The 144,179-nt window shown below is 29.8% G+C and overlaps 2 protein-coding genes and 4 pseudogenes across 2 annotated transcripts; 5 read left to right on the top strand and 1 right to left on the bottom strand.

Moving 5' to 3' along the window:
* Nucleotides 1-22,666: 22,666 nt before the first annotated feature.
* LOC149510945 (protein ACCELERATED CELL DEATH 6-like) lies at nt 22,667-27,755 on the top strand. Its single transcript, XM_089756342.1, has 3 exons — nt 22,667-23,390; nt 23,655-24,190; nt 27,201-27,755. Exons 1-3 carry the CDS (start codon nt 22,667-22,669, stop codon nt 27,753-27,755), a joined length of 1,815 nt encoding a protein of 604 aa, XP_089612468.1.
* Nucleotides 27,756-38,000: 10,245 nt separating this feature from the next.
* Nucleotides 38,001-39,130, top strand: LOC149510944 (UDP-glycosyltransferase 92A1 pseudogene; annotated as a pseudogene).
* A 19,119-nt stretch (nt 39,131-58,249) lies between these two features.
* On the top strand, nt 58,250-62,625 carry LOC111279091 (protein ACCELERATED CELL DEATH 6-like). The gene is made up of 4 exons (XM_089756341.1): nt 58,250-59,012; nt 59,261-59,796; nt 62,071-62,154; nt 62,209-62,625. The coding sequence occupies exons 1-4, from the start codon at nt 58,250-58,252 to the stop codon at nt 62,623-62,625; spliced, it is 1,800 nt and encodes a 599-aa protein (XP_089612467.1).
* Nucleotides 62,626-63,041: 416 nt separating this feature from the next.
* Nucleotides 63,042-132,143, bottom strand: LOC149510942 (signal peptide peptidase-like 3; annotated as a pseudogene).
* LOC149510943 (UDP-glycosyltransferase 92A1 pseudogene) lies at nt 65,981-69,834 on the top strand (annotated as a pseudogene).
* Nucleotides 132,144-137,424: 5,281 nt separating the features above from the next.
* Nucleotides 137,425-138,970, top strand: LOC111279448 (UDP-glycosyltransferase 92A1 pseudogene; annotated as a pseudogene).
* The last annotated feature ends 5,209 nt before the right edge of the window (nt 138,971-144,179 follow it).

Genomic DNA, 144,179 nt, shown 5'->3' with positions numbered 1-144,179 from the left:
TCTGATGGTGTCTCTTTAAGTTTTTCTTTTGTTGGCAGTTGAAAGCTTTCATAAGTGAATACCATTTCTTGTCTTCGTTTTGCTCTCCAAACCAAGTACCCTAGAGTGACTTTATCAGTAAACGGTCCAGGACTCACTCTTCGAAGATTTTTTCATGCTTTAATCATCTCATTCATCCTTTGAAATGCTTTAGGCTCACTGTAAGAGAAATCTAACTGATGAAGCCCATAAGTCATAGGAATGAACTGTTTTACCCCAAACTGCCTTCTCACTAGGAGTGGTGCATAATTTGTCGCTTCCCATAAACCTAGAAGTGGGACCACTATATTATCCCCACATTGGTACAACATAGGTTCACGATTCATCCATGGGGCCAACCATCTTACATCGACACTGGTCAACTTTTGTAGGAAAGTTATCCATTCTTTTTTAGACTTTCATTATGACCATCCACTTTCACAGAATTCCTTGATCGAAGCTTGATTGCGGATATAAAGCTTCGAGAAAGCACCCCTTCCCCATTCGAAATGGCTTTTCATCCATAAGTACAATAACTGTATGCAACCTATAAAACGCCCTCCATTTCGACGCTAATAACTCAAATATTTGATAGTCTCTGCTAATATTATCGTTAAATGATTACAACCATTGATCACACTCTTAAAGAAGTCAACCACCGCTATCTTAATATAACCCAAAACCTTTGAAAAGATCACCATTCCGTATATGGCTAAGGTAAATATATCTAACCCCCGTTCTTCATTGGCATGTTGCACTAGAAACTCATGAAAGAAATTTCAAGATAGGTAAACCTGTTCTTGTTTTTTCTTTGTATAAGAATCCACAACTTCTTTGTCTATCCCCATGAGTTGAACCAGACCCTTACGAAATCCTGACTTATGTTTTTTGACATATATCTTATCAGGAGCCTTGAGGTGCAAACCCAATAAAATCGAATATTCTTCGATAGTGGGAGTCATATCAGCTTCATTAAAGATGAAACACTTATATGCAGGATCCCAGAATTGTGCTGCAGCTCTGATTAGTTGATCATCAACAACTACTGCTAGAAGGTGTGCTATATGACCATGTCTCTGGCAAAACTGCTCTTGTCTTGACGGACTCATTTTTTTCCATATGTCAACCAAATCCTCTAAATTATTTTGTTTGAAGAGGATAAATGTTTCTTTAGACAAGGTAGAATCATATCCGATTGGTAAACAATCCCCTATCATCAGTTGAATCTTTTTTGACTGGGCCCTTACTTCATTGGGTGTCTCACAAGGTGCTAATGCGGATAAAGAACAAACTAGTCATTCAGTGGAGTTCATGAAAAATTTTTTGTTGAAGACCGTCTTTCAAGCAAATGTTCTTTATGCAACTTTATGATATGAGCATGAACCAATGCAAAAGAATGAGAAAAAAGGTTAGTATGCCCAGAAAAAAAATAACTAAGTAAATTAAAACATCACACAAAATAAGAGGAATGAATTTTATGCTTTTGGTCAATTCTAAAAAGGAAAGAATGATGACTCTATCGATAGGTTAGGCACTCTTAAGGTTCTCCATATGTGGTTTGAGGTTAAAGACTAAAGGTTCCTAAATTGCTCCTTACATCATTGTCCATCACAGACTAGTAAGGCACCTTAATCCTCACCCATTACAGGCTACAAGCGAAAAAAGTTCAATTTGAGTGGGAGTATTTCACTAGCCACTGCGGAGGCATTAAACCTCACGAAAGCAATAGGTACTTTACTCCCTCCTAGAGGGACGGAGCTCGGGTGTAGATCTCATATTATGCATATGCATATGAATGACATAATTAATAAAGTAAATAAACATGAATGAATAATAACATATATATACAAAAAGGTTCAATTTTATTAGGCTTTTGGATAACATAAATTTATTTGCTGGCTTGACTCTCAGGTGTCCCCAGTAGAGTCACCAAGCTGTCATAACGTCTAGATCTGGGGATCCATTGCTAGACATTGACTTAAGTAGTCACCACCAATCTTTTTTATCTAGGTGTGATTGGTCACCTAAGGAATCTATCCTTTTAGGGAACACCTAAGTTTAAGGGTTCCTAAAAGAATAGGTTCGGGTCTATTAACCAGAACAGGGTTTGGGAGTTTGGTTATGTGTGAGAAAGGTTATAGTACCCTCACAATGCCCATCAAAAGATGGTACCAGCTTAATTTTATGTTATCCAATAAGCCTTAAAAATTTACCAAATAATTAACTATTGGAAATTATTCTCAATTGACTCTAATACTTTTAGCAGAAAATTGAAAAAATTCCCTCACCTCAAGAGTATGCAAGAAAACTACCGTTTCACTTGCAGAGGCTCAATCGTCGAATTATTTAACACTAAAGAAAATCCAAAGAAATAAAAAAGGAAAAGAAAAATGATCGCTTTTGTACAGAAAAAATTGATACTTTCAACTTCTCCCAAAAATATTTTTTTAAAAAACTTTAATTTCGAGAAAAATTGATATTTTCAACTTTTCCTCAAAAAAAAAACTTTTTTTGAATGTTTATTTTTAAGAAAAATTGAGACTTTCAACTTTTTCCAAAAATACCTTTTTGAAAATTTATTTTTAAGAAAAATTGATACTTTCAACTTTTCCTCAAAAATATTTTTTTTGAATTTTATTTAAAGAAAATAAAATAATAAAATAAAATAAAAATGAAAATAAAAATAAAGAAAACTAAAATAAAAATAAAATAAAGATAAAAATAAAAGAATATTAAACAATTCTAATATAATAATAATAAATAAATAAATAAACCTGGGAATGGCTCGGCTTAGCGGCTCAACTCGACTTGAGGAAGAAAAATGGCTCGGAGACGTGGCTCAGTGGTATCGGCTCGGCTCAGCTAGAGGCTCAGAGATGCGGGTCGTACGCGGGTCGAAAGCGGGTTGGCGCTCGGGTCAGGTCGGATCTTGGCAAAATGCGCGGATCCTCTGGGTTACTAATGCAAAAACGACGTCGTTTTGGGAAGGGTATATAGGGCAGAACGTCGATTTTTTCCTTAGAATCCCTTCTCTTTTTCTCTTTCTTCCCTTCTTTTCCTCTTCCCTCTCTCTAAACCCTGAATAACTTCGGTTGAATGCCCATCGAATTTTAAAAATTTTCGTCGAAATCTGAGTTTTTAATCGAAAGTTCACTGAAAAATTGATCGATTTCTGGAAATGGTAGCCGAAAACTGGGAAGTTGGCAAGAAAATTCAAACTTGGCCGGAATAGTCGTCGAAAAATTCAATCTTTGTCGAAAAATTCAACCGAAATCTGAAAATTTTCCAAAAATTTCCAAAAAGAATTTGTAAAAAAATTCTCCAAAAATTCCTATCGATATCTAGAGCTGTTCTAAATGCACCAAAACCTTTTTAGCTTTTAAATCTTCTCTGTGTCTGCCTTTTTTTCTCTCAACCAATTTTTTTTCTGTATCTTCAGTCCTTTGATCTGTGGGTCTATTTATATGGATTGATCAGAAGAGTTTCTGATCAATCCCAACTCCTCCTTGGATTGTGATTCAATCATTGAATCCAATATGGACTTTGATTGAATCCTCATTCACGGTAAGAGTCCCAAAAATGTTCCAATTTCAGTCGAAAAAAATAGAAAAAGAAAATAAAAATCAAATAAAAAATATTAATAGATAATTAAAAGAAAATAATAAGATAAATAAAAACATTAATAGATAAATAAAAATAAATAATAGATAAATTATAATATATAAATAGATAAATAATAATAAATATGTATATATAATAATATATAAATAGTTAAGTAATAATAAATATATATTAACATAAAAATATATATATTAATAAATAGTAATAATAAATAAATAATACATAAGATACAAAGAAAAAAATATAAAATACAATATAATAAAAAAAAACAAATAAAGACAAAATGGGCCTACCCATTTGGACCAGGCCCAATTAATTCGGGCCTAGACTAAATTTGGTGTTTACAGCTGCCCCTTTTTGCACATTTTCTGTAAAACAAAAATTACGCAAAAACGTAGACACCCATTCAAGACTCAACTCGACCATTTTTCATTTTTTGTGTTAAAGATTTGATCAAAACTCCTCTAAGTAGAGGCTCGACGACTTTGAAAATCATAAACAATGCTCCTCTAATCAGAGGCTCAACGACTTTGAAAATAAATAAAGCTCCTCCAATTAGAGGCTTAATGACTTTGGAAAATAAACGGCTCCTCTAATTAGAAGCTCAATGACTTTGAAAAATAAACGGCTCCTCTAATCAGAGGCTCAACGACTTTGAAAAATAAATAAAGCTTCTCTAATCAGAGGCTCAATGACTTTGAAAAATAAACGGCTTATCTAATCAGAGGCTTAACGACTTTGAAAAATAAATAAAGCTTCTCTAATCAGAGGCTCAATGACTTTGAAAAATAAACGACTCTTCTAATCAGAGGCTCAATGACTTTGAAAAATAAACGGCTCCTCTAATCAGAGGCTCAACGACTTTGAAAAATAAATAAAGCTCCTCTAATCAGAGGCTCAACGACTTTAAAAAATAAATGGCTCCTCTAATCAGAGGCTCAAAGACTTTTAAAAAATAAATGGCTTATCTAATCAGAGGCATCACAACTTTGAAAAATAAATAGCTCCTTTAATCAGAGGCTCAACGACTTTTGAAAAATAAATGGCTCCTCTAATCAGAGGCATCACAATTTTGAAAAATAAATGGCTTCTTGACAATCATGTCCAAAGGAGTTGAAAATCGTGTTTGAAGGAATTTCAGGAGATTATGCCCAAAGGTCTTATAAATCAACCTTGATACCAAGAGACATCCTATTTCAAGGATTAAGAACTTACCTAACAAGCTTTTTCTCAAATTTGAAAATGTCTTCACATCTGTCTTCTCTATATGGGATTTTGGAATACCCCTGCTTCTTGAATTTATGTAGTATATGTTATGCAATGCATATGAAATTCAATGCATGTTATGTAAATGTTGGCTAATTAACTCCTATTCAATTGTGGTACTCAAGTTTCTCAAGCTCTTTTCTTGGGCTTCGAACCCTTGATTCTTCAAAGACCCAATTACACTGCTCTTCTAAGATCGAGCCAGTGTAACTCTTAATCATCTCTTTCACTCACATTCTTCATGTATGAAATCTCTTTCCAAATTCAATGACCTTATGAAAAACTGAACATCTCGATTTTACCTTTATTACTTTTAATTTTTTTAATGTAATGTAAAAATCTTTCATGTTATTACTCATTCATCAATCATTATTTAAAACTCAAAAAGTAGGAATGCATTTGCACATTTCTTCCATTGTAGGGTATTAAGAAGAAAAGAATAAGAATGATTGAGAAACAGTCAACAGAATAGAGACACAAAGAGTGAAATAGAATGTCTTTTATTAGCAAAATGTTGGCAAACTTTGGCCAAGAAAGAATTACAAGGATAAGTATAAGGACAAAGCTCAAAAATGAACAATCAGATAATCATGATAACACATCTCAAAGTTTTTTTGAAAACCCAACCATCTTATGTATTTAACCACTTAGAGCTTCTACGGATTTGCTAGTCTCTATGCCAATGAATTTTTTGATTTGATGTTGTATTCTCCTTATCTAAGCTGCCTTTTCAAGTTTTCAACTTAGATAAACCCCATATGACTTAAACCACCATTGTAGGGTTTTCACCTTAAGTCCTCTTTTTTCATTCATTTTTTCATTTTTCTTTTTTTTTTTCAATTTTTTTCAAGCATAATATTTCTTCACAGCATCAGAATTTATAGGATGGGATAAATCATTTTCATCCATGTTAGTCAGTATCAGCGCTTTACTCGAAAAAATTCGTCTCACCACATATGGCCTTTCTCAATTCATAGTCCATTTTCTTCTACTATCGTGCTGGATTGGGAGGATTCTTTTCAAGACCAATTCTCTTTCTCGAAAGCAACGGGGTTGAATCTTTTTATCATGAGCCCTCATCATTCTTCTTTGATATAGTTGACCTTGGCACAGTGCAGTCAATCTCTTTTCTTCTATGAAATTTAACTGTTTATAGCATTCTCGAATCCATTCAGCTTTTTCTAACTTAACTTTTTTTAGAACCCTCAAGGATGGGATCTCCACTTCCACTAGTAGTATAACTTCCATCCCATAAACCAAAAAAAATAGGGTTGCCCCAGTAGAGGTGCGCACTGACGTTCGATATGCGTGCAGCACAAATGGCAACTTCTCATACCAATCTTTATAAGTCTCAGTCATCTTCTCAAGAATTCTTTTTATGTTTTTGTTAGCTGCCTCAATGCCTCATTCATTTTCGGACAGTATGGTGCCGAGTTATGATGCTTGATCTTGTATTGAGCATATATTTCTTGCATCATCTTACTATTTTAATTCTTGGCATTGTCTGAAATAATTCTCTTTGAAAGTTCATATCTACTGATGATCTCTCTCTTTATGAACTTGCAAACCACAGATTGTGTTACACTTACATATGATGCTGTCTCCACCCATTTTGTGAAGTAATCTATCATCACAAAAATAAATCTATGCCCATTAGAAGCCTTTAGGGTGATAGGACCAATGACATCCATGCCCCACATTGAGAATGGCCAAGATGGTGCCATAACTTGTAAAGCAGATGGTGGAGCATGGATCTTATCAGCATATATCTGGCATTTATGACATTTACGAGCATAGTCAATGCAATCACTCTTCATTGTTAACCAGTAATATTCTGCTCTCATAATCTGTCTCGCCATCATATGTCCACTAGTATGTGCCTCACAAATTCCATCACGCACCTCTTCAATGATTTTTCTCGCTTCAGCTTACTTATGCACCTTAGTAATACTTGATCCTGACTTCTTTTGTACAGAACATCCTCATCCAGGAAAAAGCTCATAGCCAATCTTTGGATGGCCCTTTTATCATTTTTTGTTACTTGTACTGGGTATTGCTGATCTTTAATATACTGTAGGATATCATAATACCAGGGCTTTCCATCTTTTTCCTATTCTACATTGGAGCAATGAGCTGGCATATCCTTAACATCTAGCCTGATGGGTTGAATGTCAATATTGTCATTAATTCGAATCATTACAGTTAGAGTAGCCAATGCATCGGTAACCAGATTCTCTTCTTAAGGTAAGTGGTCAAACTGGATATCTTCAAATTGTTTCATCAACTAGAGAATATACTTATAATGTGAAATGAGTTTTGAATCTCTCATTTCCCATTCTCCTTTCAACTGATATATAACTAGAGCTGAGTCTTCAAACACTTTCAGTGCTTTCACTCTTCTATCTATAGCAGCTTGTAAGCCCATGACACATGCCTTATATTCAGTAATGTTATTTGTGCAATTAAAATTTAATCTTGCTGTTACAGGGCAGTATTGTTCTTCTGGAGAGATCAAAATTACCTAATTCCATGTCCCAAGGCATTGGCAGCTCCATCAAAATACATTCTCCAATATTTTTCTCCATGCTCTTCTTTTTCCAGTTGGGAAAATAGTCATTAGGTCTTCATCAAAGAATTCCAACTTTATTGGTTCATACTCTTCAGTAGTACGATCGTAATGAACTCTACTATAGCACCTTCTTTTATTACCTTTTAGCTCACATATATAATATCATACTCTAAGAGCATTACTTGCCATCTAGCAATTCTTTCAGGCAAAGAAGGCTTATCGAAGATATATTTAATTGGATCTAGTTTTGCTATGAGCCATGTGGTATGATAGAGCATATACTGTCTAAGTCTTTTGGCAGTCCACGCTAATGCACAACACATTTTCTCCAATGAGGAATACTTGGATTCGTACTCTGTGAACTTTTTACTCAGATAATAAATGGCTTTCTCCTTTTGGCTGACTCGTCTTGTTGCCTCAGCACACATCCCATTGAATTTTCATATACTGTTAAGTATAAAATTAAAAGTTTCCCTCCAACAGGTGGCACCAACACTGGAGGGTTTGACAAGTATTTCTTAATTTTATCAAAAGCCACTTGATATTCCTCATTCCATTTTTTAGGATTATTCTTACGGAGAAGCTTAAATATGGGATCACACTTGTAGGTAAACTGAGAGATAAATCGAGAAATGTAATTCAATCTTTCCAGAAAACCTCAAACTTTCTTGGGTGTACTCGGAGGTGACAAATTTTGAATGTCCCGTATCTTATCTGGATCGACTTCAATTCCTCTTTCACTGATCACAAAGCCTAGTAACTTCACTGACTTTACCCCAAAGGTGCACTTGGTTGGGTTTACCTTGAGTTGGAATCTTCTTAATCTTTCAAATAACTTTATGAGGATGGTGACATGATCTTTATCCTTACAATATTTTGCAATCATATCGTCTACATACGCTTCGATCTTTTTATGCATCATGTCATGGAAGAGTGTTACTATAGCCCTTTGATATGTTGTCTCAGCATTCTTTAACCCAAAAGGCATGACCTTGTAGCAAAAGGTTTCCCACATAGTCATAAAAATGGTCTTTTTCATATCATCTGCAGTCATTTTTATTTGATTATACCCTGAGAAACCATCCATAAAAGAGAAAATTGAATGTCTAGCCGTGTTATCTACCAGTGTGTCGATATAAGGCAAAGAAAAGTTATCCTTTGGACTAGCCTTATTCAAATCATGATAGTCTACACACATTCGTACATTTCTATATTTCTTAAAAACAGGTACTATATTGGCTACCCACTCTGGATACTTAGCCACTTATAGAAAACTTGCATCAAATTGTTTCTTCATCTCTTCTTTGATCTTTAGTAACATTTCAGGCTTCATTCATCTTAGTTTCTATTGAAATGGCTTACATTCTGGCTTAAGGGCAATCTGTGCTCCACTATCTCCGTGCTCAGTCCTGACATATCATAGTAAGACCAAGTAAATACATCTATGAATTTTCAAAGTAGGTCTACCAATCGTTGTCTATCTCTTGATGAAAGTGAAGTGCCAATTCTGACATCTTTCTTATTCTCTTCATCTCTCAGATTCACTAAGTCAACTATCTCTTGATGAGACTCAATTGGCTTGTTTTCTTGTCAATCAATCTCATTAGGTCCAGAGGTATAACATATTCCTCAGAATTCTCTTTATTGTCAAGTTCATTAGTGTTAATTGAATTCTCAAAACTAACATCTTGATTGTTATCATAATTATCTTCATGTTCATTTAAGGACCTGAAAATTGAATGAAATGGGATATGTTGAAAAGATGTGTTTGGAAAGATGGAAATAATGAAGACACAAGAAGAAATGAATGAAAATGCATCTTTCTTAATTTTTATTAAAAATAATAAAAGATAAATGGCCCAAAAAAGAAAGATCATCCCAATGCCTTGGGCAATAGCTATTGGGATGTTACAATTACATTGTATTAGTTTCAAAAGTCATAGGCACTTCAATGGCACTCTAGTTGCTCAGCTCATAATCTGACGGACAAAGGTGGACCCACCCCTCTTGATTAATCTTCACTTCATCTTCAATAGCATCAATGGTTAATTAGGTAAAAGTGTTTTCTTTATTTTTTTCTATATCTGGGTACATGAATCCTCTAGGTCTAAAAGTCTCATATAGGTGTGGGATAACCATTAGTTTTGCTGTCTTTCCTACTGGCCTTCTCTTGATCTCCCATTCTACCATCTCATAGCCTAGGCCTAATCTGTCGCTATTGTCTATCATCGTTGGGGGTTCCTTTATTCCCTGCAAATTCTTGCTTAACCCTAGTCCTAGATACCAGCCCTTGTTAATGACTTGGCTCATCACTAACCTTGAAAAAGATTGATTTTTAAGTCCTTCACCTATAGAATTAACCAATTTAAAAGATCGATAGGAGCATTCTAATGCTTTTTCGGTAGCCTCTACATGTGGAGTATTCAATGGTTGGGTCACTAGCATGTCTTTCTCCCCAATTACCACTATTAGTTGACCTTCTACATTAAACTTGATCTTTTGGTGCAAGATAGAGGGCATAGCTCCTGCCATGTGAATCCATGGCTTTCCCAATAGACAGTTGTAAGATGAAGAGATATCCATCACTTGAAACTTCATATTAAAAGTGTATGACGTAATTTGTAAGGGCATCTTGATATCCCTTAAGACTTCTTTTTTGGTCCTATCAAACGCTCTCACAATCATCTGACTGTCTTTCATATGAGAGTAATCAATGGGTAGCCTCACCAAAGTTGACATAGGCATGACATTGATAGCAGAGCCGTTATCAATAAGGACATTGGCTATAATATGACTCTTGCACTTAACCGTGATATGCAGAGCCTTGGTATTTCTTTTTCTCTCCAAGAGAATCTCAATATCGCTGAACGAAATATGATTCGACATGACTAAATTTCCAGCCAGGTGGTTCACATATTCAACAGATACATTATGTGCCACATATGCCTGGTTCAAAACTTTCAATAGGGCATTTCGGTGTGGCTTTGAGTTTAACAGCAGTGATAGTAATGAGATTCGAGCTGACATTTTATTCAACTGTTCAATAACTGAATACTCACTATGTTTTACCAGCTTCAGGAATTCACAAACCTCTTTTTCTGACATCGATTTTGGGTGATCTTCTTCAGGCTCTACTTCAGGGTTATTCTGTCCTTCTCTTTCTTCGACCTTCTCTCTTCGAGCCTTCTCTAACATTTTTGAAGTGTAGCACCTTCCACTTTGGGTAATACGTCCTACACCAGTTATATTGGAAATGTCAGCTTTAGAAACATCTCTTTTTTACCCCTGAACTATTGTATCACAGTCATATCTCCAGGGTATAGCTTTATCATCCTTGTACAAGAAAAGAGTCAAAACTTTAAAAGTTACCAACTGAGAATGAGTTTGTCTATGATTGACTTTGGCTTTTTCTCATAATGAATTGTCACTAGCTTTGGAAACAGCTTTGCAGGCTTATTAGTCATGGACACCTCAATACTTTTTAAGTCTTCTCTTCTTTCATAAATCTCCATCTGGTATGAATCCAAGAGTTTTGCACCTCTTAGTGAAACTGCTCACAGGTTTCAATAGAGTGGCCTATTGCCCCATTATGATACTTACAACTAGTATCGGCTATATATGCTCCATGATAGCTATGTGGACTCACTAGTTGTATCATGTCAACTTTCCATAGAACATCAAATTGTTGGCTGAGAGGTGTCTTAATATCTATCATTTATTTTTTCAAATGGCACTTCTGTTCTTCACTTAGAGCATTCACATTATGATTAGGCAAGGGATTGCCACTAACATTTGGTGCAGTCACCCCTCCTGTATCAAAGTTAATCATTCCATCCTTGATTAATCGTTGCACTTTATGTTTCAGGGCAGTGCAATTTTTGGTGGAGTGACCAACAATCCCATAATGGTAGTCACAATGAGCTGTGGGATCGTACCACTTGGGGTAAGGTGGCTTGAGGGGTTCTAACTTACTAGGAGCAATCAAATGACTGTTGTAAAGCTCCCGATATAATTCTGTATAAGTCATTAAAATTATGTCAAATATAAGTTTTTCACGAGTAGTTCGTTGCTCTCGTGAACCACTCATTGGGTTAGTTAGATGAGTTTGGGGTCTTGGAGTAGGCTGAGTGTTAGGACTATATATGGTGTTTTGAGGCCTAAGAGGAGGTTGATATGTTTGGGGATAAGGTGACTGTACAAATGGTTGGTATGGGTAAGGGGAAGTGTTATTTACAGTAGGGTAATATGGAAAGTATCCTTGTGGTGAGTAGGGTTGATAACCCCCAAATTACTGTCTATCAAAGATCACAACCTAAGCTTCAGTCTCTTTCTTCTTCAAAAATCTCTTACTAGATGCTTCACTTCCTTCTAGCTTACCCTTCTTGATGGCACTCTCGATAATTTCTCTCGAAATTACCATATCAATAAAATTTTTTATTGCATTCCCTATCATCTTTTCATAATAGAGAGATTTCAAAGTACTAACAAACATCACTGTGGTCTCTTTCTCAGTCAGAGAAGGTTGTACCTAAGAAGTTATATCCCTCCATCTCTGGGCGTATTCTTTAAAAGACTCATTTACCTTTTTCTCCAGGTTCTATAAAGACAAACGATCAGGAGCCAAATCGATAATGTGTCGATATTGGCTGATGAAGTCATGACCCATATCGCTCCAAGAGCGAATACGAGTTCTGTCCAGCTGAACATACCACTTGGTAGCAGAGCCTATAAGGCTATCTTGAAAAACATGCATCAAGAGTTTTTCATCATGAGCATGGGCTGCCAACTTCCGGTAACACATGGTGATATGAGTTTTTGGGCACTTGATGCCATCATATTTTTCAAATTTTGGTACTTTGAACTTAGGAAGAATGACCACATTAGGGACTAAGCAAAGCCCAGCAACATCAATTGAACCATAGAAACCAATTCCTTCCACAGCCCGTAGCCTTTGTTCTATCATAGTAATTTTAGAGTTTTTCTGAGTTTCCACCACTTTTGCTTTTTCTTTCTCCTTCTCTTTCAAATCATCTAGATCAAGAATCGGTTCTATTGCCCTTTCAGTAAAGATAGGATTTACATAGCTATAGTAATGCCCTGGGTTGAAGGTTGATGGCATTCCAGGATATGTAGGATATGCAAAGTGTTGTGATGAAACCTCTTATGTCGACTGGGCTTGAGGTGGACCAAAACCTAGAGGGTACAAAAGGTCAGCCACTTCTTATAATGGGAAAACTTGTTGGCTTGTATTTTTTTCGACTCTTTTTCCCTTGTTCAGCTTATTGAAAGCATCCAGAATCTTGCTCAACTCATTTTCAATCTTTTTCTGTGCTTTTTCTAGCTTTTCAAATCTGTGAGAATTTTTTTTACTCCATTTGTCTGGCTCTAGATCTTGTGTTGTATCGATGGATAGGGTTCTCGCTAGATTGAGCTATCCTTAAACTTTGAGTACCATATCTTAGAATTAGTAAATTTGTATGACTATCACATGGTTACTTTGTTAAGTGTAATGAATGAGAATGCAATGAATGAAAAATGCATGTATGCAAAGAACATTTGCCTTAAAAACGGTATTCAACTAAAAGATTTCATTTATTCCAAAAAACTTTTATTTACATTGAGTTTATCATCCTAGAACTATAATCGTAAAATTGCTGGATCTGTTCATACTGGGCTTTGGCTTCCTCAATTAAGTTCAACAGACGCTGTCCATGTTCTCCTACTAGGGTCACCACTTGTTTCAATGCCTCTGCCTTTTTCACCATCTCTTTTGCCTTGCATACCTCTTTACAGATTTAGGTCGTTAGGTGCTCAATGTATTTCTGTCTTTCTAAGTTCTCTCTTTTACCACACCAGACTTGGTATAATAATTCTCTATGCTCCCTAACCAATGCAGTAATGTGGTCTTCTTGTTCATTCAACTTTTACCTTAGCCTACTCAGATAACTATTTAGCATGTTATTCTTTGTCTGTACTTGGGTACTTTCTTCTTCCAATTCAGCATACTCTTGCTTCAATCTTGCATTTTCTTCAGTTAGCTCAACAATGGTTATCTCTTTGGCCCTTTCTCTCACACATAACCTTTTCTGCTTTTGGTGTAGCTTTGCTAAGTTTTTAATAGCTGTATCACGTTCTCTAGCAATCTTACGAACTTTAGCTTCATGACTTTTACCTTTATCTTTCCACTGGTCTTTTTTTTCTTAAAGCTTCTGGATTTCTTGCTTTAACTTACCCTTTTTAGACTCAAATTCTTTTGTTGCAAGCTCTAATTCTTATGGTGTCTCTTCAAGTTTTTCTTTTATTGGCGGTTGAAAGCTTTCATAAGTGAATACCATTTCTTGTCTTCGTTTTGCTCTCCAAACTAAGTACCCTGGAGTGACCTTATCAGTAAATGATCCAGGACTCACTCTTCGAAGATTTTTCCATGCTTTAATCATCTCATTCATCCTCTGAAATGCTTTAGGCTCACTGTAAGAGAAATCTAACTGATGAAGCCCATAAGTCATAGGAATGAACTGTTCTGCCCTAAACTGCCTTCTCACTATGAGTGGTGCATAATTTATCGCTCCCCATAAACCCAGAAGTAGGACCACTATATTATCCCCACATTGGTACAAGATAGGTTCACGATTCATCCATGGGGCTAACCATCTTACATCGACACTAGTCAACTTTTGTCAGAAAGTTATCCATTCCTTTTTAGACTTTCATTTTGATCACCCACTTTCACAGAATTCTTTGATCGAAGCTCGATTACAGATATAAAGCTTCGAGAAAACACCTCTTCCCCATTCGAAATGGCTTTTCATCCATAAGTACAATAACTATATACAACCTATAAAACGTCCTCTATTCCGACGATAGTAACTCAAAGATCTGATAATCTCTGCTGATATTACCGTTGAAGGATTACAACCATTGATCACACTCTCGAAGAAGTCAACCACCACTATCTCAATATAACCCAAAACCTTTGGAAAAATCACCATTCCGTATATAGCTAAGGTAAATATATCTAACCCCCATTCTTCATTGGCATGTTGCACTAGAAACTCATGAAAAAAATTCCAAGGTAGGCAAACCTGTTCTTATTTCTTCTTTGTATGAGAATCCATAACTTCCTTGTCTATCCCCATGAGTTGAGCCAGACCCTTACGAAATCCTGACTTGTGTTTTTTGACATATATCTTATCAAGAGCCTTGAGGTGTAAACCCAATAAAATCAAATATTCTTCGATGGTGGGAGTCATATCAACTTCTTTAAAGATGAAACACTTGTATGCAGGATCCCAGAATTATGCTGTAGCTTTGATTAGTTGATCATCAACAACTACTGCTAGAAGGTGTGCTATATGATCGTGTCTCTGGCAAAACTACTCTTGTCTTGACGGACTCATCTTCTTCCATATGTCAACCAAATCTTCTAAATTATTTTGTTTGAAAATGATAGATGTTTCTTGAGACAAGGTAGAATCATATCCGATTGGTAAACAATCCCTCATCTTCAGTTGAATCTTTTCTGACTGGGCCCTTACTTCATTGGGTGTCTCACAAGGTGCTAATGCGGATGAAGAGCAAACTAGTCGTTCAGTGGAGTCGATGAAAAATTTTTTGTTGAAGACCATCTTTCAAGCAAATGTTCTTTATGCAACTTTATGATATGAGCATGAACCAATGCAAAAGAATGAGAGAAAAGGTTAGTATGCCCAGAAAAAAAAAATAACTAAGTAAATTAAAATATCACACAGAATAAGAGGAATGAATCCTATGCTTTTTGTCAATTCTAAAAAGGGAAGAATGATGGCTCTATCGATAGGTTAGGCACTCTTAAGGTTCTCTATATGTGGTTTGAGGTTAAAGTCTAAAGGTTCCCAAATTGTTCCTTACATTATTGTCCATCACGGACTAGTAAGGCACCCTAATCCTCACCCATTACAGGCTACAAGCGAAAAATGTTCAATTTGAGTGGGAGTATTTCGCTAGCCACTGCGGAGGCATTAAACCTCACGAAAGAAATAGGTACTTTACTCCCTCATAGAGGGATGGAGCTCGGGTGTAGAGCTCATGTTATGCATATGCATATGAATGACATAATTAATAAAGTAAATAAACATGAATGAATAATAACATATATATACAAAAAGGTTCAATTTTATTAGGCTTTTGGATAACACAAATTTATTTGTTGGCCTGACTCTCAGGTGTCCCTAGTGGAGTCGCCAAGCTGTCATAACGTTTAGATCCTGGGATCCATCGCTAGACATTGACTTAAGGAGTCGCCACCAATCTTTTTTATCTAGGTGCGATTAGCCACCTAAGGAATCTATCATTTCCAGAAACACTTAAGTTTAAGGGATCCTAAAAGAATAGGTTCGGGTCTATTAACCAGAATAGGGTTTGGGAGTTCGATTACATGTAAGGAAGGTTATAGCGCCCTCACAACGCCCATCAAAAGATGGTACCAGCTTAATTTTGTGTTATCCAATAAGCCTTAAAAATTTACCAAGTAATTAACTATTGAAAATTATTCTCAATTGACTCTAATACTTTTAGCAGAAAATTGAGAAATTTCCTCACCTCAAGAGTAGAAAACTACTGTTTTACTTGCAAAGGCTCCAACGTCGGATTATTTAACATTAAATAAAATCCAAAGAAATAAAAAAGGAAAAGAAAAACGATCGCTTTTGTACTGAAAAAATTGATACTTTCAACTTCTCCCCAAAATAATTTTTTAGAAAACTTTAATTTCATGAAGAATTGATACTTTTCACTTTTCCCCAAAAATATTTTTTGAAAACTTTAATTTCGAGGAAAATTGATACTTTCAACTTTTCTTCAAAAAAAACTTTTTTTGAAAATTTATTTTTAAGGAAAATTGATACTTTTAACTTTTCCTCAAAAATATTTTTTTTGAATTTTATTTAAAGAAAATAAAATAATAAAATAAAACAAAAATGAAAATAAAACTAAAGAAAAGTAAAATAAAAATAAAATAAAGATAAAAATAAAAGAATATTAAACAATTCTAATATAACAATAATAATAATAATAATAATAAATAAATAAAAACCTGGGAACGGCTCGGCTTGAGGAAGAAAAACGGCTCGGAGACGCGGCTCGGGAGTATCGGCTCGGCTCGGCTAGCTGCTTGGAGACACAGGTCGTACGCTGGTCAAAAGCGGGTTGGCGCTCAGGTTGGGTCGGATCTTGGCAAAACGCGTGGATCCTCTGGGTTACTAACGTAAAAACGACATCGTTTTGGGGAGGGCATATAAGGCTAAAGGTCGATTTTTTCCTTAGAATCCCTTTTTCTCTTTTCTCTCTTCCTTTCTTTTCCTCTCCCCTCTCTCTAAACCTCGAAGAACTCCAGTTGAATGCCCACCGGATTCTGGAAAATTTTGTCGGAATCTAAGTTTTTCACCGAAAGTTCATCAAAAAACTGATCGGTTTTTGGAAATGGTAGCTGGAAACTGGAAAGTTGGCCCAAAAATTCAAACTTGACCGGAATAGTCACCGAAAAATTCAATCTTCATCGAAAAATTCAATCGGAATCTAAAAATTTTTCAAAAATTTCCAGAAAAAATTCATAAAAAAATTCTCCTAAAATTCCTACCGATTCCTAGAGCGGTTCTAATTGCACCAAAACCTTTTTAGCTTTTAAATCTTCTTTGTGTCTACCTTTTTTTCTCTCAGCTAGTATCTCTTTTTTTTGTATCTTCAGTCCTTTGATCCGTGGGTCTATTATAGGGATTGATCAGAAGAGTTTCTGATCAATCCCAACTCCTTCTTGGATTGAGATTCAATCATTGAATCCAATATGGACTCTAATTGAATCCCTATTCACGGTAGGAGTCCCAAAAATGTTCCAATTTCAGTAAAAAAAATAGAAAAAAAAATAAAAATCAAATAAAAATATTAATAGATAATTAAAAAAATAATCAGATAAATGAAAAACATTAACAGATAAATAAAAATAAATAATAGATAAATTATAATATGTAAATAGATAAATAATAATAAATATGTATATATAATAATATATAAATAGTTAAGTAATAATAAATTATATATTAACATAAAAATAAATAAATATATATATTAATAAATAGTAATAATAAATAAATAATACATAAGATACAAAGAAAAAAATATATAAAATACAAAATTAAAAAAAAAACAAACAAAAACAAAATGGGCCTACCCATTTGGACCAGGCCCAATTGATTCGGGCCTGGACCAAATTGGGTGTCTACAAGGCACAATGAGTGGAATAAGAGCAAAGAATAATGAAGATCTATAAAAAGGCAAGAGGAGTAAGGGTGTAAATGATTCGAAAAAATACATTTGTTCAAAAGTTATTCAAATTCGATTAAAAAAAATTGAATTTGGCTTAGTCATTATCAAATTGAACTCGAGCTCGAGTAGCTCGAATTATCGAACGAACCGAATTCAAGTATCTTAGTACTTATCTTGAGTGGCTCGTGAATCTAATCGAATTTTTTTATTTTAATATATTTTTATTATTTTACTTATGAAGTTATGATTTCACCCTTTTATACACATACACCTTAACCTAACCTAAACACTCATAAATCAATCTCATATGTTTCTCTTTCCCTCTCTCACTCTCCCAAGACAGCAAGACACAGACCTAGTAGCAGTCATTCCTTGGTTCCTTGCTCCTCCACTGGCAACGGCGATTGTTCGTCCAAAGCCACCGCTTGTGCTCACTCCTTGCTCAAGGGTAATTGATAATAATGGCCTAAAGGGGCCTTGCCCCTCCAAAAATTTTAAACCCTTATTAGCATGTATATTTATTTATATTAAATACATTTAAATTGATCTTACAAACTAAAAGTGCTAATTTTATTATTTTTGTGTTTTATAAATTAATTTTGTGCATTGTAATTTAAAAGATGTTCAAATCACATTGATATATGTTTATTTATTATATCCAACAATTATTACTTGTAAATTCATAAAATTAAGAGTGTTGTCACAATTTTTAAATTACAATCAAAATGAATTTAACAAAAGTTAAATTAATTTTTCAACTTTCTCAACAAGATTTAAGTTTTCAACCAAGCACCAAATGTGTTTTTCCTTTTTTTTTTAGTACAAGGTCAAAGTTAAGGAAATTTAAGGAAAGGAAAAAGAGATTTAGCTTACTACAACTCCTTCTCTTCATTTATATATATATATATATATATGAAACTAATTTACAAAAATGCTAGAAAAACACCAAACTCCTAGTCTCAAAATTTCATATTCATTTAAAAAAAATATTTAGTTTTTTGTTTTGATAAAATGTTTAAATATGGTTGATTTATTTGTACTCTTTTTTATTTAAATTTTAAATTATTAAAAAAAAATTCCCATAATTCATTGATATATTGTGTAATTAGTAATTCAAAAGGTTAATTGTAAATCATTTTATTGTTAAAAGTATAATGTTGTCATAGTAATATTTTTGTTTTATAATTTTATGAGCTTGTCATGTTTTTATTAGTATATTGTTTGCATATATATATATATATATTTATGAGTATTATAAACTATACTTTAGGTAAAAAATAAAATAAAGTATATTATATACTATTAGTTGACCCTTTCAAAATTATATATCAAGATCTGCCACTATCCTTGCTCTACCACTGACAACTAATAATCAAAAGGACTAAAGCTACTTGGTGGAAAATAACATCATGAGATTCATGCTCAAGTTGAAAAAGTTGAAAACTCCATAATCAAGATGGACCTCTAACTCCAAACTTCAAACTTCATGATGAATGCTCTTCCGTTGAATATTCTAGGTATAGAAAATTACTTTTTCTCTAACGCTCTCATTTGTCTTGGTTTTTTTTTAATAAATATTGAAATTTGGGTTTTTTTCTCCACCACCCCTCATTTGTCTTGGTTATTTTTTGAATAAATGTTGAGATTTGGATTATTTTTGAGTTAATAGGGCTTATATGATCGAGAATCAAGTTCAAGTTCATTAATTTTAATGTTGGTGACTATAAAGATCATATCATGCAGGTTGGGAATTTGGGGTGATTTATTGAATTTAATTTATGATTTTGAAAATGATACAATAAATTAATAGATTTTTTAGTTTTGTGGATGAGTAATTTTATAAAGAAGGAATATGCGAATAGAATAGATAGGACAGGTTTTTCAAGAGGTAGTTCCAAATGATGAAGCAATTTTACAAATACAAGTGAATGAAAGTTCAAATGGGGTAATTTCTTGGTAAGATGTAAGCACTCTTATGTTTATATTAAACAAATTTGAAAATTTTTTATTATCATTCGAGTTTAATCAAGTGAGCTTGAGCTTAGTTTGAGTTTTATCTATAGTCAAACTCAAGCTTGAAAAATAGAACTCGATCAAGCTTAAGCTGATTTCGAGTTTCAATTTTTGAATTGAACTCTAGCTTGACACTATATTGGCTCACCTCAATTACACCCCTAAAGAGGACTCAATGATTTGGTTCAGGAAAATACTATAACTACCTACCTTGGCTTAATTAGATTGAACAAAAGAGCGTTAAAATTAGTTAAGATAAACAACTCTTATGGTAATTTGGGTATGAGCTACTAATAGCTCTATCACTTCTTGAATTTCCTAATTCTACAGGTGGGAAGTCAAATTGAACTATTTAATGAATTGCATATTGCTAATTATTGGGGGAAGGAAGGTGTGCAATTAATTTGCATTTGATCTAATATTAGTTTTTGTTTTTGGAAATAACAATTACAAAATTCTAAAGAAAAAATACAACAGAGAAATTAATTATAGAGATCAGACTAAACTATAAAAATGATATATATCAAAGAATTATTTCAGTGGATTAAAAATATTTAATTATGTTATCAATGATAGAATGTTCAAGTCATAAAATATACAAATAATAAAATCATTAACATACACATATAGTTAGCAAATCAATTAAGCAAAAAATTGAAAGGTAAAAAATAGAAAAAATTACTTTAATGACTTAATTATGATTATCTTTAATATTTATTAACATAAACTACATACCCAATTGTTTTTACAACAATAAAGAAAAAACTCCATAAATTACAGATATGCACACTAACTAGTTTTGATCTCTTTATATTTATATTTTTATTTGATATAAAAATCATATTTTGTTTTTTAATATGACTCTAATTGTAAAAAAAAAGGGGTTTAATAATAAAAAAGAAAATTCATTTATATCAAAATTTATAAAAAAAAATTAATAATGGTGTTTTAATCAATCATTTTTAAGACTTTTGGAATTAAATTTTATTAAGGGTATTTTAGTTAATCACTTTTAGCACATTTTGAGTTTTATTATAAAAAATAAGTCTACTAATAAAATATTCATTTAAATTAAAATTTATAAAAGAAATTACTAAGGGTATTTTGAGTCAATCACTTTTAATATTTTTGAAATTAAAATTTTAAAATTTTAAAAAATTTATTTTCACATAAACTTTATTTTTAATTTTAATTGATTTAAATTAAATTTAAACAAATTAACAAAAGTTAGGTATTTAAAGATAAATTTGTTAATTTAAACATTTATAGGAGTATTTAAATTAATCACTTTTAGCATTGTTGGAGTTCATACTTTTATATATAGATGATAGATGAAATATATCTATCTTAGAAGCTCACTTCATGCAATAGGAACAAGTCTAAATTTTACTTTTGTAGTGTCCATAGAATAGTCCTGTTCAAGGGTTAGGCTGTCCGCTTGAACTTGAAAGCCTACCTAAAATTTTAAAGTGCTTAGATATAAATATTAAGCCTATTAAAAGGATCTGAATAACAAATGAGGTTCGATAAAAAAAAAAAGACCGAGCTTGGGTTTCACCATTTAAGGCCCAAGATTGGTCAGGTCTGGCTCGAAAATTAAAAAATATATATTTTTATTATAATAAGATAAGGTCCATCTGCTTTATTTTTTATAATGGATAATGCCCATTTGCTTTATTACTTATAATAGGATAAAACTCAATTTTTTCTTTATGTAAAACATTAAAAATAATGATTTAATTTTAAATTATATTCAATAAAATTAAATTGGATCCAAGCCTAAATAACTCATAAATTTAATTAAAATTAAATAAATTAGTTAAATTAATAATTTACAAAAAAAATTTAAAATTATTTTTTTAATTTTAAATATTAGTGCTTTGGGCGGGTTTGTGCTTTATTATTACATGTAGGAATGAGATTTGATAGAAAATAATGCCCAAAAAATCAAGTCAAGCCGAACCTTAACTTGCTTAAAATGCTAGAACACATACATAAGCTCGGCCCAAACTAAGCCCGACCCAACCCATAAGCAATTCTACTATAGTAATTTATTTATATAGATGCACAACACCATAAATAAATAAATAAATAAATAAATATTTATAAATAAAGTAAAATAACAAATTGAGCTTTGAAAACCATGATCAATTGAATGCATGCTATGCTACCTAGCTAGCTACTTGACAAGAAAAAGTAGTTAATATAGTATTACCAAAAATAACATTTATAGTCAAGGAAAATCTTGTATAATTGGCAAATTTTTGGACCGTTTAAAATTGTTTTTTGTTTTTTTTTTTAAATTCTGTTTTTATTTATTTTGTTTTGTTGAATTTTGAAAATATAAAACATATTTGGTAAATAATATTGGATAAGGGAAGGGGTTACAAGTGAAATACGAAACCCAAACTTACTAAATGTTATTTTTTAAAAATGATTATACAAATTATCAGAGTTTAACTCTGAATTTTTTGGTAAATAACAATTTTACACTTTAAAGACATACTATTCTTTCAACGTGATTCACATGGTCTAAGGAAAACTATACAAGCTAGATAGTATATGATATAACCTAATCGGCAAGGTAATTCATGGGATAAAGATTATTAGAATAAAGTATTTAACTAAAGAGAAAATGATTGTGTCCGTACTAACCAATAAATGCAAAGGTATTATCTTTTTTAATAGTGAAGTTTATTGATCGAATAAAGATTAGAGTGATAACCAAAGCACAATGAATGAAATGAGAGTAAAGAATGATGAAGATATATAAAAGGGCAAGAGAAGTTCATGATTTGGTTCAGGAAAATACTGTGACTACCTGCGTTGGCTTAATTACTTCGGATAAGAGAGCCTTAAATATTAGTCAAATTAATTATAATGATGCAGCTGAATCCCTCAATTAGCTCATCCATTCCCTCTGAATGGCCTGTGCAAGTTGAGGCTATCACCTACATGAACCATGATTTGTTCAAAGCTGCAGAGGATGGTGACACGGAACTGTTTATTAAGTACCAAGGTGATCTTCGTTGCCTGGTTGACGGAAGCCGAAACACTGTGCTTCATATTTACTGCAGAACTGGAGGACGAAAGGCAGTCAAACGGTGTCTGTGTTTTCAGAAAAGGGTATTTGAAAGAAAGTTCTCCATTAACTTTGTGGAGCAACTTGTCGACAAGTACCCATCTCTGCTACTGCAACGCAATGCCAACTGGGAAATCCCATTGCACATTGCGGCGAGACAAGGGCATTCTGTCATAGTCAAAGTACTTATTGAACGTGCCAATGTAGTGCTACATGAAGACCCGGAGAGAGGGTTGGAAGCAGCCAGGGCGACGCAGATGCTGAGAATGATGGATGAGGAAGAAAATACAGCTTTCCATGGGGCCACTCGATATGGTCATCTTGATGTTTTGCGACTATTGGTCAAAGAAGATCCTGGTTTTGCTTTCTCCGCTAATACAAGCGGTGAGACTCCACTCTACTTAGCTGCCAAGGGAGGATATCAATGTTTGGTTGCTGAGATATTAGATAATTGCGAATCAAAGGTTTATGGCAGCCCCAATGGTAAAACAGCTTTGCATGCAGCAGTCCTGGCCGGCAATGAAAGTAAGTGATCAGCTCATTATTTTGTGTTATTGTTGTTGTTTTGGGATAATTAACTCAATGGCTGTTCTCGTTGCTTTTTCTGCCAATGGGATAATCTTCCTCATCATTCTAAATAATGCATGTTCTGTTTCTTCCCCTGGCCAAACAAGGAAAATAAAACAAAACAAATGCATGGTCTTTGTCATTTATTTTTCAAAATTAAATAAATTCACATGTACTGCTGTTTTTGAACTTTTTGATCTTTTTGTGTTTTGGTAATGACAGAGACAGTAAGGAAACTAATAGAGGTAAAAATGCAACTAACCAAACAAACCGATGACAATAGGCGGACTCCACTCCACTATGCTGCGCATTTCGGTAGACGTTCAATTGCCAAAGTTTTGTTGGAAAAAGATGCATCTGCTGCTTATATAAGTGAAAAAGAGAGAGGGATGTCGGCTCTTCATATGGCGGCTTGGCAAGGCGAGCAAGGGATAATGGAAGAAATTATCTCCAATTGTCCAGGTTGCTGCGGTATGGTGGACAAAAGAGGCTGGAATTTTCTTCACTTTGCTGTCGTTGCAGTACCTCCCAAAAAACTTAAGAGATTCTTAGTTGATTACAAGATTAATGATTTCACAAATAGAAATCTTTTTCATGAAAAGGATGCTAATGGGTACACGCCTATCCATATCTACTTCGCGGGGCCTGCTCGTCAGCTCTTTGGCTGGTTTTCTTTTAATTCTTTTCTTCTAGATCGTGAACTTCAAGTAAGAGGATGGAAGTCCTGGCAATTTTCCGACCAAATGACACGAAAGAAGGTATAAAGCTTTACCCTGCTTAATTTTTAATATTCTCTCCTTTTCAAATTTTTTTTTTCAACTTCACAAAATAATTATTGATTTCGACGTATTTAATATTTTCTTTTTCTTTTTCTAAAAAAATTCAAGTCATCAATTTCGTACAGCCCAACTGATGTCAAGTGTCAAGGCACATGATGCCAGTAGATATTTAACGTCTGAAATGATTTAAGACTGATAAAAGGACCAAAGCATTATAGCTTTACAAATATCATGATTGAAAAGTGACTTTTGAAAATATTGGAATCGAATTTGAAGTATAACGAGAACTATTTATTCTATAAAACAAAATTTTAAGTCTTTATATGTTAAAAAATGATTTTAGATTTTTTTGGGTATTAAAAAAGAAAAGATGGATAAAAAATTGAGATTAGATGAGTATTTTATTAAGTACATAATTTTACATTTTATTAGTCTTTAAAAGTGGACTACTATAAGCAAAGTTTTTAATTACTGATAGGAAAATATTAAACTCTAACTACTATTAGAAAGTTTAGATAATTAACAATAACATGCATGTGTCTCCTTAAATAGATTCCTAATTTATTGTTTCCTTTACTAATCTATACAATATATTGAAAGGATCCCACGAGATTTTTTCCAATTTCATTTTCATTTTTTTAATTTCTTTTCATTTATCTATTTTTTGCAAATATTTTCATTTTATATTTTCTCTTTTTTTTTTTTATCATTTTAGGGATAAACAGTTTCATAAAAATTGCCAAAAAAATTAAAGAAAATTAAATTATCTAACTTTTCTCGATTTTCTTTTCATTTAGTTTAATTTTCTTGTATAGAAGAAAGAATACAAATTTATTATTTCAATAAGTTTTTTAGAATCAATTCAACCATAATAATAAATACCATAATGAAAAAACAATAATAATAAATAAGTAATTTAAATAATAAATAGTCAAAATTAGGAAATGAAATATAAAAGAAACAATGCAAAACAAAACGAGTGAAAAATATTAATTTAAAGTATAGTAATAATTTTTCTTGATTTTCTTTTCATTTATTTTATTTTCATAGACAGAAGAATTAAAGACAACATTTATCAATTCAGCCATAGTAATAAATAAATAATTTTAATAATAACAAATAATCAAAATTAGGAAATGAAATATAAAAAAGAAATCATTGTAAAAAAGGGAAAAATGGAATACATAATGAAAGGTAGGGATGAGAAAAAAACCAAAAAAATAAAAAATTAATTCAAATTTGTAGTGTTTGACTCGATTGAAATAGTTTTTTTTTATTATTTAGTTGAAATCAAATCAGTTAAAAAAATTGGTTAGAATTTAAATCAAAATTTAAAAATTTATAATACTATGTATTATTAAAAAAAGTCGAATTAAATTTGATTCGAACTATTATTATCCTAATGAAAGGTGACTCTCTCATATCATAAATCTCACTTTTCCTGTCCCAAAATTCTAATTCGAGACTTTTAAAATGAAGTCTTAAATTTTAATTATTAGGATGTCACATTAAAGACAAATATTATACTAACAAATAATGAAATGTAAATATTTAATGAAAAGATTGTGTAGAAATAAAGTTTAAAAAATGAGAAAATGTTACAACAAAGGTTTTTAATTTTGTTTATCTAGTTGAAAAACTCCACCAATATATAGATTAAGTAAAATTCACCATTAGTTCATGAACTTCTTATATATATATATATATGTATATATAAGTTGTATCATTTTTATACATGATAAAAAATAGATTTTCCATGAAAATTTTTTTAGAAAAGTTTGTGGTTTATCTTTTTGTTAGTCAACAATCAATCAAAATATACAGACAAGTATCACTTGTCTACTCATGGGACGGAGAAAACTTATATAAAATATTTTCCATGAAATTTGTTAAGTTTTTTTTTTAATAATTTAATAAAAAATTTAAATTGATATATTGATAGAGTTTAGTATGAATATAAAAAATATATAAAAAAATATTAAAATATTATTTATAATCCTTCATCTAAAATCGAAAATTAAATTTAAAGAGAGATGTAAAGAAGAGGTAAGAAAAGGAAATGATCTCATGGCTCACCTAAAACCAGCAAAATATAAGAAATTTCTAGATACAAAAACCCACAAACAAAATATAAGAGAGAAAAAGCAAATTCAAAACTAGAACCAAAAAATTAAACAAAATAAAAGAATGAAAAAAATTTTGAGACGAGAAAGTTTATAGAATAAAATTTGAAAAGCATTTTTCTGGTTGGAGTTAATGGACAAAGAATTTGGTGAATACTGATATCATACTTTCATTACCATCCAAAAATCTTGTAATCAAAAAGATCCTATCCAATTAGCACTTTTCTTACTTGAAACTTCTCGGGATATCTTTTTATTATGAAGGATAATTATCCATTCTTATAGGAGTTGCTGGGTTTGCAAGGACAGCTGCAAAATATTCAAGATCACGTTATAATTCCTTGAATTATTTTTTATTCACATTTTTTTCGGTTTTCTTTTTCAGTATTTTATTTTTAAAGACTTTTTTCATCTCTAGCCAATGTCTTTTTTGTTGTAAAAAAAAAAAGTAAAAAATGAAAGAGTCAACCAGAGTTGCAAGGAGTCAGAGAAGGGGAGGATTGGAGAAGAAGAATAACGTGAAATTAAGCTGACGTGTAATCCACTTGTGCAACAATACCTGATTTTGGGAATAAAGTTTAATAGTATTGCAATTAAGATAATAAGATTATAGATGCATTAGCTTGGGAAAAAACTCTGCAAGTGAGATAAATCTCACTTAATAAATTTAAAACATGCATGTGGCCCACGTGTAGATCCTGTCACGTGTTTGTATTAATATTACATGGGCTAATTACAGGTGATGTTTGCATGAACATTTTTTTAATATTCTACTTGTTGATTGACGAAATTGTGAAGTACCCGTGAATTTTACTCATAGACTGATAAATGCTAATCATTCCTTAAATCGACGATTATCGTTGCAGATACATATTCGCCAATTGTTAAATGACATTGGTGATAATGCAGAAGTGGAAGGGATGCGGGTTCACTACAACTTCAGAAGAGAGGTGAAGGATGAGGATGATGTCTCCATCAATGAAAGTCTGGAAAAAGAAAGAAAGACCCATTTACTGGTGGCATCGCTTGTAGCAACCGTAACATTCGCCGCAGGATTCACAGTACCTGGTGGATACAAGAGTGATGAGCAAGGGAGTGCAACCTTGATTCGTGACCCAGCTTTCAAAATCTTCATTATAACAGATACCCTCTCATTTGTTTCCTCTCTTGTAGCCATCCTAATTCATTTTTTCTTGGTGTTCGTGAAAACAACGCGAGTTGAGCGCCGATATCTCATGATTACACTGGCACATATCTTAACTTATTTTGCGACGGTAGGAATGGTGAGTGCTTTCGACGTAGGCACTTACGCAGTATTACAATCTTCCAAGGGGTTTGCTCAAGCCACTTATTACCTTGGCCTAACCCTCTTTCCTGGTCTGCTCCTTGTTTGTGTCATTGTTAACTACGTTCTCAAATAAAGGAAACCATACATACTCCTAACGACAAGCCTGCTACTGCCATAAAATTAATTAAAATGTAAAATGCAACTGTTTCATTTCTATTTCCATATGAGAATCATGAAATAAAAGGGGCATTAATTCAAGGATTCGATGTGGTTATTGCTCAAGTTAAAACTACTTTCAAGTTCCTTTCTGCCCCTTATTGTTTCATGAAATTTTCATTTTTGGCAATAAATATACTTACATTGTTTGTGTTTTTTTTTTTTTTTCTCGTCCATTATATAACCCTCCTTTATATAGTCCCTCCATATTGTTTTCTTTGGACTCTTTTCATATTCTCTTTCAAATTTTGAACAGGTTTTTAGTGAGGATTTTCTTGTGATCATGAGTAATTTTATTGCAAATATTAAATTTATTATGACAAAATTTATGTGATACTATTATCGTAAGCAATTTTGATGTATTATTATTTTATCATTATTATATAATAATTATGATAACTACTATAATAATTATTATTATGAAGGTTTAAATTTCTTCACAATTAAATCATAATTACAAATCATCATTATAAGAAAATTATTGTAATTGAAAATAGTTTGTCACTAAAAATTTGTTACCGATAAAATAAACAAATTAGGGACGACTGCTTTTTGGAAAAATAATTCAATTCCATGACTTGGAAAAATTTTTTCTTTGCGAAAAAAAAAAAATCATGATGTGTATTATTTGAAGTTTAGTTTGACCTCAATAATTCAATTCCATGGCATCCTAGGTATTATTGAGCGAAAACTAAATATAAAAATAATAACTGAATTGGAATAGAAGTGAAAATAACATAATTATAGTTCTCTTATCAAAACTTTGTACAACAATCCATTTCAATGGCATTGGCATCAGTTAAATTTGAATAATAAAAGTAGAAAAAGTACGTTACAGTTTGAAGTTATATGTATCTGCCTGCCCATAACTTCTGCACAAACAAAAATGACAGGTCTGTATCACATTCCAGAATATTAAAACATTAGCAGCAATGTGGTGGTAAGAATCGAGCCCTAGTCACAAGATAGATACAATACAAGAGACAGGACTGTAGATTTGAGAGGCAAGTTGCCTCTAAAAGATCAAACTGCCTTTTCTTGAACCCTGTACTCCTCGTATAGGTTACAGGGAACGCATCTATTTACACGATTAGCTTCACGTGATCAGCATTCCCTTTTTAAAGGAAATTCCCCACTTCAAGCTTCTTCAGAGGTATTTGTCATGGAAGATGACGTGGGGCCGTAGTTCCAAAGCCTTTGAGCTCTCGTCTAACCAAACCTAATATGACAGCAACTCCTGGAAAAGGAAAGAAAAATCGAAAGGGAGAAAGGGAAGGGGAAAAAGAGGAACAATGAGAGAGTACATGAGATTTTTCTGACGAGCCAGCCCGAAGTAGCCTATATCCAGGTGGAATTCTGAACTTTGTTATCTAACGTACAAGTAACAAGATAGAGGAGTGCAGGTTGACCATGCCCGTTCATTAGATATAACCCTAGGTATGTAAAAAATAGGCCTGCAATACGTGAAATTGAAACAAATAAGTATAACTATATGTAGCTTCACAATAGTTATTTTGTTGTTATCCAACTCTTTTTTAATAGCTTTTCAACCAACTAAATACAAGAATACACCTCTGCTATTCATTTATTCTCACCAATCAAACATTGAGGTTATTCAGTACTTTCAAGTTCACGCACAATACTATGCTCAGAAACCTACAAGCTATGCGGAAAGATACATTTTGTTTCCCAAGATTAATAACCGTGTTTCACAAACTTAAATCAAATGGTAATAGTGCGGATAGTTTAAAATGTGGTGCATTTTATATTGGATAAAAAAATTTAATTATTAATAAATAAAATTAATTTTATATTAATTATATATATTTTTTAAATAATTATGTTTGACAGAAATAAGTATCATATAACAAATGTCATAACTATTTAAATATAAATAAATTATTATTTATAAAGGTCATGATTATACAAAAAGTCATAACCATCTAAATAGAAATTTATGTATGTTCATTTATTATAAATAAATATTTTGATATAACCATTTTTATTGCTTTTGATTGGCGAGTTTGAGACTTTGTTGTATCTTAAAGGCAAAATGACCGTTAGAAAAATGTTCTTCATGCCTCAAAGTCAAAATTTTTTCTATTATTTCTCTTCTTTTATTTATTTTTCTAACATTTTAAAGACAATTATGAAAATTTTATATTTTGCATGGAAAAGATACAAGAAAAAGAAATTGGCATGGCTTGGAGATCAATATTAGAGAAGACTCAAGGTGTCAAAAGATTAATGATTCTATGGACGAAAATATTAATTTTCATAAATTAAGATCTTCATTAGAGATATGTATTTTATTTTTTGTATAATTGTTGGTAAAAAAATTGATTAAATAAGATAAATACGTTAACAATTTATTTCTTTAGTGTATAAAGTCAAAACATAATATATAAAATATTGATTACATTATATAAGTTTATGCATATACTAAAATTGACTCCACGATTGTGTTTACTGAATTGTATTATGTTTATTTGATAAATCAATGATTATAAAGACTGGGATGGGAAATAGCTTGAAAACATAAAAGAGAAAGATACGAATTGATTTATAACCAAAAGAATTATCACTTGTTATCAAGTAATGAATTAAATTGGGTTCTAACAGAATGGTTGATTATTTAATTGTCATATCTTGGTTATACATAAAGCAGGCAAATTGTCCCATGGTTTTTATGAAAATAATTAGAAATGTGCAAAGGAATTTACCATAAGAAATTAGATGCAAGTAAAGAATATATGCAAAAATAAGATTTGGCTACAAGATTACCTTTATTATTAAATCATGGTACTAAAATTGAGATAATATGTTGAGTTAAGCTATTTGTATAGTTCTATCTTTGTTGGCCATTTATAAATCAAATATTGATATATATTTTTTAAATTTATTATTGGTTCAAATTTTGATTAGTGTCCAATTTTCATGAAAATCAATTAAAATTAAATTGATATATGTTAATAATTATTATTAAGATATGTTGTTTCATGGATTAATTAGTAGGTAATAAACCAAATAATTGTTATTATCACAAACATGAACGGTGTGATATATATTTTGCTTGTTGGGTGTATTACACTAGATGTGATTTACAAAATAAAATTTTAGTGAACAATCACAAAGTGAAAATCATAAATAACTATCAAAGAGTTAATCAATTGTTACAAAAAAGCATTGTTGCTTTTCTCATATGGGATATTGATTAAATGAAAAGGCATGTGATTAAAAAATATTGAAGCATTTGTTGGTTATTAGCATTTTGAAGGATGCTTATCAATGTCTAATTAGGCATATTTATAAATTACAAAATGCAAATTTAATGTTCCAAAGCACCAATACATGCATGTGTTTAATTCCATTATGTGATGGCATGGAGAACATTGGTACAATTTGCCATACATTACAAAAATGAACTGAATTGGATAGAATTTTCTTTCATATACATATAAGAAAGATATGGACTACAGAGATAGAATGCCATCATCCAATTAATACATTATTGGTTATAGATAATAAAAATATATTTGCCTCTTGTACTAAAAAAAAAAATTGGCTTTTTACATGCTGTTAAATAAAAGGTGAACAAATTTTCGAGGTTTTCAATAGTTTCATGACAATGGCAAAGATATAGCTAGTTATAAATCATATTAATACATGGGCTTAGATAATAATATTGGTTTGTAAAAGCCATAAGTCTTAGAGTTAGCCAACCAATGATTTAACCAATGCAAATTCATCACAAATTTTTGCATAAATATAAGTAGAACTCATATTATAGTTATTGTTTATACTATTTTATGAAAATGATTCTTTGGATTCATGTTTCATGACTTGCATTGATATAGTGATCTAGATATGAGCATATTGGTCACAAAATCATTGTGAAAGCATTTAAAATTGGAGTTAAATATACTATGGACTCCAATTGTACATAGGCATATTGGTCCTATAAGTAAAGTTTGAATTTATCATATATTTGAAAATGTTATGTTCACAATATCATTGTGAAAGCATTTAAAATTGGAGTTAAATATACTATGGACTCCAATTGTACATAGGCATATTGGTCCTATAAGTAAAGTTTGAATTTATCATATATTTGAAAATGTTATGACCAATTAAAAGTGGTAAATAACAAAGATATATAGGCTGCACAATTATGGAGAAATAAAGTTTATGGACTCCAATTGTACATAGGCATATTGGTCATATAAGTAAAGTTTGAATTTATCATATATTTGAAAATGTTATGACCAATTAAAAGTGGTAAATAACAAAGATATATAGGCTGCACAATTATGGAGAAGTAAAGTTCTCATAAAAATTTGAAATCAAGTTTAGAGATTTCAATAGTCATGAACTTGGAATTGACCATTAAGCAATTAATATATGCATTGGAAACTTATCATAACATTTGAGATAATTGATTTTCACTAAAAGCCATCATTATTAATGAGATAACTTCAATAGCCAAATCTATATGATTTGTGAGTATGATGTGAATTATTATGGTTGGCTTAAAATAGCCATAAGTCAAAATTGATGCCATAATCATGATCACATTGTGCTAATTTTTTTTTATGTATATAGTCTAATTCATGGATTGTACAAATGATTTATCATCTATTGTTTTATATAGTGAAAATTTCAAAGTATATTTACTTCGAAGCTATGATTAATTCAAAGATCTTGTGAATATAAAAACTTTTATAATAGCGAAAGGAATGGTATTTGATCCATTTGAAATTATTAATAGTGTCCATGATGAACTAGATTTATATAAGTATTTATGAATTGACATAAAAAGTCTTAAAAGGAGACTATAGAAGCATAATTATATTTGAAATTTTTTTGTTGATGTAAACTCTTATATTGAGTTAAAATATAAAAGTTTTGGAATTTGTATAGAAATATTAAGATATTTGCTAGTTATCTTTCACTAAGAGTGAATTTGGAGGCCTCCTACCTAAAAAAAAAAAAAACCCATCAAATAGTGAAAAGATAATCGAAATGGCAACTTAATTAAGTATATATGATATCTTGAACAATTGAATGAGACATTCTTTAATTGGAGAATGCATACTTCCACACGGTGAGGATGATATGAATTAAAAGAAATAAAAATTACCACCATAGTATTGTAAGGCTTTAGTATAATTTTATAAGCAAACTATACAAGCTAATAAGTTTAGACACTTATTAAAGTAAAATCATAAAAAGGTCCTTAAAAATCTTAAAAGGGCTAAAATGGTTTGGTTTATTCATTGAGTTTATCTAATTGTACTAGAAGTATAATTGTATTAAAAGTGTATAAAAGTGTGGAAATAGAATATGGAGTTGTGACCACAACCAAAACCAACTATTTCCTAAAATGATAAAAACGAAACAACAATATTTGGAGCATATAAATAATATGAAAAATAAAAAGTTTGGACATATTAATCTAAAGTGATTATATTAAAGATTCAATTTCAAGTAGGGGTAATTACCATAAAAGAAAATTAAATTTGAAAATATTTGGTTAGTAGTACTACAAGTAGAATGGATTTAAACCTTTATTAGACACCAATAATGGGAACCCAATTTGAATTAGTAACATTTAATTACAAAGTTTAATAGATAAAAATAAGTTATTGTTATGTGTTTGTTAGGAACTAGTAAAATTCATTCAAAGTTTAGAAACTAATATGATCCATTGCATAGGGATGATGAGTTTTTATACTTTTAATGGAGTTTTAAATGTCTAAAGCAATGGAGACATAATGAAACTCTACCTATATAAATATAGAAATGGTACTACTTCAAGAAAAAAATTGAGGCCTCTTTTGTAAATGTTTATGAATAGGATAAGCACATGGTCATAATAGTACTAAAAACGATTATAAACCTCTAACAAAAGAATAAATAAGTATTATATATATATATATATATTATATTTTCAATTATAACACTAGGAATTGAGGTTTAATTTACGGACATCATCAATTTTGTTAGAATTTTAAAATATATATGATAATTGAAAGTTTAAATTGAGATATATCTTCTTGTATTTATAATATTTATTTGTGTGAAAGGTAAAAATTAAGCACCAACATTCCAAACTAGTGGGAGATTGTTGGTAGTTTAGAATATAGAGTATCTCATATTGGATAAAAAGATTTAATTATTAATGAATAAAATTAATTTTTATATTAGTTTTATTCATATTTTACATAATTATGTTTGAATAGAAATAATTATCATAAAACAAATGGTTATAATTATTTAAATATAAATTAATTATTATTCATAAATGTCATAATTATACAAAAAGCTATAATTATGCGAATAAAAGTTTGTCTGTTCATTCATTATAAATAAATTTTTTAGTATCATTATTTTCACTGCTTCTGATTGAAAAGTTTGAAGTTTTGTTATATCCTATAGGCATAATTGCCTTTAAAAATGTATTTTTCACACCTCAAAGCTAAAATTTTTTTATATTAGTTCTCTTCTCTTATTTATTTTTTCTAACAAATAGTATATGTGAGTAGTGTATATGTATGTGCGTATCAATAATGATTGATTCTTTTCCCTCCAAGGCAAAATATCAAGAGCATATATCAATATGTATTCCAGTAAAAATTATCCCGGAACAATAAAGTATGTAATTCCACAGGCCATTTATATCCAGGTCTTATTTTGGAGCCAATTTGGAACAAATAAAAGTAAACCTGATGCTTTTGATACTTGTGTCCATGAATCACAGAATTGTTCTTTGAAGCTAAAGTGATAACGAGATATGACACTATAATATATAACTAAGCAGATGCTGGTCTCAACACCTGCATTTCCACTATACAAAAATTGCTATTATTTGTGAAACATCATTCAAATCATTCCGAGTTAAAATAACATTAGTAAGGAAGTTAGACGAGGAACAGAAATTGCAAAGACAGAAACACCAAACCAAACTCAGTTTAAACTTAGTAAGCCTGATGAAACTATTATATTTCGCAGACAAAATATGTTATTATGATGCATGCGCACACTCACCAAATCCATAGCCAATTACCAACCATGGAAAATACCCATTGGCAAGATGCTTCTTGTTTTCTTTGTCGTATCTGAGACAACCAAACAGGGAAAATAATCATTAACCCTTACATAACAGAAGATGAAAGCCCTTTAAAAACAAGGGCATAAAAAAGTATATGGACCGGCGTGCAATATTAACAGTAAAACTCAAAATTAACACTAAAAACGGTTCAAATATCTACCGGCCCTGTCTAATCCGGTTCAACCAAGTGTTTGACCAGCTCAACAAACACCAAGTGTTAGACCAGCTCAACAAACACCCGGTTCAATGGCCCTTATTGGAGTTGGCTGCCTGGCAACCTAAATACCTGATAATAAAAATCGATGTTGCTAAACATTTCAAACTTGTTGAATCAGCAATATGAATCCTTTCCTAATTCCTATTGGAAGGGTAAGAAAAATTCAGACAATTTCTAGCTCCTTTCATTCTGCTTGTGTCAAAACATTTTGCACACCCACACATATATACAAATTTTAAAAAATTTAGTTATAAAATACAGTTGTGACGTAACGACAGTCTCTGCTATCATATTGTCAAATGAATCTTGAATGGAGAAAAATTAATTACGATATTTGAATTTAAAAATGTATAACATAATATTTGAATTTATATATATTTACAATTTGAATTTTCAAATTATACAAAATCTAACAATGCTAACCCAATCAATTTATATATAGATGTTTTGTTCAATATTTCAAAATGTGTTCATCTAACAAAACATTCAACATTTTTTTGAATTGAATTAAAAAAAAAGGTTTTTCTTCGCCTTAATAATAAAACTTTTAATCAAAGTCCATAAATTATCGATTGTCACGTGGTATCCGCGTGACAATCATTTAAAATATTTACGAAATTTACCGCATTAAAATTTTTTATTATATTTATATTATTTCAAAATTTAGAATGCATAAAATAAAATTAAGTGGCACTGTAACTTACTCAACAAGAATCAAAATCCGCAAGTGCCCACCCTGTTACACTCTCCAACGGGGAATCAGCAGTAAAAGCTTGTTTTTAAAATAATGCAACTAGTCATTAGTTAGCAGACACTTCTACAAAAACAGCCAAACAAACCCTACAGGTCGACCATTGGTTCTCATAAGCATACATTTTCAAACAAAATGTTATCTTTTGGATGCAAAGCTAAAATGATATATCTCCTGCTTGATTAAATCCATCATTTATCAAACAAAATGTTCTATTTTGGCTGTTAAACTAAAAAGACCAATCCCATATTATTTTTTTTTCTTCTAACATTCGAAAATTTTGAATTGCATCTTGAAAAGGTCGATTCACTCATTATAAGATTGATCCCTTTATCTTTGTGGTATGTAAAACTCTAGTAATATGCATATTTGTATTGTATATTATATATAAATTATGCATTACAATTTACATAAATACGAAAAATATAAAATATATATTTTATTTTTTAAAATTTATATATATATAATTTTTATTAAAATTTTAATTCATATCATCTTTATTTTTTTTATAATTTTTTCATATTATATTTTAAATTGTTCGACCGGTTAGTTTTGAAAGATGAACCATCTTGCTTTCTCTCCATTAATTCAGTCCGTTTGTTTCACAACTTGCGAAAAATACTTTACGTATTTCTAAATGTTTGTTTCACCAAAAATACGTAAAGTCAACGAAAATTATTCAAGTCTAACAAAAAAATTAACCCATTTTTTATGGAAATTATCTTTTCCTTTTGAAAAGGAAAGACATTTTACACAGTTGTAAAAGATTAACACACCCACCCAAACCCATAAAACACATTTGAAACCTTAGGCGCCGCTATACTTTCTTTCATCGGCACCATTGTTTTTCTCACCAGCACACCACCATTTATCTTACCCGAGTGACACGATCAGTTGATATCTTCACCTCTTCCATCCATTATCTTATGTCTTTCATCTATTCACAAAAAATTCCCAAACCCTAGGAGAAAAAAAAATACCTGTATCCAAAAATCAGGTGAAGTCTGCAACAATCTCTTCCATATCCTTAGTTGTTTCATCCTCAGCCATTAACGTATGTTTCATTATTCTTTCCTTCTTGACTGGGTTGCTGCCAAAATTAAGCAAAATTTTTGGGTTCTTTCCTAGGCTTTGTGTGAAATTGCATTGAGAAAAAAGACTGAAAAAAAAAAAAAAGAATCGTTGTACTGTGTATATCTGTTGTTCTTATGGTATATGGCTGAAAATCATCTAAAGTGTTATATTTCAATTCTGTTTATTTTAAGCTAGTCTAGCTGCAATGGTAGAACTACGTAGGTTAGGTTTGTGAAGACTGATTTGAGCTAATTCCTCAAACTCAATAAAACATACCGAGTTTAATGGTTGATCTAATTCCTCTATTTTCCTGAGAACTGGATTTAATAGCACGTTATTCTTTTAGTTGCAGTTGTAATGTACTTGAGATGCACCAATTCAAATATTATTGTTCAATTGTTTAGTATGAATTTTTTTTTCTTCAAACGCTTTTTGAGATTTTATATGAAGGGGTAAGAAATAGTTAATTTAGGGCACATAGTGCTTTCTCTCTCGCGTATACAATAGCTATTCTTGTACCTAGGATAAACCAGTCATCTGTTTTAGATATCAATGTGTCCAAAAAATAGGGCCGACTGAGATGGAGAAGCAAGCTAAGAGAGACCAAATGGCCAGCCGCACATTATCCAAAACATCTCTATCAAAATTCAAGGCGCTTTTGGTCCCTCCCCAAAAACAGTGTAAATCTTATAGTCCTACTGATCACTAACATATGCTTCTTCCATCAAAGAGTCAAACCACCCAACGGAACCATGAATTTTTCTGATTATGAGCAAATTGACATTGTAATGCTACCTTTAATGGCTCATGGCCATCTTATACCATTTTTAGCTCTTGCAAGACAAATCCACCATAGCACAGGAATCAACATATCCATTGCCAAATTGGTAACCTCTTTACATCATTTGTTTCTCTCAAAGCGCCATTTCATCAATCGTTGTTAGATATCATAGTGAAACAAGGCAATCCCTCTCTCTGTATAATATCATATATGTTCTTCTGATGAACTATGGATGTTGCAAAGAGTACAGGCACTGCAAACATTACTTTTAATACAGGTGGCGCTTATGGTATCTTGGCTTATGTTCCCTTGTGTTTGAAACCTTCCCCATCGTCAAACAGACATTGAAAATTTTGGTTTACGAGGGTTCCCTGAAAGGTGTCTTTTCCATGTTTCTCAACTGTACGCTTTTATGAGAAACATTGATGGTACTGATCCATGGTCCAGGTTTATGCAGCCACAACTTTCAGGTTCTTTGAAGTCTTTTGGGTGGTTGTGTAACACAGTTGAAGAGATTGAGCCTCTTGGACTGGAGTTGCTGAGAAAATATACCAAGTTTCCTGTTTGGTCGATTGGGCCTTTTCTTACCTAAACAATTGCTAATCAAATTGTCGTCATCATCTTTTAATAGTTTATTTAGACAACATGCAGGAAAAGAGCCCGGAATTTGACCTGAAAGATGCCTCCGGTGGCTTGATTTGCATAGCCTTGATTCAGTTCTATACATTTCTTTTGGATCTCAAAATACTATCAGTCCATCACAGATGATGAATTAGCAATTGGTTTGGAAGAAAGTGGGAATCCATTCATTTGGGTTATAAGGCCTCCAGTTGGTTTCGACTTAAAAGCTGAATTCAGAGAAGAATGGTTACCAGAAGGGTTTGAAGATCGAATGAGTAAGAGCAAACAAGGGTTGTTGGTGAAAAACTGGGCACCACAATTGGAGATCCTGTCACACAAATCTACAGGAGCATTTTTAAGCTATTGTGGTTGGAATTCAACATTGGAGAGCTTAAGCCAAGGTGTGAAAATGATAGGGTGGCCAATGGCAGCAGAGCAGGCTTACAATTCGAAGATGTTGGTAGAGGAAATGGGTGTCTCGGTGGAGCTGACAAGAGGAATGGAGAGTAGTATTTCAGGGGAACAGGTTAAGAAAGTGATAAAATTGGTAATGGACAAGGAAGGGAAAGGAAGGGATATGAAGAAGAAAGCTGAAGAGATTGTAGAAGGCAGCTGTGAGAGAGGATGGACAAGAAAAGGGCTCTTCCATTAAAGCATTGGATGATTTTGTTTCGGTCATTATAACAAGGAAACCAGATCAATCTATTGGTTCAATTTGTAATGACAAAAGCTTGTAATTTTCTGGCAAGATAATGTTGGATAATCAGCTTATCATCTTTTCCTTTTTCCCAACTAGAAAAATTTATTAAGAAATCAAAGAAGCATATCCCCTCAAACCTTGGTATCCAATTAAAGTTTAAAAGGGAATTATAGACAGATTTTTCTCTCTATATATTTTCTCATGTTTTTCATGAACAAAACAAAGTCAAAAAATTTAAGAACCATTTTCCTCTCTAAAATATTTGCCCAATTTACGAGCTCAATGTGATGGATCAGATGCATGAGCACAAGGCATGATGATTGGGACAAGGACTAGTCCAGGTTTATGGACGAACTACCAATTTTTTCTCCTTTTTACAATTAGTAGAAAACTCTATGAGAATTTGTTTTGGGTGAAACCCAGTAAAATATAGGCATTTGATAGGTTAAACATCAATGAAGTTGAGACAAGTACAAGCAAATTTTAAGGCAGCTGACCCTCCCCTTTTGGGATGGTGAAATTCACTACTTGTATGATCCACGGAATTTTTTATTTTGTGATGATGCAAACTCATATATATAGTTTAAATTTGGTCTTTATACTTGATTATTTCTGAGAAATTTTCTTGTCTAACGTAAATTAGAAGTACTCCTAATTGGAGAAAATTAAGAAAATTATCCCAAACGGTAAATTAATTCTAATAATCCAAAGCAGAATGGATTTGACTTGTTTTCCTACAAGGAAACAAGATATTTTTTGCAATGAGTTTTTTACAATGGATCTTGATAAAATCCATCAAGATAGAAGGAAAGAGGAGGGAACAAAGAATTTTTTTGGATTTTTTTAATACTAGTGGCCGACAGTCGGCGATGAAAAGCGGATGCCGGTGTGGCAACCAACCGCCAAATCTGGTTTTAGAAGCTGCTAGTTTTTGAGACAGGTGGAAGACTTTGAGAGGGTGTTTTTAGAGAGAACAAAAAGAAATAAAATGAATTTTAAAAAAAAAGAAAATATACGTTTATATTAAAGAAAAAAAACACACACACACACACAAAGACAAGGGGTTCGAGAACCTGCCACCCTTATTTTTTGTAGTTTTATTTTGTAATTTCATTTTATTTGATTTTCTTTTTTGCATATTCAAAATTTTAAATTTGGATGTAACATAAAAAAATGAGGTAATAAAAATTTTAAATTTTTTATAATTATTATGATTACCAATAATAAATTTAAAAATTAATAAACAAAATTTAGAAACAAATATAATTTTTCAGTGATGATATTAAAATAAATTAAAATTGGAGATTTTATTGAAAATTTCTAAAAGTTTTTCAAATCTTAGCAAGATCATTGGGAGTAAGAATTTCAAAAATTTTGGACAAAAAGAAATTTTATTTTCCTTTTAAAAATTTATATAAAATTTGAAAGTAAATAAAATTTTTTGATTGTGGAATTCAATTAAAATCACAAGTAATAATTTTATTGAAAATTCTAAGGTGAGAATTTTTTTTCAAATCTTACTAACCATGATGAGAGAAGTTTGAAAAGTTTCTAATAAAAAATGTACTTTTTAATAAATAAATTTAATAATAAATTTATATCTTTTGAAAGTAAATTAAATTCTTTTCGATTATGGAATTAAAAAAAAAAAAGACAGGTGATTTTCCTGACATTTTTGAGAAAATTTTTTTAAAAAAGTTTACCAAAGTATTTAGAGAATTTTAAGATTTCTTTTTAATAAAATAATTTTGATTTATTTTTCAAGTAAAATATTTTATAATTAATTTAAGATTTTTTAATGATAAAATATATTTAAGTATCGAATTAATTCAACAATGGAATCTCATCAAGAAGTTAAGTGATTTTTTTTAATACTATTGAGATAAGAAAATTTCTTAAGTTATACTTAAATTCTCATAAAAGATTTAAAAATTTTTTAATATTTAAATAATAAAAAATAATAAAATTTTAAAATTAAAATCATTTTAATCAAAATTAAAAAAATAACACATAATTAATTTGTATTATTCTTTGAATAAACATTGTGAAGTTGCTAATTTTTCGTCATGTGTAACTAAACTGTCAAATCTAAATTTGAACTCATAAACCAAAGTGTTTTCTTTTAAGAAAATTTAATTAATTTTTAAATTTTATTAAAAAAATAAAAATTTTTAAGCAACCAATCATACTAACTTAAAAAATGGTGGGGACTCCATTTTGATGTTGAGTTACGTTGACAAAAATGATTATGACATCTTTCCTCTTTCCCTAAATGCCCCATTTAGGTACAACTATAAAATCCCAATTTTTATTTTATTTTTTACATTTTTCCCCTCCTCCTCTTTCTAAACTCTTAATTCTCTCATCGTCTCTTTTTGAAAGAAACCAACAGTTTCTTCACCGGTCCCCTCTCCCTTGCCATTTGTCTTTTTTTCCTCCTTTGAACCTGTTGATGTTTTTTTAAAGTGACTACCAGTCATACTCCAGCGAAAAAAAAAATTCTAAAAAATTTTTTATAATAAAATTTTAGTATTAACGTTTAAAAAGATACATGTACATACTCGTTTCAAATGTTACCAAATGTGGGTTAAGGAATTTGTTTACAATTTGGAATTTTTTTTTACTAATTGTATATTATATTTGCTATTCTTATGAGGTTGTGTTACTACACAAGTGTAACTTAATCAAGGCATATGTCATTTTTATGTTTACACAGGATTTTAGTTATCATTTTGTTATATTGTAAGTTATTATTTAATTTTAAATTACGTGTTATTTTGTACTTATTTAATCTCCCAATTGCAAGATGTTGTATGCATGATATATATTTTTAATTATGATATATTATTTTTTTATTCTGATTAAATTTTCTCATTCTTTATTTTTTAACAATATTTTTTTATCATTTTTTTATTATTTATATTTATATTTATATTTTTTAGTATTTTACAACTTTTACGCAAATAAATTATTGATAAGAAGCATCAAAATTAAGAGAAATATAGCCTTCCCTTACGAAAATTTAGGTAAGAGATATCATTCATCTTATCCAAAATCTTTGACGTTCCTGATTATTTTTACTATTGTTGTTATATTACCATTATCTATTTATTAGCTAGGAAACGTAACATAAATTTTCTTGACTATTGTATTTTTTCTTCATATAACAATGATGCAAATTTAACATTAATTCTTAAATTTGTCATTTGTTATGTACTAGAATCCATTATGAAGCAAATGTTTTATCTTTCTTTTTGTTTTTTTAATCTTGCTGTGAACATCAACATTAATAATAGTTATTTTATTTTCTACTTCTACACCACAATTGACAACAAAATTTATTTAATTTTATTAAAATTAGTATCAAAATAATTAAAAATTAAAATTAACTATAAATTATATGAACTAATTTAGAAAATTATTTTAATTAATAAAAAATTTGAACCCACCGTATTGTGCGGGCTCATTTCTAGTGTATATAACTCATGCATCAGAGGCACAGCTCCATATCATAGTCATAGACACAGTCATAGCCATAGCTGAAGTTTTCCCTGGGGCTTATTGTTTCAGGATCACTATAAAGAAATATGGCTACCTTGCTTCTTTTCCCATTTCTCGTCCTCTTTTTCTTGTTTGTTGTTCTTTTTTCCTCTTCATGCCATGCCATTAGTCTTCGGACTTGCCAGTTTGAAGCCATATATCAGCTAGGTGATTCGACATCCTACAACGGCAATTTGATTTGAGAAAACCCTTCATCTGTTTTCGCTAGTTCTCCTTATGGTGAACCTTTTTCAACAATGAAACCGATTATCACTAATTTATTACTAAATTATCTAAGATTTATATTGAGTTATCATTGATTAATTATTAAATTTTCAATAATTAATTATTTGAGAATTTTTTTTCAGTTTAATTATTTGAAAAATAAAAATTGATTAAGTCAGTTATCAATTTTTTAAAACTAAATCGACCAAATTGACCAACTACTCACCTTAATTTTGAAGTTTATTATCAGTGATATAAAAGTATAGTTAAAAATAACATGGATTAATCAACTCTAACTTGAAATGATTTAAATTTTAAATTGAATATAAATAAAATTTTTACTCATTTAAAATTTTAGTTTAATTAAAAATAATCTAATACACATAATTATAAAAATGAACTAACGTAACTTAATTTCAATTGATTTTAAAAAGTTGACAACTTAGTAATTATGTACAATCCGAAATGATTGAATGTAATTAAAATTCGAATTAAAATAGTAACCTAATCAGAGTATTCATTTTTTGAAATAATTTAAAAGTTTCTTATTTAAACTTCTCTTTTTTGTTCATATTCAATGTCTCATTTTTATTGTCTTTATGGTTAAATTAGTTAATTAATTTTTACGAATGTTTCTAAAGTAAAATTTTAATTATAACTAATTGAGTATGTTTTTTTATTTGGATTGAAGATGATTTAAATATTACTTTTTAAATAAAGAGAAGTATACACCAACTATTGAATAAAATTTGCTCAAGTACAAAAGTGAATAATTAAGTATATAATAAATAGTAATAGATCATAAAACATGACTAAACCTAGTTGATCCTTGATCTTAAGTCTAAATCTAACTTGAAATTATGAAAAGTTAAAATTCAAAATAACTGAAATACTAAATACACAATTAAATAAAGATTTATCAAATAAGTATTGCTAATAAACGGCCTTAAATCACTCGAGTTTAATTAAATTATAATTTATAATAATATTTTTTATATTAAATATAATAGTGATTATTGATTTGATGAATTCCAATATTTTTGAATAAATATTACATAGTACAGTAATCTTTAAAATTTTGATATAGCAATGAACATTTTTCAATTGGTACAAGGGAAAAAATGAAATAGTAAATAATGTTTCTCCTAATAAAATAGCTTCATATTAATTTTAAAAAAATTTAAAATCAATACATTTATATATTATTCATTAAAATATCATATAACACTAACCTTTTTGCCATATGAAAAAAAATAGAGTTCTACATAACAAGTCAATTTTTCGTCTTTTTTTTTTTTTGGTAAAGGATAGTCTTCCATTAGTGTTTTCATCAATTAAATGTAATTTTATGTTCTAATAATTGAAAGCATAAATTTTCTTTGATTTGAAATTTTTTATTGACATAAATTCTTATTATATAAAAATATTTTTAAGAATTAAAAAGAAATAAAATAAATTCCCAAAATAACAAACTTGTTATGTAGCACATATATAATTTATAATAATTTCATTTTAAGCATTAATAGCATAAATTTTTATAAATGAATGTAACTTTTATATAAACTCATTTAAAATATGATTTTAAAACCAAAAACATTTAATTTTACTTCATTTGATAATTCTTTACTTATAGAAATTCACATTAGATCGTTCAACTACCTAACGACAAACAAAAGTGAGCAATTTAATACAATTGAGAAAGATTAAATCATCTTGAAATAGAAATTAATCATATATATGCACATTAAGATAAAAATTGAGAGAATATTAAATTGTTCATTGTTTTAATCAATGTGAACAATGCCTATGACAATTTGACGAGATTCAATTTTAAGTTATTGATAACCCCATCACCTCCTAAATCATTTAATTCTAGAAGTGATAAGTTAAATTAAAGTGTTTAATAAATCAGATAGCATTAATTGTTTGCGAAAGATGTGCAATTGATTTGTATTTGATTTAATATTAGTTTTATTCATTAAAATAACAATTATAAAATTTTAGAGGAAAAATACAAAAAAGAAATTAATTATAGAGGTTAGACTAAAATGTAAAAATGATATATATTAATGAATTATTTCAAGGGACTAAAAGGATTTAATTATGTTATTAATAATCAAATGGTCAACTTACAAAACAAACAAACAATAAAATCATTAGCATACATATAAAGTTAGCAAATCAATTAAAACAAAAAATTGAAAGGAAAAAATAAAAAAATAAAAAAACTTTAATAACTTAATTACGATTATCTTTAATAAATTTATTTATCAACATAAACTATATGTGCAATTATTTTTACAACAATTTTAAAAAAAACTTTTGTCCTATTTTTATGTACACTAATAAGTTTTGATCTCGTTCTATTTTTATTTTTATTTGATGTAAAAAATAATATTTTGTATCTTAATATGAGTCTAATTATAAAAAAGAGTCTAATAATAAAAAAAATTCATTTAAATTAAAATTTATAAAAAAAATTACTAATGGTATTTTAATAAATCACTTTTAACATTTTTGGAATTAAAATTTTATTAAAGGTATTTAGTCAATCACTCTTAATATTTTTTAGTCTAATTATAAAAAGGAGTCTAACAATAAAAACAATTCATTTAAATTAGACTTTATAAAAAAATTATTAAGATATTTTAGTCAATCACTTTTAATACTTTTGAAATTAAAATTTTAAAATTTCAAATAGTTTAATTTCACATAAACTCCACTTTTAATTTAGTTAATTTACATTAAACTTAAAAATAAATTAAGAAAAGCTACATATTTAAAGACAAATTTGTTAATTTAAAATTTTGTAAGAATAGTTAAGTTAATCACTTTTAACACTTTTAGAATTTAGATTTTTATATAGATAGATTGATAAATAGACAAATGATATACACACACACACACACACATGAATACACACACGAAGCTCACTTTATGTAATATAAATCGATTCAAATTTAGCTTCCATGGCAACAACTAATATGTTAATATATAGATAAACACGAATATCAAACCAAATATATAGAGTTAACATAGCAAGAATTAAAAGAAATAAGCATGACTTTAATTTACCTTGTGTCAAAGTTCAGAATTTAAATTTGGTTTAAATGTTCCAAAGTCCTTCCAAAATAATCCAATAACTCATAAATTTGGATTTAAAGTTATGAGTTATTGAATTATTGCACAAAAGATAGAGGTGGCAAAATCTTATCAAGCATGAAAAATCATCAAAATGGTTTGAGATCAAATTTTAATTTGATTTGAATTGATTAAAAAACTTAAAAATTTGAACGTGAAAAAATTTGAATCAAAACAATATGATGTGAAAGCAACTTGAATTTAAATTAATATGAAAACAAACTTGAGATGGATTCGATTTAAAACTTGTAAAACTTGAATTTTTAACTTGAGAATATTTGAATTGTAATAATGCCAAATCGATCAAACTTGGGGGAAAAAAAAAACTAAAAGGGACTAAACCTAAAGTAGCTCGAATTTGACAGGATCCAAATCTAAGACAGCTCGAGCCCAAAATTATCTTGAGGTGACCCAAATGTCAATGCTGATTTAAAGATATAAACCGTCCTTTTGTCTTATAGGTATGTTTGATTCAAATTATGCTGAAGCACATGCTATTAAAGTGGCTTTAGAAGCTTTTTGCAATTATGTTTGGCTTTACTAAATCTTTAATTGTCGAAGCTGATTCAACGGTTGCAGTGCTTAATACAAGTAAAAGACCTTGGAAGTTATGGAGATGCTAAAAGAATATCTTGACTTAAAAAAAGAAAAAAAAGGCTTACTTTCAAACTTGAGTTGAAGCATTAGGGACTTTTGTCCGTGAAATAGGATTTTTTTTTAAATTATTACAATTATAATTTAAGTATTTTATTTATATAATTAATTATGACATCATAATTAAGTTATAATCACTTAATAATCAATTCACAATCTAAAAAATAACTAAATAATTAAACTCACATATAATAAAACTTAAAATCTAGAACCTCATAATTGCAGGCCTCATGCAAATGTATAATGTAATAATCAAAAGGAAATTCATGGAATAAGAATTAAATTAAAATAATTATAAGGAAAGATTTTCCTTACTATCCAAAAGAAATAAAGGGCACATTAATGATTGAAAACAGGAGCAATAAATATCGAGTTTATATTTAATAATGTTAGTATATGATTTCAGTCATTAATGACTGTTGGTTATACGTGATTATGTGTTATAAGATGTCAGGCGTTAGAGTTGGGAGGATGAGTACCTGTCAGAGTGCATTAATTTAATAAGAACATTTTACTTTAAGGTAAATAAAAAATAGATGATAAAAATTTGTAAAATTTAACTAAGAAAACATATCAGTTGAAGGAAGTTTATTTTAATAATTAAGAACTGCAATGTCAGTAAGAAAATAAATAAAATAATTAATATGATAAATTAACAAAAAGGTAAAATAAAGGGTATGAGCAGACCGGGAAAGAATACGAGGCCAAGGAAACAACTGGCGATAGCAAACCCCAAGGAAGATTGCAACACTACGTAAGTGCCTGTGCTGAAAGCAACCACCATCGCTGCCATTGCCATAAAAGTTAACCAATCCGCCAGACTTTTCCAACGAACTGGGACATAGAATTTGGTCGGAGAGAAAAGCACAAAGAGAAAGTGAAGGAAGATGGCTAAAAGAGAGGAAACAAATGCCAGGGTATCTGTTATAATGAAGGCTTGAAAAGCTGAGTCACGACTCAAGGTCGCAATGCCTTGCTTAGTCTTGTATCCACCAGGTACTGTGACTATTGATTAGTGAAAATTTATTAATTAATTTGTGTACAATGTGTATTTCTTTCTCATAACTTATATCACAAATCAAATCAAAATTCACATTTTCAATTTTATCTTTTGAAATGTAGTTAAGAAATACTAAAATTAAAAATTAGAAAAAAAAAACAAAAGAAAGATAAAACTAAAAAAAAAAGGAATGGGTCAAAAAATAAAAAGAAGGAAAAGGAGTGAGATTTAAGTATTATGTAGATACCTCTATTTAGGGATGATAACTGGTTAGGTCAAGATTGCTTTTTACTTGCCTAAACCCGTTTTGATTATATAATAATTCAAATTGGCTCCAACTCAGAACTGGTATCGAGTTATTTTTTTATACTCGACTCCAATCTTACACATATATTTGTAATTGCATCTGATCTAGCTTGACTTAAAATGAATTCAATAATTTTAATTTAGTAAAATATTTAAAAAACTATAATTTTTTGCCAACTACATGAACTATTGATAAAGTGTTGAACTTATACTTCTAGTGATCAAAGATCAAATCTTGATAGTCTCAATTATAAAAAAATAAAAAAATTATTTTTTAATATAAATTATATATAAATATAATTTTTATTTAATTAATATTAAATAATAATTTGATTAATATAATACATATATATATAAATAAACAAATAAATAATGAAATATATATTTTTTATATATATCTCAAGGAGGTCGCAGCAAGACACCCCAAACCCGCCTCCAATTCGATCCTAAATTTCAAAAAGAAAAAAATTGCCCTGACCCCCACTTGGTCCCAATTTTCAAATGAAAAAAATTGTCCCTATTAGATTGAGGTGGGTGGAAACCTATCAAATACAATTTATTTTATCATTCCTATCTCTAGGTGACCCATTTTCTTACGAAATTTATCTCATTAAAAAAAAACAAAAAATGAAAGGCCAAAAAAAGGAAACCAAACGGGGGTGTCATGTGAAGACCTCTATTAACCATTTATCTTTCCAAACATAATTAAGAAATACTAAAATAGATAATTAATAAAAAAAAGCTAAAATTAGAGAAAAGGCCAAAGCAAAAAAAAAAAAAAAAAAGGGTGCCACATAGACACCTTACATTTAGATATGGTGCTGGTTGGGTTGGAAAATTGAACTAACAGCAGTCCGACTCTTTAATAATTTTAATCATACTCCGACTCTTACTTGACATCATATTTTTTTTGTATTCTCGATTTTGACCAGCTATATATATATATATATATATATATGCATACATTTGACCTAATTTGATTTGAAATTAATTTAATAATTTTAATTTAGTATAATGTTAATAAAAATATAATTTTTATATAATTTCATCTTAATTATATACAAATGTTGTTTTTGTATCAAATTAATATATTAAAAATAAATTTATTAATATAATACATGTATATATATAAAATTAAATAAATAATAAATAAACATATTTTTTTATATCCCTAGAAAAAAAAAAAAAAAACTAAACTTGCCTCCGATCCAATCACGATTTTTGAAAAAATAAATCCTCTCCCAACCAAATATCAATTTAAAAAAAGAACACCCCTATTAGATCTGAAGGGGTCAAAATCCATAAAAATGGATTATTTTGTCATTTTTATCTATATTAACTTATTTTCTCACTAAATTTATTTAATTAAAAATTAAAAAACTTAACAAAAAAAAGCCGAATAGTGTTGCCACGTGGACAACTAGGTGACATTACTATTTGACCTCATTTTTCTTATGAAATTTAATAATAAATTAACAAAAAAGAAAAAAAAATGAATGTCTTATCTACACCTCTATTGTTATTTTTTACAAAAATATCTAATTTAAAATAACAAAAAAATAAAAATATCAAATAGATTCCATACAAAATTAAAAAAAAAAAACTAAAAAAAAAATTAATTATTAAACATTAAAAAAGCTCATGAGATGCCACATTGCACCCAAAAATATGTCAGATTTATATTATAGATAAATATTATTGTTTGCTGCTTTAGTCGTTAAAAGATCACGAACAGAGCTCCTAAGACATGGCAAGAACTTTGCCACATTATCATATCCACATCAAGATAAGAACTTTTTTTTTTAATGTATATATATAAAAAAAGAATTTATTTTTTTCTTACCTTGCCAAGTGTAAAAGTGGTTTAATTACTTGGTTAATGACGTGAAATGAGGAGTGAAAGACTAAAAAATTTTTGTTCAAACGATATTTTTGTTTTGGTTTTTTTTTTTTATATTTATCTTTGGTTTTCTATTATGTTTAAATTTCTAATTTTTAATTCAATTTAAAAAAAAAAAAGTAAAAGTGTCAATCATAGTCTTAATTATATTAACCCAAAACAACAGTGGATCGCACAAAATAATAAGCTTACTCACCTTCCTTCCTGACCATGGTTGCTGCATGCAAAGCAGTTCTACCATCAGGGCCGCCACATTCCATTGATTTGCAATTATTCAATATCTCAGACACCGAAGGATTGCTTCCCTTGGCAGCTATGTAGATTGGAGTCTCACCGCGTTTATTAGCAGAGGATGAAAAGTCAGGATCTAATTCCTCCACCAGTTGTCGCACCACATCATGGTTAGCACTTTCAGCTGCCATATGCAAAGCAGTATTTCCCTCCTTATCCGCCATTCCCAGCATCTGCTTCTTCCCGGTTGCTTCCAACGCTTTCTCCAGGTCTTCACGCTCCAATACTTTGGCGCGTTCAATAAGGAATTTGATTATATCAGAATGACCATGTCTAACTGCTACGGGCAATGGAATTTCTCCTTTGGCATTGGGTTGCAGTAGCAGTGATGGGCACTTGTCGACAAGTTGCTTGACAAAGTTACTGGAGAAATCTCTTTCAAATCTCCTTTTCCAAAAACACAGAAACCGTTTATCATTTTTGACTACCTGGCGTCCTCCGGTTCTGGAGTGAATGTGGAGCGCTGTGTTTTGCCTTCCATCAACCAGGCAATGAAGATCACCTTGATACTTTTCAAATAGTTGTTGGTAGTTTAGAATGTGGTGTATTAACATTGAATAGAAAGATCACTTATATATGGTTTAAAAGAAATTACTTATATTATTTAAGTAATTGAATTAAGTGTTGGAGTGGGTTTAGTCATTTGGACTTGTTGAGAGTTTTCCTAGTGGGTCAGACAATTTTAAAAAGTCAAAGATAGGCACTTGGGCTTGTTTGGTAAATAAATTTAATTTTTAAATCTTTTTATTTTTATTATTTTTTATTTATTTCGAAATATTATTAATTCTGAATAAATATGTTTAAACAGTGAAAAATATGATTGTTTAAATAAAGTTTATTTAAACAATAAAATATGACTATACAAAATATCATAACTTTTTGAATTGGCTTGATTGATGACTATTCATTTTATTATAAATAGATCTTTCTGCCTAACCAATTTCACTACTTCTAATTTAGAGAGTTTTAAGGCTTTGTTGTATCCTATAGGCATAATTGCCTTTAAGATAGTGTTATTCACGCCTCAAAGCGATATTTTCTTCTTTCTTACTATTTTTGTTTTTCTTAAATTTACTAACAATAGTTCCATGTCACCATTTTCTGCATCTTTGAACAAATCACTGTCCATGTAGGTGATAGCCTTTGCTTGCTGAGTTTGTTCAGAGGGAAAGGGAATGAATGAGCTAACTGGGGGATCCAACTACGTCATTACAATTAATTTGGCTGCTAATTTTTTTTGGATAAATAATTTGGTTGGCTAATTAAGGCTCTCCTATTCGACTAAGCCAAGGCAAGTGCTAGCACACAATTAATTTTTCTAAAGCAAATCATGGAATCCTCTTTCCTTTTTATATCCTCATTCATTGCTCTCATTCCAATCACCTTTGTTTAAATTGCACTATTGTGTGCCTCGATCCCATATTTATTAAGTGTGGAGATACACACTACAAGGTTTAGGTTTTTAGTGGCATTTTTTTTAATATTTAGCAGTGCTTATAAACGCCACTAAAATATTTACGACGTTTGTGAAAAATGTCAGTCAGAGTGCCGGCTACACACGCATCGTGAAAAATGACGACGTTACGTTTTCTGAAAAATACCGCTAATTTGTATCTTTGAGATGCCACTAATTTATTGGTGTTTTTATATAAAAAAAAAACGCCATTACTTTGGTGACGGTTATATAAAAAAATGCCGCTAATTTAGCGACGTTTATGTTTAAAAACACCGTAAAATGCTGAAAATAATGGCGTTTGTAGTAAAAACGCCACTAAATTTAATGGTGTTTTCTTATACAAATGTTACTAAATTCAGCATTTAGTGACATTTTTAAATACAAACGCCACTAAATAAAAAATTTTATTCCTTTTAATTTTCTTTTAATATTTATTATAACTAAATAAAAATTGTTAAAAGAAATAAAAATGAATTTAAATTCATAAATTGAATATTATAAATATTTTAATATCTAAATACATAATTTGTTCCAATATACATGTAACACAAAGTTTAGTACATACAATAACATTCCACTTTGCATTTGTTTTCCTCTTACCCATTAACGAACTCTATGGAAGGAGTCGCACTTGCTTTGAATGGAACCTACAATGCCCATTCCTCCTATTGGCTTCCATTGCTAAAGAGAACATTTGTCTAGGAACCTCAAAATGTGTTGTTAAAAATGCATCATAGTGCATTTCATTTATCTTTTCCACAACTTCATGTTCTATCTTGATTGAAAAATGTCACTGGGTAAGCTATAAAAAGTACCATAAAATTTGTAATGCAAGATAAAATCAAGGAAGATATACAATATCTCATTATTACATACATGCAGAAATAACAGAGAAACAGATTTAACCAAAGCAACAAACTAAGATATATTTTTTTGCCAATGATCTAGATAAATGCACAAGGCAAAGGGATATACACTCCCTTTCTTAGTGCATTTCACAAAAATGACTTTCATAATCATAGTTCCTCTATTTTGCATATTTCATTATGAAATTGCTAGACTTGAAATGCAATGACATATAATTTGAGGGAAATAGAATATACGAAAGGCTGAGAGATAGATCCTCAATCAAGTTCATGTTTGATTGCATTGGAAAAAGATAAAGATTATTTGATTCCATGAAGTTTATAAGATAAACCATTTCAAATCATATTTTCAGCTCATAAATAAATTCATAGAAATAAATGGATTTAAATGCTTCAAGAGGGAAATAAACCAATCCTTTAAAATAAAATGACCACACAACAGAGTTTCAAGAGGAAAATGCAAATTGTGTAATGGATAAATCAACTATGCTACACCTTGAACTGATGGTACAGCTGTGTCTACAGAGATCAATGCTTTTTTAGACTTAGCAGCAGTAAAAATTGTTTCATGGAATCATTATAAAGTAATTGGAAAAAGTATAGAAGACCAATCCAAGTTTATAGGTCTACAGTATGCACCTTTCAACTGCAAAGGCTTCATAATAAAATCTATAATAGCAAATGGAAGCATCACAATGCTTTCCACCCAAAATGCAAAATGCCAATTTAAATGATTGCTAACTTGTTAGCTAGTTATCTCATATTAACATATGGGCAGAGCATAGAGCATCATAAAATATGGATAGTAGTAAAACTTGGCATATTTGAAATAAGGATGGTTCTTTTATTCTTAAACTAGGAAGGAATTAAGGAGATCAGTTTAATAAATACCTATAAAAAAGCTAGAAAAGAAAACTTACTATTCCATCGTAAACACATCTGAATGCATATCCAATTGGCATACACATGTAAAATATTGCTAGCCATGCTATTTTATGATACAAAGTTAGAAGAAGAATAAGATTTAAAGGGATGACATCAACAAAAAAGTTTCTGATTGAAAGAGATATAAATACAAAGGGCATGTTGCATATAACTCCCAAACTCAATCATTAATAGCAAGATGAGTGTGATTTATAGGTGCGACAAAATAATTAGATTGAACCTTAAAACTAATTTTTTTATAATGGGTCATACTAAAACAATTAACTTAATTTCTTGTTTCGATATTAAAAGCTTGAAGCCAAAACATCCTTTTTTAACCTTTTTCAATCATACCAATTTATGGAAAAAGCCCAAATTCCTTGACTTTTGGGATAAAATAACCCTTTGGCCACATGTAGATCTTCATTCAAATAAACAAGTAAGAGTATCTTAACACATATCAACTTTAGGATACATTAAATAAAGGAAATTCTTCTACAGATAAGTTCTCAACATTACAAGTGTAGTAGCCCAAACTTTAAAGCAATTGGTTCAAAACAAATCCAACTCCAACCCTAGACACACACATATAATTGAAATAGAATACATCTCAAAACTAGTCTATTAAATCTGAATTTTCATTTTTGTTCCTTTAAATTTTCTTCAAAACAAGCTGGAATTTCAAAGATCTACAAAAAAAATCATGAGAAATCAATTTGAAAAGAAAAAGTTGCAAAAAAACGGCACAATGTAATAAAAGAACACAAAACTGCAACTAACAACTAACTTGTAACCAAATGTGAATTAATTGATCTACATCTAATTGATGCTAAAGCAAGTGATCATAAACTGGAATTGAAAAGATCAATTAAGGAACCAAAAGGAAAACTAATTTGAAGAACAAAAAGTGCAAGAAAATACAATAATTAACTAGAAACAACTAAAATATAAAGTGAAATTCAATCGAAACTCACTAAGTTGTTGAAAGAAAAAATTAAGTCTAGAAGCTTATAATGAAAATGAACTTGAAATGAGCTAAGAAACAATTCATCTATCAAGTTTGCTACAAAATTCAATAAGAAAATGGCAGCAAAATAGAGAAAAACCAGCTTAATGAACTAGCAATTCAAGTGATACTCAAAACAGAGAAAAACAGAGCATTAACAACTAAATCTATCCAAAAACCAAATGAATTCATGAAAATAAATGCAATCAATGAAAAAATAACGAGTAAACATGTAAAACTAAGAATGTAAAGTATGAAAGAATCAAATCAAACACCTAGAAGGAGAGAGGATCATCATTCATCAAGTTCTCATGCATGGATCATTCTGCCTTCTAGATTCAGCCTTAAATTTGAAGAATTAACTATACTTGTACAAATGGAATTGGAGGGTGACTTTTTACTAGATTATAGCCTTATGAACTAGGAATCTAGGAAAAATTTTTGAAGTAAATCAAGCTAGAATTCACTGAGTTTTGATCAAAAGACTAAGGATAGGTTAGTTGTGCAATTTTGAAACCATATTTGAGTTCAACCTAAATTTTATAGAATTCAAAAAGAAAATCATGAGAATTTGTAAATTTCGTTATGAAAACCTTAAAGAACATTCAAAAAGAGTGTAGAAACCTAAAATTGTAACAAGATTCAATTAAGAAAACTGAAAATTAAATGCTATTTGGTTGGAGAGAAAATGAAAATGATAGCAGATCAGGTTCTGACAAGAAAAATGAAAGGTAAAATATCAGTTTGTGCTTTAAGTTGCACCAGCAAAGATATATGGAAAGCATAAACTTCTTATAAGACAATTGATTAGTCATAAAATATGGCTTAAACAAGGTTCAGAAAATTATGAACAAGTATCAACAAATATCATATAGGCAAGAAAATGCTTTCAATAATCCCCTTAAATTTTGATAAGGAGCAAAAACGCCTTCAATAATCCCCTCAAATATTTTAGAGGGGATTATTAAAGGCATTTTAGGTAAAAAACACCTTCAATAATCTTTTTGAATTTTGATAAGGAGATTATTAAAGGCATTTTAGACCAAAAACGCCTTTAATAATCCCTTCCAATTTTTTAGAAGAGATTATTGATGGCGTTTTGGCTAAAAATACCTTCAATAATTTCCCTCCAATTTTTTAGAAGGGATTATTGAAGGCATTTTCTGTAAAAAAAAATGCCTTCAATAATCCTCTTCATTTTTTATGAGGGGATTATTAAAAGTGTTTCATGCAAAAAAACGCATTCAATAATCTTCTCCAATTTTTTATAAGGGATTATTGAAGGAGTTTCAGGCAAAAAATGCCTTGAATAATCTGCTCATAAAAAATAAAAGCGATTATTGTTGGCGTTTTCTGCCAGAAACGCCTTCGAGAATTTCTCTAAAAAATTGTAGAGGATTATTGAAAGTATTTTTTATCAAAAACACCTTCAATAAATCTTTTTGTCAATGAATCTGCCCAAAATAGAGTAGCATTGTCAGTTAGGGCATACGGTTATTAATCATAAAATTGTAGGTTTGATTCTTCTCTTCAGCATTTTTTAGGTTTTTTGAAGGATTATTGCCAAAAACGCCTTCAATAATTCTCTTAAAAAATTGGAGGCGATTATTGAAGGTGTAAAAAATCCAAAAAATGCTGAAGGAAGGGATCAAACTTACAATCTTATGGTTAATGACCATATACTCCAACCGATAATGCTACTCCATTTGTGGTAGATTTATTGACATGGAGATTTATTGAAGATATTTTTGATCAAAAATGCCTTCAATAATCCTTTACAATTCTTTAGGGGAATTATTGAAGGTGTTTTTTTGTAGAAAACGCCTTCAATAATCCCTTATCTATTTTTTATAAGGGGATTATTCAATGCATTTTCTACAAAAAAATACCTTCAATAATCACTCCAATTTTTTAGAAAGGATTATTCAAAGCGTTTTAGTCGATAAACACCACTACTTTTTTTGTCTTTAATGGCGTTTATAAGTAACAACGCCGCTATTTAAATATTTAGTGGCGTTTTGATAATAAACGCCTTAAGTTTTATAAAAACACGAAAGTTAATGGTATTTGTAAATGAAACGCTGCTACAAAACTGCCACTAATCTTTCATTTTCTTGTAGTAACTATATGATATATATATTTATTTGTAAAATATTTTTTATGAAATAAAACCATAAAACTAAGTCAAAGTAAACAATATTCATAAATTAAGTCGGATTTCTACAACTTTACATCAATATAAAACCAAAATTTTATGTTTGCAACCTTAAAAAATAACCTTTTAAAAATATTTCAAATTCATCTATTTCAATTAGACTTAAAAATTTTAAATACGACATAAAAATTATATGAACAAAAAAAATATGAAAGCAATGATTTAAAATTTAGGGAAAGTTGTATGTGGATGGATAAAAATAAAAAAAAAATGTTTTGTATTTATTATGTCAATATAAATTTAATATGATAATTTTTATATTTTATACATAAATATACAAATAGAGGGATTTAATTTCAATTATTAAATGAGACGATAATAGTAGTTCTTAACTCAATATATATCTATCAGATTACCATATTTATATGATAGATATATATGAAAGAGAACATATACCGACCCTATTTTAATAAAACCATATGCATTAAAATATGGTAGATATATAGACTTCAACACGATAGATATATATTGAAGACAACGACATATAGAATACGATAATAACATTGCATTAAAATATGATAGATGTATAGACTTCAATATGATAGACTAGACTTCAATATCGGAGATAATGACATGTACGTACCATAATATAATAATACCATTGCATTAAAATATGGTAGATATATAGACTTTATGGTAAATATATTTTAATGATTATGGTTCGTTACACCAACAGATCCGACAAAGAAGTTGTTAAATTCCCCGATTTCAACGCTGAAAGGATTAATTTTTTTTCTTAAATTTATGCTATATTTTGAAATTATAAATATACAAAAAATTATAATGATAATCAAGTATTATATTATTAAATAATTAAATTAATTAATTAAAATTTAATTAGATAAATTCAATAAAAATTAAATCAAACATACATCTTCTATCTTATATAAATATATAAAAGTCAAAACCTTTGACCAAAAAGGAAATTATCTAACCTATATAATTGACATGTGAACAATTTTAAAAAGTTGTCATATATCTTTTAATAAATAAATCACATTTATATTTTATTATTTACCTTAAATCACTTTTAATTAAATTCATATTAAAGGCAATAAAACTTTAATTGCCATCATCATAGAATAATTTTGTCACTTTCTTTTCCAATTATAAATATTCAACTCTTAAATTATATTTGTGTAAAAAAAAAATTCAATTGCCAATTTTTTAACCTATGACCTATTTATTTACTCTATCATTTAAGCTATGCTATATATATATACACACACGTGCGCACATGTTTCATATGTATATATATTATCTTATATAATCTTATATAAATATATAAAAGCCAAAACTTTTGATAAAAATAAAAATTATTCAATGTGGATGGCTAATATAATTGACATGTAAACAATTTTAAAATATTATCATGTATCTTCTAATAAATTAATTACATTTATACTTTATTATTTACCTTAAATCACTTCCAATTAAATTCATATTAAAGATAACAAAACTTTAAGTTCCATCATCATAGAAAAATTTTGTCACCACTTTTGCAATTGCAAATATTCAACTCTTAAACTACATTGTGTAAAAAAAAAAAAAATTGGTTGTCAATTTTTTAACCTATGGCCTATTTATTTACTCAACCATTTAAACTATGTTATATATAATATGATATCCCTCATGGTGGAACAGCCTATGGAACTTATAATGATGCAGCTGAATCCCTCAGTTAGCTCATCCATTCCCTCTGAACAGCCTATGGAAGAAAAGGCTATCACCTACATGGACCTTGTTTTGTTCAAAGCTGCGGCGGATGGTGACGTGGAAGCATTTAGTGACTACCAAGTTGCTCTTGATTGCCTGGTTGACGGAAGCCAAAACACGGTGCTTCATATTTACTCCAGAACCGGAGGACGCCTGGTAGTCAAAAATGTTAGAGCGTTTCCGTGTTTTCAGAAAAGGGCATTCGAAAGAGAATTCTCCATTAACTTTGTGGAGCAACTTGTCAACAAGTGCCCATCACTGCTACTGCAACGCAATGCCAACTGGGAAATCCCATTGCACATTGCAGCAAGACATGGGCATTCTGGCATAGTCACAGTCCTTATTGAACGCGCCAATGTAGTGCTACATGAAGACCCGGAGAGAGGGTTGGATGCAACCGGGGCGAGGCAGATGCTGAGAATGAGGGATGAGGAAGAAAATACTGCTTTCCATTTGGCCGCTCGATATGGCCATCTTGATGTGTTGCGACTATTGGTCAAAGAAGATCCTGATTTTGCTTTCTCCGCTAATACAAGCGGTGAGACTCCACTCTACTTAGCTGCCGAGGGAGGATATCACGGTATGGTTACTGAGATGTTAGATAATTGCAAATCAACGGTTTATGGCGGCCCCAATGGTAGAACAGCTTTGCATGCAGCAGTCCTGGCCGGAGATGAAAGTAAGTGATCAGTTCATTATTTTGTGTTATTGTTGTTGTTGTTGTTTTGGGATAATTTACTCAATGGCTATTCTCGTTGCTTTTTCTGCCAATGGGAACGCATGTTCTGTTTCTCCCCTGGCCAAACAAGGAAAATAAAACAAAACAAATGCATAGTCTTGGTCATTCATTTTTCAAAATTAAATAAATTCACATGTACTTCTGTTGTTGAACTTTTTGATCTTTTTGTTGTGTTTTGGTAATGACAGACACAGTAAGGAAACTAATAGAGGTAAAAATGCTACTAATCAAACAAACCGATGACAATGGGCGGACTCCACTCCACTATGCTGCGCATTTCGGTAGACGTTCAATTGCCAAAATTTTGTTGGAAAACGATGCATCTGCTGCTTATATAAGTGATAAAGAGAGAGGGATGTCGGCTCTTCATATGGCAGCTTGGCAAGGCAAGCGAGGGATAATGGAAGAAATTATCTCCCATTGTCCAGGTAGCTGCGGAATGGTGGACAACAGAGGCTGGAATTTTGTTCACTTTGCTGTCGTTGCAGTATCTCCCAAAAAACTTAAGAGATTCTTAGTTGATAACAAGATTAATGATTTCACAAATAGAAATCTTTTTCATGAAAAGAATGTTAATGGGTACACGCCTCTCCATATCTACTTAACGGGGCCTGCTCGTCAGCTCCTTGGTTGGTTTTCTCTTAATTCTTTTCTTCTAGATCGTGAACTTCAAGTAAGAGGATGGAAGTCCGGGCAATATTTCGACCAAATGACACGAAAGAAGGTATAAAGCTTTACCCTGCTTGATTTTTACTATTCTCTCCTTTTCAAAATTGTTTAGTTTTTTTTTTTTTTTTTTCAATTTCAGAAAAAATTATTGATTTTGATGTACTTAATTTTACCTTTTCTTTTCTAAAAAATTTCAAGTCATCAATTTCGTGCATACTAATTGATGTCAAGTGTAAGACACATGATGATTTAATATCTGAAATGATTTAAGACTGATAAAAAGACCAAGGCGTCATCGCTTTACAAATATGAGGATTGAAAAGTGACTTTTGAAAATAAAAGAATCGAATTTTAAGGATAACGATTACTATTTACTCTATAAAATGAATTTGGCTTTTTTGGGCTTTAAAAAAGAAAAGATGGATAAAAAATTGAGATTAGATGAGTATTTTATTAAGTACATAATTTTATAGTTTATTAGTCTTTAAAAGTGGACTTCTATAAGCAAAGTTTTAAATTACTTATAGGAAAATATTAAACTCTAACTACTAAATGCAGAGTTTAGATAATTAACAATAACATGCATGTGTCTCCTTTAATAAATTCCTAATTTATTGTTTCATTTACAAATCTATACAATATATTGAAAGGATCCCATGAGATTTTTTCCAATTTCATTTTCAGTTTTTTATTTCTTTTCATTTATCTATTTTTTGTAAATATTTTTATTTTATATTTTCTCTTTTTTTTTATTATCTTTTTAGGGATAAACTGCTTCATAAAAATTACAAAAAAAATTAAAGAAAATTAAATTAGGCTAATCTAACTTTTAAATATTTTCTTTTCATTTAGTTTAATTTTCTTGTATAGAAGAAAGATTATAAACTTATTATTTTCAATAATTTTTTTAGAATCAATTCAACCATAATAATAAATACCATAGTAAAAAAACAATAATAATAAATAAGTAATTTAAATAATAAATACTCAGAATTAGGAAATGAAATATAAAGAAGAAATTAATGCAAAACAAAATGAGAGAAAAATATATTAATTTAAAATATAGTAATAATTTTTCTTGATTTTTTTTCATTTATTTTATTTTCATAGACAGAAGAATTAAAGAAAATATTTATCAATTCAATCATTGTAATAAATAAATAATTTAAATAATAATAAATAATCAAAATTAGGATATGAAATACAAAAAAGAAATCATTGCAAAAAAGGGAAAAATGGAATACATAATGAAAGGTAAGGATGAGAGAAAACCAAAAAAATTAAAAATTAATTCGAAATCATAACATTTGATTTAGATGGAATCGATTTTTTCTTATTGGTTGTAATTGTATCGATTTAAAGAAAAGTTGGTTAGAATTTAAATCAAACTTTAAAAATTCATAATATTATACTCTATTTAAAAAAATTAAATTAAATTCGATATGAACTATTATTATCCTAATAAAAAGTTACTCTCTCTTGTCATAAATCTCACTCTGCCCATCTCAAAATCCTAATTCAAAACATTTAAACTAAAGTCTTAAGTTTTAATTATTGGGATGTCACATTAGAGACAACTATTATACTAGCAGATAATGAAATGTATAATTTAATGAAAAGATTGTGTAGAAATAAAGTTAAAAAATGAGAAAACGTTACAACAAAGGCTTTTAATTTTGTTTATCTAGTTTAAAAACTCCATCACCAATATATGGATAAGTAAAATTCACTAGTAGTTCATGAACTTCCATGATATATATATATATATCTCACTTTTATACATGACAAAAAAAAAAGATTTTCCATGAATAATTTTTTAGAAAAGTTTATGGTTTATCTTCTATTAGTCATTAATCAATTAAGATATGTATACGAGTATCACTTGTCTACCCATAGGATGAAAAAAACTAATATGAAATTTTTTAGGTGAAGTTTGTAAAGTTTTTTTTTAAATAATTTAATAGAAAATTCAAACCAATAAATTGATAAAGTTTAAGGTGAATATCAATAATATGTAAAAAAATTATTAACAAAATTATTTATAATTCAAATATGATCCATATAAATTTAAAACATGCATGTGGCCCACGTGCGGATCCCGTCACGTGTTTGTATTTACATCACAATGTTTGCATGAACATTGTTTTAATTTTCTAAATGTTGATTGACGAAACGATAGATAGCAAATTTTTTTTTTTAAAAAAAGGATATATATCTTTTGTGTCATGAATGAAAATGATATATTTATAAAAATTGTGAAGTACCCATGAATTTTTCTCATAGACTAATAAATGCTAATCATTCCTTAAATCGACGATTATCGTTGCAGAAACACATTCGCCAATTGTTGAATGACATTGGTGATAATGTAGAAGTGGAAGGGTTACGGGTTCACCGAAACTTCAGAAAAAGGGTAAAGGACGAGGATGATGTCTCCTCCATCGACGTTGTGGAAAAAACACGATAGACCCATTTACTGGTGGCAGCGCTAGTAGCAACCGTAACATTCGCCGCAGCATTCAACGTACCTCGTAGATACAAGAGTGATGAGCAAGGGGATGCAACCTTGAGTCGTGACCCAGCTTTTAAAGCCTTCATTATTACAGATACCCTTGCATTTGTTTCCTCTCTTTTAGCGGTCATGCTTCATTTTCTCTTGGTATTCCTGAAGTGGAGTCTAGTTAATCTCCGATATCAGGTGATTGGTCTGGCAGATGTCTTAACTTTTTATGCGATCATAGCAATGGTGATTGCTTTCAGCACAGGCAGTTACGCAGTGTTACAATCTTCCATGGGGTTTGCTATCGCCACATGTTCCCTTGGCCTCACCTTCTTTCCCGGTTTGCTCATTGCTTCTGCCATTTATAAGTTCTTTATCCGATAAAGGACACCATACGTACTCCTAACTGCAAGCCTGCTACTGCCATAAAATTAATTAAAATATAAAAGGCGACTGTTTCATTTGTATTGCTACATATGAATCATGAAATAAAGCGGGCAGTAATTCAAGGATTCGATGTGGTTTTTACTCAAGTTAAAACTAGTTACAAATTGCTTTCTGCCCCCTGGTTTCTAAGCTATTAATGTTTCATGAAAGTTTAATTTTTGGCAATAAATTTTTTTTTCTCGTCCATTATATATCCGCCCTTTATATGGTCCGGCCATATTGTTTCTTTGGCTCTTTTCATATTCTCTTTCGAATTTTGAACAGGTTTTTAGTGAGGATTTTCTTGTGATCATGAGTAATTTTACCACAAATATTAAATTTATTATGACAAAATTTATGTGTTATTATTATCATCAATTTGTCATGGAAGATGACTCGGGGCTGTAATTCCAAAGCCCTTTCAGCTCTCCCCTTACCAAACCTAATATGACAGCAACTTCTGCAAAAGGAAAGAAAAATCAGAAGGGAGAAAGGGAAGGGGAAAACGAGTTACAATGAGATAGTATAAGAGATTTTTTCTGACAAGCCAGCCTGAAGTAGCCTATATCCGGGTGGAATTTTGAACTTTGTTGCCTAATGTACAAGGAACAAGATAGAGGAGTGCAGGTTGACCATGCCCATTCATTAGATATAACCCTAGGTATGTAAAGAAGAGGCCTGCAATACGTGAAATTGAAATAAATTAGTACAACTATATAGCATCACAATAGTTATTTTGGTGTTACCCAACTCTTTTTTTAATAGCTTTTCAACCAACTAAATACAAGAATACACCTCTGATATTCATTCATTTTCACCGATCAAACATCGAGGTTATTCAGTACTTTCAAGTTCACAGGCAATACTATACTCAGAAACCTACATGATATGCAGAAAGATACATTTTGTTTCCCAAGATTAACAACCGTGATTCACAAATTAAAATATAATGGCAATACTACATGTGAGTGTGTAGTTTGTATGTATGTGTGTGTCAATGATGATTGATTCTTTTCCCTTCAAGACAAAATATCAAGAGCATATATCAATATGTATTCCAGTAATTATCCTGGAACAATAAAGTATGTAATTCCACAGGCCATTTATATCCAGGTCTTAAGTTGGAGCCAATTTGAAACAAATAAAGGTAAACCTGATGCTTTTGATACTTGTATGCCCATCAATCACAGAATTGCTCTTTAAAGCTAAAGTGATAACCAGATATGACACTATAATTAAATATAAGTATATAACTAAGCAGATGCTGGTCTCAACAATTGCATTTACACTGGACAAAAATTGCAATTATTTGAAATCACAGAATATACATGCCAGGAAAAACATCATTCAAATCATTCCGAGTTAAATAAACATTTGTAGGGAAGTCAGACATCGAACAGAAATTGCAAAGAAAGAAACACCAATCAACAAAATTCAGTTTAAACTTAGCAAGCCTAATGAAACTATTATATTTCACAGACAAAATATGATTTTCTCACCTAGGGTGGGAAAGAAGTCTTAGAGACACAGTACATATATATACATATATATATATATATTAACAAACTATGATACATGCACACTCACCAAATCCATAGCCAATTACCAACCACAGAAAACACCCATTGGCAAGGTGCTTCTTATTTTCTTTATCATATCTGAAAAAAACCAAACAGGGAAAATAATCATTAACATGGGCATGAACCCTTCAAAAACAAGCGCATAAAAAAGGCAATGCACCGACGTGCAATATTAACAGTAAAACTCAAAATTAACACTGAAAACGGTTCAAACGCCTACCTGCCCTGTCTAATCCGGTTCAACAAGGTGGTTGACCAGCTCGACAAACACTCGGTTCAATGCCCCTTTTTGGGATTGGCTGCCTGGCAACCTAAAGGCCTCGTAATAAAAATCAATGTTGCTAAACGTCCCAAACTTGTTGGATCTGCAAAATGAATCCTTTCCTAGTTCCTCTTGGAAAGGTAAGAAAAATTCGGACAATTTCTACCTCCCTTCATTCTGCTTGTGTTAATTCATTTTTCAAACCCACAAATACATACAAATTTTTAAAAAGTTTAGTTATTAAATACACAGTGGCGCAACCGATCATATTGTCAAATAAATCTTGAATCGAAAAGAATTAATTACTATATTTGAATTTAAAAATGTATAAATCAATATTTGAATTTTTATATATAATTTATAATTTGAACTTTTAAATTATACAGAATCTAACAATACTAACCCAATCAATTTATATATAGAAGTTTTTATCAATACTTCAAATTATGTGTTCATCTAACAAAACATTCAACATTCAACCTTAGCAATAAAACTTTTAATCAAAATCCGTAAATTATTGATTGTCATTTGGAATCCACGTGACAATTATGCAAAATATTTATAAAATTTACTGCATTAGAATTTTTTTTATTACATTTATATTATTTAAAAATTTAGAATCCATAAAATAAAATTAAGTGGCAGTGCAATTTACTCAAAGGAAATCAGATTCCCCAAAGAGCCACCCTGTTACACTCTCCAACGGGGAATCAGCAGTAAAAGCTTGTTCCTACGAACATACAACTAGTCATTAGTTAGCAGAAACTTCTGCAAAAACAGCCAAACAAACCCAACAGGTCGACCATGGGTTCTCATAAGCATATATTTTCAAACAAAATGCTATCTTTTGGACGCAAAGCTAAAATGATTGATCTCCAACTTGAATAAATCCATCATTTTTCAAACAAAATGTTCTTTTGTGACAGTAAAACTAAAAAAGTCAATCCCCGGCCTACTGATTTTTTTCCTTCTAACATTCGAAAATTTTGAGTTGCAACTAGAAAAGATCAATTCACTCATTATAAGATCGATCTTTTTATTATCATGTTATTTAAAACACTAATAATTTATGTATTTATATATATGTTACATAAAATTACATATTATAATTTATATAAATATAAAATATATTTTTTAATTTTTTTAAACTTTAATATATTATTTTTGTTAAAATTTTAATTTAAGTCATCTTCATTTTTTTTTATTGTATCATATTTTAAATTATTCAACAGCAGGCTAGTTTTGAAAGATGAAGCATCATTATTTCTCTCCATTAATTCAATCTCAATGCATCCAAAAAATAGGACCGGTTGAGAGAGACAAAATGGACCGGCTTCACATTGTCTAAAACTTCTCTATCAAAATTAAAGGCGCTTTTTGTCCCTCCCCAAAAACAATGTAAATCATTATTGTCCTACTGATCACTAGGATACACTTCTTTCAGCAAAGAGCCAAAATACCCAATAGAACCATGAATTCTTTTGATTATGAGCAAATTGACATTGTAATGCTACCTTTCATGGCTCATGGCCATCTTATACCATATCTAGCTCTTGCAAGACAAATCCACCAGTGCACAGGCTTCAACATCACCATTGCCAACACCCCACTAACGTCCAATATCTCCGTTCCACTCTTCACCATGAAAATTCCAATCCTTCATGGATCCGCTTGGCCAAGCTTCCATTCAACAGCGCTGACCCTGGCCTGCAACCCAACATAGAGAACACTAAGAGCTTGTCTTTGAATCAAATTGGTAAACTCGTTATTTCATCTATTTCTCTCAATACACCATTTCATCAATTGTTGTTAGATATGATAGTGAAACAAGGCAAGCCCCCTCTGTGTATGATATCGGATGTGTTCTTCGGATGGACTATGGATGTTGCAAAGAGTACAGGCACTGTAAACATTACTTTTAATACAAGTGGAGCTTATGGTATCTTGGCTTATGTTTCCTTAGGGTTGAACCATCCTCATCATCAAGCAGACACTAAAGAATTTGGTTTAGCATGGTTTCTCTATTTTGTGATTTGTCTTGAATCTTAAAATTTCACATCGAAAGTTGAGTAAAGTTATACGAGTTGAGAGTTTGTCTTATATCCCATATAGAAAGTTTAGTAAAGGTGTAAGGATTTCACTCTTATAAATAAGATGTTTTGGTCTTGGTTTGATAATCTCAGATAATTAGATACCAAGAGAATAGCTAGGTGAGTATGCTATTAAAAAGGTGTAATTGAGTTTTGGGTTAAGTTTTGAATAAGGAGTTTTTGAAGACTTTTCTCATTCTAAAAGTCTCACAATTGTAAAGATTTATTTGTTAGTGGATTGGGTTTGGAGTAAGCCATTTTGAGTTGGGCCAAAACAAATATATTTGTGTGTTCTTATTCTTGATTTGAGCTAGCTATTTTGTTTGTGGGTGTTGCGTGTGCGTATTGATTTCCTAACAAGTGATATCAGAGCTGTGGTGATCCCCAACAAGTAGTATCAGAGAGAGGTTCATAGGAAGAAGAGGCAAGCCTAAGATATCGTGAAGCAAGTATTTCAAAATGTCTAAAAAAGATATGTCTAGTATGCCTATACCTAAGTTTGAAATTCCTTTATTTGATGAAAAGAGTAATTTTATAGTATGACAAAATATGATTCAAGATCTGTTAGTACAACAAGGGTTGGATCAGGTATTAAAAAGTAGCAAAGCTAAGGAAATGTCTGACGATAATTGGAATAAAATTCAAAAGAAAGCTGTTAGTACTATTAGATTGGTGCTAGCCCTAGAGGTAAAATATAGTGTATTGACAAAAAGTACTCTGAAGAGTTTGTGGGATAAGCTTAAGGGTATTAATACATCGAAGTCGTTAACTAACAAATTATGTTTAAAGATAAATCTATATTCTATGAAGATGGAAAAGGGTACAAGTTTTCATAATTACATGAATGAGTTTAATAGATTGGTTTCTCAATTGTTGGTAATTTCTATTGATGAGTTAAAAGATTAAGAGAAGGCTTTAATTTTGTTATCATTTTTGCCCAAGTCTTATAAGCCTTTAGTTCAGATTGTATTGGTAGGTAGGTCTACTTTGAAGTTGGATGATGTGACTGTCCTGTTACATGAGAATGAAAGGTGTATGGGAGCACAAAACTCATCACCTAGAGGGAGTACACTAGTTGTAGAGGATTTTGATCAAAGGAGGACTCAAAAGAGGATTGATGGATTAAGAAAAAGATCTAAGTTAAAAGATAGAGATTACAATGATATAGAATATTATTATTATGAGAAAAAAGATATATCTAACTGCGCTGCAAGAATTTAAGAAGGAATATGACTGCTTTCAAAAAGGTGAATGATGAGAAGAAATTAAATGAAAGAAAAAGTGATACTACTACCATTGTATCTAATGATGATGATGTCATTTTGACGACTTGTGTGGATAAGACTTAGACTTTAAAAGGTGATAAAGGTTGGGTTTTAGATTCTACTACTATAGTTCATGTTTGCAATGATAGGAATTGCTTTGTGGAGTTGGATGAGAATGAGAAGTATAGGGTTATTGTGGTTGTTAACAATGAAAATGTGCAAATTCAAGGTATTATGAGTGTTTGTCTTATATCTTACAAATAGTGTTGTTAGGACGCTTTGTCATGTAAGATATGGACCGAATTGTACTACAATTTGATTGCTTTAGGTGAGTTAGCTTCTCGAAGATACACATATTATGATAATAATAATTGGTTAAAAGCATACAAAAATGGTAATGTGATTCTAAAAGGGAATAGGGTAAAAAATCACTAGTACATGCTGGATGAAGGCTTAAATACTAGGATCCCTATGATGAAAGAAAAGAAGAAAGGTAAGTGTGTTAGCTTTACAAATTCTATTGAAGTGTTTGGAGATTCAAGTCAATGGAGAATTTATTGAGATTTACCTTGAATCTCAAAATCTCACATCGAAAGTTAAGTAAAGTTATAAGAGTTGAAGGTTTCTCTTGTATGCTACATTGAAAGTTTAATAAAGGTATAAAGGGTTTCACCCTTATAAATAAGATGTTTTGGTTTTAGTTTGGCAATCCTAGATAGTTAGACACTAAGAGAATAGCTAGGTGAGTAGGCTATTAAAATGGTGTAATAGGATTTGGGTTAAGTTTTGAGTAAAGAGTTTTTAGAGACTTTTCTAATTCTAAAAGTCTCATAGTTATAAAGATTTATTTGTTAATAGATTGGGTTTGGAGTAGGCCATTTTGGGTTGGGTCAAAACAACTATATTTGTGTGTTTTTATTCTTGATTTGAGGTAGCTATTTTGTTCGTGAGTACTGCGTATGTGTGTTGATTTCCTAACACCCTGAAAGTTTTCATTTTTATGTTTCTCAACTACATGCTTTTATAAGAAATGCTGATGGTATCGATCCATGGTCCAGATTTACACAGCCATAGCTTTTAGGTTCTTTGCAATCTTTTGGGTGGTTGTGTAACACAGTTGAAGAGATTGAGCCTCATTGGAGTTGTTGAGAAAATATACCAAGGTTTTTGTTTGGCAATTGGGCCTTTTTTACCTAAAAAATTGCTAAACAAATCATCGTTATCATCTTTTAATAGTTTAATTAGACAACATGTAGGAAACGAGCCCAAAATTTCACCTGAAAGATCCCTCCAATGGCTTGATTTACATAGCCTTGCTTCAGTTCTATACATTTCTTTTGGATCTTAAAATACTATCAATCAATCATAGATGATGGAATTCCAATTAGTTTGGAAGAAAATGGGAATCCGTTTATTTGGTTAATAAGGCATCCACTTAGTTTTGACTTAAAAGCAAAATTCAGAGCATAATGGTTACTAGAAGGGTTTGAAAATAGAATAAGGAAGAGCAAACAAGGTTTGTTGGTGAAAACTGGGCACTACAATTGGAGATCTTGTCACAAAAATCTACAAGAGCATTTTTAAGCCATTGTGGTTGGCATTCAGCATTAGAGAGCTTAAGCCAAGGTGTGAAAATGATAAGGTGGCCTAAGGCAGTAGAGCAGGCTTACAATTCGAAGATGTTGGTGGAGGAAATGGGTGTCTCAGTGGAGCTGACAAGAGGAATAGAGAGTAGTATTTCAAGGAAAGAGGTTAAGAAAGTCATAGAATTGGTAATGGACAGGGAAGGGAAAGGAAAGGCTATGAAGAAAAAAGCAGAAGAGATTGCAGAACATATAAGGGCGACGATGAAAGAGGAAGGACAAGAAAATAGGTCTTCCATTAAAACATTGGATGATTTTGTTTCAGTCATTATAACAAGGAAACCAAATCAATCTATTGGTTCAACTTGTAATAACAAAAGCTTGTAATTTCCAGGCAAGATAATGTTGGATAATCAATTTTATCATCTTTTCCTTTTTCCTTACTAGAAAAATTTATTAAGAAATCAAAAAAGCATATCGCCTCAATGCTTGGTATCCAATTAAAGTTTACAAGGGAATAATAGACAGATTTTTCTCTCTATATATTTTTCTCATGTTTTTCATGAACAAAACAAAGTCTAAATTCAAAAACCATTTTCCTTTCTAAAATATTTGCCCAATTTATGAGCTCAATGTGATGGATCACATGCATGAGTGTCATAATGGCTTTGGGTCCACTAGACGTAAGGAATTTTAAAATTGAGAAAAAAAATAAAAGAGTTACCACCAATTTTTTTTAGTGTATAATTGGCCATCCAAAAGTTTATCTTTTAAATAAACTATAAAAACAAGTTTAAAGTTTATCGAAAGACAAATTTTGGTCTACAAATATAGATTTTGAGTTCGGTTACATGTGAAAAAGATTAACACCCCCACAACACCCATAAATTGGTACCAATTAATCATGCATAATTTCTGGTGTTGGATGAAATGGTTTTGATTTGAAATTTAATACTAATTCCCTTCTTTTTTTAAAAAAAAAAAAGAAAGTAATTTTATTAAAATTCGTTATTTAGGAATATCAAAGAAATCTCTAAAGTAAAAAATTATTTTAAAATTCTCCAACTTTAAAGATAAATCTTTTAACTAATATTTATTACAACATTCCTTGAAAATAAAACTAACATTCTTCGGGGAAAATAACTATTGGTGACTTTTCAACATTTAAGCAGAGTACCAAGAATTATTTTCATTGGGATGTTATTTTTGTTTTATTTCTCATTTTTAAATTAAACACATTTTTTATGCGAAAATATCAACGATGGTATTATTATATAACAAACAATAACTAAAGGCATAAAAATACGAATTGAGTGCAATCAATAATAAATAGATGCATTAATAAATGTTATGCATAATGATGAAATGCAATTTTGAAATTTGGGTTCTTAAATATAATAAGGCCACTCTAACTCCCCAACAACTAAGCAGAGTTTAGATGTGACTATTTATAGTTAAGATTTCATTTTATATATTTTATCGTTTGTTTAATTCCATTATTAATGTGAATTAAAGACTCGTACAAAAAATTTAATGGAATAAAATTTCCAAGATACCTTATCGTATAGGTGGCATTCGGGAACAAATCACTCTACTTGAGATTTTCACATGTATCTTTAAAGTTTTGAAATGGTTTTGAGTATATGTTTAGGTTGAGGTTTTAAAGTTTGAATGATTTTTGTATCCCCTGTAGGCAATATAATCTTTCAAAAAATTTTTTTCAATTCTGAAGTGTTGCTATTGAAATCTTTGTATCCCCTGTAGACAATATAATCTTGTCTCATAAATCATAAGATTTTCCTTGTTATATTTCAGAGCTTATTAGTTGCATTTCTGGATGTGTTTTTATTGCACATTCTATGTTTTTTCATTTATTTGTTTAATGAATAGCTCATGTTTACTTAAAAAAAGAAAAGAGAAATTGAATGTAACAAGGCTAGTAGCTTGCATAGTTGATTCTCTGCAAGATTTTGCTCATAATGGTATTTGTTATAGGGAGTTGTGCTCTCAGCATTAGTCTACTACCTATAAATATGGTCTATAAGTAATAAAGGACCAATTTTCACAGTGATGTTCACTCCACCAGTCGTTGATTTTTAGCCATATTCTCTGCAATTCTTTTTGCTTTTCTCATTATTTCACTAACAAGTAATCTATATTATATATTCATTTCTCTCATAAATTTTTATAATTCCTTTTGCAGGTTACAGTCAAATATAAAATGTATAATTTTTTGAATAGAATTGTTACTATAAGATCCTTGTCATACATACTACAAAAGTTTAAGTTCCTATTTTCTTTATAATTTAACTTTTTTTTTATTTTGTAGGTATTTTTATTATTGTATATTGAAAGTATTGATTTATATGACTTATGTATATTACCAAATATTTGTATAGAATTTGTAATATATATGTATTTTTTGTATTTTTATTTAATAGAATTCATAAACAATTTTAAAAAATATTTTACATTCTTTTATAAATAAAATGGAGCATTTTGTTTATTTATTTTTTTTCCATTTATATATATTTAGTATTCATGTAATTACTTTAAAAATAAATTAAAAAACTAAAATAAAATGAAAAAATTATAAATAAGATATATTAAATATAGTTGAAAAATAAGTATTACCAATGGATTTTATCAACGGATTACTGACCTAATTATCAACAAAATTATTACCAACAAAATTTACCAATGGATAATTCCATTGATAATTATTGATGGATTTTACACATTATTGACGGAACAGTATTACTAACTTGTCTATTATCGATGAAAATTTTCATCAGTAATACTATTACTAACGGAAAACATGCTATTATTAAAGGAAAATTTTGTAGGTAAAAATCAATTTTTTGCTGGTGAAACTTACTAAATGCTATTTTTTTAAAATGTCTGTACAAATTATCTAAATTAAACTTTAAATTTTTTAGTAAATATTATTGTTACACGTTAAAAACAAATACTGTTCTTTCAACATGATTCATATGATCTAAGGAAAACTATACAAATAGAGAGTGTCATAACATATAGATCCTTAGACCTATAGCTAGATATGGATTTTAGGGAGTCACCACCAATATTTTTTATTAGGTGTGATTGGCCACCTAATGAATCTATCCCTTTAAGGATGTCCTAAGCTTGACTAAAGGTCTCTAAAAGAATAAGTTCTGCTCTGCATTTTAAAATAAGGTTTGAAAGTTCGATTATGTATAAGGAAGGTTATTGTACCCTCACACACTCATCCAAGAGATAGTACCATTTAATCTTAAATTATCCTAAAGATCTTTGTTTTAAATATTATATGAATTAAACTAAATTATTTTAGTAAATGTTATTGTTACATATTAAAAAAAAATACTATTCTTTCAACATGATTCAAATTATCCAAGAAAAACTATACAAGTAGAGAGTATATGATATAACCTAATCGTCAAGGTAATTCATAGAATAAAGATTATTATAATAAAGTATTTACGAAAGAGAAAATGATTGTGTATGTACTAACCAATAAAGGCAAAGGTATTGTATTTTGTAATATTGAAGTTTATTGATCAAATAAAGATTAAAGTGATAATCAAGGCACAATGAGTGGAATGAGAACAAAGAATAATGAAGATCTATAAAAAGGCAAGAGGAGTAAGGGTGTAAATGATTCGAAAAAACACATTTGTTCATAAGTTATTCAAATTCGATTAAAAAAAATTGAATTTGGCTTAGTCATTATCGAATTGAACTCGAGCTCGAGCAGCTCGAATTATCAAACGAACCAAGTTCAAGTATCTTAATACTCATCTTGAGTGGCTGTGAGTCTAATCGAACTTTTTTATTTTAATATATTTTTATTATTTTACTTATAAAGTTATGATTTCACCTTTTTATACACATACACCTTAACCTAACCTAAACACTCATAAATCAATCTCATATGTTTCTCTTTCCCTCTCTCACTCTCCCAAGACAGCAAGACACAGACCTAGTAGCAATCATTCCTTGGTTCCTTGCTCCACCACTGGCAACGGCAATTGTTCGTCCAAAGCCACCACTTGTGCTCACTCTTTGCTCAGGGGTAATTGATAATAATGGCCTAAAGGGGCCTTGCCCCTCCAAAAATTTTAAAACCCTTATTAACATGTATATTTATTTATATTAAATACATTTAAATTGATCTTACAAACTAAAAGTGTTAATTTTATTATTTTTGTGTTTTATAAATTAATTTTGTGCATTGTAATTTAGAAGATGTTCAAATCACATTGATATATGTTTATTTATTATATCTAACAATTATTACTTGTAAATTCTTAAAATTAAGAGTGTTGTCACAATTTTTAAATTACAATCAAAATGAATTTAACAAAAGTTAAATTAATTTTTCAACTTTCTCAACAAGATTTAAGTTTTTAACCAAGTACCAAATGTGTTTTTCCCTTTTTTTTTTAGTACAAGGTCAAAGTTAAGTAGATTTAAGGAAAGGAAAAGGAGATTTAGCTTACTACAACTCCTTCTCTTCATATATATATATATATATATATATATATATATATATATATATATGAAACTAATTTACAAAAATGCTAGAAAAACACCAAACTCCTAGTCTCAAAATTTCATATTCATTTAAAAAAAAATATTTAGTTTTTTTTTTTGATAAAATGTTTAAATATGGTTGATTTATTCGTACTCTTTTTTATTTAAAATTTAAATTATTAAAAAAATAAAAAAATTCCCATAATTCTTTGATATATTGTGTAATTAGTAATTCAAAAGGTTAATTGTAAATCATTTTATTGTTAAAAGTATAATGTTGTCATAGCAATATTTTTGTTTTATAATTTTATGAGCTTGTCATGTTTTTATTAGTATATTGTTTGCATATATATATATATATATTTATGAGTATTATAAACTATACTTTAGGTAAAAAATAAAATAAAGTATATTAAATACTATTAGTTGAACCCTTCAAAATTATATATCAAGATCTGCCACTATCCTTGCTCTACCACTGACAACTAATAATCAAAAGGACTAAAGCTGCTTGGTGGAAAATAACATCATGAGATTCATGCTCAAGCTGAAAAAGTTGAAAACTCCATAATCAAGATGGACCTCGAACTCCGAACTTCAAACTTCATGATGAATGCTCTTCTGTTGAATATTCTAGGTATAGAAAATTACTTTTTCTCCAACATTCTCATTTGTCTTGCTTATTTTCTAATAAATATTGAAATTTGGGTTTTTTTCTCCACCGCACCTCATTTGTCTTGGTTATTTTTTGAATAAATGTTGAGATTTGGATTATTTTTTAGTTAATAGGGCGTATATGATTGAGAATCAAGTTCAAGTTCATTAATTTTAATGTTGGTGACTATAAAGATCATATCATGCAGGTTGGGAATTTGGGGTGATTTATTGAATTTAATTTATGATTTTGAAAATGATATAATAAATTAATAGATTTTTTAGTTTTGTAGATGAGTAATTTTATAAAAAAGGAATATGCGATTAGCATAGACAGGACAGGTTTTTCAAGAGGTAGTTCCAAATGATGAAGCAATTTTACAAATACAAGTGAATGAAAGTTCGAATGGGGCAATTTCTTTGTAAGATGTAAGCGCTCTTATGCTTATATTAAACAAATTTGAAAATTTTTTATTATCATTCGAGTTTAATCAAGTGAGCTTGAGCTTAGTTTGAGTTTTATCTATAGTCAAACTCAAGCTTGAAAAATAGAACTCGATCAAGCTTGAGCTAATTTCGAGTTTCAATTTTTGAATTGAGCTCCAACTTGACACTATATTGGCTCGGCTCAATTACACCCCTAAAGAGGACTCAATGATTTGGTTTAGGAAAATACTATAACTACCTACCTTGGCTTAATTAGATTGAACAAAAGAGTGTTAAAATTAGTTAAGATAAACAACTGTTATGGTAATTTGGGTCTGAGCTACTAATAGCTCTATCACCTCTTGAATTTCCTAATTCTATAGGTGGCAAGTCAAATTGAACTATTTAATGAATCGCATATTGCTAATTATTGGGGGAAGGAGGGTGTGCAATTAATTTGTATTTGATCTAATATTAGTTTTTGTTCTTGGAAATAACAATTACAAAATTCTAAAGAAAAAATACAATAGAGAAATTAATTATAGAGATCAGCCTAACTATAAAAATGATATATATCAAAGAATTATTTCAGTGGATTAAAAATATTTAATTATGTTATCAATGATAGAATGTTCGAGTCATAAAATATACAAATAATAAAATCATTAACATACACATATAGTTAGCAAATCAATTAAGCAAAAAATTGAAAGGTAAAAAATAGAAAAAATTACTTTAATGACTTAATTACGATTATCTTTAATAAATTTATTTATTAACATAAACTACATGCCCAATTGTTTTTACAACAATAAAGAGAAAACTCCATAAATTATAGCTATGCACACTAATTAATTTTGATCTCTTTATATTTATATTTTTCTTTGATATAAAAATCATATTTTGTTTTTTAATATGACTCTAATTGTAAAAAAAAAAAGGGTTTAATAATAAAAAAGAAAATTCATTTATATTAAATTTATAAAAAAAAAATTAGTAATGGTGTTTTAATCAATCATTTTTAAGACTTTTGGAATTAAATTTGATTAAGGGTATTTTAATTAATCACCTTTAGCACATTTTGAGTTTAATTATAAAAAATAAGTCTACTAATAAAATATTCATTTAAATTAAAATTTATAAAAGAAATTACTAAGGGTATTTTGAGTCAATCACTTTTAATATTTTTGAAATTAAAATTTTAAAATTTTTAAAAATTTATTTTCACATAAACTTTATTTTTAATTTTAATTGATTTAAATTAAATTTAAACAAATTAACAAAAGTTAGATATTTAAAGATATATTTGTTAATTTAAACATTTATAGGAGTATTTAAATTAATCACTTTTAGCATTGTTGAAGTTCATACTTTTATATATAGATGATAGATGAAATATATCTATCTTAGAAGCTCACTTCATGCAATAGGAACAAGTCTAAATTTTGCTTCTGTAGTGTCCATAGTCCTGTTCAAGGGTTAGGCTATTCGCCTGAACTCGAAAGCCTGCCTAAAATTTTAAAGTGCTTGGATATAAATATTAAGCCCGTTAAAAGGATCTGAATAACAAATGAGGTTCGATAAAAAAAAATCGAGCTTCGATTTCACCATTTAAAGTCCAAAGATTGGCTAGGTCTGGCTTGAAAATTAAAATATATATATTTATTATAATAAGATAAGATCCATCTGCTTTATTTTTTATAATGGATAAGGCCCATTTGCTTTATTACTTATAATAGGATAAAACTCAATTTTTTTCTTTATGTAAAACATTAAAAATAATGATTTAATTTTAAATTATATTCAATAAAATTAAATTGGATCCAAGCCTAACTAACTCATAAATTTAATTAAAATTAAATAAATTAGTTAAATTAATAATTTATAAAAAAAATTTTAAATCATTTTTTTAATTTTAAATATTAGTGCTTTGGGCGGGTTTGCGCTTTATTATTACATGTAGGAATGGGATTTGATAGAAAATAAGGCCCAAAAAATGAAGTCAAGCCGAACCTGAACTTGTTTAAAATACTAGAATACATACATAAGCTCAGCCCAAACTAAGTCCGACCCGACCCATAAGCAATTCTACTATAGTAATTTATTTATATAGATGCACAACACCATCAAATAAATAAATAAATAAATATTTATAAATAAAGTAAAATAACAAATTGAGCTTTGAAAACCATGACCAATTGAATGCATGCTATGCTACCTAGCTAGCTACTTGACAAGAAAAAATAGTTAATATAGTATTACCAAAAATAACATTTATAGTCAAGGAAAATCTTATATAATTGGCAAATTTTTGGACTGTTTAAAATTGTTTTTTATTTTTTTTAAATTATGTTTTTATTTATTTTGTTTTGTTGAATTTTGAAAATATAAAACATATTTGGTAAATAATATTGGATAAGGAGGGAGTAAAGTACCTATTGTTTTCGTGAGGTTTAATGCCTCCGCAGTGGCTAGCGAAATACTCCCACTCAAATTGAACCTTTTTCACTTGTAGCCTGTAATGGGTGAGGATTAGGGTGCCTTACTAGTCTGTGATGGACAAAGATGTAAGGAGCAATTTGGGAACCTTTAGATTTTGACCTTAAAACCACATATAGTGAACCTTAAGTGTACCTAACCTATAGATAGAGCCATCACTCTTCCCTTTTAGAATTAACCAAAAGCATAGGATTCATTCTTTTTACTCTGTGTGATGTTTAAATTTACTTAGTTATTTATTTATTCTTTTTCTGGGTATACTAACCTTTTTCTTATTCTTTTGCAATGGTTCATACGCATATCATAAAGTTGCATAAAGAACATTTGCTTGAAAAACGGTCTTCAACAAAATTTTTCATGGACTCCAATGAACAACTAGTTTGCTCTTCATCCATATTAGCGCCTTGTGAGACACCCAATGAAGTAAGGGCCCAGTCAGAAAAGATTCAACTGAAGATGAGGGATTGTTTACCAATCGGATATGATTCTGCTCTATCTCAAGAAACATCAATTCTCCTCAAACAGAACAATCTAGAGGATTTGGTTGATATCTGGAAGAAGATGAGTCCATCAAGACAAGAGCAGTTTTGCTAGAAGCATGATCATATAGCACACTTTCTAGTAGTAGTTGTTGATGATCAACTAATCAGAGCTGCAACACAGTTCTGGGACCCTGCATACAAGTGTTTCATCTTCAATGAAACTGATATGACTCTCACCATTGAAGAATATTTTATTCTGCTGGGTTTGCACCTCAAGGCTCCTGACAAGATATATGTCAAAAAACACAAGTCAAGATTTCGTAAAGGTTTGGCTCAACTCATGGGGATAGACAAAGAAATTGTAGATTCTCATACAAAGAAGAAGCAAGAACAGGTTTGCCTACCTTGGAAGTTCTTTCATGAGTTTCTAATGTAACATGCCAATAAAAAACAGAGGTTAGATGTATTTGCCTTGGTCGTATACAGACTGGTGATCTTTCCAAAGGTTTTGAGATATATTGAGATAACGGTGGTTGACTTCTTCGAGAGTGTGATCAATGGCTGTAATCCTTCAACGGTAATATTAGCAGAGACTATTAGATCTTTAAGTTATTGTCGTCAAAATTGAGGGTGCTTCATAGGTTGCATACAGTTATTGTACTTACGGATGAAAAGCCATTTTGAATAGGGAAATGGTGCTTTCTCGAAGCTTTATATCCGTAATCGAGCTCCGATTAAAGAATTCTGTGAAAGTGAGTGCTCAGAACGAACGTCTGAACAAGAATGGATAACTTTCCTATGAAAGTTGAAAAGTGCCAAGGTGAAATGGTTGGCCCCATGGATGAATCGTGAGCCTATGTTGTACTAATGTGGGGATAGTACAATGGTCCCACTTCTGGGTTTATAGGGAGCGACAAATTATGCACCACTCCTAGTGAGAAGGCAATTTGGGGGAGAACAGTTCATTCCTATGACTTATAGGCCTCATCAGTTAGATTTCTCTTACAGTGAGCCAAAAGTATTTCAGAGGATGAATGAGATTATTAAAGCATGGAAAAATCCCCGAAGAGTGAGTCCTGGACCATTCACTGATAAAGTCACCCCAGGGTACTTGGTTTGGAGAACAAAAAGAAGACAAGAAATGGTATTCACTTATGAAATCTCTCAACCAGCAACAGAAGAAAACTTGAAGAGACACCATCAGAATTAGAGCTTGCAACAAAAGAATTTGAGTCTAAAAAGGGCAAGTTAAAGCAAGAAATCCAGAAGCTTCAAAAAGAAAAAGCCCAGTGGAAAGATAGAGCCGAAAGTCATGAAGTTAAAGTTCACAAGATTGCTAGAGAACGTGATACAGCTATTGAAGATCTAGCAAAGCTACACCAAGAGCATAAAAGGTTATGTGTGAGAGAAAGGGCCAAAGAAATAACCATTATCGAGCTGACTGAGGAAAATACAAGATTGAAGCAAGAGTATGCTGAATTGGAAGAAGAAAGTATCGAAGTATAGGCAGAGAATAACATGCTAAACAGTTACTTGAGCAGGCTAAGGTAAAAGTTGAATGAACAAGGAGAGCACATTGCTGCATTGGTTAGGGAGCATAGAGAATTATCATACCAAGTCTAGTGTGGTAAAAGAGAGAACTTAAGAAGACAGAAATACATTGAGCACCTAACGACCCAAATCTGTAAAGGGGTATCCAAGGCAAGAAAGATGGTGGAAGAGGCAGAGGCATTGAGACAAATAATGACCCCAGTAGGAGAACATGGATAGCGTCTGTTGAACTTCATTTAAGAAGCCAAGGCCCAGTATGAACATATCAAACAATTTTATGGCTATAATTCTAGGATGATAAACTCAATGTAGATAAAAGTTTTTTTTGGAATAAATGAAATCTTTTAGTTGAATACTATTTTTAAGGTAAATGTTCTTTGCATACATGCATTTTTCATTCATTGCATTCTCATTCATTTCACTTAACAAAGTAACCATGTGATAGTCATGCAAATTTACTAATTTTAAGATATGGTACTCAAGGTTCAAGGATAGCTCCATCTAGCAAGAACCCTGCCCATCGATACAACACAAGATTCAGAGCAAGGTAAATGGAGCAAGAAAATTCTCACAGATTTGAAAAGATAAAAAAAGCACAGGAGAAGATTGAAAATGAGTTGAGCAAGATTTTGGATGCTCTTAATAACCTAAATAAAGAAAAGAGAGTTGAAGAAAATGCAAGCCCACAAGTTCCCCCGTTGTAAGAAGTGACTGACCCTTTATATCCTCTAGGTTTCAGCCCACCTCAAGCCCAGTCTGCTCAAAAGGTTCCACCGTAACACTTCACATATCCAACATATTCTAGAATACTGTCAGCTTCTAACCTAGGGCATTATAATAGCTATGTAAATCCTATCTTTATTGAAAAGGCAGTAAAACCAATTCCTGATCTAGATGATTTAAAAGAGAAGGAGAAAAAAAAGATAAGAGTGGAAACTTAGGAAAGTTCCAAGATTAGTATGCTAGAGCAAAGGCTACAGGTTGTGGAAGGATTTGGTTTTTATGGGTCAGTTGATGCTATTGGGCTCTGCCTAGTCCCTGATGTGGTCATTCCTCATAAGTTCAGAGTACCAAAATTTAAAAAATATGATGGTACAAAGTGCCCCAAAACTCACATCACCATATATTATCGAAAGATGACAGCTCATGCTCATGATGAAAAACTTTTAATGCATGTCTTTTAGGATAGCCTTACTGGCTCTGCGGCCAGATAGTATGTTCAGTTGGACAGAACCCGCATTCGCTCTTGGAGCGATATGGCACATGATTTCATCAGTCAATATTGACATATTATCGATTTGGCCCCTAATCGTTTGTCTTTACAGAATCTGGAGAAAAAGGCAAAAGAGTCTTTTAAAGAGTATGCCCAGAGGTGAAGGGATATTACTTCTCAAGTACAACCTTTTCTAACTGAGAAAGAGACTACAGTGCTATTTGTTAGCACTTTAAAACCTCCATATTATAAAAAAATGATAGAGAATGTAACGAAAAACTTTACTGATATGATAATTTCAAGAAAAATTATTGAGAATGCCATCAAGAATGGCAAGCTAGAAGGAAATGAAGCATCTAGCAAGAGAGTCCCGAAGAAGAAAGAAACTGAAGCTCAGGCTGTGAGCTTTGATAGATAGCAATTTGGAGGCTATCAACTTTACTCACCACTAGGATATCTGCCATATTACCCTACTGTAAATAACATTTCCCCTCACCTATACCAACCATTTATACAATCACCATACCCCCAAACATACCAAACCCTTCATAGGCCTCAAAATATCATATACAGTCCTAACAATCAGCCTACCCCAAGACCCCAAAATCGCCCAACCAACCCCATTGGTGGTTCGCGGGAGCAACGAACTACCCGTAAGAAACCTGTGTTTGACCCAATTCCAATGACTTATACAAAATTATATAAAGAGCTTTACAACAGTCATTTGATTGTTCCTAGTAAATTGGAACCCCTCAAGCCACCTTATCCCAAGTGGTATGATCCCACAGCCCATTGTGACTACCATTATGGGATCGCTGATCGCTTCATCAAAAATTACACCACTCTGAAACACAAAGTGTAACGTTTGATTAAGGATGAAATGATCTGCTTTGATACAGGAGGAATGCCTGCACCGAATGTTAGTGGCAATCTCTTGCCAAATCATAATGTGAATGCTATAAGTGAAGAACAAGAACGCCATGTGAAGAAAAAAGTGATAGATATTAGGACACCTCTCAGCCAACTATTCGATATTTTACGAAGAGCTAACATGATTCAACTAGTAAGTCCACATAACTATCATGGAGCATATATAGCTGGTACTAGTTGTAGGTATCATAATAGGGCAATAGGCCATTCCATTGAAACCTGTGAGCAGTTTCACCAAGAGGTGCAAAAACTCTTGGATTCACATCAGATGGTGATCTATGAAAGAAGAGAAAACTTAAAGAATGTTGAGGTGTCCATGACTGATAGGCTTGTAAAGCTGTTTTCAAAACCAGTGACAATTCAGTGTGAGAACAAATTGAAGTCAATCATAGACAAACTCATCCCCAGATCGATAACTTCTAAAGTTTTGACTCTTTTTTCGTACAAAGATGATAAAGCTGTACCCTGAAGATATGGCTATGACACTGTAGTTCAGGGGCAAGAAGAAGATGTTTCTAAAGTCGACGCTTCCAATATAACTGGTGTAGAAGGCATTACCCAAAGTGAGAAGTGCTACACTCTATAAATGTTAGAGAAGGCTAGAAGGGAGAAGGCTAAAGAAGAAGAAAGACGAAATAATCCTGAAGTAGAACTTGAAGAAGATCATCCAAAGCCAGTATCAAAAAGAGAGATTTATGAATTCGTGAAGCTGATAAAACACAGTGAGTATTCAATTGTGGAACAGTTGAATAAAATGCCAGCTCGAATCTCATTATTATCATTGCTGTTGAATTCAAAGCCACATCAAAACACCCTACAGAAAGTGTTGAATTAGGCATACGTGGCACATAATGTATCTGTTGAATATGTGAACCACCTGACTGAAAATCTAGTCATGCCAAATCACATTTCATTCAGCGATGATGAGATTCCTTTGGAGAAAAAAAAATGCTAAGGCTCTACATATCACAGTTAAGTGCAAGAGCCATATCATAGCCAAGGTCCTTATCAATAATGGCTCTGCTATAAATGTCATGCCTATGTCAACTTTGGCCAGACTACCCATTGATTATTCTCATATGAAAGACAGTCAGATGATTGTGAGAACCTTTGATGGGACCAGAAGAAAAGTCCTGGGCAATATCAAGATGCCCTTACAATTTAGGCCATGTACTTTCAATGTAAAGTTTCAAGTGATGGATATCTCTCCATCCTACAGTTGTCTGTTATGAAGACCATGGATTCACATTGCAGGAGCTGTGCCTTCTACTTTGCACCAGAAGATCAAGTTCAATATAGAAGGTTAATTAGTAGTGGTAGTTGAAGAAGAAGACATGCTAGTGATCCAACCATTGAATATTCCATATATAAAGGCTGTCGAAGAAGCATTAGAATGTTCTTATCGATCTTTTGAATTGGTTAATTCTATAGGTAAAAGATTTAAAAGTCAACTCTTTTCAAGGATAGTGATGAGCCAAGTCATCAACAAGGGCTGGTATCTAAGATCAGGGTTAGGTAAAAACTTGCAAGGGATAAAAGAACCTCTGACAATAATAAACAATAGCGACAGGGTAGGCCTAGGCTATGAGATAGCAGAATGAGAGGTCAAAAAAAGGTCATCAGGAAAGATAGCAAGACTAATGATTATCCCTCACCTGTATGAAACTTTCAGACCTGAAGGATTCATGTACCCAGATACAAGAAAAAACGTAAAAGACATTTTTGTCCAGTTAACCATTAATGCTATTGAAGATAAAGTAGGGCTTAATCAAGAGGAGTGGGTTCGTCTTTGTCCACCAGATTATAAGCTGAATAATTGGAGTGCCATCAAGATGTCTGTGACTTTTGAGACTAATACAATGTAATTGTAACATCCCAATAGCTATTGCCCAAGGCATTGGGGTGATCTTTCTTGTTTGGGCCATTTGTCTTTTATTATTTTTAATAAAAAATAGGAATGATGCATTTTCATTCATTTCTTCTTGTGTCTTCATTATTTCCATCTTTCCAAGCACATCTTGCCAACATATCCCATTTCATTCAATTTTAGGTCTTTAAATGAATATGAAGATAATCATGATAACAATCAAGAGGTTAGCTTTGAGAATTCAATTAACACTGATGAATTTGATAATGAAGAGAATTTTGAAGAATATGTTATGCCTCCAGACCTAATGAGATTGATTGAACAAGAACATAAGCCAATTGAGCCTCATCAGGAGATAGTTAACTTAGTGAATTTAGGAGATGAAAAGAATAAGAAAGAGGTCAGAATGGGTACTTCACTTTCATCAGGAGATAGGCAACAATTGGCAGACCTACTTCGAGAATTTGTAGATGTATTTGCTTAGTCTTACCAGGATATGCTAGGACTGAGCACAGAGATAGTGGAGCACAGATTGCCTCTAAAGCCAGAATGTAAGCCAGTTCAGTAGAAACTGAAATGGATGAAGCCCAAAATGCTACTAAAGATTAAAGAAGAAGTGAAGAAATAATTTGATGCAGGTTTTCTACAAGTGACTAAGTATCCAGAGTGGGTAGTCAATATAGTCCCAGTTTCTAAGAAGGATGAAAAGGTACAAATATGTGTAGACTATCAGGACTTGAATAAGGCTAGCCCAAAGGATAACTTTTCTTTACCTCATATCGACACATTGGTAGATAACACGGCTAAGCATTCAATTTTTTCCTTTATGGATGGTTTCTCAAGGCATAATCAGATAAAAATGGCTACAGATGATATGGAAAAGACTATTTTTATGACCATGTAAGGAACCTTTTGCTACAAAGTCATACCTTTTGGGTTAAAGAATGCTGGGGTAACATATCAAAGGGCCATGGTAACACTCTTCCATGATATAATGCACAAAGAGATCAAGGTGTATGCAGACGATATGATTGCAAAGTCTTGTGAAGATGAAGATCATGTCACCAGCCTCAGAAAGTTATTTGAGAGGTTAAAAAAATTTCAGCTCAAATTAAACCCAGCCAAGTGCACCTTTGAGATAAAGTCAGGGAAGTTGCTAGGCTTTGTGATCAGTGAAAGAGGAATTGAAATCGATCCAAATAAGATATGGGCCATTTAGAATTTGTCACTTCCTAGCTCACCAAAGAAAGTTTGAGGTTTTCTGGGGAGATTGAACTACATTTCTCGGTTTATCTCTCAGCTTACTTACAAATGTGACCCCATATTTAAGCTTCTTCGTAAGAATAATCTTAGAAAATAGAATAAGGAATGTCAAGAGGCGTTTGATAAAATTAAGCAATACTTGTCAAACCATCCAGTGTTGGTGCCACCTGTTCCAGGGAAACTTTTAATTCTGTACTTAACAGTATGCAAAAATTCAATGAGATGTGTGTTGAGGCAATAAGATGAGTCTAATCGAAAAGAAAGAGCTATTTACTATCTAAGTAAGAAGTTCACAGAGTATGAATCTAAGTATTCTCCATTGGAGAAAATATGTTGTGCATTAGTGTGGACTGTAAAAAGACTCAGACAGTATATGCCTTATCATACCACATGGCTCATAGCAAAACTGGATCCAATTAAATATATCTTTGAAAAACCTTCTTTGTCCGAAAGAATTAGTGGATGGTAAGTAATGCTCTCGAAGTATGATATTATATATGTGAGCCAAAAGGCAATAAAAAGGGGCGCTATAGCGGAGTTTCTTACAGATCGTGCTACTAAAGAGTATGAGCCAATGAAGTTAGAATTCCCTGATGAAGACTTAATGACTATTTCTCAACTAGAGAAAATAGAGCATGAAGAAAAATATTGGAGAATATATTTTGATGGAGCTGCCAATGCTTTGGGACATGGAATTGGGGCAATTCTGATCTCTCTAGAAAAATAATACTGCCCTGTAATAGCAAGGTTAAATTTCAATTGCACAAACAACATCGCTGAATATGAGGCATATGTCATGGGTTTACAAGCTGCTATAGATAGAGGAATGAAAGCATTGAAAGTGTTTGGAGACTCAGCTCTAGTTATATATCAGTTGAAAAGAGAATGAGAGACGAGAGATTCAAAACTCGTTCCATATCATAAGTATATTCTAGAGTTGATAAAATAATTTGAAGATATCCAGTTTGACCACTTACCTCGAGAAGAGAATTTAATTACTGAATGTATTGGCTACTTTGGCTGCAATAATTTGAATTAATGATAATACTGACATTCAACCCATCAAGTTAGATGTTAAGGATATACCAGCTTATTGCTCTAATGTAGAGGAAAAAGAAGATGGAAAGTCCTGGTATTATGATATCCTATAGTATATTAAGGATTAGCAGTACCCAGTTCAAGCAACCAAAAATGATAAAAGGGTCATCTGAAGATTGGCTATGAGTTTTTTCCTAGATGGGGATATTCTATACAAAAGAAGCCCAAATCAGGTGTTATTGAGTTGCGTAAGTAAGATTGAAGCGAGAAAAATTATTGAAGAGGTGCATAATGGAATATGTAAAGCACATACCAATGGACATATAATGGCGAGATAGATCATAAGAGCAGGATATTACTGGTTGACGATGGAGAATGATTGCATTGACTATGCTCGTAAATGCCATAAATGCCAGATATATGCTGATAAGATCCATGATCTACCATCTGCTTTGCATGTTATGGCACCACCATGGCCATTCTCAATGTGGGGCATGGATGTCATCGGTCCAATTACCCCAAAAGCTTCTAACAGGCACAGATTCATTTTTGTGATGATAGATTACTTCACAAAATAGGTAGAGGCAACATCATATGCAAGTGTGACACGTTATGTGGTTTGTAAGTTCATAAAAAGAGAGATTATCTGTAAATATAGACTTTCAGAGAGAATTATTTCAGACAATGCCAAGAATCTAAATAGTAAGATGATGCAAGAAATATGTGCTCATACAAGATCAGGCATCATAACTCGATACCATACCATCCGAAAATGAATAAGGCAGTTGAGGCAGCCAATAAGAACATAAAAAAGATTTTGGAAAAAATGATCGAGACTTACAAAGATTGGCATGAGAAGTTGCCATTTGCATTACATACATATCGAACGTCAGTTCGCACCTTTACTGGGGTAACCCCATTTTTTTTGGTTTATGGGATGAAAGCTATACTACCAGTGGAAGTAGAGATCCCCTCCTTGAGAGTTCTAAAAGAAGTTGAGTTGGAAAAAGCTGAATGGATTTGAAAACGTTATGAGAAGTTAAATTTCATAGAAGAAAAAAGATTGACTACACTGTGCCATGGTCAGCTATATCAAAGAAGAATGATGAGGGCTCATGATAAGAAGATTCGATCCCATTGCTTTCGGGAAAGAGAGTTGATCTTGAAGAGAATCCTTCCTATCTAACATGATAGTAGAAGAAAATGAACTCCAAATTGAGAAGGATCGTATATGGTGAGACGGGCTTTTTCAGGTGGAGCGCTAATATTGACTGAGATGGATGGAAATGATTTACCTCATCCTATAAATTCTGATGCTGTGAAGAAATACTATGCTTAAAAAAAAGGAAAAAAAGTGAAAAAAAAAAGAAAAAAAGTGAATGAAAAGGGAAGACTCAAGGTGAAAACCCTAAAAGGGCGGTTTGAGTCATAGGGGGTTTGTCTAAGTTGAAAACCTGAAAAGGCAGCTTAGATAAGGAGAATACAGCATCGAATTTGAAAGTCCGCTGACATAGAGGCTAGCAAATTTGAAAGAGTTTCAAGTTGTTAAGTACATCAGATGGTTGGGTTTTCAGAAAAAAAAAAACTTTGAGATGTGTTATCATGATTATCTGATTGTTCATTTTTGGCTTTGTCCCCATACTTATCCTTGTAATTATTTCTTGGCCGAAATTAGCCAACATTTTGCTAATAAAAGACATTCTATTTCGTTCTTTGTGTCTTTTTCTGGTGACTGTTTCTCAACCATTCATATTCATTTCTTCCTAATACCCCACCATGGAAGAAATGTGCAAATGCATTCTTACTTTTTGAGTTTGAGATAATGATTGATGAATGAATAACAACATGAAAGATTTTTACATTACATTGAATAAGTCAAGAGTGATAAACGCAAAATCGAGATGTTCAGTTTCTAATTAGGACATTGAATCTGGGAAGAGATTTTGTACAGAAAGAATGTGAGTGGAAGGGACAATTAAGAGCTACACTGGCTCGATCTTAGAAGAGCAATGTAATTGGATCTTTGAAGAATCAAAGGGCTTGATGCCCAAGAAAAGAGCTTGAGAAACTTGAGTACCATATATTGAATAGGAATTAATTGGTCAACATTTGCATAGCATGCATTGAAATTCATATGCATTGCATAGCATATACTACTTTCAGAAAAGTATAGTGTATAAATTCAAGAAGCAGGGGTGTTCCAAGATCCTACGTAGAGAAGACAGATATGAAGATATTTTCAAATTTGAGAAGAAACTTGTCAGGTAAGTTCCTAATCCTTGAAATAGGATGTCTTTTGGTTTCATGATTGATTTATAAGACCTTTGGGCATAATCTCCTGAAATTCCTTCAAACACAATTTTCAACTCCTTTGGACATGATTGTTAATGAGCAATTTACTTTTCAAAGTCGTGGTGCCTCTGTTTAGAGGAGCAATTTACTTTTCAAAGTCGTTGAGCCTCTGATTAGAGGAGCCATTTATTTTTCTAAAGTCATTGAGCCTCTGATTAGAGGAGCCATTTATTTTTTCAAAGTCGTTGAGCCTCTATTTAGAGGAGTTTTGATCAAATCTTTAAAAAAAAAATGTCAAGTTGAGTCTTGATTGGGTGTCTACGTCTTTGCGCAATTTCTGTTTCACAGAAAATGTGCGAAGAGGGGTAGCTATAGACACCCAATTTGGTCCAGGCCCAGATCAATTGGGCCTAGTCCAAATAGGTAAGTCTATTTTTTTTTATTTTTGTATTTTACATTTTTATTTTATTTTTATTTTTATTATTATTATTGTTTTTATATTTTTTTTCTTTTATTTTTATCTTATGTATTTATTATTTATTTATTTATTACTACTATTTATTAATATATATATCCTTATTATTATTATTATTATTTGTTAATATTTATATGTATATTTATCAAATTATATGTTATAATTTATCTGTTATTTAATTTTAATTTATCTGTTAATTTTTTTATTTATCTTATTTATTTTCATTAATATTTTTATTTGATTTTTTTTTATTTTTTTGATTTATTCGACTGAAAATTGGATTGGGATTCAATCAGAAGAGTCCATGTTGGATTCAATGATTGAATCCCGATCCAAAGAGGAGTTGGGATTGATCAGAAACTCTTCTGATCAATCCCTATAAAAGAACCCTCAAAATCTAAGGAAACACATAGAAAAACAGAAGGAAAAGAGTACTGGTTGAGAGAAAAAGGCAGACAGAAGAGATTCGAAAGCTGGAAAAAGGTTTAGAGGCATTATAATAGCTTTAGGAATTGTTGGGAAATTTTTAAAGATTTTTCTACGAATTTTTTCTAGAAATTTTTAGAAAATTTCCAGATTTCAATTAAATTTTTTGGTGAAAGTTAAATTTTTCGACGACGATTCCGGTCAAGATTGAAGTTTTCAGTCAGCTGCCCAGTTTTCGGTGAAGATTCCCAAAAATCGACCAACTTTTCGATGAACTTTCGGAGAAAAACCTAAATTTCGATGAATTTTTCAGAATCCGATGAATATTCAACCGGAGTTCTTCAGAAAGTTTAGAGAGAAAGAGGAGAAGAGGAAGGAAGAAAGAGAGGGAGGAGGCTCGGTCTACTGAAAAATGAAGAAATCAGCCTTATATACCCTCCCAAAACGACGTTATCTTTGCGTTAAATAACCCAGAAGATTCGCGCATTTTGTCAAGATCCGACCCGAGCCGAGCGTCGACCTGCTTTCGACCCGCGCGTGTCTTGCTTCTTCAAGCCATTAGTCGAGCCGAGCCGACACCCCTAAGCTGCTTCTCCAAGCCATTTTTCTTCCTTAAGCCGAGCCAAGCCGTTAGCCGAGCCGTTCCAGTTTTTTTTTCTTTTTTTATGTATTTTATTTATTTATTTATTTATTTTATTAGATTAAGTTTATTTAATATTCTTTTATTTTTATCTTTATTTTATTTTTATTTTTGTTTTACTTTTCTTTATTTTTTATTTTTTTATTTTCACTTTTATTTTGTTTTATTATTTTATTTTCTTTAAATAAAATCCAAAAAAAATATTTTTGGAGAAAAGTTGAAAGTATCAATTTTCTTTAAAAATAAATTTTCAAAAAAAAGTTTTTGAGAAAAAGTTGAAAGTATCAATTTTTCTTAAAAATAAACTTTCTAAAAATATTTTTGAGGAAAAGTTGAAAGTATCAATTTTTCTTAAAAATAAATTTTTAAAACGATTTTTGAGGAAAATTTGAAAGTATCAATTTTTCTTAAAAATAAATTTTCAAAAAAGGTTTTTGAGGAAAAGTTGAAAGTATCAATTTTTCCTGCACAAAAATAATCATTCTTTTCTTCCTTTTTATTTTTTAATGTTAAATAATCCGACGATGGAGCCTCTGCAAGTAAAACAGTAGTTTTTTTGCATACTCCTGAGGTGAGAGAATTTTCTCAATTTTTTGCTAAAAGTATTAGAGTCAATTGAGAATAATTTTTAATAATTAATCACTTGGTAAATTTTTAAGGCTCATTGGATAATACAAATTTAAGTTGATACCATCTTTTGATGGGCGTTGTGAGGGTGCTATAACCTTCCTCACACGTAACCGAACTCCTGAACCCTGTTCTGGTTAGTAAACCTGAACCTATTCTTTTAGGGACCTTTAAACTTAGGTATTTTCTGAAAGGACAGATTCCTTAGGTGGCCAATCGCACCTAGATAAAAAAGATTGGTGGCGACTCTTTTAAGTTAATGTCTAGCGATAGATCACCGAATCTAGACATTATGACACTTCCACTAACTTCTCCATACTGCAAGTGGCCTGAGAAAAAGGCCTCATTTAATTTCATTTTCTCTTTGGAAAATAAGGTCTTCTGCTTGGTTTTACACGTTCAGGCAAATACTTGTCTCTTATCACATTAAATAAAGTCTTCTGCTTGATTTTACACGTTAAGACAAATACTTGTCTCGTTGCAATTTTTTTCTTTTATACTGTTTTGTTCACTTCTGGGAGAGTTTGAAATTTATTACGGACAAGAGAAGACGACCTTGATTGTAATTGCCAAAGTTTCCTGCAATTTACAATTTAATTAATTATTTTTTTAATTATGTTGGCCTCTTTAGAGACAGTGTGGACGAATTCAATTTCCCAAATCTCAATTCTAATACTATCAATCTATACTATAAATTTTATTTTTGCACAGAACACAAGAGTTAATTATTAAATATTACGTCACAGTAGCGTTTCTTCAACCATCTCTTTTTTATTTTTATTTATTTTTTTACATTTTTCTCAAAATTTTTAAAATATTTCATAAAATTCTCCACAGTTACTAATCCTTAGCAAATAACATGATTAGGATGTTTATTTTCGATCATTTATTTTCCCTATTAACGAATTATTACGCTGCTACACATGAAAGACATTGAATTAATCAATTGCATTGTTCCTTTGGATCTTATTTTTGTTGGCACTCCCACTAATTTCTTCATACTGCAAGTGGCCTGAGAAAAAGTCCTCATTTACTTTCATTTTCTTTTTGGAAAATAAGGTCTTCTACTTGGTTTTACACATTAAGAAAAACACTTGTCTCTTGTCACATTAAATAAGGTCTTCTGCTTGGTTTTACACGTTAAGACATACTTGTCTCGTTGCAAATTTTTTCTTACACTGTTTTGTTCACTTTCGGGAGAGTTTGAAATTTGCAATTTAATTAGTTACAACCGATGCTGATGCATTTGCTTTCATCATATCAAGCTAAGCTTTCCTTTTCAGCCATTTATTTGAATGGAAATAAATAAATTATTATTATAATTTTTCACCGTAAATTAGATGTTGTTTTTGTAAAATAGTATAAATGCTTCTATGACACCTTGTTATATGATTTTTTATTATTGGACTTATCTAAGGATCAAACTATTTGTTAGGACCAATTCAATCGAATTCTTAATAAGATTTTTGTTGAGAATTTGTCTTGAATATTTTATTCTCATATCAAAAATTGAGTAGAATTATAAAAGTTGATGGTTTATTTTGAATCCGCATATTATTAAAATAATAATGAAAATAATAAAACAAAAATAGTATTTTGAAAATATTTATTTTTAAAAGAATAAGAATAATAATAAAACCAAAACGATAAATTTAATATATTGAATTTTTCAAAAATTACAATAATAAAATTTAACCTATTCAGTTAATTATTTTCTTTATTTTTATTTTTATTCAATTTATTGTTATATTTATAAAAAATTAAATTAAATTTATGCTTATAATTAGAATTAAATAAACATAGGGAAAAAGTTAAAAAAATAAACCTTAATATAATTAAATAAGGAAAAAAGTTAAAAAAATAAAATAGTAAAACAGCTTTTGATGATTTTTTTTAACATGGTAGAAAATGATAAATAATATGGTTGCAAATATTTATAATATAATAATAAATGATTGATAATATAGTAGCAAATTCCATAATTAATATTAATAAAAGTGTCAAATGGTTAGTAATTGGTGAATAAGATAATAGTTAAATTCCATAATTATAATATTATAATTTATTGGTATAAGTAAAATATAATATGATATCCCTCGTGGTGGAACAGCCTATGGAATTTATAATGATGCAGCTGAATCCCTCAGTTAGCTCATCCATTCCCTCTGAACAGCCTATGGAAGAAAAGGCTATCACCTACATGGACCTTGTTTTGTTCAAAGCTGCGGCGGACGGTGACGTGGAAGCATTTAGTGACTACCAAGGTGCTCTTGATTGCCTGGTTGACGGAAGCCAAAACACGGTGCTTCATATTTACTCCAGAACCGGAGGACGCCTGGCAGTCAAAAATGTTAGAGCGTTTCCGTGTTTTCAGAAAAGGGTATTCGAAGGAGAGTTCTCCATTAACTTTGTGGAGCAACTTGTCGACAAGTGCCCATCACTGCTACTGCAACGCAATGCCAACTGGGAAATCCCATTGCACATTGCAGCAAGACATGGGCATTCTGGCATAGTCAAAGTCCTTATTGAACGCGCCAATGTAGTGCTACATGAAGACCCCGAGAGAGGGTTGGATGCAACCGGGGCGAGGCAGATGCTGAGAATGAGGGATGAGGAAGAAAATACTGCTTTCCATTTGGCCGCTCGATATGGTCATCTTGATGTGTTGCCACTATTGGTCAAAGAAGATCCTGATTTTGCTTTCTTCGCTAATACAAGCGGTGAGACTCCACTCTACTTAGCTGCCGAGGGAGGATATCACGGTATGGTTACTGAGATGTTAGATAATTGCAAATCAACGATTTATGGCGGCCCCCATGGTAGAACAGCTTTGCATGCAGCAGTCCTGGCCGGAGATGAAAGTAAGTGATCAGTTCATTATTTTGTGTTATTGTTGTTGTTTTGGGATAATTAACTCAATGGCTATTCTCGTTGCTTTTTCTGCCAATGGGATAATCTTCCTCATCATTCTAAATAACGCATGTTCAGTTTCTTCCCTGGCCAAACGAGGAAAATAAAACAAAACAAATGCATAGTCTTGGTCATTCATTTTTCAAAATTAAATAAATTCGCATGTACTGCTGTTGTTGAACTTTTTGATCTTTTTGTTGTGTTTTGGTAATGACAGAGACAGTAAGGAAACTAATAGAGGCAAAAATGCAACTAACCAAACAAACTGATGACAATGGGCGGACTCCACTCCACTATGCTGCGCATTTCAGTAAACGTTCAATTGCCAAAGTTTTGTTGGAAAAAGATGCGTCTGCTGCTTATATAAGTGATAAAGAGAGAGGGATGTCGGCTCTTCATATGGCAGCTTGGCAAGGCGAGCAAGGGATAATGGAAGAAATTATCTCCAATTGTCCAGGTTGCTGCGGAATGGTGGACAAAAGAGGCTGGAACTTTCTTCACTTTACGGTCGTTGCAGTATCTCCCAAAAAACTTAAGAGATTCTTAGTTGATAACAAGATTAATTATTTCACAAATAGAAATCTTTTTCATGAAAAGGATGTTAACGGGTACACGCCTATCCATATCTCCTTAACGGGGCCTGCTCGTCAGCTCCTTGGTTGGTTTTCTTTTAGTTCTTTTCTTCTAGATCGTGAACTTCAAGTAAGAGGATGGAAGTCCGAGCAATATTTCCCCCAAATGACACGAAAGAAGGTATAAAGCTTTACCCTGCTTGATTTTTACTATTCTCCTTTTCAAATTGTTAATTTTTTTTTTCAATTTCAGAAAAAAAAATTATTGATTTTGACGTGCTTAATATTTACCTTTTCTTTTCTATAAAAATTCAAGTCATCAATTTCGTACATAGCAACTGATGTCAAGTGTAAGACACGTGACACCAGTAGATATTTAACGTCTGAAATGATTTAAGACTAATAAAAGGATCAAGTCGTTACAGCTTTACAAATACGAGGATTGAAAAGTGACTTTTGAAAATATAGGAATCGAATTTTAAGGATAACGATTACTATTTACTCTATAAAATGATTTTGGCTTTTTTGGGTTTTAAAAAAGAAAAGATGGATAAAAAATTGTGATTAGATGAGTATTTTGTTAAGTACATAATTTAACATTTTATTACTCTTTAAAAGTGGACTACTATAAGCAAAGTCTTTAATTACTGATAGGAAAATATTAAACTCTAACTACTATATGCAGAGTTTAGATAATTAACAATAACATGCATGTGTCTCCTTTAATAAATTCCTAATTTATTGTTTCATTTACAAATCTATACAATATATTGAAAGGATCCCATGAGATTTTTTCCAATTTCATTTTCATTTTTTAAAATTTCTTTTCATTTATCTATTTTTTGTAAATATTTTCATTTTATATTTTTCTCTTTTTTTTATCTTTTTAGGGATAAACAGTTTCATAAAAATTACAAAAAAATTAAAGAAAATTAAATTAGGCTAATCTAACTTTTCTAGATTTTTTTTCATTTAGTTTAATTTTCTTGTATAGAAGAAAGAATATAAATTTATTATTTCAATAATGTTTTTAGAATCAATTCAACCATAATATTAAACACCATAGTAAAAAAAATAATAATAATAAATAAGTAATTTAAATAATAAATACTCAAAATTAGGAAATGAAATATAAAGAAGAAATTAATGCAAAACAAAATGAGAGAAAAATATATTAATTTAAAATACAGTAATAATTTTTCTTGATTTTCTTTTCATTTAATTGATTTTCATAGACAGAAGAATTAATGACAATATTTATCAATTTAATTGATTTTCCATGAATAACTTTTACAAAAGTTTATGATTTATCTTCTTTTAGTCAACAATCAATCAAAATATGTATACAAGTATCACTTGTCTACCCCTAGGACGGAGAAAATTTGTATAAAAATTTTTAGGTGAAGTTTGTAAATTTTTTTAAAAATAATTTAATACAAATTTTAATAGAAAATTCAAACCAATAAATTGATAAAGTCTAATGTGAAGATTAATAACATGTAAAAAAATTATTAAAAAATTTATTTATAATTCAAATTTGATCGGTATTTATTTAGCAATATCAATATTTTTACTAAAAATGTCCATTTAAAAGTATATACTAAAATTTATTAAATTTTTTTAAAATTTACACATTTAATCTACGTAACAAAACATTTTAAATTTTAATTTTATTTAATTAATTTTAATTAAAATTTTCATGTATTTCACATACAAAATTTCATCTAAATCTTTATTCGGTGCATAGATATGACATGTTTCAATGACTTATGAAGTAGGTGTGAGTGAGATAAATCTCACTTAATAAATTTAAAACTTGCATGTGGCCCATGCGTAGATCCTGTCACGTGTTTGTATTTATATCACAATGTTTGCGTGAACATTTTTTTAATTTTCTAATTGTTGATTGATAAAACGATGGATAGTGAATTTTTTTTTTAAAAAAAAGATATATATCTTTTATGTCATGAATGAAAATGATATATTTATAAAAATTGTGAAGTACCCGTGAATTTTACTCATAGACTGATAAATGCTAATCATTCCTTAAATCGACGATTATCGTTGCAGCAAGATATTCGCCAATTGTTGAATGACATTGGTGATAATGCAGAAGTGGAAGGGTTACGCGTTCACCCAAATTTCAGAGAAAAGGTAAAGGACGAGGATGATGTCTCCTTCATCGAATACGTGGAAAAAACACGAGAGACCCATTTGCTGGTGGCAACGCTTGTAGCCACCGTAACATTCACCGCAGCATTCACCGTACCTGGTGGATACAAGAGTGATGAGCAAGGGGATGCAACCTTAAGTCGTGACCCAGCTTTTAAAGCCTTCATTATAACAAATACCCTCGCATTTGTTTCCTCTCTTTTAGCGGTCCTGCTTCATTTTCTCTTGGTATGCCTGAATTGGAGTCTAGTTAATCTCCGATTTCAGGTGATTGGTCTCGCAGAAATCTTAACTTTTTCTGCGATGATAGCAATGGTGATTGCTTTCAGCACAGGCAGTTACTCAGTGTTACAATCTTCCATGGGGTTTGCTATCGCCACATGTTCCCTTGGCCTCACCTTCATTCCCGGTTTGCTCATTGCTTATGCCATTTTTCACTTCTTTTTCTTATGAAGGATACCATAGTTACCCCTAACTACAAGCCTGCTACTGCCATAAAATTAACTAAAATGTAAAATGCCGACTGTTTCATTTCTGCTGCTATATCTGAATCAATGAAATAAAGGGGCATTAATTCAAGGATTCGATGTGGTTATTGCTCAAGTTAAAACAAGTTACAAGTTCCTTTCTGCCCCTTAGTTTCTAAGCTATTAATGTTTCATGAAGCTTTCATTTTTGGCAATAAATATACTGTTTATTTTTTTTCTCATCCACTCTATATCCGTCCTTTATATAATAGTCCGTCCATCTTGTTTTTTTTTTGGACTCTTTTCATATTCTCTTTCAAATTTTGAACACCCACTGTTGCTAAAGCTTTTAGTATGTAATTCCACAGGCCATTTATATCGAGGTCTTAATTTGGAGTTTATAGACACCGTATTTTTTTCGAAACATTTTTAACATGATTGACTTAAGCTCATTCGCAAGCCATAAAAAGTCCACAACTTAGTCCATTTAAAGATCCAAACAAAACTCATTTGAAGTTTGTAAAAAAATCCCTTTAAGAGCCTATAAAATATGTCGATATTTAATCTTGTAATAAATAAAAGAAAAGAAGACCCGTATAGTTACTGTCAAACTCTTTCGCATTGAATTTATATGAATGATATATTTTCACGTAGATACATGAGAAATAAAGAATAAATTAAGCAAGTAAACTCCAAAGTCAATTTTTTAGTCAACTTCGATCAAATTTGGTCAATAGAGTTAAAATTAGTCAAATAAAGTTAAAATTACACAATTTGGTCAAAATCGATAGAAACAGGTTTAATCCTTAAAATTTACAACCTAATTAGAATTAATATGATTTAAAGTTAAAATTGGTGATTCTTTTTAAAGCACTAAAAATTTTTTATTGCATTTGGGGAAGTATAAAATTATCAAAATGCCTTTTAGGGGTTTTTTCATAATTTGATATTCCCAATATCAATTTTCATAAAATTTTTTAAATCTTAATTTTATAATATTTGATAGTTTTTTGTACATTCGAAATCATAAGCAATATCCTGAGATGTGTAAAAATACGAAAATGCCATTTAAGGTATTTTCGTAATTTAGCATTTTTGAGCTTGGATTTTTACGAAAATTTTTAGATCTCAATTTTTTAATATTTCATGATTTGTAGTGTTTTAAAATCCTAAAAAAGAGCATGATAACATTGATTTATAAAAAAAAATCCTAAATATCGAAACTTTGTACTAAAAATAAAATGATTGTTTTATATGATTTAGGGACTATAAAAATCTTACATTTGCAGTGAATAATATGGACTAGTAGATTTCATATTGAATCTTAATCCAATGGCTAAAGATTACTTCTTGAAAAAAGAATAAGAAACTTTGACCTTTTGATAAGATTTGATCCAAAGGTTTATGTTCAATCTTTCAAAGATATTTTGAAGGGTTTTCTTCTTTACAGAAGGATGGGAAAGAGGAGGAAAAGAACGCAAAAGGGTGGCCAGTTTTAAAATGAGAAGGAGGAGAAAAAGAAAGGGGGGCTGGAAAGGAAAGAAAAAAAAGGGTAAAAAAGAAAAGAGGAGGGGGAGGAAAATGTTTACGGCGACAAAAAAGGGAAGGAAAATTATAAAAGGCGAAACATACAACACAAAAAAAAAAGAGAGAGAGAACAAGGAAAAGCTGTAAAACGAAAAAGAAGGAAAATAAACTTCAGAAACCAAAAAGGTGATTTCTTTGATCCCATCTCAAGCATTTCACATGCATAATGTCATTTCTTATTTTCTATGTGTTTCTTCACGTGAAGTACAAGACATAAATGGTTATTATATCCTGTACATATAGGAACGTTCTCCTTTCTAAGTTTTTATTTTTTTTAAAATAAAACATAAAAAAAAAGTTCATAACCATGATTGAGGTTTCGGTTCCATCCAAAAAAAAAAAAAAAAGGGAAGGCTGTAACTAAAATAAATGGTTCTTGGGTAAGTTTAAAAGCTGGTTTTCTTTTCTTTACGTAAATTCGTTATTTTGATTTTGAAACCAAATTGTTATAAAGTTTTTGTTACTTGAATAAAGTAAATATATGACGTTTTTTTTTTCATTACTAACTTCTGTTTTTAACATGTACTTATTTATGTAAAATGAAATTATTTTATAATTTCATTTTATCGGAAAAAATGCATACTTACATGAATTTTATTAATTAAAAATATCAATTTGTAAACAAATTCCAAAAAAATGATATGAAGTAATAAAAAACTATTAGTATCTTGATGTAATAATCAATGATGTTTATTTATGCATTTATAAGAGATATTGACTAAAACTACTTTTAGTATCGAATACTGATTTCTTAAAAAGCAGTTAAATATACAAAACTTACTAAAATACGTTATACTAAGAGTTTAAATGACAAACTTTACTTAAAGGTATACCTTATCCAAATCAAATAGTATTTTATGTTGTTCTTTAAATATTCAAATACCTTTTTCAATTAACTTTGGTTCAATATTATTATTGTTTGTTAAATAATGAAATATCATAATTTTAAAATTAATAAGATATGATCTATTTTAGACAAATATCAAAAGATATATTTTAAAGGTAAACTATGTTTTAAATCTTAGACTTTAAAATTGATAGTGAATATATTTATAGTATTTGAACTCTTTTATAATTAAAATGGAGTAATTTCATTATTCGATGAACACTTAATTATATATCAAGTATAAGTCATACAAAAAATTCATCATTTAAACAATATTGTTTTAAAATTATAATTTATAGAATTCATACTATTATTAGTATTATTAGATCATATATTTTAATTTAAAATATTATGTACTGAGAAAATAACTAATAGGTAATTTTTCTATGGTGTTTTTCAATAAATTTAGACTCATTATTTTTCTCTTTCATTTTAAAAATATCTTTAAAGATAATAATTTTTTGTATAATTGCTATCAATGTTATAAATGATACCATAAAACAGAACAATTTATTTTAGTAAAGATATAGCATTAATCTAGTTACTATTAATATATTATCAAATAGACAATCAATGACAAAAAAATATAGATAAAGTTATTTAAAATTTTCACTTCAAATTTGATTTTTTTTAATAAAAATATGTTGTTATCGTAATTGGTACATGAATATTGTTTTAATTATTTATATATGTGTACAATATTCACAAATATTGTAACTCAATACCTTAGTATTAAATGGCAATTAGTATAATTTTTTAAAAGAATTAAATATGTTAGACATATTAAAAAATATAGCTCTATATCAATATTTAACAAAAAAAAACTACTAAGTTAGTAATGATTTATTATTATATGTTATCGATGATTTACTGCTAAGTTATATCACTAATTTATTATTAAAATATGAATAATTTACTATTAAGTTATCTAGACTTTACTACTAAGCTAAAATTGATTTACTAATAAGTTATCATTGATTTATTGTTATCACTAATTTACAACTAAATTATAAGTGATTTAGCATTTAATTATTAATAAATTACAACTAAGTTAACTCTAATTTATTATTATAACTGATTTATTACTAAGTTTTTACTTCACTCTTGCTAGTAATAGGAGTTCAATCCCTAAAAACTTCAAATATAAAAATATTTATCATCGATTGATAATTAAGTTATTACTAATTTATTACTATGTTATCAGTAATTTATTATTAAGTTACTAATAATTTACTATTAAGTTATGAATAATTTACTACTAAGTTATTGATGATTTAGTACTAAGTTATTGATAATTTATTATATAGTTATAACTAATTTTACTATGAAATTATCGATGATTTACTACAAAATTATCATGGATATACAAGTAAGTTATGAGTAACTTATTACTACGTTATTAGTGATTTACTGCTAAATTCAGTGATTTACTATTATACTATTATGCATTTACTAATTACCATTGATTTATTACTAAGTTTTCAGTAGTTAGCTATTAAGTTATCAATTATTTACTACTAAATTATTATTGAATTACTACTAAGTTGTTTATGATATACTATTAATTTTATCAATTAATTACAATATATGAGATAATTTTCTTTTTATATAATATAACATTATTGTTTCGTTCAAATTTAAAATATTTTTACTAATTTTTTTTAATGAATAAGTTCATGGTAGGTTTATCATAATCCTTTTCTCTTTCTAGTAATTAAGGTTCAATCATTAGTAACTTTGAGTATAAAAAAAATATTATCACTAATTAACAAATAAATTACTACTCACTTACTACTATTTTATCACTGATTTACTACTAAATTATTATGATTTCTCACTAAGTTATAGATGATTTACTATTAAGTTATAAACGATTTATTACTAAGTTATTGATAATTTACTATTAAGTTATTAATAATTTATTATAATGTTATTACTTATTTACTGTAAAGTTATTGATGATTTACTATAAAGTTATTAATAATTAGCTAATTTACAACTAAATTATCATTTATTTATAACAAACTTACCACTGATTTACAACTAAGTTATCAAAATTTTACCATTACATTATTATTGTTTACTATTAAGTTATCGATAATTTACTACTAAATTATTAATGATTTATTACTATACTGTTATGCATTTGCTACTTTATTATCATGATTTACTATTGAGTTTTAGTGATTAGCTATTAAATTATAATTGATTTATCACTAAGCTATTTATAATTTACTACTAAATTTATAATTTAATTACTATTAAAGTAAAATAAATTTACTATTATGCTATCACTAATTTACTACTAAGCTTTTATTGATTTATTACTAAATTCTCAATGATTAACTATTAAGTTATCATTTTTTTATAAAGTTATCATTAATTTACAATTACATTATTATGCATTTACAATTATGTTATAATTGATTTATTATTAAGTTATTATGCTTTGACTATTATATTATTACTAATTTACTACTAAATTATAATTGATATACTATTAAGTAATATCTCTAATTTACTATACTAACTTATTACTGATTAACTATTAATTTACTGATAATTATTATTAAATTATATTGATTTATTTTTAATTTTTAATTATTAATTACTACTTAGTTATAAATTATTTACTATTAAATTATCATTGATTTATCACTAAGTTATTTATGATTTATTACTAAATTTGTCAATTAATTACTACTCCCTTTATTTGTTCCAGTTAAATTCTCACAATTGATTTTTTTGGTTAAAATTGTTTAACTTTGACATCTATTATTTTAAATATTTTAATAAATTAAATTTTACAAAACATATATTTAGAAACTACTTCATTTAAAGTTTTTAAAATATTTTTTTCTTATTTTTATCAATAACAAATAAAAATAATAGGTTATTAAAATTGAAAAAAAAAAGACCAATAAAAATAAAAATGTAACAATTTTATTAGGATGGAGGGAGTATTAAATTGAATCTTATTTAATAGGTTATTAAAATTGAAAAAAATTGACCAACAAAAATCAAAATGTAACAATTTTATTAGGATAAAAGGAGTATTAAACTGAATCTTATTTACTATTAAGTTATCATTAATTTATTACTAAGTTATCAATAATTAACTACTAAGTTATCATTTATTTTTTATTAAGTTATCCATAATTTACTTATATGTGTTACACATTTACAATTATATATAAATCATTTACTATTAAGTTATTTATTATTTCCTACTATGTTATTATGTATTTATTATTATGTTATCATAAATTGTTTTATCAATTATTTACTACTAAATTATTATTTATTTACTATTAAGTTACTATTATTTTACTATTAAGTTATCCATAATTTACTATACAGTTATCATTAATTTAGTATAAAGTTATTACTGATTTTGTCTAATTATCACTAATTTATAACAAAATTATCAATAATTTGCTACTATATTATCACACATTTACTACTAAGTTATAATTAATTTACCATTAAATATTCTATAATTAATTTAATTGTATAAATCATATTAATAGGTGTAATATATTATAAACACTAAATTATTCATTTGTAAAAAAACTGTTTTAAGCCTTCTACTTGTATTGCTTGTGTTAACAAGGGCAGTAATGATTTAACCAAAGAAAAACTATTTTAAGAAAAACATAAATAAAAAGTAGATAATATTTTAATTTACTAAAAAATATTAAATAAAAGTAAATAGAGATAATTTAATAACTTATCACATTTTATATATAATATAGATATATATTAAACATTTTCTTAATTGTAAAATGTCTTATTCAAGATAGGCTATAAAATTTAAAGTATGTATATGTTTGTTAGTATTCTAAATATTTAGCAAAAATTTAAATAAATTTTTTTATAGTAAAGTTGGCTAAATTCCAAGTGAAACACTTTTTACACTTTAAGAGAAAAAAAATTAAAAGTCATGTTATCATTTGTTAGCCAACACCTTCATTTTTTTAATCATTTTCATATATATTATGATATATTGACCCATTGAGTAATAAAAAGACTAATTTAATAATTTTATGATCTATATGAAATGTTAATTAATTCATTTATTTTATTTTTGTATATATATAATTTAACATTATTAACTAAATTAATTTCTGATCTTAATTGTAAGATTATATAAATAAACATATTTTGCACATCCTCATACTTCAAAAATTTTTATCATATAGCGATGAGTTTAATTGTAATTCTTCTTTTCTTTATGAATTGAATAATTGGTTAGACATGCCTGATTGGCATGTAGTGTGTTATTAATAGGAGTCTAACAAATTAAAAAATCACTTTTAATATTATTTAGAGTTCACACTTTTATATGTATATATCATAGATGATACATGTATTTATATAGATGATACATGTATTTATCTATAATAAACACACTCATAAAGTACAAATAATTATTAAACAGATGCTTTCATGATGAGAGTACAAATTAATAATCATATACTTAAGGAATATAAACAAATAACAGAAAATAAACTATAACATTATTGATTCAAAGAATATACTAATTGGTTACAAAACTAACAAAGCTTTGATCATTCAACAAAACGTACATAATTAATCATGTGATTAAAATATTTTTCACTATCAAAATACAAAAATATTCTAGAGCATTCTTAACTGAAAAAACTAAATTTATATTAGTCAAAGGAAAATTATAAAATATAATAATAATAGAGTTTTTAAATTTCACAATTTAAATTAGTAGCGTAACATACACACCCTTTAAGCTTCAAAGTACATTAAAAAAAGGTTAATCGAAAAAAAATAAGTGAGTGATATTTAAAAAACAAAAACCTAATTGAAAAAAAAAGTGAATGATGTGTTAATTTTTTAACCCACTTGTGGAATAAAAAAAGAAAAAAAAAAACCTCAACTAACATTATATCAAATAATTTCTCTTCTTCAAGATTAATGTTTCTTAAAAATATTGACTATGGTTTCATAAAAATATCTTAAGTACAAAATATTTTAAATTAAAAAAAAAGGATTGATTGAAATTAACTTGGATGCAATATAGAATCAATCTATAGAAGACAATAAAATCTAAGTTTAGTAACAATTCACATATATGAGAGATTATATTCACAAAGAAAAGATTCATTTAGGCATTGTAACGTTAAGACGTGATTGCATAGAGTGATTAAAAATATTATAGTAAAATAAATCAACCATTGTAATCATTAAATATATAAATGTATATTTACAATTAAAAAAAAAAACAAACATACAAACTTACCACAACATATATATTACTCTTTCTCAATAATATTTTTTATAATTTAATTAATAATTTTGTATGAACTTTAATTTTAATTTATCTAAATTAAATAAATAAAAAATATAAATATATTTAAAGACTCATGATATGTACTATTAAAGAAGATAAAAGAGTAAATTAGGTTGTATCTTCAAAAAGAAAAATTATAGGTTTTACATAAGATAAAATTAAACGTTTTTGGAGCATAAATGTTATGACATAATAATTTAGATTAAAATAATGACTAATTGAGCAACAAAGGAAAGATTTTGTTTATGTTTTGTTCAATATCACGGACTCATAGTATCCAATAACCCATAGGATGAGAAATGTGTTTTATATGAATTTAATTAAATTATTACTTATGAAATTGAACAAAAAAGAATCCTACAAAAAAAAAAAGAAAAGAGTAAATTTGAGTTAATTTTTGACAATATATCGACCATATCCCACAAATAAATTTTTAATACAGTTTAATTGGATATAAATTCTATTTAGTAAATTTTTAATTGATTTAAATTTAAATAATTAACGAATAAAAAGCTACATATTTAATGGCAAATAATCTTTATTAAATAAATAAATAAATGCTAGAAATTTAAAGGTAAATTTGTTATTTTTTAAAATTCATAAGGATATTTATGCTATTCACTTTTAACACTTTTGGATTAATTCAAATAATTATCTAATAAATGCTATATATTTAATGAAAAATAATCTTTAATACATAAATAAAAAAATGCTAGAAATTTAAAGGGGATTGATAGTATGTCGTAGTTGTAGGATAAGAAATGTGTTTTATATAAATTTAATTGAATTATTACTTATGAAATTGAACAAAAAAAAATCCTACAAAAAAAAAAAGGATAAGAGTAAATTTGGGTTAATTTTTGACAACACATCCACCATATCCCACAAATAAATTTTTAATACAGTTTAATTTGATATAAATTCTATTTAGTAAATTTTTAATTGATTTAAATTTAAATAACTAACGAATAAAAAGCTATATATTTAATGACAAATAATCTTTATTAAATAAATAAATAAATGCTAAAAATTTAAAGGTAAATTTGTTATTTTTTAAAATTCATAAGGATATTTATGCTATTCACTTTTAACACTTTTGGATTAATTCAAATAATTATCTAATAAATGCTATATATTTAATGAAAAATAATATTTAATACATAAATAAAAAATGCTAGAAATTTAAAGAGGACCGATAGTATGCCATAGCTGTAGGATGAGAAATGTGTTTTATATGAATTTAATTGAATTATTACTTATGAAATTGAGCAAAAAAGAATCCTACAAAAAAAAAAAGGATAAGATTAAATTTGGGTTAATTTTTGACAACACATCCACCATATCCCACAAATAAATTTTTAATGTAGTTTAATTTGATATAAATTCTATTAGTAAATTTTTAATTGATTTAAATTTAAATAACTAACAAATAAAAATATATATTTAATGGCAAATAATCTTTATTAAATAATAAATAAATGCTATAAAATTTAAACATAAATTTGTTATTTTTTAAACTTTATAAGGATATTTATGCTGTTCACTTTTAACACTTTTGGATTAATTTAAATAATTAACTAATAAATGCCATATATTTAATGGAAAATAATCTTTAATACATAAATAAAAAATGCTAGAAATTTAAAGGTAAATTTGTTATTTCTTAAAATTTGTAAGGGTATTTATGTCATTCATTTTTAATAGTTTTAGAGTTCACATTTTTATATATAGATGATAGATGCACATCATCAAATAAATAAATAAATAAATATTTATAAATAAAGTAAAATAACAAATTGAGCTTTGAAAACCATGGCCAATTGAATGCATGCTATGCCACCTAGTTAATATAGTATTACCAAAAATAACATTTATAGTCAAGGAAAATCTATTATAATTGGCAAATTTTTGGACCGTTTAAAATTGTTTTTTGTTTTTTTTTTTTCAAAAATTCTGTTTTTATTTATTTTGTTTTGTTGAATTTTGAAAATATAAAACATATTTGGTAAGTAATATTGGATAAGGGAAGGGGTTGCAAGTGTAATACAAAACTATTTTTTAAAAATGATTATACAAATTATCTGAGTTTAACTCCGAATTTTTTGGGTAAATAACATAATTACACTTTAAAAACAAATGTTATTCTTTCAACGTGATTCACATGGTCTAAGGAAAACTATAAAAGCTAGAGAGTATATGGTTACTGAGATGTTAGATAATTGCAAATCAACGGTTTATGGCAGCCCCCATGGTAGAACAGCTTTGCATGCGGCAGTCCTGGCCGGAGATGAAAGTAAGTGATCAGTTCATTATTTTGTGTTGTTGTTGTTGTTGTTGTTTTGGAATAATTTACTCAATGGCTATTCTCGTTGCTTTTTCTGCCAATGGGATAATCTTCCTCATCATTCTAAATAATGCATGTTCTGTTTCTCCCCTGGCCAAACAAGGAAAATAAAACAAAACAAATGCATAGCCTTTGTCATTCATTTTTCAAAATTAAATAAACTCACATGTACTGCTGTTGTTGAACTTTTTGATCTTTTTGTTGTGTTTTGGTAATGACAGAGACAGTAAGGAAACTAATAGAGGCAAAAATGCAACTAACCAGACAAACCAATGACAATGGGCGGACTCCACTCCACTATGCTGCGCATTTCGGTAAACGTTCAATTGCCAAAGTTTTGTTGGAAAAAGATGCATCCGCTGCTTATATAAGTGATAAAGAGAGAGGGATGTCGGAATGGTGGACAAAAGAGGCTGGAATTTTCTTCACTTTGCTTTCGTTGCAGTATCTCCCAAAAAAGTTAAGAGATTCTTAGTTGATTACAAGATTAATGATTTCACAAATAGAAATCTTTTTGATGAAAAGGATGCTAATGGGTACACGCCTATCCATATCTACTTCGCTGGGCCTGCTCGTCAGCTCCTTGGCTGGTTTTCTTTTAATTCTTTTTTCTAGATCGTGAACTTCAAGTAAAAGGATGGAAGTCCTGGCAATTTTCCGACCAAATGACACGAAAGAAGGTATAAAGCTTTACCCTGCTTAATTTTTAATATTCTCTTCTTTTCAAATTGTTATGTGTTTTTTTTTTTTCAATTTCAAAAAAAAAATTATTGATTTTGACGTATTTAATATTTTCCTTTTCTTTTCTAAAAAAATTCAAGTCATCAATTTCGTACATACCCACTGACGTCAAGTGTAAAGACATATGATGCCAGTAGATATTTAACGTCTGAAATGATTTAAGACTGATAAAAAGACCAAAGCGTTATAGCTTTACAAATATCAGGATTGAAAAGTGACTTTTGAAAATATTGGAATCGAATTTTAAGTATAACGAGAACTATTTATTCTAAAAAAAAAATTAAGTCTTTATATGTTAAAAAAATGATTTTGGCTTTTTTGGGTATTAAAAAAGAAAAGATGGATAAAAAATTGAGATTAAATGAGTATTTTATTAAGTACATAATTTTACAATTAGTCTTTAAAGTGGATTACCATAAGCAAAGTTTTTAAGTACTGATAGGAAAATATTAAACTCTAACTACTATTAGCAAAGTTTAGATAATTAGCAATAACATGCATGTGCCTCCTTTAACAAATCCTAATTTATTGTTTCCTTTTGAAATCTATACAATATATTGAAAGGATCCCATGAGATTTTTTCCATTTTCATTTTCATTTTTTTAATTTCTTTTAATTTATCTATTTTTTGTAAATATTTTCATTTTATATTTTCTCTTTTTTATCTTTTTAGGGATAAACAGTTTCATAAAAATTACAAAAAATTGAAGAAAATTAAATTAGGCTAATCTAACTTTTCTAGATTTTCTTTTCATTTAATTTAATTTTCTTGTATAGAAGAAAGAACATAAATTTATTATTTCAATAATTTTTTAAGAATCAATTCAACCATAATAATAAATAGCATAGTAAAAATAATAATAAATAAGTAATTTAAATAATAAATACTCAAAATTAGGAAATGAAATATAAAGAAGAAATTAATGCAAAACAAAATGAGAGAAAAATATATTAATTTAAAATATAGTAATAATTTTTCTTGATTTTCTTTCCATTTATTTTATTTTCATAGGTAGAAGAATTAAAGACAATATTTATCAATTCAACCATTGTAATAAATAAATAATTTAAATAATAATAAATAATTAAAATTAGGATATTAAATACAAAAAAAAAATCATTGCAAAAAGGCCGTAATGTTTGATTTGGTTTGGAATTGATTTTTTCTTATTTGGTTGAAATTAGATCAATTTTAAACAAAAATCAGTTAGAATTTAAATCAAACTTTAAAAATTTATAATATTATACATTATTCGAAAAAATCAAATTAAATTCGATCCGAACTATTATTATCTTAATGAAAAGTAACTCTCTCACATCATAAATCTCATTCTGCCCATCTCAAAATCCTAATTTGAGACTTTTAAAATGAATTTTTAAAGTTTAATTATTGGGATGTCACATTAGAGACAAATATTATACTAGCAGGTAATGAAATGTAAATATTTAATGAATAGATTGCGTAGAAATAAAGTTTAAAAATGAAAAAATGTTATAAGAAAGGTTTTTAATTTTGTTTATCTAGTTTAACAACTCCATCACCAATATATATGGATAAGTAAAATTCACTAGTCGTTCATGAACTTCTATTTTATATATATATATATATATATGTGTGTGTGTGTGTGTATGTATATATATATAGATGTATCACTTTTATACATAACAAAAAAATTATTTTTCTTGAATAATTTTTTAGAAAAGTTCATGGTTTATCTTTCTTTAGTTAACAATCAATCAGACTATGCATACAAGTATCACTTGTCTACCCACAGGATGGAGAAAGCTTATATAAAATTCTTTATGTGAAGTTTGTAAAGATTTTTTTAAAAATAATTTAATAAAAACTTTAATAAAAAATTTAAATCGATAAATTGAGGGAGTTTAATATGAAGATTAATAATATATAAAAAATTATTAAAAATATTATTTATAATTCAAATTGATCAATAGTTATTCAACAATTTTAATATTTTTATTAAAAATGTCCATTTAAAAGTATATATCAAAATTTATTAAATTTTTTTCAAAATTTACATATTTAATCAAAGTAACAAAATATTTTAATTTATTAATTGTATTTAATCTATTTTAATTAAAAATTTCGTAAATTTCAAGTACAAAATTTTATCTAAATCTTTATTCGGTGCATATATATGACATGTTTCAATGACTTGTGAAGTGGGTGTCAGTGAGATAAATCTCACTTAATAAATTTAAAACATGCATGTGGCCCACGTGTAGATCCTGTCACGTGTTTGTATTTATATCACAATGTTAGCATGAGCATTTTTTTAATTTTCTACTTGTTAATTGACGAAACGATGGACAGTGAATTTTTAAATATATATATATATATATATCTTTTATGTCACGAATGAAAATGATATATTTATAAAAATTGGGAAGTACCCGTGAATTTTACTCATAGACTGACAAACGCAAATCATTCCTTAAATCGACCATTATCGTGGCAGAAACATATTCGCCAATTGTTGAATGACATTGGTGATAATGCAGAAGTGGAAGGGTTACTGGTTCACCCATACTTCAGAATAAAGGTAACGGACGATGATGATGTCTCCTTGAACGAAGTTGTGGAAAAAACAAGAGAGACCCATTTATTGGTGGCAACGCTTGTAGCAACCGTAACATCGCCGCAGCATTCACCGTACCTGGTGGATACAACAGTGATGAGCAAGGGGATGCAACCTTGAGTCGTGACCCAGCTTTTAAAGCCTTCATTATTACAGATACCCTTGCATTTGTTTCCTCTCTTTTAGCGGTCCTGCTTCATTTTCTCTTGGTATTCCTGAAGTGGAGTCTAGTTAGTCTCCGATTTCAGGTGATTGGTCTGGCAGATGTCTTAACTTTTTCTGCGATGATAGCAATGGTGATTGCTTTCAGCACAGGCAGTTACGCAGTGTTACAATCTTCCATGGGGTTTGCTATCGCCACATGTTCCATTGGCCTCACCTTCATTCCCGGTATTTTCATTGGTTATGCCATTTTTTACTTCTTTCTATGAAGGATACCATAGTTACTCCTAACTACAAGCCTGCTACTGCCATAAAATTAATTAAAATATAAAATGCCGACTGTTTCATTTCTATTGCTATATACGAATCAATGAAATAAAGGGGTATTAATTCAAGGATTCGATGTGGTTATTGCTCAAGTTAAAACAAGTTACAAGTTCCTTTCTGCCCCTTAGTTTCTAAACTTCATTCTATAAATAATTTTCGTATTTCTACGACTCACCCTCAAGAAATAATATCATTTGCCAACAAGGTACGATATTATACTTATGTTGAAGGTTATTTTTATTTTCAAAACTATAAACCCTATAATTTGAATATTCTGATTGACACAGGAGCAACAATCTCTAGCTGTCATCCTAATGCTTTGCCGTCAACCAAATGGCAACCAATGAAGCATCCTATAATAATAGTAGGTATCGATGGTAAAGAAACCATTGTTAACCTCAAGGCAAAGAATATACCTATTGCCTTAAACGATATAAAGTTTATTATACCTAAAATATTATGTTTTCCCAATATGCATGGAGACATATTATTAGGAAATAATTTTATACATAAATATTTACCCTTTTCAGTTTTTTCTGATTATCTTGTTTTTACTATTGATAAAAAATCAATAGATGTTCCTTTATTATCCAAGCACAACCATGTTTGTGATAATAGTTTTCGACCAGAAAATATTTCTGAACTTAAAGCTATTAATGAAAAATATTGGCTTTACAGAATTTTACAGGAAAACTTCAGTGAAGACCCATTGAAGCTTTGGAAACGTAGTCCTAGATACTGTGAACTTACTCTTCAGTCTCCAAAAGAGATTGTCCGAGTAAAACCAATGATCTATACCAAACAGGACATAGATGAATTTGAAGTTCAAATTTAAGAATTGCTTGACAAAGGTCTGATAGAACCAACTACTAGCCCACACTCCAGTCCAGCATTCATGGTAAGAAACCATTCTGAAATTAAATGAGGTAAACCCCGGATGGTTATTAATTACAAGAAATTAAACCAAAATCTTGTTTTTGATGGCTATTTTATCCCTCGTAAAGATGTTTTAATTAATTTAGCAAAAAATGCTAAATACTTTTCTAAATTTGATTGTAAGTCAGGTTTTTGGGCAAATAATGCTAAATGAAACCTCTAAACCCCTTACTGCTTTTAGTGCACCAGCAGGCCATTACCAATGGACTGTTATGCCTTTTGGTCTATGCAATGCACCTCAAATCTTTCAACGTTGGATGGACAGTATTTTCAGCAAACATAAACAATTTTGTTGTGTATATATTGATGATATTTTGATCTTTTCTAATACTTTAGATGAGCACAGGAAACACCTGAAGATTATTGCTCAAGAATTTATTTTACACGGTATTATTTTAAGTCCCAAAAAGGTTGAACTTGAAAAAATCGAAATTGAATTTCTTGGTCTTAATCTTTCTGCAAATGGACTAACCCTGCAGGATCACATTATCTCCAAGATTAGAGACTTTTCAGAAGAACTGGATAACATCAAATAGCTACAACAGCTGTTAGGTATACTTAATTATGGCAGATAATTTTTCAAAAACCTTTCCAAAAAGGAAAGCTATCTTTTGCGTAAATTACGTAAAGATAATGATTTTGTCTGGACACCTAACGATTTTGATATTGTCAAACAGATCAAATCAGAATTAACCACTATACCTAAGGTCTATTTACCTAAACAAGGTGACCTATTAATTTTAGAGACAGATGCCAGTGATGAACATTGAGGATGTGTCTGAAAAGCTAAAAATCTTCATCAAAAAGATAAATTGATTTGTGGATATAATTTTGGTAAGTTCAAACCGAACGAAATAAATTATATTATTTTTGAAAAGGAATTATTAGCGATAAAAAATGGTGTACAGTGATTCCACATCTATTTAGCCCCGGAGTTCTTTGTTATCCGAACAGATAACCAAGCAGTCAAAACTTTCTCCAAAATAGAAAGCTTTCTGATAATCCCAGGCGAATTAGGTGGTACAATTTTCTTTGTTCTTATCATTTTCAGGTAGAGTTCATCAACGGAGACAAAAATCTCCTTGCAGACTTCCTGAGTCGACCCCATGGATCGAGGAAAACACCCAATCCATGATACTGGTGGATGGAGAACTGTAAAGAAGAAATCAGGTAAAAAATCTTCTTCTTCTTCTTCCTCTTCTACTTTTTCTTCTCCAAAATCTCAGATCTCTACAAATCCTAACCAAGGATTTAACTTTTACAATAATCCTAACCAAGGATTATATCTCTACCAACAAGCTCTTTATCGACCCCCTTTCATGAGGATTCAACCAGAATACTCACAGTTTGCTCAGGATCCAAAGGACTGGACTCTTATGAGTTATTCTCAAATCGTTTCTTCCACAGAACAACTGTTGGAAAGAACAAAATTCTCATTCTCTAACCAAGAGATTAAAGATTTTTACAATCCTGGACTTGAACCACAAGTCTATAATTTGTTAAATAAAGTTTGGAAATCCCATCTCTCAGAAAACAAAACTAGCTTTCGAAAAGGGATGACCAACTTAGCTGAGTTCTTAGTCAAACAGGCTAAAGAATTTCAGAATTTTAAAGAAATAGCTTTCCAAAGTCTTCTATCAACAAATCTGCTAAAACAGTAAGATATTGATTTCTTTGCTTTGGAAGAAAATCAATACAGTATTCAAGAGATAAACAATTTCTTGAATTTATGTGAATATTTTGAGAAAGATAATTTTATTTCTTCTAAGCTAAACAAGCTTAAAAGAATTCTTCTCTTTGAAAAAGCTGCGATATTCTTAACCCAAGAATTATTTCAGCAAATTAATTTTTCTATTTTACAGTCAACAGAAAAACTGTTGGTTGAAAAGTTTTCAGATTATTATACATCTACTTATATGTATAATACATATTTTGGTGAGTATATACCTAAACTAAAGTTTCGACTTGACCATGAAAATTTTGATATAAAAAGTATTGAACTTGGTTTAGTTGGACAAATTACTATACAAAATTATTCTTTTCACCTTTTAAAAGATTTTCCAGCTTTTATAAAGCACCACTTTATTGAATGTATAAAATGGTCAAAACACCTTTTTTACGTTCATTTTAGTATATACAATTTTTTGGGTACCTTTCAACGAGAAAGATTTTACCAACCCTACCAAATATTGGAATTTGATATTGTATCAGGTGGACACTTTCTTTAACCTTACGATATCCTTGATCCACCCACAGATCACATCGAATTCTCTGATGATTTAAACAAAATCATCTCTAAATATGCCAACCCAAACTCTTATCATTTCCAAACAGGAACAGACCTTATGGATAAAGCAAAATTCTTTCTCCATTTAGCCACCAAACAAGACTATCCAAAAATAACCTGTTGGACAGATGGCAGATGCATTTTTGTTAAAAGATTTCTTGAACCCCATGAAGATCTTGACATCGAAAATACACCAGAAGTAATTGAGCTTTTGGAAAAATTATCTAAAATGGAAGATCTGGATCATCCAACTGATTTACTATACCAGTATCAAGAAGGATGGCAGATGTGGAAAAAATCACATTCAGGATCTCCACAATCACCCCAGTCTCTTAATGCACTGGATGAAGAATTCCATAACTTAAACAATGCTATGGAAGGATAAACTATGCATATTCTAATCCAGGATAAGCCAGAACAAACAGTCGACACAAAAGGATAAAACTCCATTCGGCGCTAACGACTAGCAGACAGAAAACCCTATAGCAATCAACTGTAGCAGTCACTGTAGCAGAAAAAGACAGAGACCTACTATGAAAGACACAGTAGCAAGTCACTGTAGCTGTACTGTAGATAAAAATTTTACTGTACACTGTAGCGGGCAACTGTACAGAGTTACTCTTCATAAGTTAGAAATTTTTCTATTTAAAGCCTCATTGTAACTCTTTCAGAGGCATCTTTTGGACATCCTCTTCTCTTTCTCTCTCTCTTATCTTCTGTTTCTCTTATACATATATAGATAAAGCTTTTGTAATCCTTTATACATAGATCCTTTTCGCACCCCCCTTGTAAATGGTATCAGAGCACAGTCTTGTATAAAAATTTGCTAAAGCTTGTATTGTTGGTTCTACAATAAAGATCTACTTGTTATTCATCTTGTAAGATTTTCTTTACTCTTACTTGCATCTTCTGTATAAGCTCTTTGTTTCAAAATTCATACGTGCATATCTGAGTGGATACCTGGTTTTTGTGGCCTGAGTTACTTTTTGTTGCTAGCGTTTCATAACAGCACACTGGTTTTAAGCACCAGAAACATGAAAACTTATGAAAAAAATTTTTGTATTTGTCAAGATAAGTCTTATAATCATGACTTGCATATAGATCCTAAGTATGAATCTAGTAATATTAGCATAAGTAGAACTGTAAATGGTATTGTTGATTTAACTTCTTCTTTCTTTCATAAACTTTTTGTAAAAATAAATACTATTGAAGATAAAGTAGATATGCTAGTAGAAAAGTTAGACCAAAAGCATGTTCCCCCTGAAACATCTAAGGATTTTGGACCACTTTACTATGACAATATTATGATAAACGATGACAAACCCTCATCTTCTACCTCTGCAAAGGCGAAACAAGAACAACTTGATTTCGACTCTTATAAGTATATTATTAAAAATTTTAAATTAAAAATGGAGCAAAGTAATGATCCGCAACAACGGATTGATTACCTTAATGCTATAAAGACTCTTTATAAAGAACATAAGACCTCTTTCTTAAATTCAAATATCATTATATGCTCAACTATGACACAATCAGTGTCAGTAGTGAAGAAGCTAGTGATATTGTAGAAGATAATTTTAAAATTCTTACTACTAATCCAGTAGTCAAGGATGAACCACCTTCATCCGATGAAATCATATCTGATGAAGAAGATAGTTTTGATGATCAAATAGATCCAGAACAACTTAAAATTCCAACCCCTCAACCAGAGGTGCGTGGGAAGAGAAAAGCCAAAGCAATATCTAACCCAGATATTGATGATCTAAGGTAATTTCTAGATTTATTAGATCCAGACTTAATGGATCAACATCTTCCTCATTTTAAGGAAAAATACTCTCACCTAAACAAAGATGAGATCAAAGATGAGATCAAACAAACTTCTGATTCTAGCCAAACAAGTCAGGTTCAGCAAGAAATCCCTATAATCGATTCATTAAACAAACGAACGGTTTTTCAATAAGGTACATATTTAGACTTAAGCAAAGTCCCTCTTCAACACTATAGAAAAACCATAGATGATTGGGCACAATCTATGTCTATTGTAGTCACAAATTACAAGGAGACTTGGGGCAAAGAAAGATTCCTCAACTACTTTTGTGGCACATGGCAAGGTGATGTCCTATAATTCCTCAAGAAATGAAAGAAGACAACCCTCGGAGAACAGCAGAAATCCTCTCTGTTAGCTGTCGGTAATATCCCTCAACTTTTAAAAGATTTAACCTAAATCTTGAAAAATGAGTTTTGCGGTAGTACAGAATCTCTGGATCCTACTCAAGAAGCTCAATTTATTTTATCAAAATTAAAATTATGTGATATAAAGTTTTTAAATGATTTTTCTAAAAAATATCTTTCTGAATATCAAAAATTGGATGAAAAACATTCCAATTTTTGGTTACAACAATATTTTCTTAAACTTTCCTCACCATGGGATGAATTATATTCTCAAAATTACCCTGTTTACCTTGAGTTAAAATTCAAAACTGTTCATGCTGCAAATCCCAGTATCGAACTGTATGATACTCTTGGATGTAGAATACACTACGTTCAGAATCAGGTAACAGAATACTGTTTAAAGCAAAAAGCTGCAAAACAGGTAAAATCCAAACTTTCGTATAAATAATGTACAAAGATTTTGGAAAATGAATTTGAATTTGGTTGTAACAAACCATCTTTTTCAAAGACATCTCGTTTTAAGAAAAAACGAAAATATTTTTGGAAAAAGTGGAAACCAACACCTTTCAAACCTAAAAAAGGTAAATTTGTTGTTAAAAAGAAGAAAAAATCTTCTAAAACATATTGTAAATGTTTTCTTTGTGATTAAGAAGGTCACTATGCGAACGCTTGTCCTAACAAAGGAACAAGTGGGAAGAAAATGATCAAAAAACTTGATGAAAGTTTTCTTCAAATTTGTTTTGCTAAAGAATTATCTGATGAAGAAATTTATTATGAAGTTTTTTTTGAAACTGATTATAGTTCTTCTGACAATGAATCTCATTTTATTTTTATGCTGAATACTGAATCTAACACAGATAATGTTTCAGTTTCTTCTTCTATAGGTACAACAACTACCAATGAAGATAGTATGGTAAAACTCAAAAATATTATGAGAAAAACTCATTTTATTTCTGATGATAAACTCAAAGAATTACAACTCCTCAAACCAGATGAGATTTATAAGACAAGTTGGTTTAAAAAGTTCCAACCTTGGTCTAAACGCAATATAGAAAAACTATCTGGTGATACAGTCGCTATTGATACTAAACAAGGCTCAGTACAAATTTCTCTTTTTACCAAAAAGAAAATAAACAATTTTCTTTCTAAATACCCAAAGGTCAAATACATCCATATCGGAATGATTTTGATCACCATTAAACCACTATTTCTATCCACAAAGGATATTCCCATAATAGCTATTTTAATGGACCATCGTTTTCAAAACCCTGCAAATGCTATAATCGGAGGAATCCAATCCAATTTAGCAGTAGGAATAGTTTTATTTAAAGTTAAACCAAACTATTTTATTTCTATTTTTGATGAAAACATTGAAAAATGTTTATGTCTTCGAATCAAAATACTCAATTCTGATTTCGAATCGACATTGCACGATCTTTCAATCAACTGGTCAGCGGTTTATGAATTTACAAATACTACTAATACCTCTATCAAACCGATAGATTCTAATATTATAGAAATTTTTGAACCAAACTCTTTTGATTCAGAAATTAAACCTAGATTAGTAAATCTTATAGACTTATCAATCCCAAAAGGATGGTGTCTCGAAGATCTTTCAAATACTTCTGAAAAACAGAAAGTGCCAAGTTTAGAATTTTTCTCATCAAGAAAAAATCTTTACTTCAAAAACTCAAATGAATCAACCAGTTTTAATCCAAACCTAGTTTTACCCCCAGTAAATGTTTTTGAACATCAAACAGATGATGATATTGAGAATATAACTAGTAATCAATCTTTTTGTACTCCATATCAAAGTTCTTTTTCAGGATTTCATGGTACCAACAGTACAGAAACCCTCAGACGAGCAAATAGTATGCGCCAATCAGGTAATACTGAAACTGCTCAAATCCCTATTTTTGTTGGAAATAATCTATCTCAGTAAGGTACAGTTGATAATCAAACCCATTATCATTCTGTTAATTCTGTGATCAATTCACATACTTCTTCTTCTTCTAGAAAAACTAGAAATGAAGATAATGTTTCATGAAACTTTCGTTTTTGGCAATAAATATACATACATTGTTTGTTTATTGTTTTTCTCATCCTCTCTATATCGGTCCTTTATATAATAGTCCGTCCATATTGTTTTCTTTGGACTCTTTTCATATTCTCTTGCAAAATTTGAACACCCACTGTTGCTAAAGCTTTTAGTATGTAATTCCACAGGCCATTTATATCCAGGTCTTAATTTGGAGCAAATTTGAAACAAATAAAGGTAAACCTGATGCTTTTGATACTTGTATGCCCAAGAATCGCAGAATTACTCTTTGAAGCTTAAGTGATAACCAGATATGACACTATAATTAAATACTTGTATATAACTAAGCAGAAGCTGGTCTCAACACGTGCATTTTCACTGGACGAAAAGTGCTATTATTTGAAATCACAGAACATACATGCCAGGTAAAACATCAACGAAATCATTCCGAGTTAAATAAACATATGTAGGGAAGTTAGAGAAAGAACAGAAATTGGAAGGACAGAAACACCGATCAACCAAATTCAGATTAAACTTAGCTATCCTAATGAAACTATTATATTTCAGACAAAATATGTTATTCTAACCTTGGTTGGGAAAGAATGGGTGGGAAAGAAGTCTTAGAGACATAGTAAAGAAATATATAAATATATAAATAAATATATATATATATATATTTAACAAACTATGACGCATGCACGCTCACGAAATCCATAGCCAATTACCAAGCACAGAAAATACCCATTGGCAAGATGCTTCTTGTTTTCTTTATCGTATATGAGACAACCAAACAGGGAAAGTATATATTAACCCATATATAACAAAAGAAGAAAACCCTTAAAAAATAAGAGCAAAAAAAATGCAATGTACCGGCATGCAATATTAACAGCAAAGCTCAAAATTAACACTAAAAACGGTTCAAATATCCACCGACCCTGTCTAATCCGGTTCAACCAGATGTTTGACAAGCCCGACAAACACCCAGTTCAATGCCCCTTATTGCGATTGGCTGCCTGGCAACCTAAAAACCTGATAATAAAAATTAATGTTGCTAAACATCCTAAACTTGTTGGATCTGCGATATGAATCCTTTGCCAGTTCCTCTGGGAAACGCAAGAAAAACTCAGACAATTTCTACGTCCTTTCATTCTGCTTGTGTTAAACCATTTTTCACACCCCCACATACGTACAAAAGGTTTCAATATTAAAAGTGGTCCAGTCAATAGACAGTGCTTAGCATTAAGAGTTTCTGTATTTATGGCATAGTCCTTTGTCATACTCTTGTGAAGCAAGGGCATAATTATTTCATAGTTTTAGAGGCCCCAAAAATAACAAGTCCTTAAAGACACAACAACATCCCACTTATTCTGATGCACCCTATCCTGATTTGATTCTAACAAGTCCACAATTAACGTGACCTGGAATCCAAAATCAACCTACACTCAACCTGTCTGACTGCTTAGCATGGCAGAGGGATAAAGGCAGCAAAAGTAGACATAGCTTGACCTGGCTGAAACTCGACTGCCCAATATAAATGACTTCAAAAATCAATGACTCAGACTTAATGTAACCCAACACAACTGATGTGATTGCCATCTGTAAGTTCCACAGGTTTTAGAAAAAAATAACAAGCTACCCTTTCGCTTTCATGTCTCCTTAGAGGATTAATCTGTGTCATTTGAAAAGAAAAATTAAAGTTATTGCGAGGTTTACTTTTAAAATTAATTGACCTTTAACTTTAGATTCTCCAAGTTCAAACAAAACCACAAAAGTCAACACCTTCTAAGAACTATAAATATTTCTAACTTGGTACTAGTGTTAACTTATTCGGATAAAACAAACTTGCACAATGGAATATGTTGGTTTCTTCTTAGACTGATTTAAATTCCAATTAACCCCTCTTGTGATTTTACATAATTAAATAATGGATCTTTGGTTTAAAAAATTTACAGTTGGCTGATTTGGAGATTATTCTGTTGATAAAAGGACTTTCAAACTCAGAATTTAACAGGACTTCTAGATCCTGCTACTACAGCAAGTAGTTCAGCTAAAAATCGAGAAACAGAAAAGGTCCTGATGCGGCGATTTTTCAGTTTACAAGTTACGAGTAGGTAATTATCCCAGTTATTAAAGAACCAATTTTCCTTAAGCTATGCCGAACACAAACATAAGAGGTTCAGTGCAAAACTTTTTGACCAATAAGGGCAATTTTAGCTCCTTCCAACTCTATGGGGATTATAACTAAAGTTGTCGCTATTATAGTAGCCTATTGCAAATTGGTCTCATTTCCCATATAATATTCTAGCTTAAAAGTCGCATCCACCATCTTTTAAAGCAGCTTTTCATTAACTTGAAAGCAAGTTGTAGCATCAAAAAGGATCTCATATAAGCAAACTAAGGAAAAAGGTTAATGACCTGTTAAATCACCCTATTATCTAGATGATCGAATACAATGGTGTCTCAAATGTCTCTTCTGCTTTCTGGTTTTTTGTGCTACCAGTTAGGGAGGGCATTACCAAAAGTAAGAGAATAAAAAATAAAAGAGTCTCTTAATATACAGAACTGCAAAAAGTAACAAATTAGCGAAAACTTTCCATTTTAGTATCAGATGATGGAAGCAACAGAATAAAGAAACGTAGTACCTGATGTTGGTAATATTGACTCAAATCCCATAAGAGATTTATTTGAGATTTGTTAGAGATTTGTTAGATATTATTGAATGGATAAGAAGACTTGCAAAAGAAGAATTCTAAGATAAACAATATTCTTAATAGGTAAATTTGACTTGCAAGAGAAGAATTCTAAAAAGAAAAAGATTTTTAATAGGCAAGTTTGACTTACAGGAGAAGAATTCTAAGAGGAGAGGGATTCTTAATAGGTAAGTTTGTATGGTTATAAATAGGTGAAGTCTCTACAGGATTAGGTATGAGAAAAAGATGTAAGAGAGTTGTAGGATTTTATGGGATAGACACCCCATAGGAGTATTGGGGCTTTACGTCTTATGCGTGTGTATATTTGTTTGTGAGTGAACTAGAGGAAACTGAAAGAGTCTACATAGGTATGATGTATGAGAGCATATAGGTATGTGTTTGGTTATGTTGAAAGGGTACGCAAGGGTTTGGATTTGTGTTTGTGTTTGTGTTTGTTTGAGTTGAGAATACTCTATAGGACTGGAGGAGATTGAGAATGTCTTATGAGTATTAATTGTTGAGTGAGGTTGATGATTTGATGTATGTTTGTAATTCTCTACAACTAGTGAATTTTGTTTCTCATCCGTGGACGTAGGTTGATTGGATCGAATCACGTTAAATTATTGTCTCTTGTGTGTTTGATTTATTGTTTGATTTTACTTTTGTTGGTGTGATTAGATTGGAGGCTTTTAGCCCAACACCTTAAAGCAAATGCAATCAGCAAACCAGAAAAGAGAATGTCTCCAAATCCAATCATATCATAGCCACCCCATGGATTAAAAACTCTAGGAACTCTCAAGAGCTTGGGAATCGATTCGCCACTACTATTGTCCCCTCGAGCAACCTATTAACAGGAGCAAAGTGTTCAGAAATCAAAGCTAATCCTTGGACTGTCACTTTATATTAAGTCTTTAGGCTGATTGGATGTTTAGTGTAATTATAAAAAGAAAAACAAAACTAAAGAGGGGCCAACTTAGCTTATGAATTAGAAACTTGACCTGTGCCAAGACCACTTTTATTAAAGTGGAATTGTGGACAAGGAACAGGACTTCAAATTTTACTATAAGTATAAGCTAGTGCCAACTTCTAGCATATTTAAAAAATATATATTATGCAGCAGGATTGGCTTACCAATTGAACCAGTTTACATAGGAAGTAACCCTTCAAACACATTTGTTATAATATGTAGATCTATAAATCTATTGTTAGACACAATTTAATAGTATCTAAATGCGATTGGTCACCTAATTAATGTATTCCTTTTAAAAATGTCCTGAGCTTGACTAAGCGTTTTTTAAAAAATAGGTTCTAGTTTACTAATCAGAATTAAATTTGGGAGTTCGATTACGTATGAAAAAAATTATAATACTCCTACATACCCATCTTAGAATAGTACCACTTAATTTTAAATTATTTTAAGGATCTATGATTCTAATAGCTTTTTACAAAATTTTATTATTTAAATAATGGAAATATTTTTTAATATTCCTCTATCAATTTAGCAAAATTCTTAAAAATATTTTATCACCTCAAAAATATTCAAAAATCTCATTTGTTTTCTTGAAGAGGTTCCATCATTGGATAAGAACTTAATCATTTAGTAAATTTTGCTTTATTGAAAATATATCTAAAATTTTCATCATTTGGGTCAAATTTAAAAATATTTTCTTACCTAAAAATTTTTTAGATAATTATCCATTTATGATTACAAAGAATTTCATCATTAAATTTACTTTACTTTGGGTAAATTTTTTATGAAAACCTTTAGAAATATTTTATCACCTAAAGATTTTTAAGAAAATAAATCATTCTTGATGTCTTAGAATTTCATCATCAAATTTTATTTTTATCCTTTTTAAAACTTCTCATTTCTATCCTTTTAATTTTATTTATTACATTTAAAAATATAATTATTAAAATTTTATCTAATCTTACCACTATTCTGATAAAATTTTAAAAATAAATTTCTTATCTAAAGTTTCTCATCTAGAAATTTTTTAGAGGGTCAACCATTCTTGATATCTTAGAATCCCAACATCAAATTTATTTTATTATTTTTATTAGGATTTATTTTTGTTATACTTGTTATTTTTTAAAATTTTTAAAATTTTTACTCTTTTAATTTTATTATTATTTAAAAACACATATCAATGTTGTTATTGAAAATTTTATCTAAATTTCTACCATTATGGAGAATTTAAATAGAAGGTTCTTATTAAACAAACTACTATAAATTCAATCGTTTTTTATTTCTAAAATTCACCATTTGGTTAATTTTTATTTTTTTAAGGATTATAGTCTTATTTCTTGATTTTCATAAATTATTTTTATTAAAATTTTCATGTAAATTATCCACCATCTAGGAGAATTTAAAAGAAAAGTTCTCACTTACATATTTCTAAAAGTAACTATTCTTGATTTTTAAAATTTTCTCATTAGGATAATGACCATTTATTTTAGAGTTTTTATTTCATTTTTTATATTTGTCATTCAATTGACGATAAGTGAAAATTATTTTTTAGATTTTAACTAAACTTTCCACCATTTTAGAGAATTTAGAAGAAATTACTTACTAAAAATCTCTAAAAAGTCGACTCCATAGGAAAAATTTTCACTTATAATTAAAGTTTGAATTAAATTAATGATTCTAAAGAAAATTTTATTTACCTTCAAGATTTATATGAAATACATGATTCTAATAATATTTTAAATAACGAAAACTACAATTATAAATATATTTTGTTGAACCATATTTTAGTTGTTTAAGTTTCAAGCAATTTTTATGGTTTAAGAATAAATAGTAATAAAATGAATAAATTAAAGACCAAAGAAAACTAACTTAAGTAAAACAAGAAAACTAAATAAGTAAAAGTGGAAACCTGTGACTTGGATTAAAACCCAACTTCAATGATGGGTATGGGCTTAGAGCGTGGGCTTGCAGATTTTACTTTAGCTTGAATGCCCAAAATTTGAACTTTTACACTTTGACGATGACTGCAAATCTGGGCCATTTTTACAAGATCTTTTCCCTTTCTTTATTCTCTATTGCAAAATGTTAGCAGCTTCTCTTTCTCAAAAAAACCAGTGACACAGCTCCCAGTTTTTGCTGTTGTCTTCTTCCCCTATGTCTTTTTGAGTCCCTAGAATATGGTAACTCCACACTGACAGTCAGCCGTATGTTACCGCTTGGCCTCTCGCTGCCCGCAACTCCCCTTCTTCTGTCGCTGCCCCCACCGATGTAGGTCACGAGCACCACCGCCAGAATTTTTATTTTTTCTATATTGCTGGCGGTTTGTTTTCTCTTTTATGGTGAAACTCCTTGGGTTGATTGTGATCTTTGTATTTTGTTTGTCTACTGAGTTTCGGTATTATGGGTTTTTTTTTTGGCTTGTTGATTTTCGGGTATTATGAGTTTTGGGTTTTGGGTATTTCTTGGCTTGTTGATGGTATTGATATAGGAATGGTTTCCAGTTTGGCAATGGCGTTAGTGTTTGTATCTGAGCCGATTGGAACTGAATGACTGCCGAACCAGAAACTGAAGTTTTTTACTATTGCTTGGCTCAATATTGTAGGACTCTTTTTACTATTGCTTGGCTCAATGTTGTAGGACTGCGTGAGGCTGTGTTGGGTATTGATTGGTGTTGATATGGGTCGTTGGTTTTGGTGGTTGTTGAGGTTTAGAGATTGCTCGGGCTGAATTTGATTCTCAAGATACTACTGATACTATGAGGAATATGTGTTTGACTGGATATGAACTTGGGTCTTCCCTTCCCCTGTGTCGATTCTTTCTGGGTCTGGTTTTCTGAGACTGGGAACTAGGATCATGAGTTTTCTCCTCCGTTTCTGTGTTTTTATAGGGCTACCTTAGGAGAGTATTACTGTATTAGATGAATCATGATTCAATCTTCAAAAAATTTTTATGTTATAATAAAAGAAATTAAAATTTATCTTTTACAAGTTAAATTTAATTTCAGTTCTGGTAACACCAAGTTTTATTACTGATGCTTCTCATAATTGATTTCTGGCAAAATTTTATTATTTTAAAAATTATCTTTTTTTTTAAATAAAATAAAATAAATATTTAAAGATAAATAAAAATAAAAATAAAAAATTTAGATGAAGAAAAAAATAAAAATAAAAGAGAATAATCAAAATAAATATACATATGAATAAAATAAAAGTGAAAATCATAAAATAATTAAATCATAAAAACTTAAAAATAAAATAATTAGGCTCGATCGGTTTGAGTTCAATTAATTTAGGTCCAGATCATATAAAGTATTTAAATGTTAACATCTAAAACACTGTTGATTCTTTTAGGTGGTATTAAAGCCTTCTTGACCCACCTGTTTAGAGTTTAAATTCAAATAGGTCCTCCTAAAATAAATAAATCTCAGCACAAGTTTGTGATGGACCAGCTAGGCGTACACTTCATAGGGTTTGTCCATGAGGATGTTCGAGGTTAAAAACTTATTCTCAGGCCTTAACCAAATAGCTTAGGCTAACTGGTTATTTGACAGCAAAGATTAGGACAATAAATTATATGATTGACAACAACATGCTTTCTGACAGGAAATGTTGTCTATTACATAAAAGAGAAAGAAAACAAAGAATTTAAAAACCCGAACATGCAAAATGTTCAAAAGAAAAATATAATAAAATCAATGTTGTTCCAGTAAGGAGCCCTGCAAGGTGATATTGAGCAGTAGAACCATGCATATTTTGTAGTATAGAAATCATGTCTTACAAGTCAAACATGAGAAACATATGAGAAAAATCATAGTTTCAACCAAACCAAGCAAGGAACCATCCTTTGTTCCATCAGCACATATTTGATTGTGTTATTATTTATGTCCATCAGTACTACTGCACCAGCAAATCACAAGTAAATCATGAGACCGTGGCTTTCACATATTAACAAACTGCCATGATTGACACTTTGTTGGAATTGAGTAACGGGAAAAGATATTGCTGCTCCTTTAGACGCAAATATTCAATACTTTCTATGGAGGCAAACCAAAAGATTAGTCAATGCTTTAAATAATTAACACAAAGCTAAGTAATTTCAATTCAACAACCAAAAGGCTGAGCACTTACTGCAATCATCACACACTAATGGAATATAAGTGGTGATAGGAAGACCCAGAAGATGTCATAAACAAATGGACAACAGAGTACTGTAGCAACCTGAGCCGTGGAGAACAATTAGGGCAAGTAGTGAAACATAATTCATAACTACATGATAAAAGAAACCACAGTTCCTTGATATTTGGTAGCCGAGCCAACTGTAAGACTGTTATCGTTAAACAGACACCCTTTTAAACCCAAAAAAAAAATCATTTTTAAGGTAGTCAACAAACGCAAAGCAAAAGATATCTACACAACGTTGGAACCAACTCCTATGCGAAAACAACAGCAATCAAAGTTAATACAAACCTCATGTTACTTAAAACAACAGAGAGAAACGAGCAGATGAAACAGCTGCAATTAAAATAACAATGGATATCACCAGGAATTCAAACTGTACATACCGTTCACATTAGTAGAACCACAACTAATTAATAACTTTCCAACATAAAATATGCAGAAGTACAGCAATGAACAGAAATCCACTAATACATTTCTAATCATTACTTGTATATATTTATTGAGCATGGCTATATACTTGGAGGTGCTAATATTTTCTGTAATGCATTTCCATTTTGCAAACAAACAGTTACAAAAATGTAAGAAAACAGGGAAAAAACCAATAACTCACAAGTATAGTTTGTTTTTAGCATGCTCTGTCTAACCATTAGCAGATTCGAACATAGGCCCAAACATACATGATAAATAACACATTAGTTGCAAAAGTAACTACATTACCTGAACACCGCCGATGCAGAAGAGTCCAATCAGCAACCAGACAAACCAAGAGAACATTAAAAAGTAGAGTGGCACCAGAAAAGTGGATGCTGTAATCACAAAAACTACAGCACCCTTTGCACTAATATCAAGGATTTCCTTCTCATCAGCAATGCCTGTTCCAGTATTGGAAGATTCCTAGTCAACGGCAGCAAAAATATATCACTTAAATTTTTTTCTATAATTAGATGCTATAACGATAGAATCAGAAAGAAAAGTTAGAATTCCGATGAAGTAAAAAAGGAAGAGAGAAATTAAGATAACTTGGATGGTTTCTTCAAACGATAAATCCAAGTGGCAATAAAACCAGCTTTCTCAGGCAGAACCGAGCTTCGATGAGGACTAGAAATTCTACAAACATCCAAGTCTTTAGATATAATTTCTGAGTAAAAAGATAAGTCCAGCGGTACCAGGGTTAATTGCTATTATCACCCACAACATAATATAACATTATATGATATATAAATACAGTCACGAGTAAATAGTTACTGAGTTTGATGTTAATCCTGTCAAATTGAATTTTAATAGTTAAAAATTATAAAATCCCTAATTTCATCTTTATATTCAGTTCTCTAGTTCTAACGTTAACTAATTAGTTGAAAATTTTAAATGTTAAAAAATTTTCACTGATGCTTCAAGATTTATATTTTAAAATTCGTGGTAAACTATAATAAGATTCTCATTCTATAATAAAGAAAAACTGTGACTTCATCAGCTCGTATTCCGAACAACTTTTTAAAGAAAGCATTATATGCCGTAACTTTTGATGTAGCAGTATCAATTGCAATCCTATTTCCTTGCAAAGGGCACTAACTCCAAAGATCCCATTGCAGTGTCATGTGCCAACATTAAAATTTTAATAATTTTATTGCAAATATGGAACAAGCACCATACTACCCATCAAACTGGCATTTTAGAGACATAAGAAATATTTGTAAAAAATTTTACTAGTATATATTAAAATATTAACTTAGAGGTATGAGTTATTGGAATACTGCACAAAAGACTAGAGATGGAAAAATATTATCAAACTAAAAAAAATGTTCGAATGTTGGAGATCAAATTTTAATATGATTCAAATTAATTAAAAGAATTTAAAACCCAAATTCCAAAATATTCAAATAAAAACAATCTAAAGTGAAAGCAACTTGAATGTAAATTAATCTAAAAACAAATTAACTCGAGATGGATTCAATCTAGAACTTATAAAACTTGAAGTTTTAACATGAAAATATTTAAATTGTAATTAACCTAAGATTGATCAAACGAAAAAACCCAAAAGGAACTAAATCCAAAATAGCTCAAATTTGTCATGATTTAAGATGATCTTAATCCGAAATTATGAACTCAAAACAATCGAAAATTGAATGAATGAAAATTCGAAAACATAACCCGTCCAATGTCTTATAGGTGTGTTTGATTGAAATTATGTTGAAGTGTGTACTATTAAAGTGACCACTTCTTAATTACGAATAATTGTATAAATCAATTAAGTTTTGTTTTTCGATTAAGAGATGTTGAAGTTTATTAGGAATTTTTAATGGTATGATATTTTGTATCATTTGTGATATTCTAATAGAATATCTTGACTTACTAAAAACAAGAATGCTCAACATTCAAACTTGAAGTATAAGGAATTTTAGTACTAATTCACGGACTAAAGATTAGATTAAAATAATTAAAGGAGAACATTTTCCCCACCATCCATCATGGAATAAATGCCAAGGTATTATCATGGAATAAACTAGATTAGAATAAAGCAAGTTAAAGGGACAAAAAATGCAAAGGAATGTTTCTTGGAGTTAATTATTAAGTTAATTGATCGAATAAAGATCAAAGTGATAAACATAATAATTATAATATTGAATGAATATATAAATAGATAAGAGGATTCATAACATTGGAGAAAATACATTAGTCATCCTTGATCTTTGTATGATATTGTTGGGAGGTGGTGGATACTCATAAAGGAAAAGATTTAGATGAAATTTTTGAGGTGAAGTTAATAATTTTCTCTATTAAAAATAATTAAATAAAAACAATAGATCAAAATATCTCATTACATAGATCAAATGTACATAATTTGAATAATTATTAATATTTTAGATAAATATTTTAAATAAAAATATTACTTGAATTTTTATTGTTAAATAAGTATCGATCAAATTTGAATTGTAAAAAATAATTTTAATAATTTTTTTACATATTATTGATTTTCATATTTAACTTTATCAATTTATCAATTTAAATTTTTTATTAAAGTCTTTATTAAATCATTTTTTAAAAAGAAATTTTATAAATTTCACATAAAAAACTTTTCGTAAGTTTTATCCACTAACGAAAAATTCACATAAAAAATAAAAGAAGAGAAAGTCACTTAGCAGTTTAGAACTTTAATTTTGATTGACTTGCCTAAACTTATTGAATTGCATGAGTATTTTCTACTTTTCAATAAATGAATTCAAATTCAAAATATTAAATACAAAAGACATTAAAAACTAGTTACATTCAACTAGATACATTTGTTTAAAATTAATTAGTTCATAATTATCATGGATTCATAAATAACTAAATTTATGAATGGTTAGATTCATGATACATTGTTTCAAGTTTAATTTCCAACAAATATTTTATTTTCATCCATGACTTTTAAAATTTAATTTTTAAATTCATGATCTTTTAATTAAAAAATTTTAAATTTATCCATTTAGTCAATTATCGATAAAATCTTAATGAAATGTTCCACATTAACACTCTATGGATGTACGTATCACATAAACATGTAAAAGTCAATGGGGTTTACTTTTTTGGCCATGTAAATATTTACATGGACATACACATACAAATGATTCCAAGTTGGTAAATCAAGTTAATTTTTAACAATGGTTGATGAAATTGATGAATTTGAATTCTAAATTTATATATAGAGCAATTTACACAAAGGTGATTAGAACGAGAGCAATGAATGAGGATTAAAAAGGCAAGAGGATTCCATGACTTTGTTAAAAAAAATTGTATGAGTGTTTTTTTTTTCCTAAGCCAAATTTCATTAATAATAAAAGTGAGATAACACTCATAATAGTAAACAAATTTTCAAGACATTCTCACGCCAAAATCCAAATTAAACATTTGTAATACAACTTAACTAAATCTCAAATACAAAGGATATCGAATACCATCAAATCATCATGGTAGCAAAGAAGTCACTACAGGAAAATTGAAGATTAGTGATAGTTTTAGAGCGGCGTTGCACTTACAAACGTCGCTAGCTTCTGTGTTTTTATAAAATTTAAGGAGTTTATTATAAAAACGTCATTAAATATTCAAATAGCGGCGTTGTTACTAATAAATGTCACCCAAGATATGATATTAGCGATGTTTCTCGATTAAAATGCTTTGAATAATCATGTCTTAAAAATTTGAGTGAATACTAAAGGCGTTTTTGGTAGAAAATGACTTGAATAATCCTATTAAAAAATTTGATGAGAAATTACTAAAGGCATTTTTGGCAGACAATGTCTTCAATAATCCACTCGTAAAAATATGTATGTGATTATTGAAGGCGTTTTCTACAAGAAACACCTTTAATTATTTCACACAAAAATTTCACAGGCTTATCGAAGGCATTTTCAGTCAAAAACGCCTTAAATAAATAACATATCAAAATTTTAGGATCATACGGATGTTAATCATAAGGTGGTAGGTTCGATCCCTCCCTTTAGCCTTTTTTTGGGTATTTGCAGAGATTATTTGTAATTGATTATTGTAGGCATTTTCTTGGCAAAAACGTTTTCACCAATTGCTTGAAAAAATTTTGAAGAGAATATTGAAGGTGTTTTTGGCAAAGCAAAGCCCTTAATAATCGATAGGAAAAATATAGAACCGATTCTTAAAAGTGTTTTTGATCGAAATCGTCTTCTATATCCCAATCAATAAATTTTTAATATGCATTATTAAAGGTGATTTTTGTCAGAAATGCTTTCAATAATCCATTACAAAAGTTGGAACGGATTCTTAAAGGCATTTTTGGCTCAAACTGCCTTTAATATTTGAGATGATTAATTTGAATGTGCGACTTATTAAAGGCGGCATTTTACAAAAACACTTTCAATAAAATCATATCAAAATTTTACGATCGTATGAACGTTAACCATAAGACTATTGTGTGAAAGGCCAAAATGCTTTTATGTATGTGTGTGTCTGTTTAAGACTATTGTATTGTAAAGGGGCTAAAATATAATACATGATATTAATATTATTTGAAATTTTTTAACTTGATTAATAGGCATGATATGCATGAATAAGTTGCGGTTGATATGTATCCTATCAAATAACATATATTTTTGTACAGGAGATTGAGATGGGTGGTCAAATTGGACATGTGAAATTTTTTCGCTTAACGCACACAAAAAAAGATAGATCTTATATGAATGCAAAACACATAAAATTATCGTAATTTGTAATATCTATTTTAATAGAAAGTAAATATTTACTCTTTTTAACATATTATCAATTAATCATTAAACTTGATTAGTTGTTTATGAATATTTTACAGGAGAAAACAAAAGAGAAAATGGCTACTGAGATTGAGTAACATCTAATGGTTCTCTTAACATGCAAGAATTAAAAAATCAAATATTCATAAAAGTTGCTGGAAAAGAAAGGCATGGACGGGTCCGAGGCCTTGAATTGGGTCCAACATCATCTACCTATTATGGACAAAGCTCTCAGCAATTTATATTTTCAGGAAGTCAGTCTTCGTGAGACATTTCGATGTTGAGAGAAGAGTTGCAAACGATGCAACAACGTTTTCCAGCAAATGGAAGTACAAAGAGAACATGAACGTGCCAAAATAGAGGAAGAACATGCTAGAATAGAGCAAGAGCATGCAAAATTTCAGCAGTTGCATGATCGATTTGATCATCTTATGAATTTTGTGCAACAACAATTTTCAGGAACTGATCTCGATGGTCCTCTAACTCAGGTATTATATTTAGTAAATAGTTATATTTTTTAATATCAAAATAGCTTACAATGAACGCTTAAAAATTGTATGCTATTGTTCAGTAGGTTCTTGAGCACGCTAGTGACCAAGATGAAAATATTTCTTCATTAATTGGTAGCTTTCAAAATGTATGCAGTCATCAATTTCATATATTTTAATTTTTATTTTGTTAATGTATTAAAAAAATTTGAATGTTATTGTACTAATTATTAAATTTTGTGTTAATTAGATGTATATTTGAATATAAATTAAGTTTATATTAATTTCAGTATTTGAATTTAAGATCGTTTATGAAAATAATAAAATTAATAGAAAATTTTTATTTTAAAAAATACATTTTTTAATTTCATGGCGTTTATATTCAAGAATGTTGCTAAATGAATAATTTAGTGGCGTTTGTACCATAAAACGTCATTAAAAGTAATAGCACTCTTGCTAGAAATTGCACCCAATTAATGGCATTTCTTTGATAAAAACGTCACTATATTAACGGGGTTTTTCAGATACAAATGCCATTGATGTAGCGGTGTTTTTCATATACAAACACCGCTGACGTAGTGACGTTTTCTTAAGACAAACACCGCTGATGTAGCGGCGTTTTTCAGATGCATTAGCAACGTTTTTTAGATGCAAACACCAATGATGTAGCGGCATTTTTCAGATGCATCAGCGGCGTTTTTTAGATGCAAACGCCAATGATGTAGCGGCGTTTTCTAGATACAAATGCCGTTGATGTGGCGGTGTTTTATAGAAAACACTACTATTTTACGTGACACATGTATAACCGACACTCTGACTGACGTTTTTCGCAAACGTCGCAAATCTTTTAATGGTGCTTATAAACGCCGCTAAACGTAAAAAAAAATACTACTAAAAAGCAAAACCCATGTAGTGAGTATAAACTAAATAGAACATCAATCATGATACGATCCTGAATCAGGGACATATGGCTTACCAGTCACTAGAGGTCAAGGCTCCAAAAGTAGAAAAACCCCAGCTTGAATCAAAGACTTTGTAATGGGATGAAAAACCAAAATGCTTGAGAAGTTACAAATAGGAATAACACTAGATAACTAAAAACAATAACGAGATAATTGCTGGAAAATAGTTATTTGTACTAGTTGGCAACAAGCTATCTAGGAGGCTATTGGAATGCAAACAAACAAGGAAAATTCTTTGTTCATTCTTCTCTTCTTTTTTGCTCTTTTTTTTTCTATCATTTCCGCTCTCCATTTTTGTTCTTTCCCCTGCAGATTCTATCATAGGTGCTTTCATTGCCTTTCGACATCTACCATGCCTCTACAATCAAACACTGTTGTGGAAGATGCCCTTTACAAACTTGTTGATTCTTTCATTGCCCAAACGTTCGACCTTTGACATGCGTTAGAATCCAAATTTGACAACAAATACTATGATTTTACTTCTATCATCAACGATCAAAGATCTCTCATTATGATCTACAACTTCAAATAGCTAGATTGGAAAAGAACATTTTCACTGAAGCTCCACCAACACTTTCATGGGAGAGCTTGGAGACTATCAATCCGGTAGAGCATGACTCACTGAACCAATCCTTAGAACTTGGATCACCGGAGATGTACCGGATGTCGACGAAAAACAATGAACCAGAGCAACACCTGAAGGTTCAGGAGCTTGATCGATAAGCCATCACTATCAAATTAAATAACGATTCTAAGTTTCTGGATGACTTTGGAGGAATTTCAAGTGATTCTATTATTCCGTGTTCTGTTAGAATGTTTTTGTTGGTTGTAATCCACATTCCCTTGGAGAAAATATGGTTTTGTTAGAGAATGGTGCATTGTTTTTGTTTGATTTGAGGTCTGATGTTAATTGTTAAAAACCCAATGCCTATCTTAAAGAAAGTGAAGTGAGAGTTTTATAGGATGATTCGAGTGGTTCAGAGAGTTGTAAATGGTTGGGTGTTGAGTTCATTTGGTGTCCTAGTATTTTGCCTGTTGCTTGATTCGCTGTTGTCTTTTCTGTTGATCTATAGCTTGATCAATGTAATGCAATTTGTTTAGCTAAGATTCAAATTTTGGGCTTATATGTCGTGGGTGGAAAGAATCAGTTCTTAGCATCTCTTGAAGCTATTGTAAGTTAACAATTTTGTGACGGAGTGGAATTAGTCCACAGCTTACCTGCTTTTTTTGGGAATGTTTATACATGCCATTAAAGGATAGGGAATTAAGGTGCTGTAAGAGATGGGTGCCAGTGGCACATAAGATGCAAATAATTGGATGTTATGCACAAACTAAACTTGGTCATGGCTCAAATGTTCAAGAAATTGAGACTTATAAAGATCTGACAAATGCTTGTGTCATTTTTTATCAAGTTGTCCAGGTAAATTACAAGATTGTTGATCAACTGGTAAGGGTATGGCTGAGTGGTTAGAGATGCAACTAAGGCATAATAATTTCAAAGGTGACCAGGAGTTGATAAGAAGTTCCACAATTAAGCTTACCATGGAGGTCCAACTTAAGAGTGATTGCTGATGGGAATGGACCTGTTGAGATGAAACTTCATAAATCCTTGAGGTTTTGAATATTCTATATAAACTCAGAAGAAAGTCTAGGTATTTTGGAGTCAACTAGAGTAGTCTATGGAAAAATACTAGATTTACGAATTACCATGCCACAAATTATTATAAACTATGCGTTTTTGTCAGAAGAGAATAAATATTTTGCAGATGTTTTCAAAGCGTGTGACAGAGATGTCGAGATATTCATGTATCTGTATGTAATGGATATATGGGTGTCACTTATCTGCCAACATTTGTACAGAGATTTAGGAAAATGAAACTAAAACGAAAAAGGGAATTGTTTGAGCATGCTGGTGATACCACACCTACTGATATAGTAAAACCCTTTATCTTCAAAATGTAAAGCTAGAGAAGAATTTTTCTATGGTAGCGTGCCTTACATTCTTAAAGTTACCATCTGTTACGGTTGCACTTCGGTTAGATGATATTGTTGATCATGTTGATAGTACATTATACCTTGGTAGATACTAAAAGTAATGCTGTTGTGACTGATAGATGCATTACAATATTTGATCCACTGGTTTCAAACTTTTGTGTCAACCCTTTGGATTATGCTCGAACCAGTTTTGATAATGATGCAAAAGCTGCAAAAAAGGGAGGAGTGAGGCAATTCAGTGGGCTAGTTGATGCGTACAGGAAAACCTTCAAATCTGATGTTAGTTAAGGCATTCAACAGAAGTCTCAGCTAGGCCCAATTGTGTCAAATTTAGTGCCTTCCACATGACCTTTTCTCACCAAGGATCCCTCATCATGCTCCACAGTGATAATCCTATCCAAACCTCTTATCTCTCATATAGCCAACCTTGCTGTTTGATACACACAAAAGCCAATGCCTCAGCACACTTACTCACTATCACACCCTTTCCATCCACGTACCACCCAATAGTTCTAAAACTTCCTGCACAATACCACTTGTTCTCCAAATTTCAAAACATGCTTAACATTCCACATGGTCTTCTTCCCATTCGGCACATGACTATTATATACAAAATGTTACCAAACACCAAACCAGTGAATTGGAAACATCAGCCAGATATAAAAGCAACATGGGGATGTGAACGGGACATAGTAATCAACTATCCTCACTTCAACCTTGAGGACAAGGTTGCACTGGCAGAGGGAAGCAATAATAATACGAACTTGAGTCAGGGGCGTGGGGTTTAGCAGTCACTAGAGACCAAGGCTCTAAACGTAGCAAAAACCCCTACTTGAATCAATGAGTTTGTAATGGGATGAAAACCAAAAATGATTGAGAAGTTAAAAGTAGGTATGACTTTACATAACTAAAGCCAATAGCAAGATAATTGCTGAGAAATGGTTATTTATTCTAGTTGGCAGCAAGCTATGCCAATGGAAAGCAAACAAGGAAAATTCTCTGTTCATTCTTCTCCTCTTTTCTACTCTCATTTCTCTACCATTTCTGCTTCCCCTTTTTATTCTTTCCTTGTAGATTTCATCAAATCACCTCCGTGCCATGAAAAATTCTTATCTATCTACTTGCGCTTTGGCATATGCACTAGGCCATGAAAATTTGTGTGTATGCCTACTTAGCTTAGTTAAATATGAGAGCTTAGCTGGCTACAATCAATGTGACAAAAAAAAGAGAGAATATTTTATTTTATTTTCATATATATTAATTGCAGATTTGACAAACTTTCATCTAATTTATTGATATCATCCCTTTTATTTTTTAAGCATCTGGATTTATAAATCCGTAAGTTCTTTAAAGTTTTTGAATTTACAAATCAAAAAACTCTTAAAAGTTTTTAGATTTTCATATCCAGAGTTTAAAAATTTTTGTAAGATATATTTTCTCAATTGATTTTTCACTCAAACTTAAATGTAATTTTTATTTTTAAGCTCCCAGATTTGTTGTAAGCTATATAACTTTCAGGATATGCATTTCCGGTATGTATCACAAATGCATATCTATCCTGAAAGTTATATAGCTTATCACAAATGCACATTTAAAAAACTTTAAAATTGAGATAAGAAGGATAATTAAATAATTTCATCCGAAAAAAATTTTGAGAAAAAAAAGAGGTGTGAAGAGAAAATATGGGGGTGTGTTTTAAAAACCCTTAATATTTTAATAATCATTTAAATTTTTAATATTTTATTGTAATTAATCAAACTCTTAATTTTTTATTACAATTCAATTAAACTTTTAATTAAATGAAATTTAGTCACAAGAAAAAATTGAATCAAGTAAATCCCAAGCTACAGTCAATGTGACAAAAAAATATTTTGTTTTATTTTATTTTCATATATATTAATTGCATAATTGACAAACTTTTATCTAATTTATTGATATCACATAAAATTTTATCTTAATTAGATAAAATTAATGGTATTAACATTTTCATCCAAATAAAAATTTAGATAGATATAAATAAATATTAGAGGGATTGATTGATTGTAATAAAAAATAAAAATTTAGATTATTTTTTAATTATAATTTAAGAACTTTTTATATTCTTTAATAAAAAAAGAAAAATATAGTATGTGTTTGTTTTAAAAACCAAGTAATTTAATGTAGTATATATATTACTAACTTCTAAGCCTCTTAATTTGAAAGTATTGGAACTGCAAAGCCCACGATAACCAGTTCTTTGCCAAGAATAGAACACAACTACGCTACTCAGAAAGTTGGTGGGATGGCCCGGCATGATTTGGGGTTTAAATCGAGGATTCATTTGAGGACGTGATGAGAGTTTCCCTCGTCAAATTGTGATGTTTTTTATGATAAAATTTTAAAAATTTTAATTATAAAACGCAACTGTGATATAATAAATTTTTTTTTATTATACTGTCAAATGAATTTTGAATAAAAAATTAATTACTATATTTGCATTTAAAAATGTATAAACTAATATTTAAAAATTTTGAATTGCATCTTGAAAGGATCAATTCACTTATTATAAGATTGATCTTTTTATTTTCATGTTATTTAAAACACTAATAAGTTATGTATTTATATCATATGTTACATAAAAATTACGTATTATAATTTGTATAAATATAAAATATATAAAATATATATTTTAATTTTTAAACTCAAATATATAAGTTTTATTAAAATTTTAATTCAAGTTATTTTTATAGTTTTTTCCTGTATCATATTTTAAATTGTTCATCAGCCTAGTTTTGAAAGAAGAAGCATCATTATTTCTCTCCATTAATTCAATCTCAATGCATCCAAAAAATAGGGCCGGTTGAGAGAGATAAAATGGACTGGCTTCACATTGTCCAAACTTCTCTATCAAAATTAAAGGCGCTTTTTGTCCCTCCCCAAAAACAATGTAAATCATTTTTGTCCTACTGATCACTAGGATAAGCTTCTTTCAGCAAAGAGCCAAAACAACCAACAGAACCATGAATTCTTCTGATTATGAGCAAATTGACATTGTAATGCTTCCTTTCATGGCTCATGGCCATCTTATACCATATCTAGCTCTTGCAAGACAAATCCACCACGGCACAGGCTTCAACGTCACCATTGCCAACACCCCTCTTAACGTCCAATATCTCCGTTCCATTCTTCAACAAGAAAATTCCACTCCTTCAGGGATCCGCTTGGCCGAGCTTCCATTCAACAGTGCTGAACATGGCCTGCAACCCAACATAGAGAACACTGACAACTTGTCTTTGGATCAAATTGGTAAACTCCTTATTTCATATATTTCTCTCAAAACACCATTTCATCAATTGTTGTTAGATATCATAGTGAAACAAGGCAAGCCTCCTCTCTCCTAAATATCGGATGTGTTCTTCGGATGGACTGTGGATGTTGCGAAGAGTACAGGCACTGTAAACATTACTTTTAATACAAGTGGAGCTTATGGTATCTTGGCTTATGTTTCCTTGTGGTTGAACCTTCCTCATCGTCAAGCAGACACTGAAGAATTTGGTTTACCAGGGTTCCCTGAAAGGTGTCGTTTCCATGTTTCTCAACTGCATACTTTTATGAGAAACGCTGATGGTACCGATCCATGGTCCAGGTTTATGCAGCCACAGCTTTCAGGTTCGTTGCAGTCATTTGGGTGGTTGTGTAACACGGTTGAAGAGATTGAGCCTCTTGGACTGGAGTTGCTGAGAAAATAAACCAAGTTTCCTGTTTGGGCAATGGGGCCTCTTTTACCTAAACAATTGCTAAACAAATCGTTGCCATCATCTTTTAATAGTTTATTCAGACAACATGCTGGAAAAGAGCCCAGAATATCACCCTGAAAGATGCCTCCGGTGGCTCGATTTGCTTAGCCTTGCTTCAGTTCTATACATTTCTTTTGGATTTCAAAATACTATCAGTCCATCACAGATGATGGAATTAGCAATTGGTTTGGAAGAAAGTGGGAATCCATTCATTTGGGTTATAAGGCCTCCACTTGGTTTTGACTTAAAAGCTAAATTCAGAGCAGAATGGTTACCGGATGGGTTTGAAGATAGAAAGGGTAAGAGCAAACAAGGGTTGTTGATGAAAAATTGGGCACCACAATTAGAGATCCTGTCACACAAATCTACAGGAGCGTTTTTAAGCCATTGTGGTTGGAATTCAACATTGGAGAGCTTAAGCCAAGGTGTGAAAATGATAGGGTGGCCAATGGCAGCAGAGCAGGCTTACAATTCGAAGATGTTGGTAGAGGAAATGGGTGTCTCGGTGGAGCTGACAAGAGGAATGGAGAGTAGTATTTCAGAGGAACAGGTTAAGAAAGTGATAAAATTGGTAATGGACAAGGAAGGGAAAGGAAGGGATATGAAGAAGAAAGCTGAAGAGATTGCAGAACATATAAGGGCAGCTGTGAGAGAGGATGGACAAGAAAAGGGGTCTTCCATTAAAGCATTGGATGATTTTGTTTCGGTCATTATAACAAGGAAACCAGATCAATCTATTGGTTCAATTTGTAATGACAAAAGCTTGTAATTTTCTGGCAAGATAATGTTGGATAATCAGCTTATCATCTTTTCGGTTTTCCCAACTAGAAAAATTTATTAAGAAATCAAAGAAGCATATCCCCTCAAACCTTGGTATCCAATTAAAGTTTAAAAGGGAATAATAGACAGATTTTTCTCTCTATATATTTTTCTCATGTTTTTCATGAACAAAACAAAGTAAAAAAATTTAAGAACCATTTTCCTGTTTAAAATATTTGCCCAATTTAGGAGCTCAATGTGATGGATCAGTGCATGAGCACAAGGCATAATGATTGGGACAAGGAATAGTCCAGGGTTATGGACCAACTACCAATTTTTTCTCCTTTTTACAATTAGTAGAAAACTCTATGAGAATTTGTTTTGGGTGAAACCCAGTAAAATATAGGCATTTGATAGGTTAAACATCAATGAAGTTGAGACAAGTACAAGCAAATTTTAAGGCAGCTGACCCTCCCCTTTTGGGATGGTGAAATTCACTACTTGTATGGATCCACGGAATTTTTTATTTTGTGATGATGCAAACTCATATATATAGTTTAAATTTGGTCTTTATACTTGATTATTTCTGAGAATTTTTCTTGTCTAACGTAAATTAGAAGTACTCCTAATTGGAGAAAATTAAGAAAATTATCCCAAACGGTAAATTAATTCTAATAATCCAAAGCAGAATGGATTTGACTTGTTTTCCTACAAGGGAAACAAGATATTTTTTGCAATGAGTTTTTTACAATGGATCTTGATAAAATCCATCAAGACAGAAGGAAAGAGGAGGGAACAAGGAATTTTTTTGGATTTTTTTAATACTAGTGGCCGACAGTAGGCGATGAAAAGCGGAGGCCGGTGTGGCAACCAACCGCCGAAATCTGGTTTTAGAAGCTGCTAGTTTTTGAGAGAGGTGGAAGACTTTGAGAGGGTGTTTTTAGAGAGAAGAAAAAGAAATAAAATGAATTAAAAAAAAAAGAAAATATACGTTTATATTAAAAAAAAAAAAACACACACACACACACACAAAGACAAGGGGTTCGAGAACCTGCCACCCTTATTTTTTGTAGTTTTATTTTGTAATTTCATTTTATTTGATTTTCTTTTTTGCATATTCAAATTTTTAAATTTGGATGTAACATAAAAAAAATGAGGTAATAAAAATTTTAAATTTTTTATAATTATTATGATTACTAATAATAAATTTAAAAATTAATAAACAAAATTTAGAAACAAATATAATTTTTCAGTGATGATATTAAAATAAATTAAAATTGGAGATTTTATTGAAAATTTCTAAAGGTTTTTCAAATCTTAGCAAGATCATTGGGAGTAAGAATTTCAAAAATTTTGGACAAAAATAAATTTTATTTTCCTTTTAAAAATTTATATAAATTTTGAAAGTAAATAAAATTTTTTGATTGTGGAATTCAATTAAAATCACAAGTAATAATTTTATTGAAAATTCTAAGGTGAGAATTTTTTTTCAAATCTTACTAACCGTGATGGGAGAAGTTTGAAAAGTTTCTAATAAAAAATGTACTTTTTAATAAATAAATTTAATAATAAATTTATATCTTTTGAAAGTAAATTAAATTCTTTTCGATTATGGAATTAAAAAAAAAACAGGTGATTTTCTTGACATTTTTTGCGGTGAAAAAATTTTTTAAAAACAGTTTACCAAAGTATTCGGAAAATTTTAAGATTTCTTTTTAATTAAATAATTTTGATTTATTTTTCAAGTAAAATATTTTATAATTAATTTAAGATTTTTTAATGATAAAATATATTTAAATATCGAATTAATTCAACAATGGAATCTCTTCAAGAAATTAAGTGATTTTTTTTTTAATACGATTGAGATAAGAAAATTTCTTAAGTTATACCTAAATTCTCATAAAAGATTTTAAAAATTTTTAATATTTAAATAATAAAAAATAATAAAATTTTAAAATTAAAATCATTTTAATCAAAATTAAAAAAACAACACATGATTAATTTGTATTATTCTTTGAATAAACATTGTGAAGTTGCTAATTTTTCATCATATGTAACTAAACTGTCAAATCTAAATTTGATCTCATAAACCAAAGTGTTTTCTTTTAAGAAAATTTAATTAATTTTTAAATTTTATTAAAAAAATAAAAATTTTTAAGCAACCAATCATACTAACTTAAAAAATGGTGGGGACTCCATTTTGATGTTAAGTTACGTTGACAAAAATGATTATGACATCTTTCATCTTTCCCTAAATGCACCATTTAGGTACAACTATAAAGTCCCAATTTTTATTTTTTTTTTACATTTTTCCCCTCCTCCTCTTTCTAAACTCTTAATTCTCTCATCGTCTCTTTTTGAAAGAAAACAACAGTTTCTTCACCGGTCCCCTCTCCCTTGCCATTTGTCTTTTTTTCCTCCTTTGAACCTGTTGATGTTTTTTTAAAGTGACTACCAGTCATACTCCAACAAAAAAAAAATTCTAAAAATTTTTTTATAATAAAATTTTAGTATTAACGTTTAAAAAGATACATGTACATACTCGTTTCAAATGTTACCAAATGTGGGTTAAGGAATTTGTTTACAATTTGGAATTTTTTTTTACTAATTCTATATTATATTTGCTATTCTTATGAGGTTGTGTTACTACACAAGTGTAACTTAATCAAGGCATATGTCATTTTTATGTTTACACAGGATTTTAGTTATCATTTTGTTATATTGTAAGTTACTATTTAATTTTAAATCACATGTTATCATTTTGTCATAATTTTTATTTTTATTTTTTAGTATTTTACAACTTTTCGCAAATAAATTATTGATAAGAAGCATCAAAATTAAGAGAAATAGAGCCTTCCCTTATGAAAATTTTAGGAAAGAGATATAATTCATCTTATCCAAAATCTTTGACGTCCGATTGTTTTTACTATTGTTCTTATATTATCACTATCTATCTATTAGCTAGGAAAAATAACATAAATTTTCTTGACTATTGTATTTTTTCTTCATATAACAATGATGCAAATTTAACATTAATTCTTAAATTTGTCATTTGTTATGTACTAGAATCCATTATAAGCAAATGTTTTATCTTTCTTTTTGTTTTTTTAATCTTGCTATGAACATCAACATTAATAATAGTTATTTTATTTTCTACTTCTACACCACAATTGACAACAAAATTTATTTAATTTTATTAAAATTAGTATCAAAATAATTAAAAATTAAAATTAACTATAAATTATATGAACTAATTTAGAAAATTATTTTAATTAATAAAAAATTTGAACCCTCCGTATTGCGCGGGCTCATTTCTAGTGTATATAACTCATGCATCAGAGGCACAGCTTCATATCATAGTCATAGACACAGTCATAGCCATAGCTGAAGTTTTCCCTGGAGCTTATTGTTTCAGGATCACTATATAGAAATATGGCTACCTTGCTTCTTTTCCCATTTCTCGTCCTCTGTTTCTTGTTTGTTGTTCTTTTTTCCTCTTCATGCCATGCAATTAGTCTTCGGACTTGCCAGTTTGAAGCCATATATCAGCTTGGTGATTCGACATCCTACAACGGCAATTTGATTTGAGAAAACCCTTCATCTGTTTTCGCTAGTTCTCCTTATGGTGAACCTTTTTCAACAATGAAACTGATTATCTCTAATTTATTACTAAATTATCTAAAATTTATATTGAGTTATTACTGATTAATTATTAAATTTTCAAGAATTAATTATTTGAGAATTTTTTTTCAGTTTGATTATTTGAAAAATAAAAATTGATTAAGTCAGTTATCAATTTTTTAAAACTAAATCGATCAAATTGACCAACTACTCACCTTAATTTCGAAGTTTATTATCAGTGATATAAAAGTATAGTTAAAAAAAACATGAATTAATCAACTCTAACTTGAAATAATTTAAATTTCAAATTGAATATAAATAAAATTTTTACTCATTTAAAATTTTAGTTTAATTAAAAATAATCTAATACACATAATTATAAAAATGAACTAACGTAACTTAATTTCAATTGATTTTAAAAAATTGACAACTTAGTAATTATGTACAACCTGAAATGATTGAAGGTAATTAAAATTCGAATTAAAATAGTAACCTAATCAAAGTATTCATTTTTCGAAATAATTTAAAAGTTTCTTATTTAAACTTCTCTTTTTTGTTCATATTCAATGTCTCATTTTTATTGTCTTTATGGTTAAATTAGTTAATTAATTTTTATGAATGTTTCTAAAGTAAAATTTTATTATAACTAATTGAGTATGTTTTTTTATTTGGATTTAGGATGATTTAAATATTACTTTTTAAATAAAGGGAAGTATACACCAGTTATTGAATAAAATTTGCTCAAGTACAAAAGCGAATAATTGAGTATACAATAAATTGTAATAGATCATAAAACATGACTAAACATAGTTGATCCTTAATCTTAAGTCTAAATCTAACTTTGAATTATGAAAAGTCAAAATTCAAAATAACTGAAATACTAAATACACAATTAAATAAAGATTTATCAAATAAGTATTGCTAATAAACAGCCTTAAATCACTCGAGTTTAATTAAATTATAATTTATAATAATATTTTTTATATTAAATATAATAGTGATTATTGATTTGATGAATTCCAATATTTTTGAATAAATATTACATAGTACAGTAATCTTTCAAATTTTGATATAGCAATGAACATTTTTCAATTGGTACAAGGGAAAAAATGAAATAGTAAATAATGTTTCTCCTAATAAAATAGTTTCAAATTAATTTTAAAAAAATTTAAAATCAATACATTTATATATTATTCATTAAAATATCATATAACACTAACCTTTTTGCCATATGAAAAAAAATAGAGTTCTACATAACAAGGCAATTTTTTGTCTTATTATTTTTTTTTTTTGTAAAGGATAGTCTTCCATTAGTGTTTTCATCAATTAAATGTAATTTTACGTTCTAACAATTGAAAGCATAAATTTTCTTTTATTTGAAATTTTTTATTGACATAAATTCTTATTATATAAAAATATTTTTAAGAATTAAAAAGAAATAAAATAAATTCCCAAAATAACAAACTTGTTATGTAGCACATATGTAATTTATAATAATTTCATTTTAAGCATTAATAGCATAAATTTTTATAAATGAATGTAACTTTTATATAAACTCATTTAAAATATGGTTTTAAAACCAAAAACATTTAATTTTA

The sequence above is a fragment of the Durio zibethinus genome, chromosome 27 (assembly GCF_047325235.1).
Source record: "Durio zibethinus cultivar Kanyao isolate XHJ-2024 chromosome 27, ASM4732523v1, whole genome shotgun sequence".
Classification (NCBI taxonomy): domain Eukaryota; kingdom Viridiplantae; phylum Streptophyta; class Magnoliopsida; order Malvales; family Malvaceae; genus Durio; species Durio zibethinus.
The sequence above is the reverse complement of the archived record's forward strand: the minus strand, read 5'-3'. Positions and strand labels throughout refer to the sequence as shown.

Excerpts from the sequence above, each read along its gene's own strand:
- LOC149510945 (XM_089756342.1), top strand. The coding sequence starts at position 22,667 with ATGCAGCTGAATCCCTCAATTAGCTCATCCATTCCCTCTGAATGGCCT. Across the intron at positions 23,391-23,654 it reads AGTCCTGGCCGGCAATGAAA|AGACAGTAAGGAAACTAATA; the intron begins GTAAGTGATCAG and ends TGGTAATGACAG. Across the intron at positions 24,191-27,200 it reads ACCAAATGACACGAAAGAAG|ATACATATTCGCCAATTGTT; the intron begins GTATAAAGCTTT and ends TTATCGTTGCAG.
- LOC111279091 (XM_089756341.1), top strand. The coding sequence starts at position 58,250 with ATGGTGGAACAGCCTATGGAACTTATAATGATGCAGCTGAATCCCTCA. Across the intron at positions 59,797-62,070 it reads ACCAAATGACACGAAAGAAG|AAACACATTCGCCAATTGTT; the intron begins GTATAAAGCTTT and ends TTATCGTTGCAG. Across the intron at positions 62,155-62,208 it reads ACCGAAACTTCAGAAAAAGG|ACCCATTTACTGGTGGCAGC; the intron begins GTAAAGGACGAG and ends AAAACACGATAG.